We start from the raw sequence: 144,179 nt of genomic DNA on the forward strand, positions 1-144,179 counted from the left end.
CCTACGCTCCGTATTTTCCGCTGGCTGCCCCACCACCACAGAAAGCACTGAGCTAGGCTGAAACACCTGCATTTTAGAGCTGCCTTACTCAAGAAAGCAAAAAAGAGACCAAGTATGCGCCTTTATTAAGTCAAAGATTTAGATTTTTTTTTTTTACATTGTTTGCAAACTGATATGTGACACGTATTAATGGCAAAATAACATGCAAAACAGGCACCAAAAAAAAGAGAGAATCTAAACAGGTGGGGGGCTCTGCCCCACCTGCCCTGAATGATGGGTCGCTACTGATTGTTCAATAGATCAACAAATGAAATGTATACAAGAGGCAGTTGACAATATTGGGTTTGTGGTTTGATTTGGGTGTTAATTACCCTAAATTGGGTTTGGTGTGAAACAGTGAATGACATTAGGATTGAATCAAGCCAGCGATAATGTCACAGTATGATGTCATAGGGTCACGAATGTCGACTAGTCTAGGGCTGATTGCACAGTGCTGATGTCATAGGCCCATACCTGGTCGAGGCTGTCGCCCTGCGAGGCTCGTGGGACCAATGAGGGAGGGGGAAGCGGCAGGCGATGACACATGCATCTTCAGGAAGCTCCCTCAGCGGCTTCTCATCCAGCACCTACATCTGAGGACCAATCAGAGAGACTAGTTTTAATCATGAACCAATCAGATCAACACTCTAACCAAATGATCCAGCACACCTAATTATTTTTTATCTGATTTATAACAATAAAACATCTGCTGCAGAGAGCTGGAATTGTTCTTGCAGTGTGGAGGTCTTGTGTGGCTGGAACACCTACATGTGTCACGCCCTGATCTGTTTCACCTGTCTTTGTGCTTGTCTCCACCCCCCTCCAGGTGTCGCCCATCTTCCGCATTATCCCCTGTGTACTTATACCTGTGTTTTCTGTTTGTCTGTTGCCAGTTCATCTTGTTTGGCAAGCTTATCAGCATTCTTCCTGTCAGCGCCTGTCTTTTCCCAGCCCCTCTTTTTCTCGTCCTCCTGGTTTTGGACCCTTGCCTGTCCTGACTCTGTACCCGCCCGCCTGACCACTCTGCTCGTCCCTGAGCCAGCATGCCGTCCTGTACCTTTGCTCCACTTCTGGATTACTGAACTGTCCCTGAGCCAGCCTGCCGTCCTGTACCTTTGCTCCACTTCTGGATTACTGAACTCTGCCTGTCCCTGAGCCAGCATGCCGTCCTGTACCTTTGCTCCACTTCTGGATTACTGAACTCTGCCTGTCCCTGAGCCAGCATGCCGTCCTGTACCTTTGCTCCACTTCTGGATTACTGAACTCTGCCTGTCCCTGAGCCAGCCTGCCGTCCTGTACCTTTGCTCCACTTCTGGATTACTGAACTCTGCCTGTCCCTGAGCCAGCATACCGTCCTGTACCTTTGCTCCACTTCTGGATTACTGAACTCTGCCTGTCCCTGAGCCAGCCTGCCGTCCTGTACCTTTGCTCCACTTCTGGATTACTGAACTCTGCCTGTCCCTGAGCCAGCATGCCGTCCTGTACCTTTGCTCCTACTCTGGATTATCAACCTCTGCCTGCCTTGATCTGTCATTTGCCTGCCCTTGTGGTTACAATAAACATTGTTACTTCACACAGTCTGCCTTGATTCCTGATAACATGTAGCACTCCAAGTGCGAGGAATACAGTGTCACATTAAAGACTAATTTAGTAAAGAGTATGTGTCTATTAAACATTATCATGTTAGAGAGCTATACTGTACCTTCCAGAAGTCTTTATTGACAAAGTTTGCCTGGCTGTTTGGCACTCCTGTCCAGCGTGCTTTCCCTCTAGCATACGCCAACAACATGAAGTTGATCTCAAATCCAGTGCACTGGAGGCCAGAGGTAGCAGCAACCACCTAAAACAAGAAGGTACATTGAAGTTGAGTCATGGCAGATGAGTAAGTGACTCACTTCACTATAATTTTTCTGTTGCCAGTTGCCATCACGACACAAGATCCCTTGCTACAACAGAAAGAAATGTAAGTGACAGACTTGATTTCTGTCCCAAATGCCATCCTATGCCCAATATGGTTAAAAGTAGTACACTATATAGGGGACAAGGCGCCATTTAGGACACAAGCCTCTATTGTTCATAGCTGAGTGGTTTACTTCACCAGAGCCAACTCATCAGTGTCCCGTCTCCTGACCCCAGATCAGCCAGTTGGCCTCTGTGTCCCTTCAGCAGCTTCATGGCGTTTACGGTCTGAGCGTTACTCGAGGGCTGGTAAGGCACCTGTATGTCAATAATAATGCCAGTTGATGTGTGAAAAAGGATTGCTATAATAGAGGATACAAAATTGTCCATAATATGGGAGATGCCTGGTCCTAGATCTGTTTCTGCTCTTGCCAACTCCATTGCTGATTGTCAAGCCAAACAGGACAATGATTGACAAGGAGTTGGCAGGATAGCACAAACAGACTGGCCCTCAGTCTAGGAAACGGGGTGTGTGGGAAACTAATATTTCCCCCAATGAGTTGTATAGAACTTTTTAATTGCTTCTAGGTAGGAAATACTTAACCCTTGAGCCTTTACAGTTTTATACCTGTACAGCAGTATTGTAGAAAAACAAAAGGCAGGGGGATTGAATGGAGAATATTGTCAACAATTCAGTTGCAGAGATGGACAAAGCCTTGAAAAGGTCCTTGCACAGACAAGATGGAGACAGCATTGACCCATCATAAGCACAGACAAGATGGAGACATCACTGACCCATCATAAGCACAGACAAGATGGAGACAGCACTGACCCATCATAAGCACAGACAAGACATGCCTGCCAGGGTTGTAAACATGTAGCAATCCAATCTACAGTGCCTTTGGAAAGTATTCAGACCTTAACCTTTTCCACATTTTGCTACGTTACAACCTTATTCTAAAATAGATTTTTTTGTTTAAATCCTCATCAATCTACTGTACACACAATGCCCGATAATCACAAAGGGAAAACTGGTTTTTAGACATTTTTTGCTGTGATAAATTCAATTGATTGAACATGATTTGGAAAGGCACACACCTGTCTATATAAGGTCACACAGTTCACAGTACATGCCAGCGAAAAAACAAAGCCATGAGGTCGAAGGAATTGTCCGTAGAGCTCCGAGACAGGATTGTGTCGAGACACAGATCTGAGGAAGGGTGCCAAAAAATGTCTGCAGCATTGACGGTCCCCAGAACACAGTGGCCTCCATCATTCTTAAATAGAATATGTTTGGAACCACCAAGACTCTTCCCAGAGCTGGCCGCCCAGCCAAATTGAGCAACGGGGGAGAAGGGCCTTGATCATGGAGGTGACCAAGAACCTGATGGTCACTCTGACAGAGCTCTAGAGTTCCTCTAGAGTTGACGCCTCACAAGTCCCCGCAAAACACCAGTCTCAACCTCAACAGTGAAGAGGCGACTCCGGTATGCTGGCCTTCTAGGCAGAGTTGCAAAAAAAATGCCATATCTCAGACTGGCCAATAAAAAGAAAAGATTAAGATGGGCAAAAGAACACTCCCTGGACAGAGGAACTCTGCCTAGAAGGCCAGCATCCCGGAGTTGCCTCTTCACTGTTGAGGTTGAGACTGGTGTTTTGCTGGTACTATTTAATGAAGCTGCCAGTTGAAGACTTGTGAGGCGTCTGTTTCTCTAACTAGACACTCTAATGTACTTGTCCACTTGCTCAGTTGTGCACCTGGGCCTCACCACTCCTTTTCTATTCTGGTTAGACCCAGTTTGCGCTGTTCTGTGAAGGGAGTAGTACACAGCGTTGTACGAGATCGTCAGTTTCTTGGCAATTTCTCGCATGGAATAGCTTTAATTTCTCTGAACAAGACTAGACTGATGCGTTTCAGAAGAAAGTACTTTGTTTCTGGTCATTTTGAGCCTGTAATCGAACCCACAAATGCTGATGCTCCAGATACTCAACTAGTCTAAAGAAGGCCAGTTTTATTGCTTCTTTAATCAGAACAACCGTTTTCAGCTGTGCTAACATAATTGCAAAAGGGTTTTCTAATGATCAAAATTATAAACTTGGATTAGTTTACACAACTTGCCATTGGAACACAGGAGTGATGGTTGCTGATAATGGGCCTCTGTACGCCTATGTCGATATTCCATTAAAAAGCAGCAGTTTCCAGCTACAACAGTCATTTACAACAATGTCTACACTGTATTTCTGATCAATTTGATGTTATTTTAATGGACAAAAAAAGTGTTTTTCTTTAAAAAACAAGGACATTTTTAAGTGACCCCAAACTTTTCAACGGTAGTGTATATACCATGGCATCGTTGCATACTAGTTTCTGATGGGCTTGAAGAGCATTCTAGAGCAGGCATTATTTAAGTGATAATGCCAGAGAAGCTTGTGTTTGGAGGATATATTGGCATGGGTGTTGTTAGGCCCGAGACGAAGTATAACCTATAACGCATGGTATATCAGAAAAGGTAGAATTAAATGGCTTTAATTCATTCTTACATGTTCTATGTTTGAGCTGCTTTTGAAAGCAAAAGTTGAATTAAAAACATTATTGGCATTGCTGAATTCGATTTCATAATAGCAAGCTAGTACTGATGGTTTGGTTAGCTAAACTAGCAAGTTTGTTTGGTAACCAAGGCAACTACTGTAGCTTCAGTGGATGTGCAAGTGAACACATTTCTAGGGGAAAATGTGTTGAATTATAGCGATGGTATAAAAGGGATATTCAACTCGGGGGTCTATGCTTTCTATGAAAAGTAATGCAACTCCGTGGAAGGTTTGTTCCACTCGGCAAGCGCGGCATTATTTTCCTTATTTTCCATAGAACGCATAGCCCCTCGTTGATTATTTATATACACTGAATGCACAAAACATTAGGAACACCTGCTCTTTCTATGACAGGCTGACCAGGTGAATCCAATCCAGGTGAACGCTATGATCCCTTATGGATGTCACCTGTTATATCCACTTCAATCAGGAGACAGGTTAAATAAGGATTTTTAAGCCTTGAGATAATTGAGACATGGATTGTGTATGTGTGCGATTCAGAGGGTGAATGGGCAAGACAAAATATTTAAGTGCCTTTGAACGGGTATGGTAGTAGGTGCAAGGCGCACTGGTTTGTGTGTCAAGAACTGCAAAGCTTCTGGGGTTTTCACGCTCAACAGTTTCCTGTGTGTATCAAGAATGGTCCACCACCCAAAGGACATTGAACAATCTTGACACAACTGTGGGAAGCATTGAAGTCAACATGGGCCAGCATCCCTGTGTAACAATTTCGACACCTTGTAGAGTCCATGCCCCGACGAATTGAAGCTGTTCTGAGGGCCAAAGGGGGTGCAACTCATTATTAGGAAGGTGTTCCTAATGTTTTGTACATTCAGTGTATTTGACTTACCAATTGTGTGTTCTACAAATATTTGACTTACCACATAAGCCCCTTTCTTTATTTGAAGGCATCATGGAACACAGATAATGCACTCCAAGACAAGCAGCAAAGCATTGTTAAGCCTGTTACTGTTTATTGATTTCACTGTACAGTTATAGGGGCCTGAGCACATTCATGTGAATGAGATATACCTTGAGTCTTCTTGGTACTTTGCGGAAGTCAGGAAGGGAAAACATAGTCCATATCCCGTAGAGGCCAGCGAGCAAAGCCCCAGTGGAGGCTGTTAGGATGGGGTTGTCCTTACTGCCATGGACCGTCCTGGAGCCTTGATCCTGGAGGATGAATTCTGTGGAGTCCTCCATGATAAACTCTCTATTAGGCTACATAAAACAGTGGTTAGCATCCATATTAGTACTTTAGGCCAACCAAAACAGCAGAGGCAACAGTAAGGTAGACAGGGATAGGCTTAATGTCTTGCTAACTTTTGATTTGGACACAATCATGAAAAAATACTTGAACAAAAGTTTTTACAGTTATTCCAATTATTTGTGAAGCATTGCAAATGGAGCTCCTCTAATAATGACATTTTCAACTTGTCATAGACATCGAAATGTAATACAGTAATTCAATATCTAGACACGCAAGAACTCAAGCCCCCAGCAGAGGGTGCCATGGCACTATTATCGTGCAGAGTACTTAATAGAAACATTTTGTTTATGAAACTTCCGCCATCAAAACCTTTTCAAAGAATTGTGCAAAGAGAACGTGCTACTATATCAATGCCTCTATTAATTTTGGTGAGTGGATATTACGCAAGATATTTCCCACATAGTTGTATGCACTTTGATTCTGTAAGCCGTATGTTTTATAGAACATACACATTTGCAGACATATTTGGAGACGAGAAAACATGTGCTGTAATATTAAACGACAGCAAGTTGATCTGATCGGTTACTTTAGAAGATATTTGCATAAATGTTGCACAGTAAGTACAAATATCCTAGAATTTAGTGAAACTAGCACATGAGGCTTTGCAACTGTGACCTCTTTCAGTCGCCCCCCTGTTAAGCAGCAATCCAAACGGTCAGTGGACACCAGTCAAACAACCCAGTCTCTCATTAATTATGCACTATAAACAAAACGGTCAAAGGCTTAATTCCTGCCAGGAGACTAATCATTAACACACCCAATCAAATCCGTTTCCCGGTACATGGATAGGTAATTTACTTTCCATAACTGCGGTGGACAACAACTGTCTGTCCGATTATATAACTTTTTGGTGTGTCTGGAAGTCGTTAAAGGGATAGTTGACCCAAATTTCAAAATTACACATTGGTTTCCTTACCCTGTACGCAGTCTATGGACAAGGTCTTTTAGCAATCCATGCTTTGGTTTTATTTCCATGGTACTGTTTCCAAATTCTAACGTTTTAGCTTTTGTGGCACAAATCCCATTCAAGTCATGGTACTGATATTATAATTGTTCGTGCATCATGTACAAATCACCCGCAAGTATCGCAAATTGATGGTGAAGCTCAACAAAGCCATTTACAAATGATTTGAGCATGACGCGTGCAAAATGCCAATATCGGTCCCATAACTTGACTGGGATTTGTGCTACGAATGCTAAAACGTTAGCATTTGGAAACAGTGCCAGAGAAACTGAACCAAATAATGGATTGCTGTTATACCTTGTCCATAGACTGCTTACAGGGTAAGGTAACCATTATGTCATTTTGTAATTTGCGTGAACTATTCCAACATTTTAATCAGATATATTGATTTAAACAATTGGATTTTACATAACACAATTTGTTCAGATGTAGACCATAGGGCAACATGGGAGACTTAACAGTCATATTTATATTCACAATGGCATGTGCAAAATACAGAAAGTTATTGTGACTTTAACTCAAAGACTAATCTGACAATCTGATTCCTCCCAGCATGTTTTTTCCCTCAGGACTGTAAGAAATATCAACACAGATTTCTAGTTGATCACAACAGTAATCATGGGATAGACTGGTCCTAGAACATTGCTGGCATTGTTTGGCATGGCAATGAGTGCCAAGTAGTTGGCATGAAAGCACAAACAGACTGACACTCAGGCTAGTCAGATCAGAAATAGCAACAGAGAACAGGTGTGGTCCAGTAGTCCAGAACAGCAGCCATGGGAGCCTGTCACAGATGATAATGGGCTGAGTGAAATGTTGACTAGGATGATATATTATTAAATAATGCATAGTGTGTGCACGCGCGGGCGTGCACGTGTGTGTGTTTAGATTTCCAGGTCTCAAATACCATGTCTCAGTAACTTTGAATGTCAATGTAGGCTTATTTTAAAACGGAACGGTCTTCATTCCTATTCGTCACAGTATGTGGAGTGACATAAACAGCTACAAATGTGAAATCTTACCAATAACTGAAAAAAAGTCTCACAAAACAGCAATCCATGCTTTGGTTTTGTTTATCTGGCCACTGTCTCCAAATGCTATGTTTTAAGCATTTGTGGTGCGATCCAACATATCCCCTATGTTTGCATTTTTCACAATTTATGTCTGAATAAAACTTTGTATTTTAGACCTATACAAAGAATATAATCTACTTTTCTAGGGCCTGTTTAATAAGGGCTGGTTTCTCAGCCTGGACTGTCTTAATGGAGAATTCTCATTGGAAGTACATTTTGGTCCAGGTCAGTGTAACAGTTTAGCTTCCGTCCCTCTCCTCGCCCCAACTTGGGCTTGAACCAGGGACCCTCTGCGCACATCGACAACTGACACCCACGAAGCATCGTTACCCATCGCGCCACAAACTGCTTCAGGTCTCAGAGCGAGTGACGTCACCCGATTGAAACTCTATTAGCGCGCACCACCGCTAACTAACTAGTCATTTCACATCGCTTACATCAGGACCAGGTTTAATCGACACCAGTGTTTGGCATCTATTACTGTAGTTTCAGTCTCAGCATCCTGTGTGTGTGGTGCTGAGATGAGAGGCAGATAGGAGAGAGGTGCAGAATCCAATCTTGTACGACAATAGCAAAATATTTCCCACATTTTCTCACATCCCCCTCCAAGTATTGCAGTTCCCATAGTCATATGGTACCTAGATGAAACCGTTGACTTCAGAATGACTCAATACACATCATCATTAGGCTACATTGAACAAATTAATTTAGGCTAAATGCACATTGTTATTGTGCTTTACATTTCTGAAATGTTATATTGTTTTTTTTCTAAGAGCAAGCATATTTTTTGGTAATGCCACAGAGGAAATTGTATAATTGTCAAAATACATTATTAGATTAATGAAAATGTTCACAAAAATATCAATTTTTTAAATATATTATAGTCTGGAGTTGTCAAAATGAATGTTGTCAAAGTGACTGTGTTGCATGCTGAGTAATGCAGTCACCCTTTTGGAATTATAAAGACTACAAGCTCCATATTGTGAACTTCGACGTCGAATGCGCTTACTACGCTCTACAACGAACGAACACTGGCTCGCGCTTGGGCCGGACAGTTCAGCTTCGGAACACAGGGACAGCTCCCAGGTGCTGAAATTGTCGAGCATCAAACCGAACCGTCTTCTACAGTAAAATATATTTATATAAAAACAGAAAAAGCCACTGACTGACACGAAGCCTTCGACGCAGGTTGGTTTGCTATGATTGAAAATGTTTTTTCTGCATCATGTCAATTTTTTGCTAGACTGTTATAGAATTCCGCAAAGAACTTGATTGACCTAAGCTGTATTTCCGATGTTCCAAAATTCTGCAAGGTTTTATCCAATTTACAAGAACTAGCCTACATTTGTGGAGCATTATGGAATAGTGTATTTTCGTCATCCTCATAACATTTCTAAATGGAATTAGCACATAAAACACCTAAAATGCTGTGTCCATGTATTTCTAGATTATTGTTATCGGTAATAGGACATTTTGTTTACGAAACATTGTCCATAGATAGTACAGTGTTGTTAACAGTGCAGTTTAGGCTTGCTTGGTGTAAAATCGAAAGAATCCTTCTCCGTTTAACAGAACAGGCACATGCTTGACATGGCAAATTGCTGATGCACAGTGAAAACATTTAGGCTACTAGGAACAAAGATGTCTGCTGTAGCCTAGTTCTATTTATATAGAATGCTGACAAATGCAGACGAATTATGCAAGAAAGATGAAACATTCCACATTTGTTTTTTTGTCAATAATTGTTGGATTGTTGAATTGATTGGCATAACCATTGATAAATCCAAGCCTAATTGATCAGACACCTTCCACGCCCTGCTGGGTATGGTATGGATTGCTTGTGAAGGATCTGACTAATGTTCATTGGCAGGCACATATATGTGAAGATGTAGAACACAGGTGGACTCTACACCAACCCCAGGGTGTGTAGTGCTCTTTTTGTTTATCCAACACAGCCATCTGCCATCAGACACAGTCTGTATGCCTTTAACACCAATCTGAGAGGCTGGTGTGTTTGCGTGTGATCATTTGAATCATATATTCTTCTTTAACACGTCTGTGACATCCGTCTTCCATGCAACATATCTAAACCTTAGAGTGACATTTCTAATTCCAATGAGTTGATTTCATGTTTGTCATAACCTGTGACACTGTGACTCCTGGTCTTTCCAGATGGCTGCCACTCAGGGGACCACTCAAGGGAAGGAGGGCGGGGACCAGAACTTTGACTACATGTTCAAGCTGCTGATCATTGGGAACAGCAGCGTGGGTAAAACCTCCTTCTTGTTCCGCTACGCTGACGACGCCTTCACCTCAGCCTTCGTCAGCACCGTGGGCATCGACTTCAAAGTGAAGACCGTCTACAAGAACGACAAGAGGATCAAACTGCAGATCTGGGTAGGTCTGTCGCTAGAGTCAGGGCTACTCACTATTGTGATAGATAATGTCTAGTGTACTGTAGGTGAAGCTATTCAACTAAAGTGTGCACAAATATGAGCTATTCATTCAATTGCAGTATTTGCCTTATGTTTCCCCCCAAATGTATGTTTCTTAAGTTTAAATACAAGTGTGCATCTAGCCACAACCTGTCACAGGTTAGTCTGCACATTGGCTGTTAGAAGTCTATAACAATGTAGAAGGCAGTATCGTTACAAGCTTTAAGGGATTGGGGCTTATAAATCACTTTAAACCCCAATCCCTTAAAGCTTGTAACGATACGGCCTTTCTACGTTGTTATAGATTTCTAAAAGCCAACGTGCAGACTAGGTTCCGGTCACAATAACATTAAGTGTGACATTTGACATGAAACATTTGAGGTGGATTGTGCTGCTAAGATGTAGGAGCAAGGCCTGCCGTGATGGAACGCGAGGCAGGGCAGTGTAGAGAACAGAGGCAGGTGGATGTGTATGGATCACTGAACAACACTCCTCTCAGACTGTGTTCTCCTCCTATGTGTGTCCGACCTCGCCTACAGCCTTTTTTTTTTATTAGGAGATTTGGAGTTGAAGGAGTTTGTTTCTGAGCACCTCTGAGATAGCTACGGTGACAATTTAAAGCATGCTTCCTCCAAACACCCGCTCTCTCTCTTTCCTAGAGAGGCAATGCTGTTCGCTGTCATATTTACTGTCTGTTCCAGCAATTCATTGGTCCCAGACAGGACTGTAGCAGTTAATCAGCTGAGGGTTGAATGTAAGCAGTTTAATTAGTGAGTAATACGGGTAATGGGTTTTTGTCAGTTAAGCAAAAACAAGCGGGTTCTAACAGAGGCAGGATTGCCAGAGAGAGCATTCAATTGAATAGCTCTAGGTTGTCTAATTGGGCTGTTTGAGTACTGTACAATTCCTGATGAGCCACAGTACACCCGAATTTACCAGGAAGATTCAAATAAGATTGCCTATTGTCACTCTTCACGGACTGTACTAAAGATTCTGTCCATTTCTTGGTCTTATTCACAGTGTAAACTGCTCTGTGGTGCCATGGCGATGATTAAAGAAACTCAGTCAGTTCGTTTCAAATGGAGCTCCTTTTCATTGGACTCAGCAGGATTTTTCTGTCTTGCTGTGTCTTTTAGCTAAGAACAAGCAAAGCTGCCCACTCAAATAGCCCCAAGATTAAATGAGTCATTGTCAAGCACTTGGCCCTGAATCAATAGGGGTAGTGAAATGTGTGGATGCATACAGTATGTCTTCAGTATTCAGCCTAGAGGAAAGTCAACAGCCAAAGCATTGTCTAGAAGATGAATGTTTAATGTAAAGTAATGTCACAGTCTGCAAAAAAAAGAGAACCATTTTTTATAATAACAACAACAAAAAAGGATAAAGAAATGTCCTTAAAAAACATGATATAAAATTAGGTAATGCTATAGCCTACTGAATTGTATTGTACAAAAACATTCTTCAGTTCATTGTTCGCACAAATATATAGACACACACACCTGAACATCTGCATGCAGGTGCACGTACGTCCATGCATTACTGTGTATATTTGTGGGTTTCCATTGCTCAGCCCAGCTGCTGTATGAGGGAGATTGAGGTAGACAGCCTCTGAGCTGTGTGTGCTTTTGAAGGTCAGAGATGTCCGTTGGCTACCACACAGACACAATTATAGCCATATTCACAGAGAGAGCAGAGCAGGCCTCTCTCTGTAGCTAATGTAACCCAGCACTGTTTGGCCTCGCAGTGGAAATAGCACACTGCTGAGTGCCCCTATACAAGAGGTTTATTGTAAACCCATAGACATGACATAATCAGTATAATATGGCCAGTAGGTCTCAGCCACCACTGTGACTAATCAGCATGGAGTCAGAAATGTCTCTCTATTTCAATGGTTAGCTACGGTATATGGGATCAATGGTCTGCTTCCCATGGGGTGTGGAGACATCACCAGACATCCCGTTGTGCTTGGATCAATTGCTCTGTTTGGGATGGGCCCTGTAGGCATGGAGAGGGATTTGAATTATTTGATCACAGTGCATTATTCATTTACTGGGGAGACTTGAACCTCTAGAATTTGTGAATAGATAATGACCATCATGATCATCACAGCTACCCAAACCAGCCGGCGATGCAGGATACATGATCATCACAGCTAGCCAAACCAGCCGGCGATGCAGGATACATGATCATCACACCTAGCCAAACCAGTCGGCGATGCAGGATACATGATCATCACAGCTAGCCAAACCAGCCGGCGATGCAGGATACATGATCATCACAGCTAGCCAAACCAGCCGGCGATGCAGGATACATGATCATCACAGCTAGCTAAACCAGTCGGCGATGCAGGATACATGATCATCACTGCTAGCCAAACCAGCCGGCGATGCAGGATACATGATCATCACAGCTAGCTAAACCAGTCGGCGATGCAGGATACATGATCATCACAGCTAGCCAAACCAGCCGGCGATGCAGGATACATGATCATCACAGCTAGCCAAACCAGCCGGCGATGCAGGATACATGATCATCACACCTAGCCAAACCAGTCGGCGATGCAGGATACATGATCATCACAGCTAGCCAAACCAGCCGGCGATGCAGGATACATGATCATCACAGCTAGCCAAACCAGCCGGCGATGCAGGATACATGATCATCACAGCTAGCTAAACCAGTCGGCGATGCAGGATACATGATCATCACAGCTAGCCAAACCAGCCGGCGATGCAGGATACATGATCATCACAGCTAGCTAAACCAGTCGGCGATGCAGGATACATGATCATCACAGCTAGCCAAACCAGCCGGCGATGCAGGATACATGATCATCACAGCTAGCCAAACCATCCGGCGATGCAGGATACATGATCATCACAGCTAGCCTAAAACCAGCCGGCGATGCAGGATACATGATCATCACAGCTAGCCAAACCAGCCGGCGATGCAGGATACATGATCATCACAGCTAGCCAAACCAGCCGGCGATGCAGGATACATGATCATCACAGCTAGCCAAACCAGTCCAGAATAAATACACACATGGATGGGAGACTTCCTGTGTGACTTACTGTGAGTGACTTACTGTGAGTGACTTACTGTGTGTGTGTGTGTGTGTGTGTGTGTGTGTGTGTGTGTGTGTGTGTGTGTGTGTGTGTGTGTGTGTGTGTGTGTGTGTGTGCGTGTGCGCGTGCGTGTGCGTGCGTGTTTGTGACCAGCAACACCAATGTTCTTTATCTCTCTCCAGGACACGGCGGGACAGGAGCGGTACCGGACAATCACCACTGCCTACTACCGGGGAGCCATGGGCTTCATCCTTATGTATGACATCACCAACGAGGAGTCCTTCCATTGTGTGCAGGACTGGTGAGTTCTACTGGGGTACAACACATTTTCACCCTCTCTAGGAGGAACATTTGTGTTAAATAGCACAGTTTATTTTATAATTGTAAACCAGTATGTGTCAGCATTAACAGCTTTCATCAGCACGTTGGAAGGACTGCAATTGTGTCAGTATATCATGTATCATGAAATACAGGAGGGAAGGAAGCAACTTCAGGTGACATGTTTTGTTTGAAGTATTGTTTACATACTGTATATCTTAACACAAGATTCTCAGAAAGACTACATATCTTTATGGACAACAGTGTGTTGTTGGGTTGTATTGAGACAGGATGAGTAGAAGATTTCTCCCTGTGAAGAATCAGACCCAAATAGCTGACCTTCATCTCTGTCAGTATCTCCTTATCTAAGCGTATTGATTAGAGCGCTTGTTGTCAGAGAGCCACTGGCCCATCTGGGGGGGGGGTCTCAGGGTAGGGGGGGGGGGGGGGTCCCAGGGTAGGCCAGGCAAAGTCACGAATCACTGTCTATGTGAGCCACAAAATCTATTTCCATCCGAATACTGAATACCTACACTACTGGAACCTTGTACTGTATCTTTCCTGTATCCTGGATTCAACATGATTTATTCCTAGAAATAAGAACAAGAAGTCTATTTCATCAGTCACAATTACCAGGTTTCTGGGATAAACTTTACCAGAATAGTTTAAGAAAGAGAATGTTTTGATGGATGCACTTGACAAAACGATTAAATGTCTCACAGTGAAACAAAAAGAAAAATGTTTTCCCAATTGTGTACAGAGAATGCGATTTTGACTACGTGTCCTCTTTTGTGTACAGAATGGGCGTGTCACGTCAACACTAGTGTTGGTATGTTGAGTAGGGCATCTGTGTAGAAAGTAGACAGGTGAAACATCTCTGTTCCCTGTGGTTGTGTAGATCCAGGTGTTGTGGCCAGACGGTGTGACCCCTCCCTCTCTGTAGCATGTTTACAGCTCACTGGTGTAGCCTTATCTCACCCTCACAGCCCAACAGGATTATGGGAGCACAGAGAGGAAAGGGGCGCTCGCGATCACTACGGCAACGCGCTGATGTACTGTCGGATGACTAACTGCTAAGAAAGGAAGAAAACACATTTATTTTACAGGCACTCTGTATGAGACATTGCAATGCAATCAATTTTAACAGCAGCTACTGTACAATCATGAACTGCTCTATTCTGAAGTCTCGATACCAGTCAGCTAATGACTGTTATTATCTTGCCGCTGTTCAAATCAGTGAGCTTGTTCACTAAAGCCATAGCAGTGACAGAGCACGAAAATACTTTATTAGTTAACACTTTCTATGAAGTACATACATATAATGCTTTATAACATCCTTTATAATGTGTTATAACACTGACTATAAGCATCCATAATAACTGATAAGTGGTAATAAAACCATGTATGATGTTTTAAATATTATTAGCTATAATGACTTATGAGACTATATATTTGGTATTTGGTATTTTATTAGGATCCCCATTAGCTGTTGTAAAATCAGCAGCTACTCTTCCTGGGGTCCACACAAAACATGAAACATGACATAATACATCAATATACAAGAACAGCTCAAGGACAGAACTGCATACTTAAAAAAAAGGCACAGGTGTCTTACATATCAATGCATACACACAAACTATCTAGGTCAAATAGGGGAGAGGCGTTATGCCGTGAGGTGTTGCTATATTTGTTTTTTGAAACCAGGTTTGCTGTTTATTTGAGCAATATTGCATGGAAGGAAGTTCCATGCAATAAGGGCTCTATATAATACTGCACGCTTTCTTGAATTTGTTCTGGATTTGGGGACTGTGAAAAGACCCCTGGTGGCATGTCTGGTGGGGTAAGAATGTGTGTCAGAGCTGTGTGTAAGTTGACTATGCAAACAACAATGTTAATGTTGTTAATGTTTCTTATAAAAAGAAGGGATGCTGTCAGTCTCTCCTCAACTCTTAGCCAAGAGAGACTGGCATGCATAGTCTTTATATCAGCCCTCTGATTACAATGAAGAGCAAAACATGCCACTCTGTTCTGGGCCAGCTGCAGCATAACTAGGTCTTTCCTTGCAGCACTGGACCACACTACTGGACAATAATCAAGATTAGACAAAACTAGAGCCTGCAGAACTTATTTTTTGGAGTCAAAAAAGCAGAGCATCTCTTTATTACTGACAGACCTCTCCACAACTTTACAACCATTGAATCTATATGTTTTGACCATGACAGTTTACAATCTAAGGTAATGCCAAGTAATTTATTCTCCTCAACTTGTTCAACAGCCCCATCATTCATTACCAGATTCAGCTGAGGTCTAGAACTTAAGGAATAATTTGTATCAAATACAATGCACTTAGTTTTAGAGATGTTCAGGACCAGTTTATTACTGGCCACCCATTCCAAAACAGACTGCAACTCTTTGTTAAGGGTTTCAGTGACTTCATTAGCTGTGGTTGCTAATGTGTGTATGGTTGAATCATCAGCATACATGGACACACATGCTTTGTTTAATCCCAGTGGCAGGTCATTGGTAAAAATAGAAAAGAGAAGAGGGCCTAGAGAGCTGCCCTGTGGTACACCACACTTTACATGTTTGACTTTAGAGAAGCTTCCATTAAAGAAAACCCTTTGAGTTCTATTAGATAGATAGCTCTGAATCCACGATGTGGCAGAGGTTGAAAAGCCATAACACATAATTATGGTCAATAATATCAAAGGCTGCACTGGAATCCAACAGTACCGCTCCAACAGTCTTTTATTATCAATTTCTTTCATCGAATCATCAGTAATTTGTGTCAGTGCAATACATGTTGAGTGCCCTTCTCTATAAGCATGCTGAAAGTCTGTTGTTAATTTGTTTACAGAGAAATAGCATTGTATTTGGTCAACAAAAAAAATCCAACAGTTTGCTAAGAGCTGGCAGCAAGCTTATAGGTCTGCTGTTAGAACCAGTAAAGGCTGCTTTACCACTCTTGGGTAGCGGAATTACTTTGACTTCCCTCCAAGCCTGAGGACAAAGACTTTCCTCTAGGCTCAGATGAAAGATATGACAGATAGGAGTGGCTATAGAGTCAGCTACCATCCTCAGTAGCTTTCCATCTAAGTTGTCAATGCCAGGAGGTTTGTGATAATTGATCTATAACAATAATTTTCCCACCTCTCCCACACTAACTTTACATAATTCAAACTTGCAATGCTTTTCTTTCATTTAAAGTTTTTTTTTATGAATGAATACAATTGCTCACTATTCGTTGTTGGCATTTCCTACCTAAGTTTGCCCACTTTGCCAATTAAGTAATCATTAAAATAATTGGCAACATCAAATGATTTTGTGACGAATAAGCCATCTGATTCGATGAAAGATGGAGTTGAATTTGTCTTTCTGCTCATAATTTCATTTAAAGTACTCCAAAGTTTTTTCCATTATTCTTTATATAATTGATCTTGGCTTCATAATACAGTTTCTTCTTCTTTTTGTTGAGTTTAGTCACATAATTTCTCAATTTGCAGTAAGTCAGCCAGTCAGATGTGCAGCCAGACTTATTAGCTACTCCTTTTTCCACATCTCTTTCAACCATACAGTTTTTCAATTCCTCATCAATCCATGGAGCCTTATCAGTTCTAACAGTCAGTTTCTTAAAAGAGGTTTTTAACAGGTGCATGTTTATCAATAATTGGAAGAAGCAATTTCATAAATTCATCAATTACAGTGTCTGGATGCTCCTCATTAATCACATCAGACAAACAAATATATATATACAGTAACAGGAAAAAGTATGTGAACTCTTTGGAATTACCTGGATTTCTGCATAAATTGGTCATACAATTTAATTTAATTTATTTCATTTTTTATTTTATTTCACCTTTATTTAACCAGGTAGGCTAGTTGAGAACAAGTTCTCATTTGCAACTGCGACCTGGCCAAGATAAAGCATAGCAATTCGACACATACAACAACACAGAGTTACACATGGAATAAACAAAACATAGAGTCAATAATACAGTAGAACAAAATAAACAAAAAGTCTATATACAGTGAGTGCAAATGAGGTAAGTTAAGGCAATAAATAGGCAGTGGTGGCGAAGTAATTACAATATAGCAATTAAACACTGGAATGGTAGATGTGCAAAAGATGAATGTGCAAGTAGAGATACTGGGGTGCAAAGGAGCAAGATAAATTAAATAAATACAGTATGGGGATGAGGTAGGTAGATAGATGGGCTGTTTACAGATGGGCTATGTACAGGTGCAGTGATCTGTGAGCTGCTCTGACAGCTGGTGCTTAAAGCTAGTGAGGGAGATATGAGTCTCCAGCTTCAGAGATTTTTGCGGTTCGTTCCAGTCATTGGCAGCAGAGAACTGGAAGGAAAGACAACCAAAGGAGGAATTGGCTTTGGGGTAGACCAGTGAGATATACCTGCTGGAGCGCGTGCTACGAGTGGGTGCTGCTATGGTGACCAGTGAGCTGAGATAAGGCGGGGCTTTACCTAGCAGAGACTTGTAGATAACATGAAGCCAGTGGGTTTGGCAACGAGTATGAAGCGAGGGCCAACCAACGAGAGCGTACAGGTCGCAATGGTGAGTAGTGTATGGGGCTTTGGTGACAAAACGGATGGCACTGTGATAGACTGCATCCAGTTTGTTAAATAGAGTGTTGGAGGCTATTTTATAGATGACATCACCGAAGTCGAGGATCGGTAGGATGGTCAGTTTTACGAGGGTATGTTTGGCAGCATGAGTGAAGGATGCTTTGTTGCGATATAGGAAGCCGATTCTAGATTTAATTTTGGATTGGAGATGCTTAATGTGAGTCTGGAAGGAGAGTTTACAGTCTAACCAGACACCCAGGTATTTGTAGTTGTCCACGTATTCTAAGTCAGAGCCGTCCAGAGTAGTGAACCTGGACAGGCGAGCAGGTGCGGGCAGTGATCGATTGAATAGCATGCATTTAGTTTTACTTGCGTTTAAGAGCAGTTGGAGGCCACGGAAGGAGAGTTGTATGGCATTGAAGCTCGTCTGGAGGTTAGTTAACACAGTGTCCAAAGAGGGGCCAGAAGTATACAGAATGGTGTCTTCTGCATAGAGGTGGATCAGAGAATCACCAGCAGCAAGAGCAACATCATTGATGTATACAGAGAAGAGAGTCAGCCCGAGAATTGAACCCTGTGGCACACCCATAGAGACCGCCAGAGGTCCGGACAACAGGCCCTCCGATTTGACACACTGAACTCTGTCAGAGAAGTAGTTGGTAAACCAGGCGAGGCAATTATTTGAGGCTGTCGAATCTGCCAATAAGAATGTGGTGATTGACAGAGTCGAAAGCCTTGGCCAGGTCGATGAATACGGCTGCACAGTAATGTCTCTTATCGATGGCGGTTATGATGTTGTTTAGGACCTTGAGCGTGGCTGAGGTGCACCCATGGCCAGCTCTGAAACCAGATTGCATAGCGGAGAAGGTACGGTGGGATTCAAAATGGTCGGTAATCTGTTTGTTAACTTGGCTTTCGAAGAGCTTAGAAAGACAGGGTAGGATAGATATAGGTCTGTAGCAGTTTGGGTCTAGTGTCACCCCCTTTGAAGAGGGGATGACCGTGGCAGCTTTCCAATCTTTGGGAATCTCAGACGATACGAAAGAGAGGTTGAACAGGCTAGTAATTGGGGTTGCAACAATTTCGGCAGATCATTTTAGAAAGAGAGGGTCCAGATTGTCTAGCCCGGCTGATTTGTATGGGTCCAGATTTTGCAGCTCTTTCAGAACATCAGCTATCTGGATTTGGGTGAAGGAGAAATGGTGGGGGCATTGGCGGGTTGCTGTGGAGGGTGCCGGGCAGTTGACCGGGGTAGGGGTAGCCAGGTGGAAAGCATGGCCAGCCGTAGAGAAATGCATATTGAAATTCTCAATTATAATGGATTTATCGGTGGTAACAGTGTTTCCTATCCTCAGAGCAGTGGGCAGCTGGGAGGAGGTGCTCTTATTCTCCATGGACTTTACAGTGTCCCAGAACTTTTTTGTGTTAGTACTACAGGATGCAAATATCTGTTTGAAAAAGCTAGCCTTAGCTTTTCTAACTGCCTGTGTATATTTGTTCCTAACTTCCCTGAAAAGTTGCATATCACGGGGGCTATTCGATGCTAATGCTGAACACCACAGGATATTTTTGTGCTGGTCAAGGGCAGACAGGTCTGGAGTGAAGCAAGGACTATATCTATTCCTAGTTCTAAAGTTTTTGAGTGGGGCTTGCTTATTTAAGATGGTGAGGAAGGCACTTTTAAAGAATAGCCAGGCATCATCTACTGACGGGATGAGGTCAATGCCATTCCAGGATACCCCGGCCAGGTCAATTAGAAAGGCCTGCTCGCAGAAGTGTTTTCGGGAGCGTTTGACAGTGATGAGGGGTGGTCATTTGGTCGCAGACCCATTACGGATGCAGGCAATGAGGCAGTGATCGCTGAGATCTTGATTGAAAACAGCAGAGGTGTATTTGGAGGGCGAGTTAGTTAGGATGACATCTATGAGGGTGCCCGTGTTTATGTATTTGGGGTTGTACCTGGTAGGTTCATTGATCATTTGTGTGAGATTGAGTGCATCAATCTTAGATTGTAGGATGGCCGGGGTGTTAAGCATGTCCCAGTTTAGGTCACCTAGTAGCACGAGCTCAGAAGATAGATGGGGGGCAATCAATTCACATATGGTATCGAGGGCACAGCTGGGGGCAGAGGGAGGTCTATAGCAAGCGTCAAGAGTGAGAGACTTGTTTCTGGAAAGGTGAATTTTTAGAAGTAGAAGCTCGAATTGTTTGATCTGATCTAAGTCACAACAATAGACAAACACAGTGTGCTTAAACTAATAACACACAAATTATTGTATTTTTCTTGTCTATATTGAATACATCATTTAAACATTCACAGTGTCGGTTGGAAAAAGTATGTGAACCCCTAGGCTAATGACTTCTCCAAAAGCTAATTGGAGTCAGGAGTCAGCTAACCTGGAGTCCAATCATTGAGACAAGATTGGAGATGTTCGTTAGAGCTGCCTTGCCCGATAAAAAACACTCACAAAATTTGAGTTTGCTATTCACAACAATCATTGCCTGATGTGAACCATGCCTCGAACAAAAGAGATCTCAGAAGACGTAAGATTAAGAATTGTTTACTTGCATAATGTCATGCCCTGACCATAGAGAGCCCTCGGGGTTCTCTATGGTGTTTTAGGATCAGGGTGTGACTAAGGGGGTTTCTAGTTATTGTGTTTCTATGTTGGTGTGTGTGTATGGTTCCCAATTGGAGGCAGATGATAATCGTTGCCTCTAATTGGGGATCATACTTAGTGTGTTCCTTTTCCCACCTGCGATGTGGGATATTGTTTTGTGTTAGTGCCTATGTGCGCTACGTATTTTGACGTTCGTTATTTCTTTGTTGTTTTTTGAAGTTTCACGATCAATAAAATGTGGAACTCTACTCACGCTGCGCCTTGGTCCGATTATTTATAGAACGGACGTGACAGAATATCCCACCATTACAGGACCAAGCAGCGTGCGCAGGAGGTGAAGGAGAGTAGGACATGGGAAGAAATACTGGGTGGATGCGAGACCCTTCCTTGGCGGGAGTTGCCGAGGAGTAACGGAGGACAGCGACGACGTCGGGGTCCGCGGCCACAAACAGCCCAAGGGCAACCCCAAGATTTTTTTTGGGGGGGGGGCACAAGGGGCGGTCGGCCGAGCCGAGGAGAGAGCCAGAGACCGTCTGGAAGTCGATGGAGCAGTTGGAGGAGGGAGATCGGAGAGAGATGTTGGTTAGGTGTATTCTGCAGCGCACTCGCCCTGAGGAGCGTATCATCAGTCCGGTGCAACCTGTGCCGGCTCCACGTACCAGGCCTCTAGTGCGCCTTCCTAGCCCGGTGCGTCCTGTGCCGGCTCCCCGCACTCGCCCTGAAGAGCGTGTCATCAGTCCGGTGACACCTGTGCCGGCTACACGCACCAGGCCTCTAGTGCGCCTTCCCAGCCCGGTGCGTCCTGTGCCAGCTCCCCGCACTCGCCCTGAAGAGCGTGTCATCAGTCCGGTGCCACCTGTGCCGGCTACACGCACCAGGCCTCCAGTGCACCTTCCTAGCCCGGTACGTCCTGTGCCGGCTCCCCGCACTCGCCCTGAAGAGTTTGTCACCAGCCCGGAGTCTCCAGCGACGGTCTACAGCCCGGAACCTCCAGCGACGGTTCACAGTCCAGAGCTTCCAGCAATGGTTCACAGTCCAGAGCTTCCAGCGACGGTTCACAGTCCAGAGCTTCCAGCGATGGTTCACAGTTCAGAGCCTCCAGTGGCGGTCCACGGCCCGGAGCTTCCAGTGTCGGTCCACGGCCCGGAGCTTCCTGCGCCGGTGCCATGGCCGGAGCCTTCCTCTGCGCCGATGCCCAGTCCAGGCACAGTGTCCAGTCCCGCTCCATGGCCGGAGCCTTCCTCTGCGCCAGTGCCCAGTCCAGGCACAGCGTCCAGTCCCGCTCCATGGCCGGAGCCTTCCTCTGCGCCAGTGCCCAGTCCAGGCACAGCGTCCAGTCCCGCTCCATGGCCGGAGCCTTCCTCTGCGCCGGTGCCCAGTCCAGGCACAGCGTCCAGTCCCGCTCCATGGCCGGAGACTTCCTCTGCGCCGGTGCCCAGTCCAGGCACGGTGTTCAGCCCGGTTTCATGGCCGGATCCGCGATCTGAGCGGGTGCTACGTCCCGCACCGGAGCCGCCACCGACGCTAGTTGCCCACCCTAACCCTCCCCATCTAGGTTCAGGTTTTGTGGTCGGAGTCCGCACCTTTGGGGGGGGTACTGTCACGCCCTGACCATAGAGAGCCCTCGGGGTTCTCTATGGTGTTTTAGGTCAGGGCATGACTAGGGGGGTTTCTAGTTATTGTGTTTCTATGTTGGTGTGTGTGTATGGTTCCCAATTGGAGGCAGCTGATAATCGTTGCCTCTAGTTGGGGATCATACTTAGTGTGTTCCTTTTCCCACCTGCAATGTGGGATATTGTTTTGTGTTAGTGCCTATGTGCGCTACGTATTTTGACGTTCGTTATTTCTTTGTTGTTTTTTGAAGTTTCACAATCAATAAAATGTGGAACTCTACTCACGCTGCGCCTTGGTCCGATTATTTATATAACGGACGTGACACATAAAGCTGGAAAGGGTTACAAAATTATCTCTAAAAGCCTTGATGTTCGTCAGTCCACGGTAAGACAAATTGTCTATAAATGGATAAAGCTCAGCACTGTTGCTGCTCTCCCTAGGAGTGACTGTAAGTCAAAGATGACTGCAAGAGCACAGCGCAGAATGCTCAATAAGGTTAAGAAGAATCCTAGAGTGTCAGCTAAAGACTTGCAGAAATCTCTGGAACATGTTCACATCTCTGTTGACGAGTCTACGATACGTAAAACACTAAACAAGAATGGTGTTCATGGGAGGACACCACGGAAGAAGCCACTGCTGTCCAAAAAAAACATTGCTGCACGTCTGAAGTTTGCAAAAGTGCACCTGGATTTTCCACAGCGCTACTGGCAAAATATTCTGTGGACAGATGCAACTACAGTTGAGTCATTTGGAAGGAACAAGGCACAGCACACCAACATCAAAACCTCCTCCCAACTGTAAAGTATGGTGGAGGGAGCATCATGGTTTGGGGCTGCTTTGCTGCCTCAGGGCCTGGATAGCTTGCAATCATCAACAGAAAAACTAATTCCCAAGTTTATCAAGACATTTTGCAGGAAAATGTAAGGCTATCTGTCTGCCAATTGAAGCTCAACAGAAGTTGGGTGATGCAACAGGACAACGACCCAAAACACAGAAGTAAATCAACAACAGAAAAGCTTCAACAGAAGAAAATACGCCTTCTGGAGCGTCCTGACCTCAACCGAATTGAGATGCTGTGGCATGACCTCGAGCGGTTCACACCAGACATCCCAAGAACATTGCTGAACTGAAACAGTTTTGTGAAGAGGAATGGTCCAAAATTCTTACTGACCATTGTGCAGGTCTGATCCGCAACTACAGAAAACGTTTTTGAGGTTATTGCTGCCAAAGGAGGGTCAAGCAGTTATTAAATCTGAGGGTTCCCATACTTTTTCCACCCTGTGACTAAGATGAAGATCAGATCACATTTTATGACCAATTTATGCAGAAATCCAGGTAATTCAAAAGGGTTCACATATATATATATATTTTTTTTACATCATCCACATAAGGGTCATGGGATGTTATAAAGCATGATACATATGTATATTTATTATTCTGAATTAAAGGCCTGAACAGACATCTTATGGTAGGCTTTTATTCCATTATTATTATCCATTATTTGTCCTGATTAGAAGGATGCGGGTTAAGATGCATGTTTTCCAAAGCAAACGGATCCTTCCCTGCCAGGATGTGTGTGAATGAGCTCCTGTGTGTGACGCAGTTGTCTCCTGACAGTGACGGAGTCACGCTGGGTGCTAGACACTGCTGCTTCTCTCCTCTCCTGGTTATTGGCCATTGAAACACAAAACAAATAATTGTGAGAGATTAACATAGATATCGGTAATAATTTCCCCATTAAATATAGGCTAGACTAGAGATAGATTATAAACATTCAGCGCAAAAAAACCATTTCAGAGCAGCTGTTTTTGACCAGGATGTCACTGTGAATAATATCATCAGTCAACAGTCAGATGTGAATTGACCTACATCTGAACTCGTATGACCAATCTGACCTCACTGTACACTCCAACAGTGCAGTAATACTTAGAAATACATACATAATACAAAAAGTTAAAAACAAGAAACTAAACGAGCAATGGCAAAGTCTGGAATATAACTATACAGTGCATCCGGAAAGTATTCAGACCCCTTCCCTTTTTCCACATGTTTCTAGAAATGTTTGCCAATGTATAACAAAAAAAACTGAAATACCTTATTTGCATAAGTATTCAGACGCTTTGCTATGAGACTTGAAATTGAGCTCAGGTGCATCCTTTTCCCATTGATCACCCTTGAGATATTTCTACAACTTGATTGGAGTCCACCAGTGGTAAATTCAGTTGATTGGACATGATTTGGAAAGGCACACACCTGTCTATGTAAGGTCCCACAGTTGACAGTGCATGTCAGAGTAAAAAGCAAGCTATGAGGTCGAAGGAATTGTCCGTAGAGCTCCGAGACAGAATTGTGTTGAGGCACAGATCTGGTGAAGGGTACCAAAACATTTCTGCAGCATTGAAGGACCCCAAGAACACAGTGGCCTCCATCATTCTTAAATGGAAGTTTGGAACCACCAAGACTCTTCCTAGAGCTGGCAGCCAGGCGAAACTGAGCAATCGGGGGAGAAGGGCCTTGGTCAGGGAGGTGACCAAGAACCCGATGGTCACTCTGACAGAGCTCCAGAGTTCTTCTGTGGAGATGGGATAACATTCCAGACAACCATCTTTGCAGCTCTCCACCAATCAGGCCTTAATGGTAGAGTGGTCAGACGGAAGCCACTCGTCAGTAAAAGGCACATGATAGACCGCTTGGAGTTTTCTAAAAGGCACCTAAAGACTCTCAGACCATGAGAAACAAGATTCTCTGTTCTGATGAAACCAAGATTGAACTCTTTGGCCTGAATGCCAAGCATCACGCTGGAGGAAACCTGGCACCATCCCTATGGTAAAGCATGGTGGTGGCAGCATCATGCTGTGGGGAGGTTTTTCAGCGCCAGGGACTGGGAGACTAGTCAGGATTGAGGGAAAGATGAACGGAACAAAGTACAGAGAGATCCTTGATAAAAACCTGCTCCAGAGCACTCAGGACCTCAGACTGTGGCGAAGGTTCACCTTCCAACAGGACAACAACCCTAAGCACACAGCCAAGACAACGCAGGAGTGGCTTTGGGACAAGTCTCTGAATGTCCTTAAGTGGCCCAGCCAGAGCCTGGACTTGAACCCAATCTAACATCGCTGGAGAGACTGGAAAATAGCTGTGCAGCGGCGCTCCTCATCCAACCTGACAGAGCTTGAGAGGATGGGAGAAACTCCCCAAATACAGGTGTGCCAAGCTTGTAGCGTCATACCCAAGAAGACTCAAGGCTGTAATCACTGCCAAAGGTGCTTCAACAAAGTACTGAGTAAAGGGTCTGAATACTTATGTAAATGTGATATTTCCATTGAAAAAAACACTTACATTTGCAAAAATGTATAAAAATCAATTTTTGCTTTGTTATTATGGGGTATTGTGTGTAGATGTATTAGGGGAAAAAACTATTTAATCCATTTTAGAATAAGGCTGTAACGTAACAAAATGTGGAAAAAGTGAAGGGGTCTGAGTACTTTCCGAATGCACTGTATATATAAATGGTGTGTATAGACAGTATAGACATAACACCCCAAAAATTCACAAAACTGCTAAGTTCGCTAGGAGCTAGAAGCAGGCGGACAGTGTCTGTCAACGCCATTCTGTAGTAAACCTGGGTTTGATGGAGGAGATATGTTGTTTACTGTCGCCTATAGCTTCTAGGAGATAGATGCAGTGCTCTGTTTTCTTCTCTGTATATGTGTGTGTGTGTGTGTGTGTGCAGGTCCACCCAGATTAAGACCTATTCTTGGGACAACGCCCAGGTGGTGCTGGCTGGAAACAAGTGTGACATGGAGGAGGAGAGGGTGGTGGCTGCAGACAGCGGGAGACAGCTGGCAGAACAACTCGGTGAGCTGCTATCATTTGATTGATAAGGGACACTTTATAGTGGCAGAGATAAAATAATGAACACATCGAAAGGTCAACAGTCAGATACGAAGCATTATAATGTGTTAGCTCATACTGATTCACAGCACCGGTACCTACACGGGCTTTTGTAAGTTCATTGACTTATTGTAAACATAACGTACAGTATTTGACAGGCTTTCATTTTCACTTAGTCATTGTCAAGAGATTTCTGAATGTAGACAGTTAACTTCTTGTAAACATCATCTACAATGTTCATATACTCTTTCTCTCCTCTCCCTCGCTATCCCTCCACAGGTTTTGAGTTCTTTGAAACGAGTGCCAAGGACAACATCAATGTCAAGCAGACCTTTGAACGCCTCGTTGACATCATCTGTGACAGGATGTCCGAGAGCCTGGACACTGATCCTGCCGTTACCACGGGAACGCCTAGCACCAAACTGACAGACAGCGCCCCGCCGCTCCAGCAGTCCGCCTGTAACTGTTAGTGGCTCCTCCCAGTTCCGGTGTTTCCAAGATACCCAGTCCCTTAGATATAGACTGCATCCCAAATGGCACCCTTTTCCCTACATAATGCACTACTTTTGACGAGGGCCCATAAGCTCTGGTCAAAGGTTGCATACTTTATTGGAAAAAAGGTGCCATTTGCGACTCAACTGTAGTCTTAAACTAGGGGTGCACAACTAAGGTCCTGGATGGCTGCAGTAAAGGCAGATTTTCCTCCTTGCCTTTTAATCAGAGATTGACTTGTATAGATACTGTAGGTGCACTCTCTGGCCAATCAGTGACAGTAGTCCATCAGTTAAGTGCCAGGATGGAAGGAAACCCAGCAGGACTGCGGACTGGAGTTGTGCACCCCTGTCTTGTAGTATTCTGATGTGTCATCTGACCGCTTTTATCACCGTACATCAGCCAGGGCGCCAGTCTGTTTCTGTTCTCTTGACAACTCCTTATGGAATTGTCAAACATGGAGTTGGCAAGAGCACTGATCTGTGACCAGGCAAACAATCAATGTCTGTCCCTCTATAGCTGTGTTGAGGTACCTAGAAACACAGAGGGTCTGAATATGTCTGATGAGTATGTCTGTGTAGGCCTTACAGAATGGCTAATGATATGACACTACAAAACATCCATTATCCTTTTTAGCTTACCTTACAACATTAAAAAGGATGCTTGTAAAGGCTGTTAGAATTCAATGTGAGTAGCCTTCCAACTGGCTTCAAAGACTTGTAATCAATTCTAATTCTATTAGGAGAACCCAGAGCTTTGTCACTGTTTTTATTGTCCATCCTAAAACTTGCAGGGGATAAAGTTATAATCAGTGCTTTCATTTATTTAGCCATCTATTTATGCAGTTATTATGTTTGTGTTACATATCGTCTTCTGCCGAAGCCAAAAGCTATTCCGTGTACTGTAGACAAACTGGTAGATGGTAGCTGATTTCTGTTTGCTGTGTGTGTGTGTGTGTGTGTGTGTGTGTGTGTGTGTGTGTGTGTGTGTGTGTGTGTGTGTGTGTGTGTGTGTGTGTGTGTGTGTGTGTGTGTGTGTGTGTGTGTGTGTGTGTGTGTGTGTGTGTGTGTGTGTGTGTGTGTGTGTGTGTTAGGAAGAGTGAATGAGTGTGGCAGTGTGATAAGTTTAATCATCTACCTTGGATAAAAACACGTGGCCTTTTAGTATTTCCAACATGGCCTCGTCTCCTTTATGGTCACCTGCCACATTGATTTCATATTTCATGAATATACTACATTGTGTCTGTGAGTACTGTATACTGTACATGTGCATTTGTATTAGTAGTCCTGATATGCCATCTGATGAGTGTATCTACATTTCTGCAAAACTGAATGGATCCTCTTTTTCTAGCCTTATTAAGAAATTTGACAAGTGTGCTGTCAAATAACCAATAACCTAGGTGATGTTGTTCTAGCCAGACCATTACAGTTATCTTTACTCAAACTACAAACCGACCCTTCCCGAAGAGAAAGAAAATATAAAATGACCACAGCCAAGATATGATATGTTATGGCAGGTGGATACTGAAGCCATGATAGAGTCTGTCTGACTGGATAAACATCAATATCCTCCGAAGCAGTAGTTTTAGGGAGAATGGTGTCCATATTTCATATACCTAAGAAAGTGCACCTTTTCCACATCCTTGAACCATGTTGTTATTGTCTCCATCCTTGGCTGAAGCAAATTGTCCTTTACATATAGGATGTCGTGACAGTCCTGTACCTCCCAGTAAAGATAATCTACCACATTAGGGGAATAAGTACATAAAACATTTGATATCTGTAATTATGCCCCAAAAAACTGTCTGTAGTTTGTTTTACATTGTGTCTTTGCATAAAAAAATGGAAGGTTCAAAAAAGAAAAGTTGCATGATGACATTGAATTATCTATATTTATATATCTAAGGGTGTATGTTATCTATGTTATAGATATAGAATTAAGTGCATCTTCATAGCTTTGGCTGTGTGATGCAATGGGCCAACAAGTGCAATATTTTAGGAATTTATTCCTGTACATAGTCCTTCTAGTACAGTATATCTGCAGTTGAGTGACTGGTCTAATGTTGGTGTTGTATTGTATGGCACTGCAAGCATCACACTAAGTGTGTGTGTGTTGTGTGTGTGTGTGTGTGTGTGTGTGTGTGTGTGTGTGTGTGTGTGTGTGTGTGTGTGTGTGTGTGTGTGTGTGTGTGTGTGTGTGTGTGTGTGTGTGTGTGTGTGTGTGTGTGTGTGTGTGTGTATATGTGTGTGCTTTATCTGGGATTTGCAGTGCGGCGAAGTAGTGTATGTGTGTTTATTACTTATTGTATGTGTGTACCTTTTCTACTGATGTATTCATGCACTATATACTGTTCCTGCTAGCTATCTGTTGGTGAACTCGTACTATACGTCAAAATGCAGTATTGTGGAAGATAGTCAGAGAAATTAGGGTATGCCATATGCTGTACTGATATTAAGTCTATGTTATAAAAAAGGGAAATATCTCTACTCCAACAGGATGTTGTCTGTGTGAGATTATTATTTACCTGTACATGAATAGTAGCCATTACCCTGCTGAGATTGAAACTGCAAACATCTCTACATTCAAATCCCCTGTCATCTACTTCCTCATCTGTGATTATGCATATTCATGACCTCCACTATTCAGCCCACTGGGCACAGACGTCAATTCAACGTCTATTCCACGTTGTTTGTACCTTCAAGTGCAAGCAATGTGCAAACTATGTGTTTAAGATGATAGGAAATAAACAAATTGTATGCATGTCGTGTGTGTATTGTGTTTTGTGTGTGGAGATCCATTGGCTCCCACCTTGTGACTGAAGGTGTTCAGCTTGTTGGTGTATTTTTGTGGTCTCACTCTATTTCTAAAGAAAGCATGCCTCCTAATGGAAAAAAACAGGTAGGATCATGTTTTGCATGATGATTTTCTATGCCCAGCATTAGGTTAAGGCTATGACCATAGGTTGAGGTCAAGGAAAGGGTTGAGGCTAGGGTATCCAGTAGTGGTGCATGGGTAAAATCACAGAGGAAGCCAAGCCAGGAGGAAATAGCCATATCACAACCTATGTGTTGTGATAATTGCATTGTTTGCTCTGTAACCTGTTTTTTCATATGCCTTGACAACGGGATATATAGGCCTAAGGCCGAGACAAGACATAGTGGCATATTAGATTCAACCACGGCTGAACCGGGAGGTGGACATAAAGCTAGGGTTAAGGCAAGAGTTAGGGTTCTGGTTGAGGCTAGGGTTAGGGTTGAACCTAGCCTCAAACACAACCCAAACCCTAGCTTCATGTCTACTAAGTAGCAGGACAGAGATTTTGGTCGCGTGTGGTTTTGGTAGATGCCATTTTCACCACTAGATGGCCTCCTTTCTGCACACACTTCTAGTCTGGAATGAAACATGTATAAATGGACAAATGCTTCAAAAGTCCTCTTACCACTGCTGATCTATTAATAACACAATGTCTAACCCAAGCCTAAATCCTAACGTTATGGATGGACTGGGACATATTACGTAGATGAACCCAAGGGCACTACACAGGTGAAAGACCACTGCCCAGAGTGAACACACTGATGCCTCCTGATACCTTCGGGGACGGACGGACGGACGGACGGACGGACGGACGGACGGACGGACGGACGGACAGACAGACAGACAGACAGACAGACAGACAGACAGACAGACAGACAGACAGACGTGCTTTAGAAAAGGCAAGAACAGTGGAGTTCATTTTTTATTCTTCACATGTCAACTTGAGCCTTTCTCAAGAATATTCAGATTCGATGCTATAGTTGGCTAAAACAGACGCAAAATGACACCCAGGCTACTGCTAGTTTTATTGCTTGTTGGAAAAGTTAGAGAAAAGCTTTTAGATCCACTGTAGTCTGTAAGCATTGATAATTGGTATTTAACATCTTTTAATGTTTCTAATGAACAACTGTTAGCAGAGCTGGCCTAATCTAAAACCTAATCTCAGAAGTATGCTGAGGCCTTCTCTTTTTCCAGAGGAAATATCTATTATCTCACTCCCAACATAATTACATGACTGTTTTCCAGGCTCCGCACCACCTCTGACTGTTCTTTGATACTTTCCTTCATAAAAGAGAGAGAGGTAGGGAGAAATTATTTGATTTATTTCTGCATTGTTTCCATGGTGCATGTGCAGACGTGAAACGTGTGGCTGGTCAGAAAACACTTAATGGCTTCCATGTGGAAGGCTAGAGCAGAAACACACAGGCACCAGGCTAGAGCAAAAACACACAGGCACCAGGCTAGAGCAGAAACACACAGGCACCAGGCTAGAGCAAAAACACACAGACACCAGGCTAGAGCAGAGACACAGACACCAGGCTAGAGCAGAAACACACAGACACCAGGCTAGAGCAGAAACACACAGGTAGCAGACTAGAGCAGAAACACACGGGCACCAGGCTAGAGCAGAAACACACTGGCAACAGGCTAGAGCAGAAACACACAGGCACCAGGCTAGAGCAGAAACACACAGGCACCAGGCTAGAGCAGAAACACACAGGCAGCAGGCTAGAGCAGAAACACACAGGCACCAGGCTAGAGCAGAAACACACAGGCACCAGGCTAGAGCAGAAACACACTGGCAGCAGGCTAGAGCAGAAACACACAGGCACCAGGCTAGAGCAGAAACACACTGGCAGCAGGCTAGAGCAGAAACACACAGGCACCAGGCTAGAGCAGAAACACACAGGCTAGAGCAGAAACACACAGGCACCAGGCTAGAGCAGAAACACACAGGCAACAGGCTAGAGCAGAAACACACGGGCAACAGGCTAGAGCAGAAACACACAGGCACCAGGCTAGAGCAGAAACACACAGGCACCAGGCTAGAGCAGAAACACACAGACTAGAGCAGAAACACACAGGCACCAGGCTAGAGCAGAAACGCACAGGCACCAGGCTAGAGCAGAAACACACAGACTAGAGCAGAAACAAACAGGCAGCAGGCTAGCGCAGAAACACACAGGCAGCAGGCTAGAGCAGAAACACACAGGCACCAGGCGAGAGCAGAAACACACAGGCACCAGGCTAGAGCAGAAACACACAGGCACCAGGCTAGAGCAGAAACACACAGACTAGAGCAGAAACACACAGGCACCAGGCTAGAGCAGAAACACACAGGCACCAGGCTAGAGCAGAAACACACAGACTAGAGCAGAAACACACAGGCAGCAGGCTAGAGCAGAAACACACAGGCACCAGGCTAGAGCAGAAACACACAGGCACCAGGCTAGAGCAGAAACACACAGGCAACAGGCTAGAGCAGAAACACACAGGCAACAGGATTGAGCAGAAACACACAGGCACCAGGCTAGAGCAGAAACACACAGGCAACAGGCTAGAGCAGAAACACACAGGCAGCAGGCTAGCGCAGAAACACACAGGCACCAGGCTAGAGCAGAAACACACAGGCACCAGGCTAGAGCAGAAACACACAGGCACCAGGCTAGAGCAGAAACACACAGGCAACAGGCTAGAGCAGAAACACACAGGCAACAGGCTAGAGCAGAAACACACAGGCACCAGGCTAGAGCAGAAACACACAGACTAGAGCAGAAACACACAGGCAGCAGGCTAGCGCAGAAACACACAGGCAGCAGGCTAGAGCAGAAACACACAGGCACCAGGCTAGAGCAGAAACACACAGGCACCAGGCTAGAGCAGAAACACAAAGGCAGCAGGCTAGATCAAAAACACACAGGCACCAGACTAGAGCAGAAACACACAGGCACCAGGCTAGAGCAGAAACACATAGGCAGCAGACTAGAGCAGAAACACACAGGCACCAGGCTAGAGCAGAAACACACAGGCACCAGGCTAGAGCAGAAACACACAGGCACCAGGCTAGAGCAGAAACACACAGACTAGAGCAGAAACACACAGGCACCAGGCTAGAGCAGAAACACACAGGCACCAGGCTAGAGCAGAAACACACAGACTAGAGCAGAAACACACAGGCAGCAGGCTAGCGCAGAAACACACAGGCAGCAGGCTAGAGCAGAAACACACAGGCAGCAGGCTAGAGCAGAAACACACAGGCACCAGGCTAGAGCAGAAACACACAGGCACCAGGCTAGAGCAGAAACACACAGGCAGCAGGCTAGCGCAGAAACACACAGGAAGCAGGCTAGAGCAGAAACACACAGGCACCAGGCTAGAGCAGAAACACACAGGCAGCAGACTAGAGCAGAAACACACAGGCACCAGGCTAGAGCAGAAACACACAGGCAGCAGGCTAGAGCAGAAACACACAGGCACCAGGCTAGAGCAGAAACACACAGGCACCAGGCTAGAACAGAAACACACAGGCACCAGGCTAGAGCAGAAACACACAGGCAGCAGGCTAGTAAAATCCTCTATCAGTTTTAATGACAGACAAATAGGGTTATTTCTAAGGTCAGGGCTTGGCATAATTTCCCATCGTTTTAATCACTTTTATTTTCCAGGCTGATTGCCAAGACAAAACAGAGGGCATTTACCCACCCAGCCACAACCAGAAGAGAGAGAAAGTGAGAGTGAATGGGAGAGGCAGGGAAGAGGAGAAGGGCAAATTGGCCATTTTGTTTTTTGTAAATTAGGTTGTTCTTCATTTCACAATAGACTCAAATTAAATAGGTGGTTAGATTATACTTTTATTAAATTGAAATGAAAGCATTAATTTGCAACCATGCACAAAGAATGAACCAGGAATATGATAAGAGTATTACAATGTCAATATCATGGTTATAATTCTATGTTTTTGATCCCATCACAAAACCTCAGGAGAATTAATTTACTAATGTTGTTTTAACTTCAAGTATTGACTAGCTAAGGACAATGGGCCAAATCCTAACTGTGACTTTCTGATCTTGGAAAAAAGTGACAATAGTGTTATTACAATTCCAAACATGAGTTTAATCTGAGAAAGTTGGTTACAGTACTTTACAGCTATACAATCCCTTCTGCAGTCTTATCAAGACACACAGTACCAGTCCTTCCTAATACTGTCTCCTTTGTCCTATACATGCATTTCAACCCACATAGGTTATTTTACACAAACCAAAACAATGAATAAAGTTGTAACTAATTCCATAGTGATTAAAGGGAATGTATCCATGAAGTGAATAATATTCATTTCTTAAAGGGAATATTCAGCATGGAACATTCAGGTGAATAGAGCCAGTATTACAGTAGCTGATGCTGGATGTCACCAGTCATATAAATATATGGCTCTGGATGTCAGTGGGAGACAAATGACATACTTCAAACATGCAGTAATGACATACTTCTGATATCTGTAGGCAGAGTACAGTATGTTAGCAGAGTTCTCCATCATTGTCTAATGCAAGGCATGTTCCCAAATAGATTGACCTGCTCATAACAGACAAGGTGATGGTGATGTAGGCACAGCGTGACTAACATAGACAAAACAAATCTTTACAAAAACAATTCCACAACATGGGGTGAATTAGAGATCAAATGAGAAAATAATTGGAAAAAATGTCTAATAATGAAGCTTTATGCAACATCTTTTGAGTGAGAATCCATTACACCTTTTGTTTGTGTTAGAGATCAGACTTGATGGATTGATATCAAAAGTAAAATACCTCACAATATACTGCCTGCCCTACAAAGGCAAAACGCAATACGAATTTGGTCAAAAATCTTTGATCTGTTGATCAGAATATATCAGAAATTGCTGTCTGTCTAGACATAAAGACTTTGAAGTCAGATTTTGCAGTAAAAAAACAAACATAGCTACTGCGTTTTGTAGGGCAGTATACAAATGTAGTGCTTTTTGATACTGCTGAACAATACTCTAAAACACGTATGCCTTATAAATGAACCCCAACTGTAGAATCAATAACTCACGTCAGTCTTAGCTAAAGAATGAAAACACGTGTGAGGAGAGTTGAACTGCATTCATCTAAGCAGCACCGTTATAAAGAAACAACGCTGAATGAAATGCATTGGATTAGTATTTAAATGTATTTACAATTATACAACGTCAAGACCCCAACTACTTGACCTGTTAATGAAGAGGCAGGATTATAGCTAATTAAATGAGCTAACTTCTACAGCAATATGATAGCATACATACTGTACATATATACTTAAGTCTATTTACAGAGCTAATTTAACACAACAGTTGTAAAGATTATCTATTTGTTAAAGGGAAAACTTTAGGCTTAGACATCTCCCTCAGTAAAATAAGTGACATCCTAACAAACAAAATAATCTGCACTGTATTAAACATTCCCCCATTCAATATGAACACAAATGAACTGAAGATAGACAGCTATACAGCACATGCCCTCATAAAGTAATGCTAACTTTGAATGATTATGTACATAGATACAGCAGGTCTGGATGGAAACACCACAGACAGCTAGAAATACAGCTAAGCACGGGCAAAATCCTAGAGGAAAACCTGTTTCAGGCACTGTATTCCCTTTATCGTGCCCTACTTTTCACCAGGGCCCATAGCGCTCTGGTCAAAAAGTAGCCCACTATATAGGGAATAGGGTGCCATTTGGGGCGTACATCGAGTCTCAGCAGAGAAACGGTTGAATCAGTCCTCAGGTGAGGAAAGAACATTATTCTGATCATTTAGGATTGTGCAACAGAAACTACAGTAGCTATGACACTTCAAAACTCAAGTAGACCAGTGTCAGTGCCTGCCTGTCAGTCATGACCTCATTTACACCCGAATCTCTCAAAAAGATGCATGAATTCAACCTGTACTGTTCATTACAAACATGTATATAAGTGACCCATACATTTTATTTTCCATTATACCACAGAGCTAAAGAATAACTGCCTTGTTTATTTATTATAGACTTAGCCCTTATCTATGAACAAATTCCATCAAACCTGCCATATTAGTGTTTATGCAGTAAGCTTGTTTACACGACCACGGCCCATGAACACAACTTATTTCTGAAACCTGAGAGCATCTACAGTACATGTACATGTGGGAGGAGTTTTGCGTTTGGATATTACCCAACTACAGGAAAGAAAACATGTTCACATGTTCCTGTGTTAATACATACTACAATGCAGGTTTGAATGAATTGGGGCCTCAGTCATTTCAATCCTTTAGAATCTGTTAGAAAATGTTTCCCCTATCTTACAGCCAGTCAGTAGAAAGGCAGTATAATACCTCTCTCTCAGAGCGTTTTAAACCAACTGGCCTTCTCATTTCCTGCCTCTTGCCTTTCAACGTTTAAAGGCTTCTCATTTGGTAGCAGTCCTCAGCATTCCGCTCTAAAGCACTAAAACCTTTCCCAAACCTTCTCCGTGCACTTCTGCCTCATTTCATGAAACCATATCTATTTTACAGACATCATCATCTCTAAATAGTCCACAATTCTGCCATTATTTTTCTTCATTGAAAGTTTCCATTCAGGGCAATTTTAATTACATTTGCAAGGCATAAACTGTCTAAAACAATCAAATGCATAATTTAAAGGATAACCCTGGGTATTTGTAGCCTGATCCCAGATCTGTTTGTGCTCTTGCCAACTCCATTGCTGTCCTTGTCAATGAGTAAGAAAGAGTTGGCATGCTAGTACAAACAGACTGGCACTCAGGCTAGGGCATTTACAGAACCAGGTTTAGTATAATACAGCACCCCTCCCATCCACCAGGCTGGTCGGAGGTGAGAGGTAAGGGGCTAGAGGTGAGGGGTTAGGCAGGGGTAGAGCTCTTGTCGTTGCCCAGGCTGGGTCTGGGGTCTGCTCTGAGGGGTTTGTGCTGAGGGCTGCTCCTCAGGTTGTCATCCATCTGCAGGAGAACACACACAGTCAGTAAACATACATACAGTGCCTTCAGAAAGTATTCAAACCCTTTAACTTTTTCCAAATTTTGTTGGGTTACTGCCTGAATTTAAAAATGGATTAAATTGAGATTTTGTGTCACTGGTCTACACACAATAATACCCCATAATGTAAAACAATTAAAATTGTAGGACACTTTCTAAATTAATAAAAAAAATGAAAAGCTGAGATGTCTTGAGTCAATAAGTATTCAACCCCTTTGTTAAGTCCCCTGTGGCTCAGTTGGTAGAGCATGGCGTTTGCAACGCCAGGGTTGTGGGTTCGATTCCCACGGGGGACCAGTACGGAGAAAAAAAAATGTATGAAATGTATGCATTCACTACTGTAAGTCGCTCTGGATAAGAGCGTCTGCTAAATGACAAAAATGTAAAAGCCTAAATAAGTTCAGGAATAAAAATGTGCTTAACAAATCACAGAATAATTTTTGAAAGACTACCCCAATTATCTGTACGGTCCCTCAGTCGAGTACTGAATTTCAAGTACAGATTCAACCACACCATCCAGGGAGGTTTCTCAAGGCCTCGCAAAGAAGGGCACCAATTGGTAGATGTGTAAAAATACAAACGCAAACCCTGAATATCCCTTTGAGCATGGTGAAGTTATTAGCAACGCTTTGGATGGTGTATCAATACAGCCAAATACTACAAAGATACAGGCTCCTTCCTAACTCAGTTGTTGGAGAGGAAGGAAACTGCTCATGGATTTCACCATGAGGACAATGGGGATTTTAAAACAGTTACAGAGTTTAATGATTGTGATATGACAACTGAGGATGGATCAACAACATTGTAGTTACTCCACAATACTAACCTAAATTACAGAGTGAAAAGAAGGAAGCCTGCACAGAATAAAAATATTCCAAAACATGCTTCCTGTTTGCAACAAGGCACTTTTAGTTAACTAGGCAAGTCAGTTAAGAACAAATTCTTATTTACAACGACGGCCTAGGAGCAGGGGGTTAACTGCCTTGTTCAGGGGCAGAACAACAGATTTTACCTTGTCAGCTCGGGGATTCAATCTAGCAACCTTTTGGTTACTGGCCCAATACTCTAACCACTAGGCTACCTGCTGCCCCTACTTAAGTAATACTAAATATATATAATGTTCTGAATACAAAGCATTATGTTTGGGGCAAATCCAACACAACACATCACTGAGTACCGCTCTTCATATTTTCAAGCATGGGTGGTGGCTGCATCAAGGACTAGGTAGTTTTTATAAAAAGAAACGGAATAGAGCTAAGCACAGGCAAAATCCTAGAGGAAAACCTGGTTCAGTCTGCTTTCCAACAGACACTGGGAGATGAATTCACCTTTCAGCAGGACAATAACCTAAAATTCAAGGCCACATCTACACTGGAGTTGCTTACAAAGACGACATTGAATGGTAGAATTTTGACTTAAAATCATATTGAAAATCTATGGCAAGACTTGAAAATGGAGCTCTAGCAATGATCAACAACCTACTTGACAGAACTTGAAGAATTTTAAAAGAGTAATGGGCAAATATTGTACAATCCAGATGTGGAAAGCTCTTAGAGACTTACCCAGAAAGACTCACAGCTGTAATCGCTGCCAAAGGTGTATCACATGTATTGTCTCAGGGGGGTGAATACTTATCTAATCAAGATTAGTGTTTTATTTTTCATTAAACGTTACAATTTTTCTTCCAGTTTGACAGAGTATTTTGTGAAGATCGTTGACCAACAATGACAATTCAACCCTTTTTAAATCTAACTTTTTAACACAACAAAATGAGGAAAATGTCAAGAGGTGTGAATGCTTTGCAAAGGCACTGTATAACACAGTTACTAACCACAATATAAACACACACGCGCACTCACGGATGCACATACATGTGAGCGTGCACACACAAACAGAAGAAGTGAACTAGTCTCGATATAGGTACAAAAAAAGTGTCTAACTAATGCTCACAATATACTCCAATGACTAAGACAACACACGCAAATACACACGGAGACGAGAGCAGCAGGACCTTCTCTATGAGGTTGGACTCTTTGTTTACAAGCTGAGTGAGTTTCTGCAGGTTGGCATCCACCGTCTCCTGAACCGGCTGGGGAGACCCTGGAGAGAGAGGGTGGGTGGAGCAGGAACAGGGGAGAGAGAGAGCACATTATACTAAGAAAGCAGAGATACAGAGAGAGATATGCCAGAACGCAGCAGAAGTTCTCCATCACAGCCCAGACAAAAGAAGCAATAAACCGTTCGTCGACACACCGACACACGCGCATACATAGACGGTTAGGTATTGCTCCTGCTGCAAATGACAACTTGGCAAAAGTTGTACATCCTGTGTTTAGAAAAGGCTTTGCAGGACCTGAAGTTCACCAGGTTTTCACTGACACGTTCTACTAAAAACACAGCAGGATCTTTGTAACCCTTACCCAAAACCCTGGACCTGAAGCAATCATCAATGTATAAACTGATACACACACAGGGCATAGAGCGCTGGTCTCACCGGGATGACTGCTGAAGTGAGCGTTGAGTATGTGGTCACAGAAGCGCTGGAGGTTGTCCAGCTGTCTGAGGTGGCTCTGCAGAGGGCTGCTGGGTAGACTGGCCTTGTGGAGGGGAGCTACAAAGCCAAACACAAACGCATCCAGACTGCATGGCCTGGCCCACAGAGACAGACAGCTACATTAATACACCGCACATAATATAATCACACCCAGCCTAATCTAGCATCTGATCAAATTACACAAGAACTCACGTGTTCCCAAAGAAGTAGTAGGCCGTCCCCAATCTGTGGGAAAGCAGATTCAGACACTCCTTAGCTTCACTGTAAATCTGACGAGAGAGGGGACGGGGAGAGGTGAATTTACTTAGAATGCAGGGTCGGGATATCGGTTGGTATCAAGTAGTCCCCGCAGTGTATGTTCCTGTCCTACCTGTCCCTCCACCTCAGTGATGGTGTGTAGAGGGGATCTGTCCTACCTTTCCCTCCACCTCAGTGATGGTGTGTAGAGGGGATCTGTCCTACCTGTCCCTCCACCTCAGTGATGGTGTGTAGAGGGGATCTGTCCTACCTGTCCCTCCACCTCAGTGATGGTGTGTAGAGGAGATCTGTCCTACCTTTCCCTCCACCTCAGTGATGGTGTGTAGAGGAGACTCTCCCTTGGTCAGCAGGATCCGGGACAGGGCCGTGTTGGCATGGCGACCAGGGACCAGGAAGTTGAGGGGAAAGGGAGAGCGGGAGGCGAACCACGGCCGAGTCAGGTTAGCATAGTTCTCAGCGTCCACCCAGAATGTGTGTAACTACAGGACAACACACACACACACACACAGAATACATATTTAGAATACAGTAGACAATACAGGGCACATAACACTCAGTACATAAACAAAAAACTGCTGGACTTTCAAAATGTGTCTAAGTGCAGAACAACATACACACCCACAACAATCAGCACACAACACAACTACACACACTGGTTGTTCCTACCAGGGCTGGTCGCAGTTTCTCCTCCAGTAGAGCGATGTAGGCCATGGTGTCTGCTCCCTGCCTCGCCGACAACTCATAGTCTGCATTAAACCTCTGCTAGACAACACAAAGGCTTTGTTATTAGCACTGCACTGCAAATACAATTCTTAAAAAGGTAATTTATGGTGAAGGCAGAAAGGAGACGTTACCTGTTTTCTCAGGAAGTTGAGAATCTGAGCAGGTTCGGTTATTGTGGATCCCTGGTAGACCAACTCTGGCACTGTGCCTGTAGTGTTGGATAGAGGGGAAACAGTGTGCCAGTAGTGTTGGTTATAGGGGAGTTTGACAGTGTGTCTTCCATCCTGTGCTACTGCACAATCCATATGTCATGGACTATACAACTACAGTAGAGCAGGCATAGAGACAACCCCTCTGACTGACAATGTGCTATATGTATAGTAAGCAGTCAAATTGATAGTCATGTATCTATTCCTACCTACTGTAGTAGCCTAGTGATGTTTTTTACATGGTGAAATGACATAATAATGATCATGTTATTACTTGTATAAGAACAACTGAATTCTGTTTGTTTGGACTTTAAACCAAGCAGCAGTACCTGTCAAAGTCTTCCACGTCCAGTCTATGGGAGTTACTGTGATCGTGGCTCCAGAGAACTTGGCATAGGCCTGAGAGAGAGCATAGATACGTTAGTTGTTCAGAAGAATGACAAGAAATAAGAGTATTTGACAACTTTACTGAACAACACTTTATTATAAAGCCTACATAATAATATTAACCATGAGTAATGGTGGAAGACATGACAGTCATTTGTCATGAACTGTCCCTTGCTCTAGCCAGGTAAGATCATATCAGTGTTGTCAGAGTATTATGTAGGCTTTCATATCAGTGTTGTCAGAGTACTATGTAGGCTTTCATATCAATGTTGTCAGAGTATTATGTAGGCTTTCATATCAATGTTGTCAGAGTACTATGTAGGCTTTCATATCAGTGTTGTCAGAGTACTATGTAGGCTTTCATATCAATGTTGTCAGAGTACTATGTAGGCTTTCATATCAATGTTGTCAGAGTACTATGTAGGCTTTCATATCAATGTTGTCAGAGTATTATGTAGGCTTTCATATCAGTGTTGTCAGAGTACTATGTAGGCTTTCATATCAATGTTGTCAGAGTACTATGTAGGCTTTCATATCAATGTTGTCAGAGTACTATGTAGGCTTTCATATCAATGTTGTCAGAGTACTATGTAGGCTTTCATATCAATGTTGTCAGAGTATTATGCAGGCTTTCATATCAATGTTGTCAGAGTACTATGTAGGCTTTCATATCAGTGTTGTCAGAGTACTATGTAGGCTTTCATATCAGTGTTGTCAGAGTACTATGTAGGCTTTCATATCAGTGTTGTCAGAGTACTATGTAGGCTTTCATATCAATGTTGTCAGAGTATTATGTAGGCTTTCATATCAATGTTGTCAGAGTACTATGTAGGCTTTCATATCAGTGTTGTCAGAGTACTATGTAGGCTTTCATATCAATGTTGTCAGAGTATTATGTAGGCTTTCATATCAATGTTGTCAGAGTACTATGTAGGCTTTCATATCAATGTTGTCAGAGTATTATGTAGGCTTTCATATCAGTGTTGTCAGAGTACTATGTAGGCTTTCATATCAATGTTGTCAGAGTACTATGTAGGCTTTCATATCAGTGTTGTCAGAGTACTATGTAGGCTTTCATATCAATGTTGTCAGAGTACTATGTAGGCTTTCATATCAATGTTGTCAGAGTACTATGTAGGCTTTCATATCAATGTTGTCAGAGTACTATGTAGGCTTTCATATCAATGTTGTCAGAGTACCATGTAGGCTTTCATATCAATGTTGTCAGAGTATTATGTAGGCTTTCATATCAATGTTGTCAGAGTATTATGTAGGCTTTCATATCAATGTTGTCAGAGTATTATGTAGGCTTTCATATCAGTGTTGTCAGAGTACTATGTAGGCTTTCATATCAGTGTTGTCAGAGTAGTATGCTTTCTGGGGTATGGCGTGTTAAGCTCTGTAAGATATGAGGGCTGTGACGATACCAGAACCACAATATTTTTTTAAAACCACGAAGCAGACCAGACTCTTTGGTCCTTTAAAAACCTGTATGTAAAATATTGTGTGCTACAGCGTAGAAAATAAATACATTTGACTCTGGGTGACAACTTAAACCTGTTTGTTTGCAGAATTAGTGCAGTTTTCCCCCCAAAAGTTAAAGTAACACTTTAGTTGGATAGTCCATCTGTAGATGCTCTATTATAGACTATCAGTAACATTTCAACTATCTACTAACCCTAGCATTAACCCCAACCCTTATCTTAACCATTTCCCTAACCTTAACCCTTATTATAAACCTTACCCTAACCTCAGCAAGCAGTTTCTTATCAACAGATAGTTGCTTATCAACAGATTGCTTGTTGATAGTCCATCTACAGACTACCATCTACAGATGGACTATCCAAATAAAGTGTCTGAAGCTTCGCGTTTTGTTTCCAAACGCGAAGCTCGTTAGTATACTCGTTAGTATCGCCATGCTAACGAGTATGGCGATACTGGTATCGTCACGGCCCTACAAGATATCACTAAGTATAATTTGGGATTGGCTCCAGTTCTAAAAGCAGACTATCAGCATGGTGGGTAGCTGATTGGTAAGCACCAAGAACAACAATACAGATATGGCAGTCCTAGTGGACAAGTGACAATGATAACACACATGGCAACGTATAGCCATATCTACTGACAACAAAAAGAGACGACATTTAACAATCTGAGTTCTTTGTAACTCATACAAAGAACTTGGATTGTTAAACGTCTTCTCTTTTTAGTCAATAGATAGGGCTAGGCAAAGAGGAGCCCAGAAAGGTAGCTATGAGGAAAAGTGTAGTCCAAACTGAGGAAGTGCAGGAAACATGTAGGCTTATAGTAATCATGCCAAATTGTTTTGTTGACACTGTCAGCCAGAAAATTATCTGGCAGCTGTACACCTTTTTCAACAGGAACGGTGTCACCTTGTTATGAGAGCTTGTGCAAATTCGTTGCATTGTTCATACAGTATCTGCAACTAGCCTATAGGGAACGGGATCATGCAAGTGTCCTAGCAAAATAGGGATATGTTCAAATTAACTACTGGGATACATAACTACACAGTTAAGCATAAGAAGACAGGAGAATGGTCGTACCAAGGACAGTAGTAGTAAATCAAGATAGAGCTGACCTTGAACTTGAAGAAATGTTAGCAATGAGAATGGCATCTGACAGCTATTAGCTACAGTAGCTAGTTAGCTACAGCCAGTTAGACAAATTCCGAACAGTGCATGTTGTTAGTTGGTTCAAGTTTTCATTAAAAAGCCTCTAAAAGGCTAGATGATTAGAAAAAACGAAATACCAAATATCGATTCTACCACTAATATTTAGCTAACTTTCCAGTTTGTTAACGTTAGCAAGCTAAAATATCTCAGTCTTGTTCATGGTTTTGCATCATCAGAGGTGAAGATTGTCAAGATAAAACAATGAGAAATGTAGCCATGCAGTACAACATTCGTGACACAAAGGTCATATCATAATTTAGCTTTTTATGAACGCATTTACCAGCACTATGAGAGATTCTGTGTGGACGGAAGGCAAACCCCAATCACCTCCCCAGCATCTCAGCTCCATGGTGGCCGCCATGTTTGTTTGCTGCCGTGATCAGGAAGTGGGTGATGTCATCGAGTACCCAGAGGCCCGCAGGTGGGGTCTCCAAAGGTAGATTTCAGTACTTTTCAGATAAAAAAACAAATAATCTATTCAAATAGTCTATTTCTACGACAAACAGAACTGATGTATTTGTATTTATTAGGAATCCCCATTAGCTGCTGTCTTACTCCTCCTGGGGTCCAAACATATTAGCTCACTTACATCATACAAAAAAACTAAAATAAAACAGTGCATCATATAACATTATTACACCACTGCATATCTACAATTCAAAATGTATAATACCACTATGCAACAATATTACAATGTGCGTGTGTGTATGTGTTTGTGTGTGCCTGTGTGTGTTTCTCTTCACAGTCCACGTTGTTCTGTTTTTTTAAATATGATTTTACTGCTTACATGAGTTACTTGATGTGGAAAAGAGTTCCATATAGTCATGACTCTGTGTAGTACTGTGCACTTCTAGGAGTCTGTTCTGGACTTAGGGACGGTGAATAGACCCCTTGTGACATGTCTTGTGAGGTCAATACCTCTCACAAAGACAAGTAGTGATGCATTCAATCTCTCCTCTACTTTGAACCAGGAGAGATTGACAGGGATGTAATTGATGTCAGCTCTCCATATACATTTAACTGTAATTTGCCAATGTCCCTCTTTGTGGCACTTGACCATATGACTGGGCAGTAGTCAAGGTACAACAAAACTAGGGCCTGTAGGACTTGCTTTGTTGATAACAATGTCAAGAAAGCAGAGTAACGCTTTATTACAGACAGACCTCTCCCCACCTCAGCTACTGTTGCATCATTATGTTTTGATCATGACAGTTTACAATCCAGGCTTACACCAAGCAGTTTAATCTCCTCAACTTGCTCAATTTCCAAATGATTCATTACACAATTTAGTTGAGGTTTAGGGTTTTATTGAATGGTTTGTCACCAATTACAATGCTTTTAGTTTTTTACTTATTTAATACTAGCTTATTACCTGCCACCCATTCTAAAACAGACTCTTTTTTAAGTGTTGCAGGGATTTCACTTGCTGTGGTAGCTGATGTGTATAATGTTGAGTCATCAGCATACATAAACACACATGCTTTACTCAGTGCCAGTGGCAGGTCATCAGTAAAGATTGAAAAAAGTAAGGGCCTAGACAGCTGCCCTGGGTAATGCTCGACTCTACATGGATTATGTTGTGAGGCTTCCATTAAAAAACACCCTCTCTGTTCTGTTAGACAGGTAACTCTCGATCTACGATATAGCAGAGGATGTAAAGCCATAACATTTATGTTTTTACAGTAGTAGATTATGATCAATCGTGTCAAAAGCTGCAATGAAGACTATCAAAACCGCTCCCACAAGCTTCTTTTTATCCATTTCTTTCAGCCAATCATAAGTCATTTGTGTAAGTGCCGTACATGTTGAGTGTCCTTCCCTATAACCATGCTGAAAGTCAGTCATTTGTTTACTGTGAAATAGTATTGTATCTGGTCCAAAAAAAATCCCCAAAAAGTTTACTAAGGGTTGGTCGCAGGCTTATTGGTCAGCTGTTTGAGCCAGTAAAGGGTGCTTTTCTATTCTTGGGTAGCGCAATCAATCAATCAAATGTATTTATAAAGCCTTTTTTACATCAGCAGATGTCACAAAGCGCTGTACAGATACCCAGCCTAAAACCCCAAACAGCAATCAATGCAAATTTAGAAGCACGGTGGCTAGGAAAAACTCCCTAGAAAGGCAGGAACCTAGGAAGAAACCTAGAGAGGAACCGGGCTCTGAGGTGTGGCCAGTCCTCTTCTGGCTGTGCCGGGTGGAGATTATAACAGTACATGGTCATTAAGGCCTGTTTGTTCTTCAAGATGTTCAAACATTCATAGATGACCAGCAGGGTCAAAATGACTTTTGCTTCCGTCCAGGGGGACACACTTTCCTGTAGGCTTAGATTGAAGAGATAAAAAAAATAGGAGTGGCAATATAGTCTGCTATAATCCTCAGTAATGTTCTATCAAAGTTGTCAGACCCAGGTGGCTTGTTATTGTTGTTAGATAACAATCGTTTTTTCACCTCTTCCACACCCACTTTACAGATGTGTGTTCTTCAATGAATGTCCTTCTGTTACATTGCAACCTGCAGGGCCTGTATTCATAAAACTGCAGCTCTATGACCATAAAACCTATGATTATGAGGGGGGGAAGGGAGAGACTCCATTACTAGGAAGTTACATAGCGGAACAATTATGGCAGTCAGACTTGACTGGTCTAACTCTACATGTCCATGCATAAGGCAATTGACTCTCCAAGTCTTCAAATAGTAATTATTTTAAAGGTGGTTTTCTACTACAGTATATAGGTCTCCTGGGCCCTATATCTTTACAAGATAGTAAATATCATAAATCATTTTATGTAGAAGCGCTATGTCCAGGAGGAAGAATGTGAAGTATTTATGACATGGTCATGCATTGTGTAATTTTCAGGAACTCTTATTCCTTCCAGCTGGTTTTATTTGTATTTTTCCCTTTGTGTCATAGGCAAAGGCTCCAATATGGCGTCCGTCCAGCACCTGATGGGAATAGGGTGGGCCAGTGCCCACAGCCAGAACTGGTATTTGGGTGAACTGAACTTCGGACACTTGGACACTTCAACTATAGGAAATGGTGTGATTATCTGATAGATTTAATTTCTCTCTCTTAAAAGACTTCCTGGTCAAAGAAAGGTAAAATAAAATGAGAAAATAGAAAGACAGACAGACAGAGCGACACATAGAACGTGATAAATGCATCTGGGAATGGTCTGTTTTTCTGAAGCCTCTAAGATGTAGAAAAATCTTGCGGTTCCCAAAAGCAGCCCAGAGACAGAGATGAGGACCAGACTCTCAACTTGAAACTCCTCCAGAGTTAAAAACTGTCTCAAGGTTCAAGGTCTGGACATCTCCCTCCTGGACCAAACACACACACACCACCTCTTTAAAAACACAGTCACTACAGGAACACTGAGACGTTACCCTCCCTTTTCAAAACTCCTCTGCAGCTACAGGAATGCAGGAACACACCCCTCTACTTTAAAGTCTGGCCCCTTTAAAAAAGCCAGTCTGTAGCCACAGGAGAATCTCCCCACTGCTACTGGGACTCTGCTTATAACATCTGTCTGTCAGTTTGTCAGTCTGTTTATCCATCAGTCAGCACCAGGGGTATTCTAAATAGATAGCTGCTGTATTGATCCCTGTCTGTAGGACCAGGTGTACTGTGTAGTAGTCGTGACGGTGACCCAGCCTGGGCTCTCAGGACTGGTTTGTGCTGAAGGCTGAAGACTAGGAAGTGTGAGGATGGGGGTGTGGATCAGAAAAGTGGTCCTCTCTCTGCTGATGCTACAACTGGCCACGACTGTCACAGCACAAGGCATTGGTGAGTTCCTCAACCTATCACCTATTAATACCCCTCTGACCTATCAAAATGCTCCTAAAGTAGTACACCAGTAACCTTTATTCGTTGTAATACCTTATCAATATACTCAATCTGTACCTTCTTAATCTACTGAGTCTGTAATTTCTTAATCTATGCAATCTGTAACTTCTAAATCTACCCAATCTACACTAAATCTGAATCTCTAACTTTGCTTCTCTGAATCTGTCATTTCTCCATTACTCATTAAATCATGCATTTTGCAGTGATTTTCTGATGAATTATAATGATATACTTAGCAGCGGCTCAGTTAAAATGATCTGTAAATAGCCCACCCAACTACCTCATCCCCATATTGTTATTTCTTTTTTGCTCCTTTGCACCCCAGTATCTCTACTTGCACATTCATCTTCTGCACATCTATCACTCCAGTGTTTAATTGCTAAATTGTAATTATTTCGCCACTGTGGCCTTACCTCCCTTATCTTACTTAATTTGCACACACTGCATATAGACTTTTCTATTGTGTTATTGACTGTACCTTTGTTTATTGCATGTGTAACTCTGTGCTGTTTGTGTCGCATTGCTTTGCTTTATCTTGGCCAGGTCGCAGTTGTAAACGAGAACTTGTTCTCAACTGGCCTACCTGGTTAAATCAAGGTGAAATAAAAACGGCCACATATCAATAGGGTGACCCAAATAGAATGACTGATTGGCTTTAGGAAAGTGTTTGTGCAATAACTTCATTTCTCTGGAATCCATACGCATCCATTTTTCCATACAAACACACATCTCTTAGTATTATTCCAGAATTTGGGTCATGGCTGTAGAAGCAGTGGATTTGTTCCAGTGGAAAGAGTTTACTGCTGGCCCTTTGGTCAATCTGCCACGCCATAAAACAGTGACACCACACACACACAATCTACCACTTCATAAAGCCCTGACACTCAGCACGTGCAGCTCTACAGCTCATTAGTAATTGCCACAAGCATGAAGTTACACACTTAACAAACTCACTAATAACAGTCGCACATGCACGCACACAGGCACAAACACATGACTTCTGAATAAACGTTGTCTCTGTGTTGTTTGTGTGTGTCCTGTGTTAGTGTACGACCTGCTGGTGTCTCCAGACTGCCTGCCTGACCTGACGCAGGGAGGGCTGAAGAATAAAGGTCTGGATGAGGCCTTCCTCCTCTCCTCCTTCAGGCTCCACAGCAAGTCCCCCTCTCATCTCTACAGCATCATCAACCCCAGGGACAACAGCAAGTACCTGGAATTCACCCTGCAGGCCAAACTCAACAAGGGTAAACACTGCCTTGCTGTCTGTCTCATTTTACAAATGTGATCATACATCTAAATCAAATCTTCCTCCTTCTCTCCCTTCCTCTTCGGTTATCATTCCTACGCAACTAACTGACCTTTCCCTCAGTGACGATCCGCTACCAGAAGACTGATGGTAGAGCCGGCACCACCAGTTTTAGCCACCCCTCTCTGGCGGACGGCAAAGAGCATCATGTGATGATCCATGCCAGCGGTCTGCAGAGAGGACCAGGTCGTATGGCGGTCTACGTAGACTGTAGACTGGCTCACACTGTGGACGAGCTGCCTGCTGCCTTCGGGATGCTGACACCTGGACACAACAAAGTGGCGCTTAGGACCCTGCAGCCCACCGGGCAAGTGAGACACAAGACTAGCATAGATACAGAAGAGTATGATTTTTTTTTGTGTTGTCACTCACCAACCACTTGTCCACCTGTCTCTGTCAGGATGAGTTGACGGACCTGAAACTGGTGATAGAGGACACGTTAGATAACGTCGCTACGCTCCAGGACTGCAGCATACAGCAGAGCGAGTCTCTGGGTACTATTCAGCTACTGGGTAAGAACACAGGCCTGTTATAAGCTGTCACGGCTGTCTGAAGAATGGGACCAAAGCGCAGCGTGTGTACCGTTCCACATTTTATTTAAACTGTGAAACTATGCAAGACATACAAATAAACTCAGAAACAAAACAACAAACCGTGACGAAGAGGTTCAACATACACTTACTCACTTACTCTCCAATTAGAGACAACGATGACCAGCTGCCTCTAATTGGAGATCATCCCAAAAAACAACAACATAGAAATACAGAAACAAGAACATGACAACATAGAAAATCTAAACTAGACACGCCCTGACCTACTCTACCATAGACAATAAAAGCTTCTATGGTCAGAACGTGACATAAGCTGCCTGAAACATGACGTCACATTGTGGGTCTCTGCCATACTGTACATTTGACCCACTTTAGGCCGCATTTTGACATAAGTTATCATAAACCATCAAGTCATGTAGTCTGTATGATGGAACATAGAAATACACTTTAGCTAAACTGTAGCTAAAGACTACATTTCCCACAGGCCTCCAGGCAGGACAGGATCCATCTCAGATGTTAGAGCTCCACAAGATGATGTCAGAGATGAAGGGCCTGCTCCTCCAGCAGGTACATCACCTGCCTTACAGTAGACATGCTGTGGAACCCTCACCTTTTAAGGCACCGCCATTTGTCTTTTTCTCTGTATATACAGTAAACTGGTATTTTCTTTCCCCCGTAAAAGATTAAGGAGACCACATTCCTCAGAAACACCATCTCAGAGTGTCTGGCATGTGGTAAGCTGTTCTCTTAGACCTATTACTACTAATACAGTGCTACTGTTACTGCTTAGGACTAATGCTTTCTGATGATAATGAATAACTTCCTTATGTGCATGCTCTTATTTTAGCTGTCAACTGAAGCCGGATCATTAAGATACTATTGAGACTGATACTGATTGAGGATACTCAGGTTATGTGTGATGTTATATTATACATGCGTGTGTCTCTGTCTGTAGGTCTGGGTGGCAACATGGCGTCAGGCCCAGGTACAAGTGCACGGTCAGGCCCGTCCCAGTGTAGTCCAGGTATGTGTTTCAATCAGGACATGTGTATCCCGGCCGAGGGAGGAGGCTTCACCTGCGCCCCCTGCCCCGACGGATACACTGGAGACGGAGTTCACTGTGATGACGTGAACGAGGTAGGGGGGGTGTGTGTGTTACCGGGTCAGTTTAACCTTTAACCCCTACCTCCCCAGTGAATGGTGTGAACGCTAACACGTGTGTGTGCGTGCGTGTGTTGCAGTGCCAGTTTAACCCCTGCTTCCCCGGTGTGAGGTGTGTGAACACAGCTCCTGGGTTCCGCTGTGAGAGATGTCCTCTGGGATACACTGGTCTTGAGATCAACGGAGTGGGAGTGTCCTACGCACAGTCACACAAACAGGTAACGTATAGTCACTCAAATAGGTAACACAAAATCAGACAAACAGGTAACGTATAGTCACTCAAACAGGTACCACACAGTCACACAAACAGGTACCACACAGTCACACAAACACGTACCACACAGTCACACAAACAGGTACCACACAGTCACACAAACAGGTACCACACAGTCACACAAACAGGTACCACACAGTCACACAAACAGGTACCACACAGTCACACAGACTGGTACCACACAGTCACACAAACAGGTACCACACAGTCACACAGACTGGTACCACACAGTCACACAAACAGGTACCACACAGTCACACAGACTGGTACCACACAGTCACACAGACTGGTACCACACAGTCACACAGACTGGTACCACACAGTCACACAAACAGGTACCACACAGTCACACAAACAGGTACCACTCGTGCAAATTGCTTATAAACAGTAATAGGCACATGGTTAGAGTGTGTTATACTAAAGAGAGCTGCTGTTATTTTTATATATTTTTCCTTTATTTAACTAGTCAAGTCAGTTAAGAACAAATTCTTATTTTCAATGACAGCCTAGGAACAGTGGGTTAACTGCCTTGTTCAGGGGCAGAACGTCAGACTTTTACCTTGTCACCTCGGTTACAAGTCCAACGCTCTAACCACTAGGCTACCTGCCGCCCCACTAGGCTGCCTGCTGCCTCGTTACAGTCAGTGGTGTAGTGGAGGGCATACGCAGGTATACACCATATATCCACTTTTTTGTGGGCATTGCATATATTCACTTCTTAATACCCACAATGAGTATCAAAGTAGTGTGGTGGAGGTATAGCATGTATCAATTAATAAGGCGGATGAAACAGATAAGAATGCTTAGCTTAAAATGTTGATAAACTATTATTTCTTTTCATTTTAAGTACAGAAATGGGCAGATGGCTACGCGTAAGTGTCCCAAAATGCAATTTGCGGGTAAAAAACGTTCTATATTGCGCATCACACATGCGAGCGGTTTCATGGGCAGAGATTGAAATATCCATTAGTAATTAAGAAAGAGGTGAGATCTAAAGATGCAACAACTATCATGGGTTGCTAATATGACTACAATAATGCCTTTGCCTGCAAGACAATGAAAGAAAGACACAAGACAAGCCTAATAATATGAAGTAAAACATATATAGCGATGCTAATGATTGCTCTAACTGTCTTCTGGTGGCTGGAAAGGCTTTCTCAAAAACCTTCTCAATTAAATGTTAACTAGCTACAATGTAGCCCATGCCTACCTGGCAGAATGATATCATGACTATTTGCATCAATCCAGTGGCCATTTGTTTTGCCAACTTGTGCTCTACAGAAACACTGCTAACCAAACAACAGTGCTACACACTCAAAAAATGTAAATGTCTTAGATTTTTCCCAGACCTCAAAAGTGGTCTCCTGATGTGGTTTAAACATTGTTGTGGACTTAGAACATCAAATGTTGTTGATTTCCCCCCCCAAAAAATGTAATAGACTTTGAGAGCGAACCCCCCCCCCAAAAAAAGGGAAAATCAAAAACCTGTACATTTCTGACTAAGTTGACAGACTCATTTATCAGCCTACTTGCACAGTACAGCTTGGGTTGGCCTGACTGTGAAAGACAAATATGAACAGTACAGCTTGGGTTGGCCTGACTGTGAAAGACCAATATGGGATTTATCATTTTAGGTCATTCAGAGTATATGTCACTGTTTGTCACAGAATTTCTTACACAGGGCGCCTTTCCTTCATCGGGTGGGCCCTTTGGGAATTTTTACCCACTTCTCCAAGCACCACTACACCACTGGTTACCGTGTGGGTATTCCTCTCCATGTGTGTCTGTAGGTGTGTGATGACATAGATGAATGCCAGGGTCCTCCTGACAATGGAGGCTGCACCGCCAACTCTCACTGCCACAACACCAGGGTAAGAGTCACAGCAGCTTGAATATTACCATTCAAGCCTATTGATAGTAGGCCTGACATGAAGCCTGGGCCTGTATTTGTTGTCTCTCCCAGGGTTCATTCCGCTGTGGGGAGTGTAAGAGTGGCTTCTCTGGGGACCAGGTGAGCGGCTGCAGTGGGGAGAGGCTCTGTGGGAACGGCCAGCCCAACCCCTGTGACAGCAATGCACAGTGTGTAGTGGAGAGAGACGGGAGTGTTAGCTGCCAGGTGAGAACACACACACACACGTGACACTAATGCGCAGTCAATCCAAAATCAAATCCAAAACCTTTCCTCTTTCGTCCATCAGTGTGACATAGGGTGGGCAGGTAATGGCTATGTGTGTGGGAAGGACACAGACATCGATGCTTACCCTGACGAAAAGCTGAGGTGCAGGGACAACAACTGTAAGAAGGTAAAATCCAGCTCCTTCTACTTCTTTACCTCTCCCTCTCCTTCTACCTCTCCCTCCCTTTCTCCCTCTCCCCCTTAGTAAGGCAGCCTCCATGTTTGTTTCCAGGACAACTGTATGTTTGTTCCTAACTCTGGCCAAGAGGACGCAGACAGGGACGGGCTCGGGGACGCCTGTGATGATGACGCTGATAGTGACGGCATCGTTAACATAGAGGTACAGTACACAACTGTTACACACGCTTTTCGGGTATAGTACATTCACAATCAAGTAGGACACACCTTTAACACGTGCAGTAACTCTGTCTCTGTGTAACTCAGGATAACTGTTGGCTGCATCCTAACGTGAACCAGAAGAACAGCGATACGGATCTCCATGGCGACGCGTGTGACAACTGCTTGACGACGGAGAACCCTGATCAACGAGACACGGACAAGGACGGGCTAGGCGATGACTGTGACGATGACATGGATGGAGACGGTGTGTGTGTGCTTTGACGTGCCTTCCTCAGGCTTTGGTCGTTAGAGAGTTGGAGACAGAAGGAAATTCTACCACAGCTAGTGATTTATTTTAAGGTAGCAGTACTTTTTCACACTGAGACGTCTTTATCCATGACGTTTTTCCCCAAAACCACAATTAGTCTGAGGTCAGTCTAGCTGTCTGGTTGAAAACTACATGTCTCCTGTCTCCAGCGGTTCTAGACATGATCATTGTCTTCAACAGAGCAGAGCCATATCTGTTGAATCCATCCACATCCTCTCAGTCTGTTTCAGTCTGTCTTCCATCAAAGTCTGCTACCTATTAGCTCATCTGTTTACAGGAAAACAGGAGCTGGGTTAGGGTTCCGCCTCATCAAGTTCAAAACACTAGTAAAAACATTGATTTAAATGAGTTCCCATTTCTCAATATAATTGACCCATTTGGAATTGTGCTCTTTAGCTACTAGATTACCTTTTTAAAAAAAACTCTAATTTGTTCCATTGGCAGATGCAGTGAAACTGTGCCCTGGTTTATTGTGTGTGTGTGTGTGTGTGTGTGTGTGTGTGTGTGTGTGTGTGTGTGTGTGTGTGTGTGTGTGTGTGTGTGTGTGTGTGTGTGTGTGTGTGTGTGTGTGTGTGTGTGTGTGTGTGTTGTTTCCTGTCTGTGCACTGGGGCAGGTCTCCAACCTCTTGATCGTTTGCTCATGTCTTCCACTCTAACACTTGGTCATGTCTGTCTCTGCTAAGAAAAAAATCCATTATAAACCCTGCCAGCAGCTGAGAGCCAGTGGAAACTATTCAACTCTGCCCTGAACAAACACTGTCATCTGGGGCCCGAGGACTCTAAAACTCAGACTAGAAAAATAACTGTGTCTGTGTTTTTATCTGTATTTGTGTTTTTGTGGTCAGGCCTGAAGAACATTCTGGATAACTGCCAGCGTGTGGCCAACCTAGACCAGAGGGACCGAGACAACGATGGGGTGGGAGACGCCTGTGACAGCTGTCCTGACATGGTCAACCCCAACCAGGTAACCGTAGAACAACAACCACACAACCACAACACTGCACAACACATCCACAACACAACCACAACACAACCTACAGGTCAAATATCCTACCAAATACCAAGCCTTTACCCCAGCCCCAGACTAAAACCCACAGTAGCCAGTAACAGGGTAGTGCAGCCTCATGACATTGTTGAATAATATTTATGTTTCTTCTCCCACAGTCAGATGTTGATGATGATCTTGTAGGAGACACATGTGACACCAACATAGACAGGTAGATCCTTCTAGAAACATATCCACACCTTTAGAAGTGATACTTACTGATAGTGAGTGTACTGGGTTTGACTTTGACTCTCCTCTCTATCAGTGATGGGGACGGTCACCAGAACACTAAGGACAACTGTCCTACAGTCATCAACTCCTCCCAGCTGGACACAGATAAGGACGGACAGGGAGACGAGTGTGACGATGACGATGACAACGACGGTATCCTGGACCAAGCAGACAACTGCAGACTGGTGGTCAACCCTGACCAGACAGATGAGGACAGTCAGTCACAACACTGATCCTCTTCCTTCCTGCTGTATTATAGCAATGCTCTCTCTAGTCTAGTTGTTCTTCAGTGTGTGTGTGTGTGTGTGTGTGTGTGTGTGTGTGTCACAAAGACCTAGCTGGCTCAATGATGCATTGATTGAAAGTACACTAATCCGGCATGTATGTGTGTGTGTGTGTGTGTGTGTGTGTGTGTGTGTGTGTGTGTGTGTGTGTGTGTGTGTGTGTGTGTGTGTGTGTGTGTGTGTGTGTGTGTGTGTGTGTTTTCCAGATGACGGCGTGGGTGATGCGTGTGCAGGGGACTTTGACCAGGACAAGGTGATTGACAGGATAGACAACTGTCCAGAGAACGCTGAGGTCACCCTGACTGACTTCAGAGCCTATCAGACGGTAGTACTGGACCCTGAGGGTGACGCCCAGATCGATCCCAACTGGGTGGTTCTCAACCAGGTGACCTTATCGTCTTTAACATGCTGACATTTTAGTCATCTAGCAGATATTGAGTAACAATAACAGTTGTAGGGTCAAAGAGTACGCAAAAATAAGAGCATGAAGTAATCCATTCGATCGTTGACTGAGTTATTTGATTATGTTTGATTAATGCTGTGTACAGTAGGTAGTGGAGTACTCTCTAGTATGTCATCTGTAGTGTCATAACTCTCTCTCCTTCTCTCCCCAGGGTATGGAGATAGTCCAGACTATGAACTCTGACCCTGGCCTCGCTGTAGGTAAGACAACTCTCAGTTCCCATTTGACAGGCAGATGTCCACCCTCTCTGTGCCACTCACGCTGTATGTGTAGGCCCCACATTGTTCAGTGTGTGTGTGTGTGTGACAAAGGAGCTGTTCGTGGACTACAGGAAAAGGCGGGCCGAACAGTCACCGTTGACATCGATGGGGCTGTAGTGGAGCGGGTCGAGAGTTTTAAGTTCCTTTGTGTCCACATCACCAACGATCTGTCATGGTCCAAACACACCAAGACAGTCGTGACGAGGGCACAACAACACCTTTTCCCCCTCAGGAGACTGAAAAGATTTGGCCTGGGTCCCCAGATGCTCAAAAAGATATACAGCTGCACCATCCAGAGCATCCTGACCGGTTGCATCACCGCCTGGTATGGCAACTGCTCGGGCGTAAGACGCTACAGGGGGTTGTGCGTACGGCCCAGTACATCACTGGGGCCAAGCTTCCTGCCATCCAGGACCAATATAATAGACGGTGTCAGAGGAAAGCCCATAAAATTGTCCGAGACTCCAGTCACCCACTGGCAAGCAGTACCGGAGCGCCAAGTCTAGGACCAAAAGGCTTCTTAACAGCTTCTACCCCCAAGCCATAAGACTGCTGAACAATGAACCAAATGGCCACCCCCCACTTTGTTTTTACACTGCTGCTACTCACTGTTTATTATCTATGCATAGTCACTTCACCCCTACCTACATGTACAAATTACCTCGACTAACCTGTATCCCCGCATATTGACTCGGTACCGGTACCCCCTTTATATAGCCTTATTATTGTTATTTTATTGTGTTACTTTTTAGAATTTTTTACTTTAGTTTATTTGGTAAATATTTTCTTAACTCTTCTTGAACTGCATTTCTGGTTAATAAGGGCTGGTAAGTAAGCATTTCATGGTCTACACTTGTACTATTTTGCGCATGTGACAGATAAAGTTTGATTTGATGTAATAAGCCTGTGTGTATGTGTGTGCGTGTCTGTGTGTAGGCTACACAGCGTTCAGTGGGGTGGACTTTGAGGGGACGTTCCACGTGAACACGGTGACTGATGATGACTATGCAGGCTTCATCTTCGGCTACCAGGACTCCTCCTCCTTCTATGTGGTGATGTGGAAACAGACAGAGCAGACATACTGGCAGGCTGTACCCTTCAGAGCTGTGGCTGAGCCTGGCATACAGCTCAAGGTAAAAATACAAAGAAATGCTCACATACACCAGATAGGTGCAGTTTTACAGGGTCAGCCATAGTAGTACAGTGCCCCTGGAGCAAATTAGGGTTAAGTGCCTTGCCAAGGTCACATCGACAGATTTTTCACTTTGTCGACTACGGTATTTGAACCTGCAACCTTTCTGTTACTGGCCCAATGCTCTAATGGCTAGTCTACGTGCTGCCCTATTAGTCTGGAAGGTATAGGGGTGTGTGTGGGCGTGGGTGCATGCTACCATGCTGCATTGCTTGCTGTTTGGGGTTTTAGGTTGTGTTTCTGTATAGCACTTTGTGACATCGACATGGGCTCCTGAGTGGCGCAGCGGTCTAAGGCACTGCATCTCAGTGTTAGAGGTGTCACTACAAACATTTGTAGTCACTACAAGAATTTGTTCTTAACTGACTTGCCTATTTAAATAAAGGTTAAATGAAATATAGTGATCAATCTCAAAAGGCTTCTGACCTTCCTTTCTTACCTTCTCCTACCTCTCTCTCCTCCTCCAGGCAGTGAAGTCTAAGACAGGTCCAGGGGAGTATCTGAGGAACTCCCTGTGGCATACAGGAGACACCAATGACCAGGTACGTCTGCTGTGGAAGGACAAGAGGAACGTGGGCTGGAAGGACAAGGTGTCCTACCGCTGGTATCTACAGCACAGACCACAGGTTGGATACATCAGGTGAGAAACACACAACCACACGGACACACCCACACACACTAGTCTCGAAAACTCCACCCTAGGCAACACAGTGACTAGGGTCTGATTTAAATTATGGACTCTTTTGTCATACAGGAACTGCGTCAGGCAAAAAATCGTTGCGGTGGTTTTAGATGAGGTAGCCACTTGCGAAATGCACTCGTTAAAAAACCCTCCGTGATCTCTATCTTGCTAGTTACTGTTTTGTATTTGATTAAAGCAGATTAAGTAGTGATGTAGCCAGTGAGGTAGTTCCACTATGCCAAGAGTCCATAATTGAAACTAGACCTCAGTCACTGTGTTGGCTAGGGTCGGGTTTGGAGACTGCACACCCACTAACACACACCCACACAAACACTCTGAACCATGTGTGTGTGTCGTGTTCAGGGCGCGTTTCTATGAGGGTCCTAACCTGGTAGCAGACTCTGGGGTGAAGATAGACAACAGTATGCGAGGAGGGAGACTGGGCGTCTTCTGTTTCTCCCAGGAAAACATCATCTGGTCCAACCTCAAGTACCGCTGCAATGGTGAGTGACAGCCCACTCAGCCAACTAGCAGACAGATACAGAGACTAGCGCCGGTCACATCGCTCTGATAGGACAGAAGCTGTCTAAGTATTGTCATTGCTACAGGATGTTTAAGTCAACACCTCTCTGTTCTGTTTGTCCCTCTACAGACACCATCCCTGAAGATTACCAGGAGTACAGTGCCCAGAACACTGAATAAACACACCGAGCGTGGAAGAGGAGAGAAGGAACGGAGAAGAGATATTGGGAGCGGGGGGTTAGAGGACAGAAAAAATGAGAGGGAAAAAGAGGAGAGAGGAGATTGGAGAAGGGACCAAGCGGCATTGTGCATTTCGTGGGGGCATTATGAGAGGAGCAAGGCTTTTAAAGGGGCTTTTCATAAGCAATCATCCCTTTTATAAAAGCATTATTATTACTGCTAGACTTTTGCCTGGTATGAAGACTGACGTCTACTCATCAGGGCAACAGACTTCCAGACATGACTTGTTAATGCTGTGTCTACACACGCTATACGGTACTGTACATGTGGAATTGGTTCAACTAAAAGACTGATGTAGATTGTAGTGTTGTAGTGAACCTGTACATGTCTACTATCTGAGGTGAGGGTTATTGTATCTAGGGTTTCTCCTATTTCTGCCATTGGAGGAAAACAAAGACAAGGGAAATAGATGAAGGAGCTGTATTGACTGCCCTTACATTAAAACAACCAATGTCCATCATATGCTACATTCAATAGATGTGTCATTTGTTGTTCAGTAAATCTATGAATAAATATTCTGAGCATTTGGTAAAACACCCTCTCTGAGTCTTTTGTTTGGTGTGTTACTAAATGGAATATATTGCTAGTTGTTGTTGAATAGAATGCACTGAGATATCTACCCCGAGCCACTGTATTTCAAGCTGAGGCTATCAATGATCACTTTACACAAACACACAAGACGAAATTAAAAGGTGTTCGTTTTATTTTTTTGTTTAGGACAAAATCAAACTGTGTACAGAGAATTAGTGCGAGCACACACACACACACACTCAATTTTCTTCACAGAGCAAAACCCGCTAACGCAAGTGCTCCTGTACAAATAAAATGAGACAAACACACTCACATTCCACTCACACTCCTGTGCACACACCTAGTGGTCATCTTAACAACGGAGAACATAAAATGGACCACAACATGTCATGTATGGCAGCACACAGCCCAATCAGAAGGTTTGGTTTGGATCCCTAATGAGTTAACATGAGGTTGACCTGATGGTGTAGAGCTGAGCTGCAGTAGAGCACCATGTCCTGTCTATCTGGTTCATTCACATGAGCCAGGACAAAAAACACAACTAGTCTGAAATTACATGTGGACAGAATCTGCTAATAGCAAAAAGGAAGTGATCAGTCAACATGTTTTACACCAGAGTTCCAGTCAAGTCAGCATCACTCAGTAAAGGGAAGTGGAATTCTATTTCACAATTATTGTACTTTTTTAATGGGAGCTTTTAATTGTTTCATTGAAATTCCAATAACCTCCATGACATCACTGAATGGATAATGAATTGACCCTAACCCTGTACACATCCTACCCTTCCAGACGGGTTTAACCCCTTCATAACAATGGCTGAGGTGAAGACACTTCAGTCACAGTGGAAACGTTATGGCATAAATATGCATCAACAAACTCATCAAACTGCTGGCTCATAGGGTTATCTGATTATTCTATTCAGCAAAATCCACTGATATTTATCTCATCTGAAATCTAAGGGAAAAAAGACATACATCTTAAATATCACAATTTTCAAGTTGTTTTTCTTCAACAAATACCAAATACCAATATATTAAACCAAAGTGTACATATTTCATATTAGTATCAAAAGGGTTATATACTGTAGGGTTGTAAGTATGAAAACAGAAAAGCATAATAGCTGAATGGTTTGGAGTTCTGGAGAATAGTTTCTTGCTCCCTGTCAGGCAAGTCTTGGTGTGGGTTTGTTCAGTCAATAACATCAACAACCAGTGTTGAGTAACCACCACTAAACACTAAGGTCCCGGTTCATGGCCCATATCCCCTTCTATTTTCACACACCCGAAAGGAGCTCTGTAGGTAACCCTTCATCAGCAACAGGAAACAACAGAGAGCACACCAAGCAAGTTTCTAGGGCCGAGGAGTTGGAGGATTGCAGCAGTTATAGAGGGAGAAGGTACTCGGGTGAAAAACTTGAGCATGTCTGTCCCTTGTTTCTGAGATCTACCTTTGGCAAACGTTTTAAATCAAACTGTTGATTTTCCCCTCCATGATTGCAGCTCCCTTCAACAGTAGTGACTCTCTGGTCCCACAGTCCTCTACCTGCCAGCCGGCGCTCTGCTAGTCAGAGAGGCTTATTTGGAAAACACAACACTGTACAATAAATGTGTGTGTACAGACGACAAATGACTGGCATTAAAAGTTCTGGCTCAAAAGGAGCGTTGATATAATCAATCCTATTTACTCCTAATTAACATGTTTCACATGACTGTGTGACCTAAAGACAGGCAAATCAAATCAAAACAGCTTGTTTAATTGCATAGAAAAAGTATTCTACAAAAGGGTTCAATAAAAAGCAAGCTGGGCCTCCCGAGTGGTGCAGTGGTCTAAGGCGCTGCATTGCAGTGCTACCTGTGCCACTAGAGATTCTGGGTTCGAGTCCAGGCTCTGTCGCAGCCGGCCGCGACCGGGAGACCCATGGGGCGGCGCACAATTGGCCCAGTGTCGTCCGGGTTAGGGGAGGGTTTGGCCGGCAGGGATGTCCTTGTCCCATCGCTCACTATCGACTCCTGTGGCGGGTCGGGCGCAATGCGTACGGTGTTTCCTCCGACACATTAGTGCGGCTGGCTTCCGGTGGGCATTGTGTCAAGAAGCAGTGCGGCTTGGTTGGGTCGTGTTTCGGAGGACGCACGGCTCTCAACCTTCGCCTCTCCCAAGTCCGTACAGGAGTTACAGTGATGAGACAAGACTGTAACTACCCATTGGATTCCATGAAAAAGGGGTCAAAAAAATTATAAAAAATAACAAGCAAGCTGATGTATGAGCCTGAGAAATGGAACTTCTCTTCATGGGAATAAAATAACAATATGGATGTCTGGGTCCATCACGGAACAACAGAGACGAGTATGGGAATCACACATGTAAGCAAACATGTAAACAGGGTTGAAATGATATTGGCGCTGGACACTCCCATAACAGAATCAGGGCACCACTATGACCATGGGGGGCCACATACATTATTGTATGAACATTGGTCCAGCCCATTGTTTTAGGCACCCCCAAGAGTCAAGCTATGAGTCCAATCTGAATGTAGCCCCATACAAAATCAGGGCACCACTATGATAGTAAAAAAGAAAGACATGAACTGCCTTCCTGGCAACAATAGCTTAACCATGTAAAGTACTCATCACTGGTCATAAATTCTATATAAAACACTAAAACATTAAAAACAAAAGGCAACACAAAAAAACCCATGTAGAAAGCTGAAAATAATGTTGGGCTGTGTTTCGGTGTCTGCATGTGTGTGTGTTAGGCCTCGAAGCGTTTGGGGCAGACCATGGGGGCGAGCAGGGTCCACATGTAGAGGATGAGACAGACCCAGCAGGACGCCATCTTGATCCAGAACACAGACCAACTGCCATCCAGCAGCTTCTCTATCTTATGGTTGTCATAGCTACGGGAAAACAAACATAGCATACTCTTAGCTTTACACAACATTTTAATTAGCGGAATAACTAAAGACACACTAAAGTTTCCCTAGTAACTCTACCACTAAGTGGGACTTAGTTAAAGTTTCCCCAGTAGGCTAACTCCTCTACTAACTGAAGCTATAATTAAAGTTCCCCAGTAACTCCTCTACTAACTGAAGCTATAATTCAAGTTCCCCAGTAACTCCTCTACTAACTGAAGCTATAATTCAAGTTCCCCAGTAACTCCTCTACTAACTGAAGCTATAATTAAAGTTCCCCAGTAACTCTTCTACTAACTGAAGCTATAATTAAAGTTCCCCAGTAACTCCTCTACTAACTGAAGCTATAATTAAAGTTCCCCAGTAACTCCTCTACTAACTGAAGCTATAATTCAAGTTCCCCAGTAACTCCTCTACTAACTGAAGCTATAATTAAAGTTCCCCAGTAACTCCTCTACTAACTGAAGCTATAATTTAAGTTCCCCAGTAACTATTCTACTAACTGAAGCTATAATTTAAGTTCCCCAGTAACTATTCTACTAACTGAAGCTATAATTTAAGTTCCCCAGTAACTATTCTACTAACTGAAGCTATAATTTAAGTTCCCCAGTAACTATTCTTCTAACTGAAGCTATAAATTAAGTTCCCCAGAAACTATTCTACTAACTGAAGCTATAATTAAAGTTCCCCAGTAACTATTCTACTAACTGAAGCTATAATTTAAGTTCCCCAGTAACTATTCTACTAACTGAAGCTATAATTAAAGTTCCCCAGTAACTCCTCTACTAACTGAAGCTATAATTAAAGTTCCCCAGTAACTATTCTACTAACTGAAGCTATAATTAAAGTTCCCCAGTAACTCCTCTACTAACTGAAGCTATAATTAAAGTTCCCCAGAAACTCCTCTACTAACTGAAGCTATAATTAAAGTTCCCCAGTAACTCTTCTACTAACTGAAGCTATAATTAGAGTTTCCCAAGTAACTCTACTTGTAGTAAGAGTATCCCCAGTAACTATAGTAGTAAGAGTATCCCCAGTAACTATACTGGTAGTAAGAGTTTCCCAAGTAACTCTACTTGTAGTAAGAGTTTCCCCAGTAACTATACTGGTAGTAAGAGTTTCCCAAGTAACTATACTTGTAGTAAGAGTATCCCCAGTAACTATACTAGCAGTAAGAGTTTCCCCAGTAACTATACTAGTAGTAAGAGTATCCCCAGTAACAATACTAGCAGTAAGAGTATCCCCAGTAACTCTACTTGTAGTAAGAGTTTCCCCAGTAACTATACTGGTAGTAAGAGTTTCCCCAGTAACTATACTGGTAGTAAGAGTTTCCCCAGCAACTGTACTTGTAGTAAGAGTTTCCCCAGTAACTATACTGGTAGTAAGAGTTTCCCCAGTAACTCTACTTGTAGTAAGAGTTTCCCCAGTAACTCTACTTGTAGTAAGAGTTTCCCCAGTAACTCTACTTGTAGTAAGAGTTTCCCCAGTAACTATACTAGAAGTAAGAGTATCCCCAGTAACTATACTAGTAGTAAGAGTTTCCCCAGTAACCATACTAGCAGTAAGAGTTTCCCCAGTAACTATACTAGCAGTAAGAGTATCCCCAGTAACTCTACTTGTAGTAAGAGTTTCCCCAGTAACTATACTAGCAGTAAGAGTATCCCCAGTAACTATACTAGCAGTAAGAGTTTCCCCAGTAACTATACTAGTAGTAAGAGTTTCCACAGTAACTATACTAGTAGTAAGAGTTTCCCCAGTAACTATACTGGTAGTAAGAGTTTCCCCAGTAACTATACTAGAAGTAAGAGTTTCCCCAGTAACTATACTAGCAGTAAGAGTTTCCACAGTAACTCTACTTGTAGTAAGAGTTTCTTCAGTAACTATACTGGTAGTAAGAGTTTCCCCAGTAACTATACTAGCAGTAAGAGTTTCCACATTAACTCTACTTGTATTAAGAGTTTCCCCAGTAACTATACTGGTAGTAAGAGTTTCCCCAGTAACTCTACTTGTGTTAAGAGTTTCCCCAGTAACTATACTGGTAGTAAGAGTTTCCCCAGTAACTATACTAGCAGTAAGAGTTTCCCCAGTAACTCTACTTGTATTAAGAGTTTCCCCAGTAACTATACTGGTAGTAAGAGTTTCCCCAGTAACTATACTAGCAGTAAGAGTTTCCCCAGTAACTATACTAGCAGTAAGAGTTTCCCCAGTAACTATACTGGTAGTAAGAGTTTCCCCAGTAACTATACTGGTAGTAAGAGTTTCCCCAGTAACTATACTAGCAGTAAGAGTTTCCACAGTATCTCTACTTGTAGTAAGAGTATCCCCAGTAACTATACTTGTAGTAAGAGTTTCCCCAGTAACTCTACTTGTAGTAAGAGTTTCCCCAGTAACTATACTAGTAGTAAGAGTTTCCCCAATAACTCTACTTGTAGTAAGAGTTTCCCCAGTAACTATACTAGCAGTAAGAGTATCCCCAGTAACTATACTAGTAGTAAGAGTATCCCCAGTAACTATACTAGTAGTAAGAGTTTCCCCAGTAACTCTACTTGTAGTAAGAGTTTCCCCAGTAACTATACTAGCAGTAAGAGTATCCCCAGTAACTATACTAGTAGTAAGAGTTTCCCCAGTAACTCTACTGGTAGTAAGAGTTTCCCCAGTAACTCTACTTGTATTAAGAGTTTCCCCAGTAACTATACTGGTAGTAAGAGTTTCCCCAGTAACTATACTGGTAGTAAGAGTTTCCCCAGTAACTCTACTTGTGTTAAGAGTTTCCCCAGTAACTATACTGGTAGTAAGAGTTTCCCCAGTAACTATACTAGCAGTAAGAGTTTCCCCAGTAACTCTACTTGTATTAAGAGTTTCCCCAGTAACTATACTGGTAGTAAGAGTTTCCCCAGTAACTATACTAGCAGTAAGAGTTTCCCCAGTAACTATACTGGTAGTAAGAGTTTCCCCAGTAACTATACTAGCAGTAAGAGTTTCCCCAGTAACTATACTGGTAGTAAGAGTTTCCCCAGTAACTATACTAGCAGTAAGAGTTTCCACAGTATCTCTACTTGTAGTAAGAGTTTCCCCAGTAACTCAGTAACTCTACTTGTAGTAAGAGTTTCTCCAGTAACTCTACTTGTAGTAAGAGTTTCCCCAGTAACTCTGCTACTTACTGGAACCAGTTTGTGACAGTCATCATGACGTAGAGTGAACCCAGGAAGAAGACAAAGTGGAAGTAGGTGTAGCTGTAGATGGTTCCCTGTCTCTCATCATATAAAACATTTTGTCCTCCTCCAGTCTGCTCCTCATCATAGTCATCTGGACAACACAACCACAACATCACAGCAACGTTATTACGACCTTACATCATAGTCACAACCACAACATCACAGCAACATTATTACGACCTTACATCATAACCACAACTTCACAGCAACATTATTACAACCTTACATCATATTCATAACCACAACTTCACAGCAACATTACAACCTTACATCATATTCATAACCACAACTTCACAGCAACGTTATTATGACCTTTCATCATATTCATAACCACAACTTCACAGCAACATTATTACAACCTTACATCCTATTCATAACCACAACTTCCCAGCAACATTATTACCTTACATCATATTCATAACCACAACATCACAGCAACGTTATTACGACCTTACATCATAGTCACAACACAATCACAACCACAACACCCCGCCCCTGGTCTCGGTCTCCAGTATCTATGCGGCAATAGTCTATGTGCCAGGGGGCTAGGGTCAGTCTGTCCTATCTGGTGTAATTCTCCTGTTTTATCTGGAGTCCTGTGTGATCTTAGGTATGCTCCCTCTAATTCTCCCATCCCTCTCTCTTTCTCTCTCTCCCCTCCCGGAGTACCTGAGCCCTAGGACCATGCCTCAGGACTACCTGGCCTGACGACTCCTGGCTGACTCTGTCCACCTGGTCGTGCTGTTGATCCAATTTCTGCTGTTCTGTCTGTGGCTATGGAACCCTGACCCGTTTACCGGTCGTGCTACCTTGTCCAGGACCTGCTGTTTCGACCTTCTCTCTCCCTCTCTCTATACCGCACCTGCTGTCTCGACTTCTGAATGCTCAGCTATGAAAAGCCAACTGACATTTACTCCTGGGGTGCTGATCTGTTGCACCCTTGACAACCACTGTGATTATTATTTGACCCTGCTGGTCATCTAGGAACGTTTGAACATCTTGAAGAACGATCTGGCCTTAATGGCAATGTACTCTTATCATCTTTACCTGGCACAGCCAAAAGAGGACTGGCCACCCCACCGAGTCTGGTTCCTCTCTAGGTTTCTTCCTAGGTTCCTGCCTGTCTAGGGAGTTTTTCATCTGCATTGCTTGGGGTTTTAGGCTGGGTTTGGTATAAGCACTTTGTGACGACTGCTGATGGGCTTCATAAATGCATTTGATTGATTGATCACAGCAACTTAATTACGACCTTACATCAGTCAACACAACCACAACAACATTACATATAACACTTATGATGAAAAGAAAACCGTTGTTAAAATCATTATAATCATCACGATAAACCCAGCTCTATCCAATAAAACTCATTAATATTCCTGTTTTCCTTCCTTTTTCCTGGTCTCTAACCTCTATATTTCTCTCTCTCAGCGCTGCAGGACAGGAAACTCTCTGAAAATCACTAGGTCTACTGAGAAACAATTATCTGTATAATACATTCATAAATGAAGTGACATGTTCTGAGCTGTTATTTCCCTGGCTGCAGTGCTGCTTTGCACCACCAGAGGGCAGCTGCAGCCTTCCCTCACTTCTACTACTACTATCTGACTGGTCTATCTCCAACCACTTGTCATAGTCTCCTCCTGGTAACACTGACATCATTTCTGTTTACTGACCAATGCTGTTCCTTCATCTTTACTGTTACTATGTGTATGCGAGAATATACAAGAACACTGCCTGTTTCTGGTGGTGTTACAGTACAAGTATAGTAGTATACTGAGGGAGATGGTATTTTATACAGAAAGCAGTGAGAGAAGGAGAAAGAGAAAGAGAGGGAGAGGAAGAATATGTTTGTGTTTACCTGTGTCATCTCCAAAGCAGAAACAGCAGCGCGCTCTCTGCCGGAGAGAGGTGAGTTAGTACTTGTACAGGAATGTATCAACTAATCAACTATACATGACCCTTTCACTAAACACACACGTGCACACCAGAGCATGTGAGTGGAGCTGGAGCGGAGCGAGGAGCGGAGTGTGCCCAATTCGACTGGAGCCCAGAGTGAGTTTCCCCAAAGGCTGGAGCGTCGGCCTCCTAGCCCGCTCCAGCAGCACTCACTTCACTTCACGAGCTCAGGGCATTCCTGGCCCAGCATGCATTTGTAGTCTACTTGTCTGCTGCTATAGCCCCTTGCTTTAGCTACTGTCATGGAGTTCACTAAATATTTTCATAAAGAAACTGATAAAACACACAGGTGCAAAATCAAGGGGACTAACATAGATGAGGAGGACAAAGAGCAAGAGAGGGAGCGGGGTGATGTAGTGTCCACAACTAAATCATTGTGGGATCTGAAAAGACACGTATCCTGAATGTACTAACTGATGGTGTACTACGTGGCCATGCTAACAGAAAGGAACAAGGTGGGTAACGTTAGGGTGTCATTGTAGCAAAGTATTTATAAACAAAAAATCTGATCTCTTAAAAGTTTAGTTCATATTCGTTAAATTATCTATAGAATAGGCCATCACTGATTTTGGCCCAATAGGCCTGTCCTATTACGTCTTTCGAGGAGCTTTCCGTTTTGATAGGGTTATTTTACCTAAAGCCCTTTAGGCCTCCCTATAGAAAAATAAAACTCTGCATCCCTGCCCAGCCTGGCCTGAGTGGTCTGAAGGGTGTTCAGCATCCCCAGTGGCTCTTTAAGTGAGGAGAGGATATTCTCTACTGCTGGTCTGCTCTCCAGTCACCATCACATGACCCTGAACCCCCACAGACCCTGGCCAAACTCAGGTTTCTAAAAATGAATTCAAAGGCACTGTAGACTGAGCCTAATGAGGCATTTCCTGTTTAATTTGTATTTAATTCTACGTAAGTCACAGCCTATATGATTTATAGACTACAATGATTTAATACAACAAAATGTTGTTTAAATGCTGAGCGCTTAATGTTCCTGCCAGCCTATTGCTTTACAAATGCTTCACAATTTATTTCATTGTAGGCTATAGCCTTGAAATAATTGAAACAATAGGCTAATAAAATAGCCTAAATAATTAGGCTATATTGTCTGGCATCTGACCTATTTAGTGTTTACATTGTCTTTAGAAAGTATTCAGACCCCTTGACTTTTTCACATTTTGTTACATTACAGCCTTATTCTAAAAGTATTTTTTTTTTTTTAAATCCTCATCAATCTACACACTATACCCCATAAAGACAAAGCAAAAACAGGTTTTTAGAAATTGTTTTAAACTGAAATATTGCATTTACATAAGTATTCAGACCCTTTAATCAGTACTTTGTTGAAGCACCTTTGGCAGCGATTAGACTCGAGTATTCTTGGGTATGACGCTACAAGTTTGGCACACTTGTATTTGCGGAGTTTCTCTCATTCTTCTCTGCAGATCCTGTCAAGAACCTTCACCCAAGTCTGAGGTCCTGAGCGCTCTGGAGCAGGTTTTCATCAAGGATCTCTCTGTACTTTGCTCTATTCATCTTTGCCTCGATCCTGACTAGTCTCCCAGTCCCCGCCGCTGAAAAACATCCCCACAGCATGATGCTGCCACCACCATGCTTCACTGTAGGGATGGTGCCAGGTTTCCTCCAGACGTGACACTTGGCATTCAGGCCAAAGAGTTTAATCTTGGTTTCATCAGACCAGAGAATCTTGTTTCTCATGGTCTGAGAGTCTTTAGGTGCCTTTTGGCAAACTCCAAGTGGGCTGTCATGTGCCTTTTATTGAGGAGTGGCTTCCGTCTCTGGCCACTCTACCATAAAGGCCTGATTGGTGGAGTAATGCAGAGATGGTTGTCTTCCTGGAATGTTCTCCTATCTCCACATAGGAACTCTAGAGCTCAGTCAGAGTGACCATCGAGTTCTTGGTCACCTCCCTGACCAAGGCCCTTCTCCCTCAACTGCTCAGCTTGGCCAGGCGGCCAGCTCTCGGAAGAGTCTTGGTGGTTCCAAACTTCTTCCATTTAAGAATGATGGAGGACACCATGTTCTTGGGGACCTTCAACGCTGCAGAAATGTTTTGGTACCCTTCCCCAGATCTGTGCCTCGACACAATCCTGTCTCGGGGCTCTACGGACAATTTGATGCCATAGCTTGGTTTTTGCTCTGACATGCACTGTCAATTGTGGGACCTTATATAGGCAGGTGTGTGCCTTTCCAAATCATGTCCAATCAATTGAATTTACCCCAGGTGGACTCCAACAAGTTGTAGAAACATCTGAAGGATGATCAATGGAACAGGATGCATGGCTCAATTTAGAGTCTCATAGCAAAGAGTCTGAATACTTATGTAAATAAGGTCTTTCTGTTTTAATTTTTTATACATTTGCAAAAATTTCTAAAAACCTGTTTTTGCTTTGTCATTATGGGTTATTGTGTGTAGATTGATGAGGAATTTTTTTTTTAATTCATTTTAAATTAAGGCTGTAACGTAACAAAACGTGGAAAAAGTCAAAGGGTCTGAATACTTTCTGAAGGCTCTGTATATGCTGTTTAATAAGACATGTAGCCTATTTGAAATGATGAATCACCTTTTCATGTTGTTTATTCAAATATTTTTCATTCAAATCATATGGTTTGGTTCCAATACTTCAAAACCAAATGGTAGGTCCAGGTAGTCACAAAAATAGATGGGTGTTGGTTAAATGGTGATTTTAGTGAATTTCAATTTGGAGCGGCAGTTTTTTTTCCTGTACTCTGGTGCAGACACACACTGAGCTGTTGAGAGGATGTGTGTGATTGGCTGGACCACAAATAACTGGAAAAATGTATTCTGACAGATCTGTAATGTGTGTGTGTGTGTGTGTTTGTGTTTGTGTGCGCGTGTGTGTGTGTGCGTTTGTGTGTGTGGATGGTCTTACTTCAGTCTCAGGCACGCTGTTCCTAATCACACGCATCGCTGCAGAGCTCCGTCTGGTGGTGGACGTCAAACTATACACACACACACACACACACACACACACACACACACACACACACACACACACACACACACACACATGCACCGATTACAAATCTGTCAGAAGACATTTTCTAGGCTTGGGCGATATACCGTATATACCGTATGCTGGGGTATTTGGGCGATATACCGTATATACCGTATGCTGGGGTATTTGGGCGATATACCGTATATACCGTATGCTGGGGTATTTGGGCGATATACCGTATATACCGTATGCTGGGGTATTTGGGCGATATACCGTATATACCGTATGCTGGGGTATTTGGGCGATATACCGTATATACCGTATGCTGGGGTATTTGGAAAAAGCCACGGGATGGTTTTTTAATACCGTTAATAACATTGAAACAATTTCTTTGAAGTTTTGAATTACATTTGAATATTCGTAGCTACCTTTTAAGTAAATAACTACAGTCAACTTTTGTAAACTTCATAAAACATAACATTGTGTTTTTTCATATCACCTGTCACATTATTATGAAGCTTACAGTAGTCCCCAGTCACATGTCACGTGGTGTTTGTTTACAAGCACACAACGAAGAGAGACGAAGCCTTGTGAGTCACTCACTGTTGTGCAACATGCGCCAGGTGATCTAATTACAGTATGGAATTCACAACTAAATTGCCAGCTAGATATCTCATAACTATTAAGTTAACTGTCTAAAATGTGCTAAATGCTCTGGAGTTGTGAATTTGGTTGGTAATTTAGTAGCTTGTTAGCTATCTAGCTAAGTGGTTAGCTTCTTCCAAAATCAAGCATTTGCTTGGTAACAGCAGAGCATCCCCTCTTGGATCAAGAGCCTTGCTGGCTAATATTTGTTTTGTTTTTGAGTTACTTGTATAGGTCAGAAACTGTACAAAATGTTTGCAATGCACTCGTTAGCATTTACTTAGCATTCTCTATGGGATTTTACATGTACTTGTTAGCATTGCTAACCTTTGGATTACAGAGTATCAGTGGGGTTTGAAAGCAGCGCCCCTTGTGTTCAGTGCCGGTATTACAGAATATCCCAGGAACGGCACAAGGCATGACAATCTGAAGGCATGACAATCTGGATACCGCCCAAGCTTACATTTTTCCATTTATTTGTGGTTGAGAATAGCTGGAGTCTTTTACAGAGATGAACACAGAAAATTCAGTATGTCTGAGCTTAATGTGAAACACATGTGGACACCCTCACTACAAATCCAGGCTATCACACAACACCCTCTCAACAGATTCAGCCAATCACACAGACCCTCTCAACAGCCCCAGCCAATCAGAAACAATCTCACTTTTGCTCCAGTCAATAACAAATTACCTCACTGCAAAAAGTCTAAAAACACAGCCCCCTCTCCTCTCTGCACAGATCTAAAAACAGGGGATAGGTGAAAGCAACACGGTGTGTGTGTCTTACCAGGAGTAGAGCACACAGCCGAACAGGATGACAGTTCCCACTCCTGTTACGATCCTCTTATCGCTCTCTGAACCAGAGTTGAAAGGGAACACACACACTGTCGTATTCACCCCATTAACCTCCAACACTATACAGACAGTGTGAGAATGAGAGAAAGAGAGAGGGAGAGAGAGAGAGAGAGGGGGAGAGAGAGACATGCAAAAAGGGGAGGAGGAGAGAGAACAGTAATAAGAGGATGATGTTAATACTGTAAGAGGCACATTGGGCCAAACAGAGCATAGCTTTCATGGAGGCATTTAAAGTGTAAATTAACAAAATGCAAACACATGAAACCTGTTAATAGGCAATTCATATAGGCAATGAAACACTGGAACACTATGGGCTGAGCCTCCAGTATACTTACTCTCTTTGGGCTTGCTGGAGAAGGCTGAGAAGGTGAGGTACATGACGTACACACTGATCACTCCTGGCTGGAGCAGGCCAGACTTAGGCTGGACTGGAGGAGAACAGATGGACTGTTACCATACGTGTGTGTGTCCCTGTGTGTGTGTGTGTGTGTGTGTGTGTGTGCGTGCGTGCGTGCGTACTCACGTCTCTGTATGAAGGGAGATATAGCCAGCAGAGTGACTATGAAACAGAGGCTGCCGTTGAACCCCAGGAACACCTTGTTGAGCAGACAGGCCTGAGAGTGTGTGTAGAACAGAGCCATGAACACCACAGCTCCTACGGCCACACTGAACAACACCAAGGTGGCCAGAGCCAGCGCTCCATACCACAGACGGTTGTCCTTCACACCTGAACTCCTAAAGAGGGGGGACGGATGGGAGGAAGAGGGGTGGATGGGAGGAAGAGAGAGGGGGAGGTAGGGTAAGGAAAAGAGAGGAAGAGAGAGAGGAGATAGCTATATTTTATTCCTGAGGATACTAAAAGACAGGTTTAGGGTTGCTGGCAGATCATTCCACGTACGTTTACTCAGGCAAGCCAACCAGAGCTCCCCTCCCCCCAGACACACACACACACAAAGATACAAATACATTTCCAGTTAGTGAAAATACAAAAACAACCTTTAACATGGTCCCTTTTCATGCTAATTGCTACAGTGTGTGTGTGTCAGAGGGGGAGAGGAAACTGTGAGCATACACTCACTCCTCTGTCATGTGCATCCTGTCTGAAAACTGGACACTGACCAACCCCTCCCTTTTCCCGTATACAACAAGACTCTCTCTCCCTCTGTTCCTCTCTCTATCCCTCTGTTCTCTCTCCCTCTGTTCCTCTCTCTCCCTCTGTTCCTCTCTCTCTATCCCTCTGTTCCTCTCTCTCTATCCCTCTGTTCCTCTCTCTCTCCCTCTGTTCCTCTCTCTCTCCCTCTGTTCCTCTCTCTCTCCCTCTGTTTCTCTCTCCCTCTGTTCCTCTCTCCCTCTGTTCCTCTCTCCCTCTGTTCCTCTCTCTCTCCCTCTGTTCCTCTCTCTCTCCCTCTGTTCCTCTCTCTCCCTCTGTTCCTCTCTCTATCCCTCTGTTTCTCTCTCCCTCTGTTCCTCTCTCTCTCTCTCCCTCTGTTCCTCTCTCTATCCCTCTGTTTCTCTCTCCCTCTGTTCCTCTCTCTATCCCTCTGTTCCTCTCTCTATCCCTCTGTTTCTCTCTCCCTGTGTTCCTCTCTCTCTCCCTCTGTTCCTCTCTCTATCCCTCTGTTTCTCTCTCCCTCTGTTCCTCTCTCTCTCCCTCTGTTTCTCTCTCCCTCTGTTCCTCTCTCTCTCCCTCTGTTCCTCTCTCTCCCTCTGTTCCTCTCTCTCTCCCTCTGTTCCTCTCTCTCTCCCTCTGTTCCTCTCTCTCTCTCTCTGTTCCTCTCTCTCTCCCTCTGTTCCTCTCTCTCCCTCTGTTCCTCTCTCTCCCTCTGTTCCTCTCTCTCTCCCTCTGTTTCTCTCTCTCCCTCTGTTTCTCTCTCTCCCTCTGTTTCTCTCTCTCTCCCTCTGTTCCTCTCTCTCTCCCTCTGTTTCTCTCTCCCTCCCTCTGTTTCTCTCTCCCTCTGTTCCTCTCTCCCTCTGTTCCTCTCTCTCTCCCTCTGTTCCTCTCTCTCTCCCTCTGTTCCTCTCTCTCTCCCTCTGTTCCTCTCTCTCCCTCTGTTTCTCTCTATCCCTCTGTTTCTCTCTCCCTCTGTTCCTCTCTCTCTCTCTCCCTCTGTTCCTCTCTCTATCCCTCTGTTTCTCTCTCCCTCTGTTCCTCTCTCTATCCCTCTGTTCCTCTCTCTATCCCTCTGTTTCTCTCTCCCTGTGTTCCTCTCTCTCTCCCTCTGTTCCTCTCTCTATCCCTCTGTTTCTCTCTCCCTCTGTTCCTCTCTCTCTCCCTCTGTTTCTCTCTCCCTCTGTTCCTCTCTCTCTCCCTCTGTTCCTCTCTCTCCCTCTGTTCCTCTCTCTCTCCCTCTGTTCCTCTCTCTCTCCCTCTGTTCCTCTCTCTCTCCCTCTGTTCCTCTCTCTCCCTCTGTTCCTCTCTCTCTCCCTCTGTTCCTCTCTCTCCCTCTGTTCCTCTCTCTCTCCCTCTGTTTCTCTCTCTCCCTCTGTTTCTCTCTCTCCCTCTGTTTCTCTCTCTCCCTCTGTTCCTCTCTCTATCCCTCTGTTCCTCTCTCTCTCCCTCTGTTCCTCTCTCTCTCCCTCTGTTCCTCTCTCTCTCCCTCTGTTCCTCTCTCTATCCCTCTGTTCCTCTCTCTCTCCCTCTGTTCTTCTCTCTCTCCCTCTGTTTCTCTCTCCCTCTGTTCCTCTCTCTCTCCCTCTGTTCCTCTCTCTCTCCCTCTGTTCCTCTCTCTATCCCTCTGTTTCTCTCTCCCTCTGTGCCTCTCTCCCTCTGTGCCTCTCTCTCCCTCTGTTCCTCTCTCTATCCCTCTGTTTCTCTCTCCCTTTGTTTCTCTCAATTCAATTTCAATTTATTGCCATGGGAAACATGTGTTTACATTGCCAAAGCAAGTGAAATAGATAATTAACAAAAGTGAAATAAACAATAAAAAGTGAACAGTAAACATTACATTTAAAGTTTTTTTGAAAATTCTTTCCAATGTGTCAAGTAATTATCTTTTTGCTTTCTCATGATTTGGTTGGGTCGAATAGTGTTGCTGTCCTGGGGCTCTGTGGGGTCTGTTTGTGTTTGTGTTTGTGAACAGAGCCCCAGGACCAGCTTGCTTAGGGGACTCTTCTCCAGGTTCATCTCTCTGTAGGTGGTAACTTTGTTATGGAAGGTTTTGGAATCGCTTCCTTTTAGGTGGTTGTAGAATTTAACGGCTCTTTCCTCGATTTTGATAATTAGCGGGAATTGGCCTAAATCCTGCTCTGCATGCATTATTTGGTGTTTTAGATTGTTAACGGGGGATATTTTTGCAGAATTCTGCATGCAGAATCTCAATTTGGTGTTGTTCCATGTTGTGAATTCTTGATTGGTGAGCGCACCCCAGACTTCACAACCATAAAGGAAAATGGGTTCTATAACTGATTCAAGTATTTTTAGCTAGATCCTAATTGGTATGTTGAATTTTATGTTCCTTTTGATTGTATAGAAGACCCTTCTTCCTTGTCTCTCAGATTGTTCACAGCTTTGTGGAAGTTATCTGTGGCGCTGATGTTTAGGCTGAGGTATGGACCTTTTTTGTAACACCATTATTTTTGTCTGACTGAGATTTACTGTCAGGGCCCAGGTCTGACAGAATCTGTGCAGAAGATCTAGGTACTGCTGTAGGCCCTCCTTGGTTGGGGACAGAAGCACCAGATCATCAGCAAACAGTAGACATTTGGCTTCAGATTCTAATAGGGTGAGGCCAGGTGCTGCAGCCTGTTCTAGTACCTGTGTTTTTTGCCAATGTGTACATGGATTTTATAATATGGTATGTTTTCCCTCAATACCATTTTCCATCAATTTGTACAGCAGACCCTCAGGCCAAATTGAGTTGCAAGCTTTTTAGAAATCAACAAAGCATGAGAAGACTTTGCCTTTGTTTTGGTTTGTTTGTCAATTAGGGTGTGCAGGGTGAATACGTGGTCCGTCGTACGGTAATTTGGTAAAAAGCCAATTTTACATTTGCTCAGTCTATTGCTTTCACTGAGAAAATGTACCAGTCTGCTGTTAATGATAATGCAGAGGACTTTCCCAAGGTTGCGGTTGACGCACAACCCCCGGCAGTTAATGGGGTCAAATTTGTCTCCACTTTTGTGGATTGGGTGATCAGTCATTGGTTCCAAATTTTGGGGAAGATGCCAGAGCTGAGGATGATGTTGAAGAGTTTAAGTATAGCCAATTGGAATTTGTGGTCTGTATATTTTATCATTTCATTTAGGATACCATCAACCCCACAGGCCTTTTTGGGTTGAAGGGTTTGTTTTTTGTCCTGTAGTTCATTCAATGTAATTGGAGAATCCAGTGGGTTCTGGTAGTCTTCAATAGTTATATTCTAAGATTTGTATTTGATCATGTACAGTTGAAGTCGGATGTTTACATACAATTAGGTCGGAGTCATTAAAACTCGTTTTTCAACCACTCCACAAATTTCTTGTTAACAAACTATAGTTTTGGCAAGTCGGTTAGGACATCTACTTTGTGCATGACACAAGTAATTTTTCCAACAATTGTTTACAGACAGATTATTTCACTTATAAATCACTGTATCACAATTCCAGTGGGTCAGAAGTTTACATACGCTAAGATGACTGTGCCTTTAAACAGCTTGGAAAATTCCAGAAAATGATGTCATGGCTTTAGAAGCTTCTGATAGGCTAATTGGCATAACTTGAGTCAATTGGAGGTGTACCTGTATTTCAAGGCCTACCTTCAAACTCAGTGCCTCTTTGCTTGACATCATGGGAAAATCAAAAGAAATCAGCCAAGACCTCAGAAAAAAATTTGTAGACATCCACAAGTCTGGCTCATCATTGGGAGCAATTTCCAAATGCCTGAAGGTACCACGTTCATCTGTACAAACAATAAACACCATGGGACCACGCAACCGTCATACCGCTCAGGAAGGAGACGCGTTCTGTCTCCTAGAGATGAACGTACTTTGTCGCGAAAAGTGCAAATCAATCCCAGAACAACAGCAAAGGACCTTGTGAAGATGCTGGAGGAAACAGGTACAAAAGTATCTATATCCACAGTAAAACGAGTCCTATATCAACATAACGTGAAAGGCTGCTCAGCAAGGAAGAAGCCACTGCTCCAAAACCGCCATAAAAAAGCCAGACTACGGTTTGCAACTGCACATGGGGACAAAGATCATACTTTTTGGAGAAATGTCCTCTGGTCTGATGAAACAAAAATAGAACTGTTTGGCCATAATGACCATTGTTATGTTTGCAGGAAAAAGGGGGAAGCTTGTAAGCCGAAGAACACCATCCCAACCGTGAAGCATGGGGGGGGGCAGCATCATGTTGTGGGGGTGCTTTGCTGCAGGAGGGACTGGTGCACTTCACAAAATAGATGGAACATCTCAAGTTAAAGCTTGGTCGTAAATGGGTCTTCCAAATTGACAATGACCCCAAGCCTACTTCCAAAGTTGTGGTAAAATGGCTTAAGGACAACAAAGTGAAATTATTGGAGTGGCCATCACAAAGCCCTGACCTCATTCCTATAGAAAATGTGTGGGCAGAACTGAAAAAGTGTGTGCGAGCAAGGAGGCCTACAAACCTGACTCAGTTACACCAGCTCTGTCAGGAGGAATGGGCCAGAATTCCCCCAACTTATTGTGGGAAGCTTGTGGAAGGCTACCCGAAACATTTGACCCAAGTTAAACAATTTAAAGGCAATGCTACCAAATACTAATTGAGTGTATGTAAACTTTTGCCCCACTGGGAATGTGATGAAAGAAATAAAAGCTGAACTAAATAATTCTCTCTACTATTATTCTGACATTTCACATTCTTAAAATAAAGTGGTGATCCTAACTGACCTAAAACAGGATTAAATGTACATTTTTACTAGGATTAAATGTCAGGTATTGTGAAAAACTGAGTTTAAACGTATTTGGCTAAGGTGTATGTAAACTTCCGACTTCAACTGTATACGTTTTTGCTGTTTGTTCTTTGTTATAGAGCCAAACAGATTGGAGAAGTGGTTTATCCATACATCTCTGTTTTGGATAGATAACTCTTCGTGTTTGTTTAGAGTTTTCCAATTCTCCCAGAAGTTGTTAGATTCTATGGATTCTTCAATTATATTGAGCTGATTTCTGACGTGCTGTTCCTTCTTTTTCCGTAGTGTATTTCTGTATTGTTTTAGTGATTCACCATAGTAAAGGTGTAGGCTCAGGTTTTCTGGGTCTCTATGTTTTTGGTTGGGTAGGTTTCTCAATTTCTTTCTTAGGTTTTTGCATTCTTCATCAAACCATTTGTCATTGTTGTTCATTTTCTTAGGTTGTCTGCTTGACATTTTTAGATTTGATAGGGAAGCTGAAATGTCAAATATAATGTTTATGTTTTCTACTGCCAAGTTTATGCCTTCACTATTACAGTGGAATTGTCTAGAAAGGTTTGGATTTGTTTGTGGTAGATTTCTACACTATTTTCCTCACATCTATAACATTTCTTAATATTATTCAGTTCCTTTGGCTTTGATGCCTCATGTTTGAGCATAGCTCTGTTCAAGTAGAGTGTGATTTTGCTGTGTTATGTTGACATAGTTGTGTTTAGGGGGGCATATGGGGGAGGGAATGCTGTCACCTCCAGGTAGGTGTTTGTCCCCCTGTGTGCTGAGGGTTCTTGTCCAGTTCTGGCATTTAGGTCGCCACAGGCTAGTACATGTCCCTGCTCTATACCGAATTAGCATACCCCCTGAGTCTCTTCCCTGTTTCACACCTGGTAGTTTGGTGGATGGGACTACCAGCTCTCTGTAACCAAGAGGGCAACTAGTGGGTCCGTCTCCTTTATACCATGTTTCTTGTAGGATGACAATGTCTGTATTTCCAATTTCTTTGATGAAGTCTGGGTTCCGGCTCTTTACGCCAAAGACAGATGACCTCAGACCTTGTATATTCCAGGATGAGATAGTAAAAGCTTTGTGTTCCATATTGTCTAGTGTTGTTTTTGTGTGGTTTAGGCCCGGACCATCACAGTAGGTGTGAGCAGAGCATGTTGAGCATCTGATACATACCTCTTAGGTTGCAGGATGGGGCTTGGGCGGGTGTTTCTCTCTCTCCCTCTCTCTCTCTCCCTCTGTGTCTCTCTCTCCCTCTCTCTGTTTCTCTCTCTCACACTCTGTGTCACTCTCTCTCCCTCTGTCACTCTCTCTCCCTCTGTGTCACTCTCTCTCCCTCTCTCTGTTTCTCTCTCTCTCACTCTCTCTCTCCCTCTGTGTCTCTCTTTCTCTGTTTCTCTCTCTCACTCTGTGTTTCTCTCTCTCTCTCCCTCTGTGTCTCTCTCTCCCTCTCTCTGTGTCTCTCTCTCTCCCTCTGTGTCACTCTCTCTCCCTCTCTCTGTTTCTCTCTCTCTCACTCTCCCTCTGTGTCTCTCTCTCTCTGTTTCTCTCTCTCACTCTGTGTTTCTCTCTCTCTCTCCCTCTGTGTCTCTCTCTCCCTCTCTCTGTTTCTCTCTCTCTCACTCTGTGTGTCTCTCTCCCTCTGTGTCTCTCTCCCTCTGTGTCTCTCTCCCTCTGTGTCTCTCTCCCTCTGTGTCGCTCTCTCTCCCTCTCTCTGTTTCTCTCTCTCTCCCTCTCTCTGTTTCTCTCTCTCTCCCTCTGTGTCTCTCTCTCCCTCTCTCCCTCTGTCTCTCTCCCTCTGTGTCGCTCTCTCTCCCTCTCTCTGTTTCTCTCTCTCTCACTCTGTCTCTCTCTCTCCCTCTGTGTGTGTCTCTCTCTCCCTCTGTGTCTCTCTCTCTCCCTCTGTGTCTCTCTCTCTCCCTCTGTGTCTCTCTCTCTCCCTCTGTGTCTCTCTCTCTCCCTCTGTGTTGCTCTCTCTCTCTCTCTGTTGCTCTCTCTCTCTCCCTGTTGCTCTCTCTCTCTCCATCTGTTTCTCTCTCTCTCCCTGTGTCTATCTCTCTATCCCGCTATCTCTTTGTCTCTCCCTCTGTTTCTCTTTCTTCCTCCCTGTTTCTCTCTCTCTCTCTCCCTCTGTCTTTATGCATTCCCATGTGACTGTTTTGGCTGAGGACAGACAGAAAGGCTGTAGGAGAAAGAGAGCTTTATTAGAAGTATTGCTGTTGCTGTTCTCACCAGTTAGTGTTCCATCTGTGAGCAAACTCCACCAGCAGCATGAGCTGGATCAGTAGGAAGAGAAACCCCCCTACAGCGCCCACATACCTCCACACTGAGGGGAGGAGAGAGAGGGGGAGGGAGGGAGAGAGAGAGAGAGAGAGAGGAGGGAAGAGAGACACAGAGGGAGAGAGGAGGGAGATAGAGAGGGAGGGAGAGAGAGAGGAAGGAAGGGAGGGAGAGAGGAGGGAAGGGAGACAGAGGGAGAAAGAAGGGGGAGAGAAGGCGATAGAGAGTGAGGGAGAGAGAGAGGAGAGAGTCAGAGTCAGAGGGAGAGAGACAGAGGAGTAGAGAGAGAGAGAGGAGGGAGGGAGGGAGATCACACATTTAAAGTATTGCAAAGCTAACCATCAAATATCTCATCTCTTGTTCCATATGTTCTGCAGGGTGTGCACACTTAGCTGCTGCATAATTCCTCATGTGTTGCCATCGCATAGACAACCACAGGGACTAGATTCTCAGGCACACACGCACACGGTAATTAAAGCCTGCAGCTGCATCCTCTCCTCTGAAGGGAGTAGATAACAGACTCCCTCTCCTCTCTTTCTCTCTCTTTATTTCCCTTCTCTCAAAGCTGGTTAAGTCAAGGACAGTCACGCTGACCTCTACAGGTAAGTATAGGTGACAGAGATTTGAGAGGGAGGTGCTTATCCGAGACCCCACAGTGTGAAAGAGCAGAGCAGAGCTCCAGTCTCTGTCCCATCTGAGAGAACAAAGACTATGGACATGAGAGGGACATAAGGGTCCATACCTTCCAGAAAGGTGTCCTGCTCTGGCAGGAAGAATCCTCCAACACAGCAGGCCAACAACACTACGAACTTCGGGAACCAAAACCTGTCAGAGAGAGAGAGACATAAACATCGAGACATAAACATCACTACACACACACACACACACACACACACACACACACACACACACACACACACACACACACACACACACACACACACACACACACACACACACACACACACACTTACCCGTTGTGTATGGCGGCGCGGCAGCCGGTGGCAGAGTTGACTCGTAGGGTGAAGATACAGAAGAAGAAGAAGAAGCAGGCCATGCCGAAGCAGACCTTGTACACAGCAGAGTAACCCACCAAGGTAGAGCAGTTCTCACCAGCCTTCAGCTTCTCACACAGGTCACTGTAGAATGGGATCTACAGCAGAGAGAGGGCTGCATTTAAAATGTGTTATAGTTTCCCTGACTCTCTAGCTTTTGTTTAGCTGACTGTTATCAAGCTGGACAGAGTAAAGAGACTATAATGACTGTTATCAAGCTGGACAGAGTAAAGAGACTATAATGACTGTTATCAAGCTGGACAGAGTGAGGAGACTATAATGACTGTTATCAAGCTGGACAGAGTAAAGAGACTATAATGACTGTTATCAAGCTGGACAGAGTAAGGAGACTATAATGACTGTTATCAAGCTGGACAGAGTGAAGAGACTATAATGACTGTTATCAAGCTGGACAGAGTAAAGAGACTATAATGACTGTTATCAAGCTGGACAGAGTGAAGAGACTATAATGACTGTTATCAAGCTGGACAGAGTGAGGAGACTATAATGACTGTTATCAAGCTGGACAGAGTAAAGAGACTATAATGACTGTTATCAAGCTGGACAGAGTAAAGAGACTATAATGACTGTTATCAAGCTGGACAGAGTAAAGAGACTATAATGACTGTTATCAAGCTGGACAGAGTAAAGAGACTATAATGACTGTTATCAAGCTGGACAGAGTAAAGAGACTATAATGACTGTTATCAAGCTGGACAGAGTAAAGAGACTATAATGACTGTTATCAAGCTGGACAGAGTGAGGAGACTATAATGACTGTTATCAAGCTGGACAGAGTAAAGAGACTATAATGACTGTTATCAAGCTGGACAGAGTAAAGAGACTATAATGACTGTTATCAAGCTGGACAGAGTGAGGAGACTATAATGACTGTTATCAAGCTGGACAGAGTAAAGAGACTATAATGACTGTTATCAAGCTGGACAGAGTAAAGAGACTATAATGACTGTTATCAAGCTGGACAGAGTGAAGAGGCTATAGATGACTTATCAAGCTGGACAGAGTGAAGAGTCTATAATGACTGTTATCAAGCTGGACAGAGTGAGGAGACTATAATGACTGTTATCAAGCTGGACAGAGTGAGGAGACTATAATGACTGTTATCAAGCTGGACAGAGTAAAGAGACTATAATGACTGTTATCTAGCTGGACAGAGTAAAGAGACTATAATGACTGTTATCAAGCTGGACAGAGTGAGGAGACTATAATGACTGTTATCAAGCTGGACAGAGTGAGGAGACTATAATGACTGTTATCAAGCTGGACAGAGTAAAGAGACTATAATGACTGTTATCAAGCTGGACAGAGTGAGGAGACTATAATGACTGTTATCAAGCTGGACAGAGTAAAGAGACTATAATGACTGTTATCAAGCTGGACAGAGTAAAGAGACTATAATGACTGTTATCAAGCTGGACAGAGTGAGGAGACTATAATGACTGTTATCAAGCTGGACAGAGTAAAGAGACTATAATGACTGTTATCTAGCTGGACAGAGTAAAGAGACTATAATGACTGTTATCAAGCTGGACAGAGTAAAGAGACTATAATGACTGTTATCAAGCTGGACAGAGTAAAGAGACTATAATGACTGTTATCAAGCTGGACAGAGTAAAGAGACTATAATGACTGTTATCAAGCTGGACAGAGTAAAGAGACTATAATGACTGTTATCAAGCTGGACAGAGTAAAGAGACTATAATGACTGTTATCAAGCTGGACAGAGTGAGGAGACTATAATGACTGTTATCAAGCTGGACAGAGTGAAGAGACTATAATGACTGTTATCAAGCTGGACAGAGTAAAGAGACTATAATGACTGTTATCAAGCTGGACAGAGTGAGGAGACTATAATGACTGTTATCAAGCTGGACAGAGTGAGGAGACTATAATGACTGTTATCAAGCTGGACAGAGTGAAGAGACTATAATGACTGTTATCAAGCTGGACAGAGTAAAGAGACTATAATGACTTATCAAGCTGGACAGAGTGAGGAGACTATAATGACTGTTATCAAGCTGGACAGAGTAAAGAGACTATAATGACTGTTATCAAGCTGGACAGAGTAAAGAGACTATAATGACTGTTATCAAGCTGGACAGAGTGAGGAGACTATAATGACTGTTATCAAGCTGGACAGAGTAAAGAGACTATAATGACTGTTATCAAGCTGGACAGAGTGAGGAGACTATAATGACTGTTATCAAGCTGGACAGAGTGAAGAGACTATAATGACTGTTATCAAGCTGGACAGAGTAAAGAGACTATAATGACTGTTATCAAGCTGGACAGAGTGAGGAGACTATAATGACTGTTATCAAGCTGGACAGAGTAAAGAGACTATAATGACTGTTATCAAGCTGGACAGAGTGAAGAGACTATAATGACTGTTATCAAGCTGGACAGAGTGAAGAGGCTATAGATGACTGTTATCAAGCTGGACAGAGTAAAGAGACTATAATGACTGTTATCAAGCTGGACAGAGTAAAGAGACTATAATGACTGTTATCTAGCTGGACAGAGTAAAGAGACTATAATGACTGTTATCAAGCTGGACAGAGTGAGGAGACTATAATGACTGTTATCAAGCTGGACAGAGTGAGGAGACTATAATGACTGTTATCAAGCTGGACAGAGTGAGGAGACTATAATGACTGTTATCAAGCTGGACAGAGTAAAGAGACTATAATGACTGTTATCAAGCTGGACAGAGTAAAGAGACTATAATGACTGTTATCAAGCTGGACAGAGTAAAGAGACTATAATGACTGTTATCAAGCTGGACAGAGTGAAGAGTCTATAATGACTGTTATCTAGCTGGACAGAGTAAAGAGACTATAATGACTGTTATCAAGCTGGACAGAGTGAGGAGACTATAATGACTGTTATCAAGCTGGACAGAGTAAAGAGACTATAATGACTGTTATCAAGCTGGACAGAGTGAGGAGACTATAATGACTGTTATCAAGCTGGACAGAGTAAAGAGACTATAATGACTGTTATCAAGCTGGACAGAGTGAGGAGACTATAATGACTGTTATCAAGCTGGACAGAGTAAAGAGACTATAATGACTGTTATCAAGCTGGACAGAGTAAAGAGACTATAATGACTGTTATCAAGCTGGACAGAGTAAAGAGACTATAATGACTGTTATCAAGCTGGACAGAGTGAGGAGACTATAATGACTGTTATCAAGCTGGACAGAGTAAAGAGACTATAATGACTGTTATCAAGCTGGACAGAGTGAGGAGACTATAATGACTGTTATCAAGCTGGACAGAGTGAGGAGACTATAATGACTGTTATCAAGCTGGACAGAGTAAAGAGACTATAATGACTGTTATCAAGCTGGACAGAGTAAAGAGACTATAATGACTGTTATCAAGCTGGACAGAGTAAAGAGACTATAATGACTGTTATCAAGCTGGACAGAGTGAGGAGACTATAATGACTGTTATCAAGCTGGACAGAGTAAAGAGACTATAATGACTGTTATCAAGCTGGACAGAGTAAAGAGACTATAATGACTGTTATCAAGCTGGACAGAGTGAGGAGACTATAATGACTGTTATCAAGCTGGACAGAGTAAAGAGACTATAATGACTGTTATCAAGCTGGACAGAGTGAGGAGACTATAATGACTGTTATCAAGCTGGACAGAGTGAGGAGACTATAAATGTAGGTCCGTTATCATTTCTACACTGTTTCAGTTTGGTTTTAGTCATTTTAATGTTGACTGAGATGTTTTGACTCCCCTGGTCTAGAGGAAGCAGTACGCCCTCAGCGAATCGGCTTCAGACAGTGTCGACCTAATAGGTTACATTCTGAGCGTCACACTTCTAAAGGAACATGCAGTGACACCAACCCCTCTTTCTTTCCGACCTGTTACTGAGGGTTTCAGCCACAACAAACAAAGACATGATGGAATACATTACCAGACTGCTCTCAGCAGAGACAACACATGAAACAGAGAGAGCAGGAGAGAGAGAAAGAGAGAGAGAGAGCTAGAGAAAGAGTTAGAGAGAGAGAGAGCTAGAGAGAGAGAGAGAGAGAAAGAGAGAGAGAGAGCTAGAGAGAGAGCTAGAGAGAGAGAGAGCTAGAGAGAGAGAGAGAAAGAGAGAGAGAGCTAGAGAGAGAGAGAGAGAGAGAGAGAGAGAGAGGGGGGAGAGAGCAAGCGAGAGAGAGAGCTAGAGAGTGAGAGAGAGCTAGAGAGAGAGAGCGAGCTAGAGAGAGAGCGAGAGAGAGCTAGAGAGAGCGAGAGAGAGAGAGCTAGAGAGCGAGAGAGTGAGAGAGAGCGAGCGAGAGCGAGAAGGAGTATGCCTATAGAAAGTGAATGAGAATTAGACAGCCAGAACAAGAGTCACTTGAGTAATGTCAACGGGAAACCAAAAGAGCAGCTTCAATACAGGGAGGAGGGAGCCTCTAGAAAATGTTTTAAACCAGTGTGGTTAAACCTCTGTAGCAGCGTACTGGTACACAAGTACTACAGTGAGGGAAAAAAGTATTTGATCCCCTGCTGATTTTGTACGTTTGCCCACTGACAAAGAAATGATCAGTCTATAATTTTAATGGTAGGTTTATTTGAACAGTGAGAGACAGAATAACAACAAAAATATCCAGAAAAACGCATGTCAAAAATGTTATAAATTGATTTGCATTTTTATGAGGGAAATAAGTATTTGACCCCCTCTCAATCAGAAAGATTTCCGGCTCCCAGGTGTCTTTTATACAGGTAACAAGCTGAGATTAGGAGCACACTCTTAAAGGGAGTGCTCCTAACCGCAGCTTGTTACCTGTAAAAAAGACACTTGTCCACAGAAGCAATCAATCAATCAGATTCCAAACTCTCCACCATGGCCAAGACCAAAGAGCTCTCCAAGGACAAGATTGTCAGGGACAAGATTGTAGACCTACACAAGGCTGGAATGGGCTACAAGACCATTGCCAAGCAGCTTGGTGAGAAGGTGACAACATTTGGTGCGATTATTCGCAAATGGAAGAAACACAAAAGAACTGTCAATATCCCTCGGCCTGGGGCTCCATGCAAGATCTCACCTCGTGGAGTTGCAATGATCATGAGAACGGTGAGGAATCAGCCCAGAACTACACGGGAGGATCTTGTCAATGATCTCAAGGCAGCTGGGACCATAGTCACCAAGAAAACAATTGGTAACACACTACGCCGTGAAGGACTGAAATCCTGCAGCGCCCGCAAGGTCCCCCTGCTCAAGAATACATATACATGCCCGTCTGAAGTTTGCCAATGAACATCTGAATGACTCAGAGGACAACTGGTGAAAGTGTTGTGGTCAGATGAGACCAAAATGGAGCTCTTTGACATCAACTCAACTCGCCGTGTTTGGAGGAGGAGGAATGCTGCCTATGACCCCAAAAACACCATCTCCACCGTCAAACATGGAGGTGGAAACATTATGCTTTGGTGGTGTTTTTCTGCTAAGGGGACAGGACAACTTCACCGCATCAAAGGGATGATGGACGGGGCAATGTACCGTCAAATCTTGGGTGAGAACCTCCTTCCCTCAGCCAGGGCATTGAAAATGGGTCGTGGATGGGTATTCCAGCATGACAATGACCCAAAACACACGGCCAAGGCAACAAAGGAGTGGCTCAAGAAGAAGCACATTATGGTCCTGGAGTGGCCTAGCCAGTCTCCAGACCTTAATCCCAGAGAAAATCTGTGGAGGGAGCTGAAGGTTCGAGTTGCCAAACATCAGCCTCGAAACCTTAATGACTTGGAGAAGATCTGCAAAGAGGAGTGGGACAAAATCCCTCCTGAGATGTGTGCAAACCTGGTGGCCAACTACAAGAAACGTCTGACCTCTGTGATTGCCAACAAGGGTTTTGCCACCAAGTACTAAGTCATGTTTTGCAGAGGGGTCAAATACTTATTTCCCTCATTAAAATGCAAATCATTTTATAACATTTTTGACATGCGTTTTTCTGGATATTTCTGTTGTTATTCTGTCTCTCACTGTTCAAATAAACCTACCATTAAAATTATAGACTGATCATTTCTTTGTAAGTGGGCAAACGTACAAAATCAGCAGGGGATCAAATACTTTTTCCCCCCACTGTACGTACTACTGCTCTATCAAAACAAAAACCTTAAAACGTCCTTCAGTCTACGTCAATCAGGGCACCTGACTGTTCCTCTTGGCAGATTATTGGTTGAGTCTGAAACCCCCAGCATGACTGTAGTATAGTCAGGCAGTCACTGGATAGAGCTGTTATAGTTCAGCACCACAGCCACTGTAGGCAAAGTGTAGTAGGATACAGAGCAGTAGGATACAGTGTAGTAGGATACAGAGGAGTAGGATACAGTGTAGTAGAATACAGTGTAGCAGGATACAGAGTGGTAGGATACAGAGTGGTAGGACACAGAGAGGTAGGATACAGAGTAGTAGGATACAGTGTAGTAGGATACAGTCTAGTAGGATACAGTGTAGTAGGATACAGAGAGGTAGGATACAGTGTAGTAGGATACAGTCTAGTAGGATAGTGTAGTAGGATACAGAGTAGTAGGATACAGTATGGTAGGATACAGAGTAGTAGGATACAGAGTAGTAGGATACAGTGTAGTAGGATACAGTGTAGTAGGATACAGTATAGTAGGATACAGAGTAGTAGGATACAGTGTAGTAGGATACAGAATAGTAGGATACAGTGTGGTAGGATACAGTCTAGTAGGATACAGTGTAGTAGGATACAGTGTAGTAGGATACAGAGAAGTAGGATACAGTGTAGTAGGATACAGTGTAGTAGGATACAGAGTAGTAGGATACAGTGTAGTAGGATACAGAGAACTAGGATACAGTGTAGTAGGATACAGTATAGTAGGATACAGAGATGTAGGATACAGTAGAGTAGGATACAGAGTAGTAGGATACAGAGTGGTAGGATACAGAGTGGTAGGATACAGACTGGTAGGATACAGTGTAGTAGGATACAGAGTAGTAGGATACAGAGAGGTAGGATACAGTGTAGTAGGATACAGAGAGGTAGGATACAGAGTGGTAGGATACAGAGTAGTAGGATACAGTGTAGTAGGATACAGTGTAGTAGGATACAGAGAAGTAGAATACAGTGTGGTAGGATACAGAGTAGTAGGATACAGAGAGGTAGGATACAGAGTGGTAGGATACAGAGTAGTAGGATACAGAGAAGTAGGATACAGAGTAGTAGGATACAGTATAGTAGGATACAGAGTAGTAGGATACAGTGTAGTAGGATACAGTGTAGTAGGATACAGTGTAGTAGGATACAGAGAACTAGGATACAGTGTAGTAGGATACAGTATAGTAGGATACAGAGATGTAGGATACAGTAGAGTAGGATACAGAGTAGTAGGATACAGAGTGGTAGGATACAGAGTGGTAGGATACAGACTGGTAGGATACAGTGTAGTAGGATACAGAGTAGTAGGATACAGAGAAGTAGGATACAGTGTAGTAGGATACAGTATAGTAGGATACAGAGAGGTAGGATACAGAGTGGTAGGATACAGAGTAGTAGGATACAGTGTAGTAGGATACAGAGAAGTAGGATACAGAGAAGTAGGATACAGAGAAGTAGGATACAGAGAAGTAGTATACAGATAGGTTGGATACAGTGTAGTAGGATACAGTGTAGTAGGCTACAGTGCAGTAGAATACAGTCTAGTAGGATACAGTGTAGTAGGATACAGAGACGTAGGATACAGAGTAGTAGGATAAAGTGTAGTAGGATACAGTGTAGTAGGATACAGTATAGTAGGATACAGTGTAGTAGGATACAGTATGGTAGGATACAGTGTAGTAGGATACAGTGTAGTAGGATACAGTGTAGTAGGACACGTTCGCACACAGACACACACATAATGAGGAGTCGCCACAACCCAGTGGCGACCCCTCATTCAGGGAAGGTGGGGCCCCACCCGTTTTGAGCCCCACCTGTTTTTGTTGCCTGTTTTGCATGTTATTTGGGCATGAATACGTGTCACACATCAGTTCAAAACAATGTAAAAAAAAAATATAACATTGAGTTAATAAAGCCGCATACTAACATGGTCTCTTTATTGTTTTCTTGAGTAAGGCTCCAAAATGCAGGGGTTTCAGCCTAGCTCAGTGCTTTCTATTGTGGTGGGGCAAGCCAGCAGAAAATACGGAGCATAGCGTTTGGTAATGTTCTCTAGTTGCGCCGTGATTGGCTCAGTGTTCTGTCACTCATGGGGACACTACATCACCACAAAATCTACGGATAGAGCTCGAAAATTCAAGCCCATTGGATGCTGCAATAGAGTTACATTAGAAGTGCCCATCCAAGAAGGCTCAAGGTCATTGGCCACAGATACAATTATGTCAAATCACGTTATATCTACATTAGCTTTGATTGGACTGATCATTGCAACATCACACTTTCAAAATCTTAGCGAGCAAGCTAGCAGTCATCATCATGAATCAAATCGACAATCTGCTGGCAAATCCTTTTCAATCCTTGTCATATGAAGAGAAATTATAGATAAAACGTATTGGTGCTCATCGGCCATTGGACATAAACATTACACAACAAGTTGGAAATGGCAAACTCAACAACGAGTGGTTTGGAACGAATCAGGAATCAACTGCAAGCGTTGCAAAGCAATCACTAGCCTGATATTCAGTGGAGTGGGTGTGTGGTCCAAGTCTGGGTTTAAGGGTCTCTTTTCTAAGCTTAAAAGGATAAACATTCACATGACATTCGCGGCAGGTAGCCTAGTTGTTAGAGCGTTGGACTAGTAACCGAAAGGTTGCAAGATCGAATCCCTGAGCTGACAAGGATAAAAAAAAAACTGTCATTCTGCCCCTGAACAAGGCGGTTAACCCACTGTTCCTAGGCCGTCATTGAAAATAAGACTTTGTTCTTAACTGACTTGCCTAGTTAAATAAAAAATGTAAACATTCACATTACTTCTGCCACATTCAAAACAACTGGAAACGGCGAAATCTCAGACTTCAGTGAATTCAGGAGAACTGAGGACTGGGTAGAAAACAAGCTCCGACTGGGAAAATACGTTTTGAACGGTCATCCAACTCAGAATTCAAAGCCGGGAACTCTTGAGCACCGACCTGAAGATCACTGACATCATGATTCAGCCTTGTTTTTTCCCCAGAGTTCACAGTTGTCTTCAAAGCATCATAAATCCAGAAAATGACAGACTTTGATGACAAAGTTTGATGACAAAATGTGCACACAAGGACCGCGGCGCCGCCTTCCTGTTCAAGTGAGCACATAACAAAAAGGTGAGTCCAAAAATGTTTTGTATGCTGCTGCATAAATGATGTAATATGCCAGGGAGATATGTATACTGTAGCTAAGAAAGTAATACTAAGTGTATGTTGTGTAGTAAGCTGTAAGTAGCCCATGTGCCTCACCCTAATAACTGTGTAGCGGCTTTGCTGACATGCAAGATGTTTGCCCCACCAAGATTTACATGCTAAAATCGCCAATGGTGTGTTCGTGTGTGCAAGTGTGTGTGTGTGTGTGTGTGTGTGTGTGTGTGTGTGTGCCCACTGCGCTGGTGTTAGTGTTCAACATGTGTGTCTAAAGGCAGCCATTTTGTGGGATAGGCTTTTTACTGAACATCTGTTTCATATGGAGCTACAAAGCAGGGGGTATGCTCTAAACAGAGAGAGAGAGAGACATAGAGAGAAAGACATAGAGAGAGAGACCTAGAGATAGAGACATAGAGAGAGAGAGACCTAGAGATAGAGACATAGAGAGAGAGAGAGAGAGAGAGAGAGAGAGACCTAGAGATAGAGACATAGAGATAGAGAGACCTAGAGAGAGAGATATAGAGACATAGAGAGAGAGAGAGACCTAGAGATAGAGACAGAGAGAGAGCCCTAGAGCGAGAGATATAGAGAGACATAGAGAGAGAGACCTAGAGATAGAGACATAGAGAGAGAGAGACCTAGAGAGAGAGATATAGAGATACATAGAGAGAGAGATATAGAGAGACATAGAGAGAGAGAGACCTAGAGAGAGAGAGATATAGAGAGACATAGAGAGAGAGATATAGAGAGAGATAGAGAGAGATATAGAGAGACATAGAGAGAGAGAGATAGAGAGAAATATAGAGAGACATATACAGAGAGATATAGAGAGAGAGATATAGAGAGACATAGACAGAGAGATATAGAGAGACATAGAGAGAGAGATATAGAGAGACATAGAGAGAGAGATATAGAGAGACATAGAGAGTGAGATATAGAGACATAGAGAGTGAGATATAGAGAGACATAGCGAGTGAGATATAGAGAGACATAGAGAGTGAGATATAGAGAGACATAGAGAGTGAGATATAGAGAGACATAGAGAGTGAGATATAGAGAGACATAGAGAGTGAGATATAGAGAGACATAGAGAGTGAGATATAGAGACATAGAGAGTGAGATATAGAGACATAGAGAGTGAGATATAGAGAGACATAGAGAGTGAGATATAGAGAGACATAGAGAGAGAGCGAGAGAGTCTTTGACAGCTCTATCAGTGGTAAAGTAGTCCCAATCAGTGCCATAGTAAAACAGTCTGCTAAATAGATGTAGTCAAGTTGGAAATACAATAGGGAGAGGAAAAGAGATCTCACTGACGCTCACTCTGCCCTACTTTGGTCTGATAATATGATAGTTATTATATAGCCAGTGTTGTATAGAGCCATGATCACATGAATTCCCTTCCATCTCAAATTACTCAAGCAAACAGCAAAATTAGCTTTAAAAAACAACACCTCACAAACAACACCTGTCTGACCTAGTTAACCTAGTTAAGGCACAGGTATGTAGTAATGTATGTAAGTCTGTAATGTCTATGATCATGTTTTTAAATGTTGGCGTGGGCTAATGGGGATCCCAATGAAATCAATTAGTTAATATGATAAACAATCAGTGTTGTTTCCTAGAACTAAAGCTGGTTATAGTTTTCAGCCAAAACCATGTTGATCTTGTGTGTCACTGCTGCACTCTCTACAGACCATGTCAACAGGAGTGACACGCTCTCTTATTTACTCAGGCCATGTGACCAAGCCAGATGACATGTAGAAAAGTGTTGTAATAGTATTTTGTTACAATGATACATAATAACATCACCATCGGAGAGACAGAGAAAGATAACATCCTTAGCTCATGAAGGGCTAGGCTCCTGACCCAGCTCCTGACCCATCTCCAGCTCCTGACCCAGCTCCTGAACCTACTACAACTCCTGACCCAGCTCCTGACCCAGCTCCTGACCCAGCTCCAGCTCCTGACCCAGCTCCTGACCCAGCTCCAGCTCCTGACCCAGCTCCAGCTCCTGACCCAGCTCCAGCTCCTGACCCAGCTCCTGACCCAGCTCCAGCTCCTGACCCATCTCCAGCTCCTGACCCAGCTCCTGAACCTACTACAACTCCTGACCCAGCTCCTGACCCAGCTCCTGACCCAGCTCCAGCTCCTGACCCAGCTCCTGACCCAGCTCCAGCTCCTGACCCAGCTCCAGCTCCTGACCCAGCTCCAGCTCCTGACCCAGCTCCTGACCCAGCTCCAGCTCCTGACCCAGCTCCAGCTCCTGACCCAGCTCCTGACCCAGCTCCAGCTCCTGACCCATCTCCAGCTCCTGACCCAGCTCCAGCTCCTGACCCATCTCCAGCTCCTGACCCAGCTCCAGCTCCTGAACCTACTACAACTCCTGACCCATCTCCAGCTCCTGACCCAGCTCCAGCTCCTGAACCTACTACAACTTCTGACCCAGCTCCAGACCCATCTCCAGCTCCCGACCCAGTTCCTGCTCCTGACCCTGCTCCCGACCCAGCTCCAGCTCATGACCCAGGTCCAGCTCCCGAACCTACTACAGCGCCTGACCCAGCTCCAGCTCCTGACCCAGCTCCAGCTCCTGACCCATCCCCAGCACCGGTCCAAACCCACGAGACAATACTTTCACAATGGGTGGATCAAACAAACAGAGACCTGCTAAGACTTGTGTTTTCCATAATAACAACTGGCTAAGAGTCCACAGAGGGGATCAGCCTGGGCCAGCTTTCTCACAGCAAAGACAGAACACCATCATACACCCAGAAAACGCTGAGTAGCACCGTGGCTTTCCCTCTTTCACCCAGCTCCCTAGTCCCTACCCTCCCTCTGTGAATAATAACCCCCTGGGGCCTTCACCTGCCCATGTGAAGACTGGAGCACTCTGTACTAACTGAGCTGGGGCCGACAGAGAATGAAGCATTAACTTGGTAGAGTACAGTCTGATAAATAGATGTAGCCTACAGTACATGGACATATATTTGGAATAACTGAGCTAGGGCGTAGTAACTGAACTGTGGGGTTTTCTGTACATGCCACGTTCCTCTTGTAGTCCGGAGTGAACTGGCAGCAGGACAGAGCACACTGAGGGAGGCTGTAGTTCAACTCTGTGTTAGCCCCCGTGGCAGCCTGCACTAAACTAGGCCATCCTAACTACTGTACAATTACACACACAGGAAATGACACACAGCAGCCTTTTCCATAGCTCCGCTCCACTCTGCTCTTCCAGGGAAGGCTTTATTACAGGGTTTATGTGGAGTTTAGATCTTCCAAAACTATTCTAGAGCTTTACTGGGTCTCTGTGTCTAAAACAACATCAAGGCCGGGTACGAGACAGGACCACACATTTAGGTGGTGTGAGCATGTTTCTTGTGTGTGTGCATGCACGTAGAGCAGTATGTGTGTGTGTGCATGCACGTAGAGCAGTGTGTGTGTGTGTGTGTGTGCGTGCGGGTGTGACTGTCTACATGCGATCGTCCGCGTACTCACGTGGTCCCTCATCTCCTGCTCCACGGTGGGTGACATCATGACGACACAGATGACGGTGACGAGGAGGAAGTAGAGGGCGTACATGAAGCGTGTGGATGTGGACTGCTTGATTTTAGGACAGCAGCCACAGCAACAGGAGCAGGCTGCCGAGCCACAGCAGCACGCCAGCTACACCAGGAGAGAGGATGAGAGGCACTGAGACAGTAGAATGTCATTATGCATGCTCAATGACATTATGGGGCGGTATCCCGGACACAGATTATACCTAGTCCTGGATTAAAAAGCATTTTCAAAGGAGATTCTCCATTGCGTTAACTTGTTTATGTCCAGCACTAAGCTTCATCTGTGTAGGGAGAAACCATCCCTATAACAACGTAATCAGACCCAGTAACTGCTGCTTCCAACTCAAGGAGGGGAAATGCACAGAAAGAAAGAGAAAGAGAGAGAAAGAGAGAAAGAGAGAGAGAGAGAGAGAGGAAGCCCTTGATGCAGCCAGGAGGTTGAGCCTGAGTCCTGGCTGGCAACAAGGTTTAGAGCAGCAGCAGCTTCAGCAGAACCCTGGCTGGAAGAGTACAGAGCACGACAGGATTCGATACTGCAGTCACATTTGTGACTGTTTGGCTTGGCAGTGAGACACACATTTTAAATTGGTTCTGTCAGGATTCACCTAGGGGTCATGATTTGGGGCTGTACAAATGTTTGATGTTTTAGAATAATTGATTATGCTTATGTTATAACCCCTCCCCTTATATTAATATTTGACCGCTCCTCCTTACATTTATAGGGTCCTAGACTACAGATAAACAATATATATATATTCATAATATAGTTTTAGAATTGTTCCACAGTTTGCTCTTTCTTTCCCTCTCTCTCTTATAATGTGTGACTGAGACAGAACTCTGCAGGGGAGTGTGGGAGATAAGAGACTACTCAGACATTCCACACTAAATCAACTTTGGGGAGGGGACATTTATTCCCTAGCTTTTAGATAGACACTGAAACTCTATGTTTGTATAGCTATGGATGCAGGGTTTTGGTCTCAGGAGTAAAAAGGTAATGACGTAGTCAGTGACATCACTAAGTGTCACGGTTGTCGTAAGGAGAAGCGGACCAAAGTGCAGCGTGTGTGTCGTTCCACATACTATTTTCACAGTGAAACTTTGCAATACATACACAATAAACTGAACGAACACAAACCGTGACGCAGAGTTGAAACATACACAAACTCAAAAACAATCTCCCACAAACCCAGGTGGAAAAAAAATCCTACTTAAGTATGATCTCCAATTAGAGACAACGAGGACCAGCTGCCTCTAATTGGAGATCATCCCAAACAAAACCCAACATAGAAATACAAAACTAGAACCTGACAACCTAGAAAAACTAAACTAGAAAACCCCTCTGTCACACACTGATCTATTCTACCATAGAAAATAACAGCTTTCTAAGGTCAGGATGTGACACTAAGGCGGGACTTCGGTTTAATAAAACAACTTGAGACCTTTTGTTTGATGCAGAACTTACTCAGCAACAGTCGTGCTATGTTCCTGTTTGTCAACTTCTGTGTGCAATTGCATTAATAAAGGTTTTTGAATGATTTAATTAAAGATATTGTCATAATGCTAATTTCACCAATGAGCCAATGATGATTGACAAGGAGGAAAAGAACGAACCCAACAGTTCGAAGGTCCCAGTGAAGAAAAAGTACCCGTTTCTTTTTTTTTCTCCCCTGATTTATTCATCCGGTATTGTGCAATTAACCAAAATTAAACCAACTTTCTGAAAAGGCAACAAAGGCACAGGGATGCTCCTGTCTGTGTGTGTAAGGGCTCGACATATAGGGAGGATTTGAAACCCTCTGGCCCAGTCTATCATCCCCGTCAGTGTGCAGCTTGGGCCAGTGAAAGAATATTTTGTAATAATGTCATTTTTAATCTAGGCTATATAATTGATTAAAAAACAGATGGATTCCTGAAGCTGTTTGCTTGCTATGTCGAGAGAGACGCACCATATCTTCGCTAAACCCCCCTCCCCTTCTTCTTAATGCAACATTTTAAATTATACTCAAGACACATTATCTTCACACATATTTTAGAGGCTTTTCACTGACAGCAGCAACTAAATCAGTTAGACCTACTGCCACTAGGCAAACTGCAGACTTCCCAAACACACTGGTGATTTGAAACAATCCACAGCAAAAAAATGTATGACGCTAATGATCCTCTGTGTCGAAGTCATGCTCCCTGGTGAAGTATTTTGAATGATATTATTTAGATAGGAGTAATTATATAATTTCGATGAAACATCAATTTACTTTAGGGCAATCCACCATCCTAACGGTGCACTGTGCACCCGCCACCTTTCCTTTCCAATTCGCAAGAGGCTGAAACCAGAGAGCTGTACAGGGGCGCAACTTTGGTGGGGGGGGACATTGTTTTTTAAATTTTATTATTATTATTTTACACTCCAAAACAGCCTACCCGATCGCTTGGAGACGTCCCCATGGTCCTAAAGCACACCGTTGCCTCATTTTGATTCACGTCCCCCCCCGTCCCCAGTGAAAGTTGCGCCCCTGGATCTATATATAATGATGAGATCATCATGTCTCCGCCCCCATAGAAACACGTTGGGCTTACATTGGACAGATTTTGAGGAAAGTGAGCCCTCTCGCTTCGCCTCTTCCTCTCTGCTGAAACTATATCACCGGAGAAAGCATCCAAACGAGCGAAAACAGCGCCCAATGTATCTGATGCTGTCTGGACAGAAATAGCATGACACGCCATATTATTTTGGTCCCGACAGCATCAGATACATGGTCTATACATACTGAGACAAACAGGCGCTGAGATTGAAGCGTTTTTCTGTCGGGGGCGCGCCTCTGTCAAATAAATGACCAATATTTTATTTGGAAAGGCAAGGAGGTACTGTAAGGTGGGCCAAGGCCCCTAAGGCCCACCCATAATGTCAGGCCTGGTTGAATATTTGCAATGTGCAATTCAGCCATCACTACATTGAAAATCCGACATTGCTGCAGTAGATATCTCAGATAGGGTGGAGTGAGGCCTAAGAGGGTTTTATAAATAAGCATTAACCAGTGGGTCATTAGCACTGGAACAGAACACATCAGACCGTTACAAACACATGCGTTTTACTGCGTAGGGTTAGATAGACTGGCTTGTGTCCCTTTGGAATTACAAACAGATTATGCAACACTAACACATCTCAGATGGTAGGCTAGTGTACTCCCATACAACAGACTATGTCACAAACTCTGTAGGCCTCTGTAGGTCTAAATCCCGCCTGTTTAGCTATAAGAATGTATCATGTAAGAGAGACATGAGAGGAAAAGACAGGCATGGGATCAGAAAAGGATCTTGTGTGTTTTTGTCCCCCAGTACTGAAGCTCAGTGCAAACCCACCCTAACTTCCTCACCACAGCTGTGTGTTCTGTAGGATTTATTGGAAATCTTTAGGCTAGAGAACAGAACAGAAAGAGGATGGGGTTCTAACTAGAGGAATAAAGGAGAGGATTTGAGTATGGTGTATAATTATCCAGCTCCCTCCTTCAGAAAAGAAGACAAGGCCTCTGCTTATGAGAGCAGTTAGACAGAACAGGCCCATCTCTGTGTGGTGATTGGTGGCTTCAGAGGCTTCAGTTTCGACAGCGCGGGTTTGATGGGTAGGAGAATCAGCCCCCTCCTGTACACCCTATTCACCCATGACTGCATTGCCACACACGTCACCAACTCAATCTTCAAGTTTTCCGACGATATAACAGTGGTATGTGCGCCTGATTACCAACAACGAAGAGAGCACTCGCGGAGTGGTGCCAGGAAAATAACCTCTCCCTCAAAATTAACACCAGCTGATCGTGGACTACAAGAGACATCCACATCCATGGGGAAGCAGAGGGGAGGGTCAAAGATGTCAAGTTCGACGACCTGAAATGGTTCCTTCACACAGACAGTGTGGTGAAGAAGGCGCAGCAGCACCTCTTCAACATCAGGAGGCTGAAGAAATTTGGCTTGGCCCCGGGCCATAAGACCCTCACAAACTTCTACAGAGAGCATCCTGTCGGGCTGTATCACCGCCTGGTACGGCAATTTCAACCACAGGGCTCTCCAGAGGGTGGTGCGGTTAGCTCAACGTAATATCGGGGGCACACTGCCTGCCCACCAGAACATCTACAGCACTCGGTGTCACAGGAAGTCACAGGAAGGACAAGAAGATCATCAAGGACCCCAGCCCCCCGAGCCATGGCCTGTTCACCACACTACCATCTAGAAGGCAGAGACGGTACAGGTGCATCAAAGCTAGAACCAACAGACTGATAAACAGCTTCTATCTCCAGGCCATCAGGCTGCTGTACCACCAATAGCCGGACTCCGCCCAGTACCCTGACCTGAACCTCAGACACTGTCACTAGCCGGCTACCAGGTCTACCCTGCACCTTAGAGACCACTGCCCTATGTACAGTACATACTGTACAGTCATTAGGGTTGCAAAGGGTCGGAAACGTTCCGGGAAATTTTAAAAAGATTTCCATGGGAAGTTAAGCCCGGGAATTTGGGGAATTTTGCTTAAATTCATCAAAAAAAGTTAGCTTATAACAGTGAACCTTTTTTGTGGGATACACATAAGGCAAATCTAGGTCTTGTAGCATATTTTGTTAAACTATCTTCAATTCAATGGAATTGCAACCCTCTGCATGCACAGTGCATTCTTCCATCACATGTACAGCTGATTCTCAAGATCTTGCACACTAATGAGATGCTATTGAGCCCACACTACTACACTGTCTGAGCCAAGGACTACATGCTTTCTGGTAAGTTTTGATTACAATACTGGGTGGGGTGAATATATTTTATCTGATATACATGATTTTTTTGTTAACCTGTTGGGGATAGGGGGCAGTATTTGCACGGCCGGATAAAAAACGTACCCGATTTAATCTGGTTACTACTCCTGCCCAGTAACTAGAATATGCATATGTCGTGTCTTTGGGTTACCATTAAACGGAAGATATGTTTATCAATTAGCTCCCTGTAATTATTATCACGCGATTAAACTGATTACTCGTTTAATTGTAATTAACTAGGAGATCGGGGCACCAAGGAGAATATTCAGATTACAAAGCTATAATTTTCCTAATATAACTTTCCTGTACTATAATATTCTATTCTATTATAGTATAGGTCGATTATCTTCTAGTTTAAATGGTGTATTTACCTCTAGTCCAGTCTCATTCTAAAACGTCGTAAATTGTTGTATCTGCACGAACCCAGTCTTTACTAAAATCATCCATACATCAATTGTCTTAAAATCATTTATTTACTACACTAAGTAATTAACAGAAAAACATACAAACAGTAATTATCGTCACAAAGGATTGGTATCGGAATGTGCCCTACTGGCTAAACAGGCAGGTCGGCCTGTTGAACAATGGATCATAAAAGGTCGGCTGAGAAGTTACACAGGGTTCATTAATATTAACAATTGAAGGCTCACTCATTCGGGAACAATTGCAATCAATATATATTTACGCTCAGTGTGTCGTTCTGATTCTTGTTGGAGAGTTCAGTTCTGTTGGGAAGTTTTGTCCGCGTTCTCTCTCTCTCTCTCTCGGTTAGAACGGATCTTTCAGAGCGACATTCATTAATGTCGTCATCGAATGGTTGTTTCGTTGGTCTTCGCGTCCAATGATATAATTTACTTAGCTGCAGACTAATAATTAATATCAAAGACTTGTTCTTATTCTGTCAGTATCGATAGTCTAAAAGTTAACCACGTGGTATGGTTCACTTTCAGTAGAGGAATTGGAAGGTAAAACCTATTAGCCAACGGAGTGTAGGCCTGGTCTGGGGAAATGTAAATCGGGGGGTGTTTTATAGTGCCCATAGAACAGCTTGTCAAATGACGCCTGGTCCTGTATGGGTCCCTGGGGGCGTGCCTATGACTGAGTTAGATTTGGTTACAGAAATACAATTCTATCACATTACATCAGTACATAGCATCTCAATGTCTTACAAAAGCTTTATCCTTATTAATACATTCCATACATCCATATGATGCAAGTCTTAAACTGAGTCTATTATATAAACAGTTTTATGGTAATATGGCTATATTGTCTCTTCTGAGTATCACCAAATTGTACCCAGCGGATCAGTTCGTAGCTGGATTCTTCACCAATCTTCCATACCTTCTCCAGAACACAAAATGTCGCTTGGCTCTCCAATTCTATGAGTTGGAAGAATTTCCTGTGTCTCTCTATGGGCCATGTGGCCAGAGACTCTCCTGGAATTTTAGAGTTTTTACGACCCTTTACACACAGGGTGGATTGTGTGCAAAAGGGAGGGGTCAACTGTCCTCCCTGTACCAAAAGAGGCCAACGTCATGACACATATAATTGTTTGATTTGGATAGAAAACACCCTAAAGTTTCTAAAACTGTTTGAATGGTGTCTGTGAGTATAACAGAACTCATATGGCAGGCCAAAACCTGAGAAGATTCCAAACAGGAAGTGCCCTCTCTGACCATTTCTTGGCCTTCTTTGTCATCTCTATCCAAAACAGAGGATCTCTGCTGTAACGTGACACTTTCTAAGGCTCCCATAGGCTCTCAGAAGGCACCAGAACGTTGAATGATGACTCTGCAGTTACTGGCTGAAAAACAGTAGCGCATTTGGTAAGTGGTCGATCTGAGAACAATGAGACGGGCGTGCGCATGCACGTGAAGAGTCCATTTTACTTTTTCAGTCTTTGAACGAAAACAACGACTCCCGGTCGGAATATTATCGCTATTTTACGAGAAAAATCGCATAAAAATTGATTTTAAACAGCGTTTGACATGCTTCGAAGTACGGTAATGGAATATTTTGAAATTTTTTGTCACGATATGCGCCGGCGCGTCACCCTTCGGATAGTGTCTTGAACGCACGAACAAAACGCCGCTATTTGGATATAACTATGGATTATTTGGAACCAAACCAACATTTGTTGTTGAAGTAGAAGTCCTGGGAGTGCATTCTGACGAAGAACAGCAAAGGTAATCCAATTTTTCTTATAGTAAATCTGAGTTTTGTGAGTACCAAACTTGGTGGGTGTCAAAATAGCTAGCCTGTGATGGCCGGGTTATCTACTCAGAATATTGCAAAATGTGCTTTCACCGAAAAGCTATTTTAAAATCGGACACCGCGATTGCATAAAGGAGTTCTGTATCTATAATTCTTAAAATAATTATGTTTTTTGTGAACGTTTATCGTGAGTAATTTAGTAAATTCACCGGAAGTGTTCGGTGGGAATGCTAGTTCTGAACGTCACATGCTAATGTAAAAAGCTGGTTTTTGATATAAATATGAACTTGATTGAACAAAACATGCATGTATTGTATAACATAATGTCCTAGGAGTGTCATCTGATGACGATCATCAAAGGTTAGTGCTGCATTTAGCTGTGGTTTTGGTTTTTGTGACATTATATGCTAGCTTGAAAAATGGGTGTCTGATTATTTCTGGCTGGGTACTCTGCTGACATAATATAATGTTTTGCTTTCGTTGTAAAGCCTTTTTGAAATTGGACAGTGTGGTTAGATTAACGAGAGTCTTGTCTTTAAAATGGTGTAAAATAGTCGTATGTTTGAGAAATTGAAGTTATAGCATTTTTGAGGTATTTGTATTTCGCGCCAAGGGATTCCACTGGCTGTTGACTAGGGTGGGACACAAACGTCCCACCTAGCCCAGAGAGGTTAACTAGTGAATAGTAGCCTACAGCAAAGTGTGTTTAAATCATTTCTAACTTGTTAACAACTTCTGCTAGTTCGTTTTTACTACCATGTGGGTTTTAGCTTGCTTGAGCCTGCTAACTGAGGAGTGTTAAATCACCTGTTTACATACACATTTCATTTTAAAACATTTATCTTACAAAGGAGTTGTTTAATCTAACTGTTTAACTATTTATCTGCACATGGAATTGTATTTGTTGTTTTTTTACTAATTTCTTTCTAATCTTTACAGGAAAATGCCACGGGCACTATCTGATGTGTGGAGACATTTCACTGAAGCTAATGTATAAGGAAAAGCTGTGTACATTTGCAAATACTGTGCCAGATCATATGTGAAGAATGCAACAAAGTTGCAGAATCATCTGGCCAATCGCATAAAGTTCCCTCTGCGCTCACAACAAGCAACCTCAGACAAAAGTCCCTCTACTTCTATTCAAGGTGAAAATGATGAATCAGACACCTTATCGATAGCAACAGCTCATGTTCTTCCTGGGAACAGAAGTTTTTTTGACTCAATGGAGGAACGTAGTCAGAGAAATGCTGATGAATGTCTTACTCGAGCTGTGTATGCAACTGGTTCACCTCTGATGCTCACAGGCAATGTGTATTGGAAGAGATTTCTGAATGTTCTTCACCCAGCATACACCCCTCCAACCAGACATGCTTTATCTACTCATTTGCAGGATGCAGAGTTCAACAGAGTTCAAGTGAAGGTCAAGCAAATCATAGAGAAAGCAGACTGTATTGCAATCATCTCTGATGGGTGGTCGAATGTTCGTGGGTAAGGAATAATTAACTACATCATCTCCACCCCTCAACCAGTATTCTACAAAGCACAGACACAAGGGACAACAGACACACCGGTCTCTACATTGCAGATAAGCTGAAGGCAGTCATCAATGACCTTGGACCACAGAAGGTTTTTGCACTGGTGACAGACAATGCTGCGAACATGAAGGCTGCTTGGTCTAAAGTGGAGGAGTCCAACCCCCACATCACACCCATTGGCTGTGCTGCTCATGCATTGAATCTGCTCCTCAAGGACATCATAGCACTGAAAACAATAGATACACTCTACAAGAGAGCCAAACAAATGGTTAGGTATGTGAAGGGTCATCAAGTTATAGCAGCAATCTACCTCACCAAGCAAAGTGAGATGAATAAGAGCACCACATTGAAGCTGCCCAGCAACACCCGTTGGGGTGGTGTTGTCATCATGTTTGACAGTCTCCTGGAGGGAAAGGAGTCTCTCCAAGAAATGGCCATATCACAGTCTGCCGATAAGGACAGCCCCATCAAGAGGATTCTCCTGGATGATGTATTTTGGGAGAGAGTGGTACGCTGCCTGAAACCTATAGCAGTAGCCATTGCACTGATTGAGGGAGACAATGCCATCCTGTCTGATGTTCAGACTCTGCTTGCAGATGTAAGAGAAGAAATCCATACTGCCCTGCCCACTTCACTGTTGCTCCAAGCAGAGGTGATAAGGGAATTATATAATGAAGGTAAATGAATAAAGAATCCAACCCTGTCACGTAACCAATTAGTAATTAGTAGTTATGTAGCATGTATAATGAATAATTAAAGTACTAATCGACAGGCCCATAAGGTCTAGTAGAGGCCCGGGACAAAATGTGTGTGTGTGTGTGTTTTAGTGGGCCTAAGATAACGACAAGTAGACTGTGATTGACCCGGCAGCTGAGGAACTTTGAGTAACTTAGAGAAGAAAGGGAGTGACCCTCAAGGTTTCTCTAATCTCGGGGGAAAGGAACAGACAGCACTGGATAGTGATTAACAGTGATGAGAACTCCAGGGAGGGATACAACTCACCTACTGTTTGTGTGGAGGTATGTGCGTAAGTGGAGAGTTAGCATAAAATGAATGTCTTTGTTATTTGGACCTCAGAACGTTCTCTGAATAAACTGTACAGACCTTTTGCAGAAAAGCTGAGTCCTTAGCTAATTATTCTTAACCCAGTGTCTTACAAACCTTGGGGGTTAGTCAAGGCTTATTGATTGTTAATTATTATCATTGGGATAGAAAATTCCACTGACAAGAAGAAACTGCAGTTCCGAAATATATCAAAAAGCTTTAAGACTTCTGCCTGAAGCCCATACACACCGCAGCGTACATGTTGGACCCCAAGTATGCTGGCAAGAGCATCCTGTCTGGTGCAGAGATCAACAAGGCCTATGGTGTCATCACTACCGTGTCTCGCCACCTTGGCCTGGATGAGGGCAAGGTTCTTGGCAGTCTGGCGAAGTACACTTCCAAGCAAGGGCTTTGGGATGGCAATGCAATATGTCAGTTGTGCCAACATATATCATCAGCCACCTGGTGGAAGGGACTTTGTGGATCTGAAGCTCTTTCCCCTGTTGCCTCCATCATCCTCCAAATCCCACCAACATCAGCCACCTCAGAGAGCAACTGGTCCTTGTTTGGGAAAACACACACCAAAGCACGCAACAGGTTGACCAATACAAGGGTTGAAAAATTGGTGGCAATCCGGGCAAATATGAGGCTTTTTGAGCCTGACAACGAGCCATCCTCAACAAGGTTGGAAAGTGACAGTGAAGATGAGACCTCAGAGTCTGATGTTCAAGAGGTGGACATTGAGGAGGTCCAGGGAGAAGACATGGAAGCCCGAGGAAGACAACCAAAGCTTTAGTTTCTAGACTATCATTTTACAGATGTATGTTGAAAACATTTTTGGGAGATGCGATGGATCATTGGGGATCATTCAATATTCAATTTATTTTGTTGTTCAGTGAAATCTTCCCATGTGAAGAGTCAACTCATTTAATTAAAGTTCAATTCATAACTAAATTGTTTTTGTTTTACTTCTATTGGAAGGATTTAATCATTTGCAATTATGTCTACTTATGATAAGGTCAAAGGTTTATGTTTGTCTCCATATGATATGGTATATATATCCAATGCAAAAAACATCTACATTTAAATAGTATTAATATTAATTTGCATATATTTTGTTAATTCCCACGGAAAGTTTCCACCTCTGAATATTCCCCAAAATGTGCAACCCTAACAGTCATTGAACACTGGTCACTTTAATGTTTACATACTGTTTACCCACTTTATATGTACAGTATTGTGTAGCTCACGCTAATATATCTACTGCTGTACATATCATTCCTAGTATATCTTGTGCAAATTCATGTGGTGTAGATACATAAAGATTACATTTGGATTACTGTTACAGTGCTATTTGGACTGTTAATTGGATTTGTTCTTTCTTGTTGTTCTTTCTATTTTTTAATTGATTATGTGTGTACCTGTTTGACATTTTATTGCTTTGTTAGCAGCTAGTAACACAAGCATTTCGCTGCACCCCGCTATAACATCTGCTAAACTGTGTACGTGACCAAATTCTTTCAGATCTACCAGTGTATGGGGTATTACGGGAAGTATCAACGAGTGGGGGCTGGAGGTAGTGTGCAGGATATGGGGTAGAGGTACGGAGTTGATTTTGGGCCTATATCCCCTACTAAACTACACAGGACTAAATGGGATTAGTTCCTCTCTATGATAATAATTCATTAGGCAACACAGACTCAAGAAGCACAGTAGAAAAAGGGTTGAGTGGGTGTTGGCTGTCTTTAGTGAGTGTGTATTTAGCCGTTTAGCTAATCTAATAGAGCCAGTGTATGGGAACGCTCTAACACTAACACAGTGGGACGAACACACAATGTGGGGGCTAGAGGAGCTAAGTGGGGCTGACTGAATAGCTAGCTGCCGTACAGAGGCATTCCACAGCACACAGAGAAAATGGAGATGCCATGACAACCAACTCTGACCCTCCCCTCCCTCAGGTGGTCTGCCTGTATGTTTCGACGCCCCCGTTCAGACAATATTAGCACCCAGCCTGCCAAACTATTACCCCTCAATCTGTAGCCATCGACCCCTCATCCCAACCACACCACCCTCATACCCCCCTCCACACACTCACACGCAACCACACACTACACCCACAAAGGGTTACATGGCAAGGCTACCAGTTCTACAATTAGCTTCTATAAAAAGCCTACACAACCACTCTCCCCTTCCACTGACACCACACCAACCCCCACTGTAACTCAACCATCACTGGACCCTAGGGACAATGACAACTCTCTCTCTCCCTGTAGATCTTTCTGTTATACTCTCCTTCCCATCCTTCAGCTGTCCCAGGGGTTAGGGGTGGAAGGGGATAGCCCCTTCCCTAAAGGGGTCGGTAAACTAGAGCCCTGTTGTTCTCACACACAGACGCACACAGTCCCACACACGCATCAATACACACGTCATGCACAAACCCACACACAACTTCTCCCATTTTCCAATGTGTAAAACCAGCGGGCCACTGGTGCTACGCCACTGATTTTAACTAACTGTAAGTTAAACTTACAATATGTAACTTTTTGGGCAACCCGACCAAATTCACATAGATATGTGTCATTCTCGTCTAAAGCCAATCTAGGAAGCGGTAGATCTGTTCTAGGTGCTCTATTTCTATGCTTCCTGTTCTTAAGTTTCGTTTTTGTGTCTTTTACTTTCGGTTTTGTACACCAGCTTCAAACAGCTGAAAATACTATATTTTTGGTTATGTAAAAGATATTTCACAGCGGTTTAGATGGTACAATGATTCTCTACACAATGACTGCTTGTTTTGTCACATAAAATACAATTTGGTGAACTATTCAAATTTTAGCAATCAGGAAATGGCGACGCAATTTCTGCATATTGCACCTTTAATTATAACTATAAGAAATCTAAGATGTGTCATAAAGGATTTTCAGCTCAGGACTCCAGCTATGCCTTTGGTTTGCTAACTTGCCAGCTGAGTGGCTAGATGTAAAGATCAAGTATGAAAATGTAGATACCGCCCAACCCTAATCAAAACGCAATCATTTTGATGTAAAGACCCCTGCCAACTAATATCAACATTTAAATTGAGTTTTGCAGAAATGATTTGCCTTCTCTAAGTTTAAGAAATATCACCTAGTGTTTTGTCATTCTGTTACCAAAAACCCACATACCTTTAAGATATTTTCTGTCCCTCGTGAGGATAATGTAAGTTCACAGAAATAAGTTGAAATTTGGTCAGTCCAAATCTGAACAAATCACAGGCGTCTGTTTCACAAGTTTGGATAGCAAAGTACAGTACAGAACAGTACAGTAAAGAAAAGTAGAGTAGAGTTTAGTACAGTAGAGAATAGTAGAGTACAGTATAATTTACTGTATTGTACTGTATTGAACACAATTATACACTACATTACTGAATTCTACTGTAGTGTACTGTGCTGTACTGTAATGAACTCTACTCTGCTGTGATGTCCAAACTTGTGAAACATAGACGCTTATGATTGGCCGAGTTGGTCCAATCCGGAACATTTGGTCTTGTCTGGGGGGCGGAGCTCATTAGAATAATAGCCAGTGTGCAGAATAATACCCAAACAAGCCAAAGTGGAAATTAAATGTTTCTACCTTTGTGTACCTATTCAGGATACATCACCATGTAGAGAATGACATTCATAATTATGCATTTCTGTATAGTACATACACTACGTGACCAAAAGTATGTGGACACCTGCTCGTCGAACATCTCATTCCAAAATCATGGGCATTAAATATGGAGTTGGTCCCCCCCTTTGCTGCTATAACAGCCTCCACTCTTCTGGGAAGGCTTTTCACTAGATGGTGGAACATTGCTACGGGGACTTGCTTCCATTCAGCCACAAGGGCATTAGTGAGGTTGGGCACTGATGTTGGGTGATTAGGCCTGGCTTGCAGTCGGTGTCCTAATTCATCCCAAAGGTGTTTGATGGGGTTGACGTCAGGGTTCTATGCAGGCCAATCAAGTTCTTCCACACCGATCTCGACAAACCATTTTTGTATGGACAGTGCTTTGTGCACGGGAACATTGTCATGCTGAAACAGGAAAGTGCCTTCCCCAAACTGTTGCCACAAAGTTGGAAGCACAGAATCGTCTAGAATGTCATTGTATGCTGTAGCGTTAAGATTTTCCTTCACTGGAACTAAGGGGCCTAGCCCGAACCATGAAAAACAGCCCCAGACCTTTATTCCTCCTCAACCCAACTTTATAGTTGGCACTATGCATTCTGGCAGGTAGCGTTCTCCTGGCATCCGCCAAACCCAGATTCGTCTGTCAGACTGACAGATGGTGAAGTGTGATTCATCACTCCAGACAACAAGTGTTTCATCTGCTCCAGAATCCAATGGCGGCGAGCGTTACACCATTCCAGCCGACGCTTGGCATTGCGCATGGTGATCTTAGGCTTGTGTCGGCTGCTCAGCCATGGAAACCTATTTCACGAAGCTCCTGACTAACAGGTCTTGTGTTGACGTTGCTTCCAGAGGCAGTTTGAAACTCGGTAGTGAGTGTTGCAACCGAGGACAGACGATTTGTACGCGCTACCCGCTTCAGCAATCAGTGGTCCCGTTCTGTGAGCTTGTGTGGCCTACCACTTCGCAGCTGAGCTGTTGTTGCTCCTTGATGTTTCCACTTACAACTGCACTTACAGTTGACCAGGGCAGAAACTTGATGAGCTGACTTGTTGGAAAGGTGGCATCCTATGACGGTGACACGTTGAAAGTCACTAAGCTCTTCAGTGAGGTCGTTCTACTGCCAATGTTTGACTGTGGAGATTGCATGGCGGTGTGCTCGATTTTATACACCTGTCAGCAACGGGTGTGGCTGAAATAGCCAAATCCACTAATTTGAAGGGGTGTCCACATACCTTTGTATATATATAACAAGTGACATCAATAAGGGATCATAGATTTCACCAGGATTCAACTGGTCAGCCAGTGTCTTGGAAAGAGCAGGTGTTCTTAATGTTTTGTATACTCAGTGTACACACTGCATTTAGACTTCATTACCAAATTGAGGGATTGAAAAGGAATGAATCAGAAGGTTGACACAACAACAACAGACAGATGAGTGTGTGAAACCCACAGCTGGTCGCAGGTCGAGGGATATCTCTAACACTATGAGATACCACTACAGGACTGAGATAACAACAAAAGATGGTGGAGAGCACACACACACACACACACACACACACACACTCTGCAGAACTAGGTCATACCCAGACGATGAAACAATAAGCAGAACACAACACCGGCAAATCAGGATAGGACTGTATCTGAACACAGAACTGTATCTGAACACAGAACTGTATCTGAACACAGGACTGTATCTGAACACAGAACTGTATCTGAACACAGGACTGTATCTGAACACAGGACTGTATCTGAACACAGAACTGTATCTGAACACAGAACTGTATCTGAACACAGGACTGTATCTGAACACAGAACTGTATCTGAACACAGGACTGTATCTGAACACAGAACTGTATCTGAACACAGGACTGTATCTGAACACAGGACTGTATCTGAACACAGAACTGTATCTGAACACAGAACTGTATCTGAACACAGAACTGTATCTGAACACAGAACTGTGTCTGAACACAACAGTTACATGTAAAGTCATGCTATGGTTACATCAAGCCAGCCAGCACCCCCGATTGGCAAAATCATTTAGAGCAACCCCACCCTCAAACTACTTCCCATGGCTATGACCCTCTCCCTCCCTCGCTTTGTGCCTGCAGAGAGAACGAGAGAGGATGTGGCCACATACAGAAACCCAGGAAGACAAAGACAGAAGGCTGAGGCACACACACACAAACACACGCCTGCCTACACACACACACACACACACACACACACACACACACGGGCCGATTAGGAGCCAGGGCTAGTATAGAGTACTATAGAGTAGAGCTGACCTGTGCCACTTTCTTCCATGACTGACAGCAGCTCTATTTTCTCTATAGCTAGGCAGCTGCATGCACAGTGCAGAAATGTATCACTGAAACTGTTTCCTATACACTGACACGGACACACAAACACACACACAGGTTTACCAACTCCTTAACGGGGTAAATACAGCCCCTGGTTACGCTAAACAAAGACAGGCGTATAAAGGAAGAGAGAAAGAGAGAGAAAGAGAGAGCGAAAGGGACAAAGGGAATGTTGAGCAACCCAAGAGGCATCCATGACAGAAACAAACTGAAGAAAAGAGACACGGACAGACAGACAGTACACAGAGGAAGAATGTGGCCCAGTCATAAGACACTGCTACACAGACATATTTACCTTTACCTCCCATACAACCGCACAGATAAAACATCTTGCTAATAACTGTGTTATAGACAATGGAAGACCTCTAGTTACATGTCAAACTTCAATGTGCAGCAGCTTTTTTCATCTGAGACGGATAACAATTATCAAACACATGTATGCCTATGCATTACACAACCATGCAGTCCCTTGTCAAGTGCTGGCTGAGTCAGCGGGCTGTAGGGATGTAATGATGCACAGATATGCATCGTCCCCGATTCAAATGTTTAAAGGGAAGGTTGCACGATATATTTCCACAAATCGAACAACTTAGATGGGTGATATTCCATCTAAACCGTATTTATGCAAAAGTTGATAATAAAAAAAGGATTCACTTAATTTATCAAAAACGAATATAGCAACAATACATTTGGGCTTTGACGTGAAGAGAAGAACTGGTGGTGGTGGCAGTGCAGTTTACCAGCATGCATGTTTGGATCTAAATACGAGTAGCTGAATGGGAAGAAAGTCCTACCGCTTCAGGCAGACTGGGTCAGGGAGCTTCAGTCATATGCAGGCCTCACTTTTACAATTACCACGGCTACCAACAGTGGAAGAGTGGATTCAACATGAAGCTGAGGACATTTTGTTTTAAATCTTTGACCTCTTCCTGACCTTGCACATCTGCGCGGCATCTTCAGCATTCAAATACTAAAATGGTTAGTGTGATATTAGGCTTTATTCGTTGAGTGACAACCTATGTAACTTGCTAGGTTATTGATATCTATGCCATGCTGAACATTTTGTTTAACGGGAATAATAGTAAGTTACCTGAGACTTCTCTCATCTGGCTATACCTGCTGAATGGGGCTTACAATAGATTTTATTTAGACTGTTCAAGTTCATCATCAGCAAAAGTTTTGGTCGTTTTGCTTTAAGCAATTAGTGTACTGTATATGGTCACTTTTAGCAAGGCTTACTGGATGGCAGAAGCGAAAGGAGAAGACCATTCGATTTTGAGATGGGGGTGAAGTCCAAAGTTGTTCTATATATTCCTTGGCGATAAATATTGATACATTACTAACTCAAAAACGTAATCTGAAAAAATGACAAGTTAATTAGTGGGTGATTCTGATTTCAGAACCAAAGTGGGGTGACAAAAAACATTTGCTACATTGCCCCCCCCCACACACACATCTGATAGTGGGGTGGTAGATGCCTAGTCTCCCTTATGGCTCAGCTCAGGTGCCTACATCTCTCTCTCATCCATTACCATCAAGCAGACGGGCATTTCACTGGGTTTCATCATACTACCCTCTCTACATGCGGACCCTCAGCACATCCGGGTACATGCTAAATGAACATCCAAACATAAACACACACTAAACTAGAGCAGAGCAACTAGCTCCAGACATAGTCCTACGCCTAACCACAACTCTATGCTCTCATCGTAGCCTAAGCCAGACTCTAGTCTTCCAATGGCTACACCTGGTACAGGCCAAGCCAATCAAAGACCACAGTATCCTGGGTTTTGATCGAGGGCTCAGCTCAGGTCTCCCCTCCTCCTACGGAAGCCTGTATTCGTCTGTGCTCACAGCCAGAGGGGTTTTGAAAGGACACTTCATCATAATAAAAGGTCAAATCAAAATAAATCAAAAGAATCACTACATGTGTTGTTTCCTAAACATGAAGACAGTCTATGAGACTGACTATGCATATCCACACTATGGCTTTGTTTACTTAGCCACGTTGGTTCAGTAGGAAACCTTCTGTCACTGTTCCAGGGTCAGATCTCCTTGCCCAAGGCCTGACCTCTACTATTAAGGGCTAAACTGCCCAGCAGGCCTGGGATCTGTGTCTGAATGCAGAGTGGGGCCATGTGGCACTGTGGCAGGCCTGGAGTGACAGACATCTACTGGATGTTTATGTTAGTCAGCTGCAGGTGTGTGTGTCTGCCAGACTAGTACTGCAGGGCAGGTGTGTGTGTCTGCCAGACTAGTACTGCAGGGCAGGTGTGTGTGTCTGCCAGACTAGTACTGCAGGGCAGGTGTGTGTGTCTGCCAGACTAGTACTGCAGGGCAGGTGTGTGTGTCTGCCAGACTAGTACTGCAGGGCAGGTGTGTGTGTCTGCCAGACTAGTACTGCAGGGCAGGTGTGTGTGTCTGTGTGTGACTACAGTGTGTCCCTACCTCTCACTGCTGTTTGTCACTGTAACGTTATGTTTCCAACGTAGGTCAGAGTTACTGCTGCACCTATCAGAGATCCCTCCCTGGTCCTGACTCTCCTGTCCCAGACTACTTCTCTCCGCGCCCATCTACACCACCGATTCTGTCCCTATTCTGTCAAGCTCTGGCCCGTTTCTCTCCGATACTAATCTAATCCAAACAGCCAGCCCCCCCACATTCAATCAAGGAGGAAATGAACAGACCACCCGCAGACCACACAGACACAAGTAAGACAGACACACAAACGCATACACACACAGTCAAAATAAACACAAATACACACACACGTTGACAGGGACAAAGCTAATAGGGGTCTGTGACTGGATTAGCATATGGTCTGTGCAGCAGGACAATTTTGACTAAAGTGTTTGTGCTTAATTTCCTGCAAATCTCAGCCACACACACACACGCCACGCACACACACACCACCCCTCATTTCCTTTCATTGTTTTCTTCATTGAAGGGGCTGAAGGGACGGCCCTGACTGCACTGGATAAGGGATGTGTCCCTGTAATTAAATTCATCTGGAGGAGAAACTATTCCGTGTGGTTAGACGAGCAGGCAGTTAGGACCAGCCCTGGCCCCTGATCCACTCCTCCTTAACGGAACAATGCCAAGAACTAGGTCTGTTCCATGGGACGTAGACGTTTTCTGTATCCCTGCTTGGATGATATATTTTCCTCAAATATCTCAACATGAAGTAATGTTTAACTATGTGTTAGTGGACTTTTAGCTGGTTGGTTTGACACTAGAAACCTATGAGTAAACTACCCCGTAGTCTTTTCAGCCATAGAAGCTCTGCTCGTCACCTAATGGCTTGGCCATATCATCCCCAAGTAGCCGTCTCTAGACTTGACAGTTCGTGCAGCTTTTGTATTCTGATCATGGAGTTCTGATCATGGAGATCTGATCATGGAGTTCTGATCATAGAGTTCTGATCATGGAGATCTGATCATGGTTCTGATGATGGAGTTCTGATCATGGAGTTCTGATCATGGAGATCTGATCATGGAGATCTGATCATGGAGTTCTGATCATGGAGATCTGATCATGGAGTTCTGATCATGGAGTTCTGATCATGGAGTTCTGATCATGGAGATCTGATCATGGAGATCTGATCATGGAGTTCTGATCATGGAGATCTGATCATGGAGTTCTGATCATGGAGTTCTGATCATGGAGATCTGATCATGGAGTTCTGATCATGGTTCTGATCATGGAGTTCTGATCATGGAGATCTGATCATGGAGTTCTGATCATGGTTCTGATCATGGTTCTGATCATGGAGATCTGATCATGGAGTTCTGATCATAGAGTTCTGATCATAGAGTTCTGATCATGGAGATCTGATCATGGAGATCTGATCATAGAGTTCTGATCATGGAGTTCTGATCATGGAGTTCTGATCATGGAGTTCTGATCATGGAGTTCTGATCATGGAGTTCTGATCATGGAGATCTGATCATGGAGATCTGATCATGGAGATCTGATCATGGAGTTCTGATCATGGAGTTCTGATCATGGAGATCTGATCATGGAGATCTGATCATGGAGATCTGATCATGGAGTTCTGATCATGGAGTTCTGATCATGGAGTTCTGATCATGGAGATCTGATCATGGAGATCTGATCATGGAGATCTGATCATGGAGATCTGATCATGGAGATCTGATCATGGAGTTCTGATCATAGAGTTCTGAACACGTCATGCGTCTACACCTAGGGTAATTAAATCAAATCAAACTTTATTTGCCACATGCGCCGAATACAACAAGTGTAGACTTTACCGTGAAATACTTAGTTACAAGCCCTTAACCAACAGTTCAGTTCAAGGGTATCGTGTCTAGACTTGACAGTTCATGCAGCTTTTGTATTCTGATCATGGAGTGTCCGGATTCCCTTTTCCCGCGCTATATTTAAATGCCAGTATGCGAGTATAAATCTGATAATAACACAACAACAACTTGATGGCAGTAGCCAACTGCTGTAGCTAACTAGCCAGCTAGCCTCTGTAACTAGCCAACTAAAGGGATTGCAAAAAGGTTAGCATAACTCTAGCCAAACAAAAAAATGTTTTTTCCTAATATGCTAGCTGGCTAGCATTTCTGAAGCCAGCAAACACGTTCTTCACAGGCTAGGAACGCATTTCCTCCAATGTTTAATGAAAAAAGGTTGCCTCTCGCTCCCAAAACACATATTTTATGTAGACTTGTTGCACACAATGCAGCCCTGACCACCTCTTGAAGGGGTCAGCCAGATCTGAACACAATTCAAGTTTCTATTTCAATTTAAGGGGCTTTATTGGCATGGGAAAGATATGTTTACATTGCCAAAGAAAGTGAAATAGATCATAAACAAAAGTGAAATAAGCAATAAAAAATAAACAGTAAACATTACACTTACAAAAGTTCCAAAGGAATAAAGCCATTTAAAATGTCATATTATGTCTATATACAGTGTTGTAATGATGTGCAAATAGTTAAAGTACAAAAGGGGAAAAAATAAACATAAATATATTGTTGTATTTACAATGGTGTTTGTTCGTCACTGGTTGACCTTCTCTTGTGGCAACAGGTCAGAAATATTGCTGCTGTGATTGTACACTGTGGTATTTCACCAAATAGATATGGGTGTATATCAAAATTGGATTTGTTTCAAATTCTTTGTGGGTCTGTGCAATCTGAGGGAACTATGTGTCTCTAATATGGTCATACATTTGGCAGGAGGTTAGGAAGTGCAGACATAGCCTGTCTTCTTTTGCATGCCAGGTCTGCCTTTGGCGGCCTTTCTCAATAGCAAGGCTATGCTCACTGAGTCTGCACATAGTCAAAGATTTCCTTAATTGTGGGTCAGTCACAGTGGTCAGGTATTCTGCCACTGTGTACTCTCTGTTTAGGGCCAAATAGCGTTCTAGTTTGCTCTGTTTTTTTGTAAATTATTTCCAATATGTCAAGTAATTCTCTTTTTGCTGTCTCATGATTTGGTTGGGTCTAAGTGTTGCTGTCCTGGGGCTGGGTCTGTTTGTGTTTGTGAACAGAGCCCCAGGACCAGCTTGCTTATGGGGCTCTTCTCCAGGTTAATTTCTCTGGAGGTGATGGCTTTGTTATGGAAGGTTTGGGAATTGCTTCCTTTTAGCTGGTTGTAGAATTTAATGGCTCTTTTCTGAATTTTCATAATTAGCGGGTATCGGCCTAATTCTGCTCTGCATGCATTATGTGGTGTTTTACATTGTACACAGAGGATATTTTTGCAGAATTCTGCATCCAGTCCCATTTTGTGAATTCTTGGTTTGTGAGCGGACCCCAGACCTAACAACCATAAAGGGCAATGGGTTCTATAACTGATTCAAGTATTTTTAGATCCTAATTGGTATGTCGAATTTTATTCTGATAGCAGAAGTTGCATGTATGTGTCAAGTGTAGACACGATTCTTGGGCCATCTCTACCTTAAATCCCAACCCTAACCTTAACCCCTAAGGTGGTTAAGGTAAGGGTTACATTTAGGGTTAAGGTTAGGTACGGGTTATGGTTAAGGTTAGGATTTGGGGTAGGGACGTCCCAAGGGTCATGTCTACACTTGACACTTACACGCGACATCTGCTATCAGAATACGAAGATCGCATTGTATATTGGATTAAACTCAGTCAAGCGGACACATCATTAAACTGGGAAAGAAGAGACAAGATCTGCCAAAACCATCAGAACCACACAGCATTACGTCACTGGAAAACTGTGAGATCAATTCAAACGAATTGGACCAAGCCGAACACAAAGGCTAGACTATGTTTGTAGAGGTAGCCTGAGCGGCAAATTTAGGCACTGAACTCAAAATTGTGTCACAGCATGATTACCAGTGCAACGATATAGTACATTGTTTACAGTCGAACTGACATTGCTAACACCAGCAACATTTTTGCCAGTTTACACAAATGTTACAAACTCGCTTCTGATACAAATCACAACAGCTTTGTCGATGCACTGTGTGCTAACGTTACTTTGTATACATTTTTGGAAGCTGTGTGGCTAGATTATCTTCCATGGTCATCAGCAAGGAATATCTAGCTAAATTAGCTTTAGCCAACCGTTGGAAGACACATATACATACACATTTAATAAAATACATAAATTAATTTCAACCTTCAATACACATTGAAATTAAGAATAAAACAAAAACCACAACATGTCGACATTGTCCATCAAATGTAAACTACACATTATGCCGGAGTTTAAATTATTAGCAAAACAGGGATAGCTAGCTATAACATTAGCTGGTGCCGGAGATTTTTTACATAAACGTGCCAACTAATATTCCGACATCAGTGAACACACTTGCTTATTATTACTCACCTGCCCTATACAGCGCGGGGTACACATCTTGTTACCGTGGTCAAAAATACCCTTTCTGAACGTAGCCCACGTTTCCAGTTCCGGACGTTCTCTAGTAGAAATCTACTTAAAAAGACAGTGGGGACAGTACGTGTGTCCCAGTCTTCCCCGTCTCTCTCTTTCTCTCCCCCTCTCTCCTCCCACTGTTTTTACCGTGATGGCGTTACTTGCTACAGGCAGCTGCTGAACCACTCATTGCACAGACAAAAGCCACTATTTAACCTTTGAGTCACTAGAGCGTGACTCAAAGCAAGTAAGATGTAGAGATACTGTGTAATAAATCACTATGAAGCGTTATAAACAGTTAATACGACAATGACACATTTCATTTATAATATGAATTGTCTTTTCTTATTTGATTTATTTCTCACTTCCGTTTTAGTCACATTGTTCTAGGTTCATATAGATTCCGTTCATGATAGTTGGTCAATAAACTGATATATTAAGGATGAGAAATGTCCTACAGTCACAGTGAAATCCTTTTGTAAAAACAGTGTGTGTGTGTGTGTGTGTGTTATTAATGTGTCTGTCACGTTGTGTGTTTTTGTTACAGAAGTGTTACTGATCCTGGCGTTGGCTTTTCATAATGTTCCATAGTGAGACTATCACTTTAGTCACCATAGTGACAGACAACGAAATCTCAGTTCTCAGCTTCAACAACTTGTCTATTAGGCGGAACCTGGGTGATGACACTGACTTCATCTTCTCAGACTTTTCTCTCTTTCATTTCCACAGAGAAACGCAAACAAGATACAGGGAGGAATGTTTAGAGAGGGGCTATTTTTTTCACTCAGTGTGGGTGTGTTTGTCTATGTGTTTGTGTGGACTAAAATGACCTTCACATGGATACAGAATGGCATATCTGAGCCCACTCACACAGGCAACCTTTTCCTACTCTGTCCTTGTGAGTAATATGGGGACAGGGAAACCTGAGCATTTATTTAATTTAAGATAATATGAATATTTATTTTCATATCATGTGATGCTGAGAACCAATACCATGTGATATTGAAGTCAAAGTCAGATAAGGGAGCAGGCATTTGATCTTGAGTCAAACATGTGCATTCTCTCATTCTGTCTCGCATTCTCTCACAGAATGAGCAATGTATGGCTTAACAATGGCGCTCATAACTATTCTTGGAGTGATTCTGCTATCACAGTATGAGCTGATAACTGGCCTCCTGTGTACAACTGCTGTGTGTGTCATCTGACGCCGCCTTCACACACACCATCCATTCACACACACACTGGACCCTGTCATTTCTCCAGGCTCGGCCGCCACACACGGCCATTGTGTCACGGCTCTGCTGTTCCAGTGCTGTATTGTATTGTGGGGCATCATCGCCCTCACCTCAACCCTAAGCCCCATGATCCAAATGGTTCTCTGTCTGTCTGGACCAAACCTGTCTGGACTGAGTCCTGCTCCAATAAGATGTCCTTCCTTCCTTTTCATTGAGATAACAATCACTGATCCAACAGCATTTGATGGGTGAAAGGCAATAAGGGCCTCACTACAGTACAGGGGTAGAGGATGGCAACTTTTCACATGCTCTGTTCTGACACAACTGGACAGGGGACAGCTAAAAGGTAGTCTCCTCTCTCAACCTCTATGGAGTGCTGACTGCCCTGAGTTTGGCGAGAGAGACTAAGTCTGTCATGAGATCTGCTCTCACTTGTCAGGTTGTGTCAGATCAGTCTGGACAGAGGGGACAGTAGTGATTGGGGAAAAAGTATATACAGTAGAGTATGACAATATTCTTTTTGATTATAAACTGGGTGGTTCGAGCCCTGATTGGCTGACAGCCGTGGTATATCAGACCGTATACCATTGGAATGACAAAAATGTATTATTACTGCTCTAATTACATTGATAACCAGTTTATAATAGCAATAAGGCACCTCTGGAGTTTGTAGTATACAGTGCCTTGCAAAAGTATTCACCCCCCTTGGCATTTTTTTCTATTTTGTTGCATTACAACCTTAAATTGATTTTAATTTGGATTTCATGTAATGGACATACACAAAATAGTCCAAATTGGGGAAGTGAAAAAAAAAAAAAAATTTGTTTCAAAAAATACAAAACTGAAAAGTGATGCGTGCGTATGTATTCACCCCCTTTTCTATGAAGTCCCTAAATAAGATCTGGTGCAACCAATTACCTTCACAAGTCACATAATTAGTTAAATAAAGTCCACCTGTGTGCAATCTAAGTGTCACATGATCTCAGTATATATAGACCTGTTCTGAAAGGCCCCAAAGTCTGCAACACCACTAAGCAAGGGGCACCAACAAGCAAGCGGCACTATGAAGACCAAGGAGCTCTCCAAACAGATCAGGGACAAAGTTGTGGAGAAGTACAGTTCAGGTTTGGGTTATAAAAAAATATCCAAAACTTTGATTCTCATGGTGCACCATTAAATCCATTATTAAAAAATAGAAAGAATATGGCACCACAACAAACCTGCCAAGAGGGGGCTGCCCACCAAAACTCACAGACCAGGCAAAGAGGGCATTCATCAGAGAGGCAACCAAGAGACCATAGATAACCCTGAAGGAGCTGCAAAGTTCCATAGCGGAGGTTGGAGTATCTGTCCATAGGACCACTTTAAGCCATACACTCCACAGAGCTGGGTTTTTACGGAAGAGTGGCCAGAAAAAAATAAGCAAACGTGTTTGGTGTTCGCCAAAAGGCATGTGGGTGACTCCCCAAACATATGGAAAAGGGTACTCTGGTCAGATGAGACTAAAATTGAGCTTTTTGGCCATAAAGGAAAACGCTATGTCTGGCACAAACATAACACCTCTCATCATCCCGGGAACACCATCCCCTTAGTGAAGCATTGTGGTGGCCGCATCATGCTGTGGGGATGTTGTTCATCGGCAGGGACTATGAAACTGGTCAGAATTGAAGGAATGATGGATGGTGCTAAATACAGGGAAATTCCAGAGATTTGAGACTGGGACGGATGTTCACCTACCAGCAGGACAATGACCCTAAGCATACTACTAAAGCAACACTCGAGCGGTTTAAGGGGAAACATTTAAATGTCTTTGAATGGCCAGAACTCAATCTAATTGAGAATCTGTGGTATGACTTAAAGATTGCTGTATACCAGCGGAACCCATCCAACTTGAAGGAGCTGGAGCAGTTTTGCCTTGAAGAATGGGCAAAAAGCCCAGTGGCTAGATGTGCCAAGCTTATAGAGACATACCCCAAGAGGCTTGCAGCTGTAATGCATTTTAATTAACAGGTGTGCCTTTGTTAAAAGTACATTTGTGGAATTTCTTTCCTTAATGCGTTTGAGTCAATCAATTGTGTTTTGACAAGGTAGGGGTGGCATACAGAAGATAGCCCTATTTGGTAAAAGACCAAGTCCATACTATGGCAAGAACAGCTCAAATAAGGAAAGAGAAATGACAGTCCATCATTACTTTAAGACAGGAAGGTCAGTCAATCCGGAAAATTTCAAGGACTTTCTTCAAGTGCAGTTGCGAAAACCATCAAGTGCTATGATGAAACTGGCTCTCATGAGATTCGCCACAGGAAAGGAAGACCCAGAGTTTACTCTGCTAAAGAGGATAAGTTCATTAGAGTTTCCAGCCTCAGAAATTGTAGCCCAAATAAATGCGTCAGAGTTCAAGTAACAGACACATCTCAACATCAACTGTTCAGAGAAGACTGCGTGAATCAGGCCTTCATGGTTTAATTGCTTCAAAGAAACCACTACTAAAGGACACCAATAATAAGAAGAGACTTGCTTGGGCCAAGAAACACAAGCAATGGACATTAGACTGGTGGAAATCTGTCCTTTGGTCTGATGAGTCGAAATTTGAGATTTTTGGTTCCAACCTTTGTGTCTTTGTGAGACGCAGAGTAGGTGAATGGATGATCTCCACATGTGTCGTTCCCACCGTGAAGCATGGAGGTGGTGTGATGGTGTTTTGCTGTTTTTTTAAATATATATTTTTTTACATTTAACCTTTATTTAACTAGGCAAGTCAGTTAAGAACAAAGTCTTATTTACAATGATGGCCTACCGGGGAACAGTGGGTTAACTGCCTTGTTCAGGGGCAGAACGACAGATTTATACCTTGTCAGCTTGGGGATTCGATCCAGCAACACTCTAACCACTAGGCTACCTGCCCTGCCGGTGACACTGTCAGTGATTTATTTCGAATTCAAGGCAAACTTAACCAGCATGGCTACCACAGCATTCTGCAGCGATACACCATCCCATCCGGTTTGTGCTTAGTGGGACTGTCATTTGTTTTTCAACTGGACAATGACCCAAAACACACTTCCAGGCTGTGTAAGGGCTATTTAACCAAGGAGAGTGGTGGAGTGCTGCATCAGATGACTTGGCCTCCACAATAATCCGATCTTAACCTAATTGAGATGGTTTGGGATGAGATGGACTGCAGAGTTAAGGAAAAGGTAACTCCTTCAAGACTGTTGGAAAATCATTCCAGGTGAAACTGGTTGAGAGAATGCCAAGAGTGTGCAAAGCTGTCATCAAGCTATTTCATAGTTTTGATGTCTTCACTGTATTCTACAATGTAGAAAACAGTACAAATAAAGAAAAACCATTGAATTAATAAGTGTGTCCAAACTTTTGACTGGTACTGTAAGTATTGTAGTAATATCATATTGTGAAGTCCATGGAATTTCCCAGCCCTAGGGGACAGGTAATTTTAGACTGTTGACATACAGCACTGCTGGTGGTACACTGGTGTCAGACTGGAGCTGAACTGTGCCACCGTCTGCCCTGGAGGCATTACGTCTCCTTGTCGCACACATTCTCCCTCCCACACACACAATGGGCAAGTTTGTTTTGCATGGCTCGGTGCCCCAGGGTGGGCAGGGCTTTGCTCATTTCATGCCATTCTATTGGTCCTAAAGTGAAATCTCTACCCACCCGGGGAACCGGGCCTGCAAAACAAACTTGCACACTGTCAAAATCGAATCAAACCCTGTCGACGGTATCCATTTGTCTGTCCACACACACACACATTTCTTTGCAAGATTCTCCTTCTGGTTGGGTTTTCATTGCAGACTAATCTATGTGTATTTTTAGTTTTACATTATATACACACACACACTACATGACCTGCTCATCAAACATCTCATTCCAAAATCATGTGCATTAATATGGAGTTGGTCCCCCCCCCCCATTTGCTGCTATAACAGCTTCCACTCTTCTGGAAAGGCTTTTCCACTAGATGTTGTAACATTGCTACCGGGACTTGCTTCCATTCAGCCACAGGAGCATTAGTGAGGTTGGGCACTGATGTTGGGCGTTTAGGCCTGGCTCGCAATCGGTGTTCCAATTCATCTCAAAGGTGTTTGATTGGGTTGAGGTCAGGGCTCTGTGCAGCCCAGTTAAGTTCTTCCACATCGATCCCAACAAACCACTTCTTTGCTTTGTGCACAGGGGCATTGTCATGCTGAAACTGGAAAGGGCCTTCCCCAAACTATTGCCACAAAGTTAGAAGCACAGAATTGTCTAGAATGTCATTGTAGGCTGTCGTGTTAAGATTTCCCTTCCCTGGAACTAAGGAGCCCGAACCATGAAAAACAGCCCCAGATCATTATTCTTCTTCCACCAAACTTTACAGTTGGCACTATGGTAGTGTTCTCCTGGCATCCGCAAAACCCAGATTAGTCTGTCGGACTGCCAGATGGTGAAGTGTGACTCACCACTCCAGAGAACGCGTTTCCACTGCTCCAGAGTCCAATGGCGGCGAGCTTTACACCGTTCCAGCCGACGCTTGGCATTGCGCATGGTGATCTTAGGCTTGTATGCGGCTGCCTGGCCATGGAAACCTATTTCACGAAGCTCCTGGCGATCAGGTCTTGTGCTGACATTGCTTCCAGAGGCAGTTTGAAACTCGGTAGAGTGCTGCAACCGAGGACAGACGATTTTTACGCGCTTCAGCAATCGGCGGTCCCGTTCTGTTAGCTTGTGTCGCCTACCACTTAACAGCTGAGCTGTTGTTACTCCTAGGCGTTTCCACTTCACAATAACAGCACTTACAGTTGACCAGGGCAGAAATGTGACGAACTGACTTGTTGGAAAGGTGGCATCCTATGACATTGCCAAGTTGAAAGTTACTGAGCTCTTCAGTAAGGCCATTCAATGTTTGTCTGTTTGCAAAATTTTATACACCTGTCACGGGTTTGGCTGAAATAGCCAAATCCACTAATTTGGAGGGCTGTCCACATACATAGTGTTATATACTTTAGTGTTTCTTTCCTTTCCTCACCTCTCGCACGTACACAGCAAGAAAAGGTTTATTCTTTATACATTTATCAGGTTTCAGAGTCACTGTTTATGTAGTGGGTGGATGGAAGTGTAATCATTCAGAGCAGTAAGGGAACTGCCCTCCATGAGGGGTGAATGCCAACCCAAACTAGAGAGAGTGGGAAAGGTGACATGAGAATTCCCAAACACAAGTTCCATATTTTATATTCATAAAATTCATGAATTTTTTTTGTAATCAAATGCGATACTTCATAATAGCTTTCTTTGTGATGCGAGTTGGGTAAGAGTTGAGGTGTGACGTTATTTCACAGGTGTCAACCAAATGAACAAGAGCATCATCTCAGACAGAATTATTTATTATCCTACATCACTTACACAAAAAAAATAAACCAATGAAACTAAATCTATGAAATGAATCATAACGAAAAGCACGTCTTGCTGCTTTTTTCCTCGACCACATAAATAGTTCTAATGTAGCAGGCTCTTACAGAGCTCAGAAATCATTGTTGCAATGAAGAATATCCAGAACCACTGTTCTAGACCACACTGGAGGTCTTCACAGCTGGACCATTAGACCACAATGGGCCACACTGGAGGTAGAAGTACTTGCCCCTTAACCACTGATCTAGGATCAGATTATCTAACACCAAATGAAGAAAGAAAGAAAAATGACCCTGGACCACTGGTTAGGGACAACTTCTACTGAGTCCAATGAACCACACTAAGTTCAACAGCAGGAGTGGTCATGTTGCTCCACTGAATCAAACCCCCCCCTCACAGAATCAGTTTCTTCTTTATGGTGCCTGAAAAGGAAAAACAACCATTGCTTTAATGAACATATAGACTCACCATCTGCTAACAACTAAATTCACATTTCGGCACCCAGAGCCTCTTTCTAAATCTAGCTCAGCTCAGAATTTTATAATATACAGCCCAGTTGACCATAATAGTTCCCAAACCACTGCTTGGAACCTCCCAGTAACACGGTTTCTGTTGCAGTAAAATGTTCTGCCACCACCCTTTCAACTGTGTGTTCTAGTCCTGGGTTGCTATACCAGTCATTTTTACCGCCGACACCCTTTTAATAACTGGGCTCGGAATCTAAATGGGATTCCAGGTCTATGCAAGTAACAACACGTTGCTCTGACAGTGTGAGATGTGTTTTTCATTTAATTGGTCACAGTACAAAATTATGTATGCATTCTCGGAATGGGAGGGCTGCTTTCTGGCCCCACCAAATCTGGAAACCAGTCCTTCACTCCATTGTACAAGCCAAACCATCAGCTTAAATAAGCAAGCAAAATCATATTTCCCAATGTCATTAACACCATGGTCAAACACAACCATGTATGATAGAATAATGATGCCTGTGCTATTGACTCCTATGGTGGTGGGGGGTTGTTACTTACTCGTCTCCAGTCCGTCTCGTTTCCTCTTGATTCCGATGGTGAGGTTCTCCTTCTCTTTGAGAGCCTCTGCTGATGAGTTGGGCCGGGGCAGCTGGTGCCCGGGGGTCGGACCTGGTCTGTTACTGAAGTACCTCATCTTTAGAGCCTGGAGACAGGGGGTGGAGGGGGGGGGGGGATTTAGAGCTAGGAGAAACAGCAATGAATATACACAGAGAGAAGCTGAACTAAGGCTGCTATTCCCCATAGGGCTCTGGTCAAAAACAAAAGTAGTGCACTGTATAGGGAACGGGATGCCATTAGGGGTGCATATAATCTGCAGGGTAACACAACCATGTAAAAAACGAAGTAACTTGTGAAAGACACAGAGTGCCACAGCACACCAACACACCTGTGTAGCTGTAAGGCGTGTGGAAGGGTTGAAGGTGAATAGACCCTGTAGTAGTTCTAACAGGTCGTCTCCTGCAGCACTGAAGATGTGTTCCAGAGGAGTACCAGGAAACAACTTAAACGACACATAGTCAGGTAGACTACTCATCCCCTACAGATGGAGAGAGAGATGGAGAGAGAGATGGAAACACAAAGGCATTATTTAAATCCACAATTTAGTATTGAGGAACCAGGTATTTTAAAGCAGATGCTTCGTTTTAAAATAAGCACACCTGCAGATACAGAAAACACAGACGAGTACTCACAGGCCAGGTGTCATCTGTAGGAGTCCCCAGAGCTTCAAAGATCTTACTCAGCTGGTCCAGATCTGAGTCTCCAGCTAGGAAGGGTAACTGGAGAGAGACAGAGGGTGTTACACCGCAAACATGCAGTGAGCATGGCAGTCCCATATGGCAACATATTCCTATGGGCCCTGGACAAAAGTAGTGCACTATATAGGGAATAGGGTTCCATTTGGGACACAGTCTTAGTGTGTACAGAAAGATGTGTGTCTGACAATACAGTTCTCGAACCTTAACGCTCAGTCTAGATCAAAATGTCACCATGAGACAATTTCGGAATCTCGATGAATCTGAGCTGTCTAGTTTCACAGCGTTTTTTGTACCATTATACAGACAAATTGAGTCGTTTTGTGTGTGTACCCTTAAGAGGAGCTCTGCAAGGATGCAGCCCACAGCCCACATGTCGACGCCCACCCCATACATCCTGGCACCAAACAACAACTCTGGAGAACGATACCACCTGAGAGAGCGCAAAAATTGCATCACAAACACAGTGCATCATTTTTTTATATTTTTTTACTAAATGGACAAAGGCTTTGAAAAGGAATTTGAGAGTGACACCTACCTGGTAACTACCTGGTGAGTGTAGACTCTGTTAGGGCTGCCGAAGGCTTTAGCCAAACCAAAATCAGCCAGCTTCAACACACCATTCTCATCCAGCAGCAGGTTATTGGGCTTCAGATCCTACACACAGACACAGTATTTTACTATGGAGCAAATATAACTACACACAGACACAGTATTTTACTATGGAGCAAATATAACTACACACAGACACAGTATTTTACTATGGAGCAAATATAACTACACACAGACACAGTATTTTACTATGGAGCAAATATAATTTATCCTTTGCCAAGATAATCCATCTACCTGACAGGTGTGGCATATCAAGAAGCTGATTAAGCAACATGAACATTACACAGGTGCACCTTGTGCTGGGGGCAATAAAAGGCCACTAAAATGTGCAGTTCTGTCACACAACACAATGCCACAGATGTCTCTAGTTTTGAGGGAGTATGCAATTGGCATGCTGACTGCAGAAATGCCCACCAGAGCTGTTGCCAGAGAATTGAATGTTCATTTCTCTACCATAAGTCCACTCCAACGTCATTTCAGAGAATTTGGCAGTTCGTCCAACCGGCCTCACAACTGCAACCCATGTATAACCACACCACCCCATATTTTTGTTCAGTATATATATATATTTTGGAGTTTTACAGTTACAAACACATTCTGAAGTTCAGTCTACTGCCCCTACCATTATCTCACACAGGCACCTATGAGAAGGTGTGTATTGTATGAGCATGCTATGAGAAGGTGTGTATTGTATGAGCATGCTATGAGAAGGTGTGTATTGTATGAGCATGCTATGAGAAGGTGTGTATTGTATGAGCATGCTTTGAGAAGGTGTGTATTGTATGAGCATGCTTTGAGAAGGTGTGTATTGTATGAGCATGCTATGAGAATGCTATGAGAAGGTGTGTATTGGATGAGCATGCTATGAGAAGGTGTGTATTGGATGAGCATGCTTTGAGAAGGTGTGTGTTAACCTACTCTGTGCAGAACCCAGTGGTGGTGCATGTACTCCAGGCCCTGTAGAGTCATCACTATGAAGGCTTTGATGTTGGCTGGAGTCAGAACCAGACTGGTATCTTTGATGATCACCTAGAACACAGGAAAGGGAATTAGACCAGGGATGTCAGTCTCAATAGTCTACAACCCACTTTAACTCCACAGCTTCAGGTTCACAGACAACAAAACCTCTCTCAGGAAAGCACAAGCTGATCTGACAGATGTCAGAAAATAATTTCAGCTCAACATCTCTATACGTAGAAAGGCTATCAAAACCTCATATGTCAGACCTCTGTGCGCTTTCTCTGTCTGTCTATGACCTGATAATGTCTGTTTTCCTGCTCTCTACCTGGGTTTGAGGTACTGGCAGTGAAACTGGACACTCATCTGAAGCCATCGGTCAGCCACAGACTCCCATAAATACAGAGTAAATAAGAGATGGCGAGAGAAATGGGGATGGGCTGAGAGAGAGATTTGTCCCCCAGGGCCAGAGCTGGCCCTACAGAACTCCTCAGAGAGAGATAGAAACCAACTAATACCATAGCTCCCAGGCTGCTCCCTCTCTCTGGTTCTCTCTGGGCAGTCTTTGATGTTCAGTTTGACTGAACCCATCTGTGCCTCAGGGAGGACATCACAGAGAGCTCTCAGAATGAACAGAGCACTAGTCTGTAAAGGGAGCCTCTCGCATATCCAAAAGGATCTTCAGACTGAGTATTAACCCATGAGTCCCAAGTACTACCTTCTCTCTCTGGAGAGAAATGGAGTATCCCTGTAGTTGCCTCTAGTGTCCAAAGCCACTTTTAGAATTGATACGGGAATTAAGTTATCAATGTTCTGAAACCGAACTTCAATTTAACTTCTCAGTTTGTATACCAGAAGGTGTAAGGTTCCGGTTGTAGGAAACAGACTGAGACCCGGCCTACAATAATCAGGATGTTTATTTACGAGAGCTCGAAAATTCATATAACTCACACAGCCTTTTATATTACCCCACACACACACAAATTAACTCACATCAGTAGAGAACTCCACCCCGCTTTAGGCAGCTGTATTTTTCCACTGTACACATACCCTAGCTGCCGCTAGCCGTTTTCAGGCAGTTGTTTACCCTCCCTAACTTAGGGAGGCCCATTTTCCTGTTCCTTTCACAAGGTCGTCTTGTCAACTATGCCCTGTTCATTTTGAAATAGTAACAGTGTCTTAGTCTTAAAGTCTACTCACACACAGTATTGGATTATAGTTTAACACATTATTATAGTCTTATAATTCTAATACATTTCAAAGTTATATGGTTTCAGAGTGGAATACTTTAGTCAAAACCTCAGACATAAATTATTTTATCAAGGATACAGCTGTGAATGACAGCATTTACGATGCCAGTTTCCTGGACACAGATTAATCCTCGTCGTGAGCTAGGTTTCCATACAATTGGCAACAGATTTCCATGCTAATATTTTACAAACTGCATAAAGAAAATATGTCCATTTTCCCACCAGTGGTGGGTTTCCCCAAACTGTCTCGCTGCGGATAAAAATCAGTGTGTGATGACATTCTGCATGCAAAATTGACTTTTTCCGCTTATGTTTTCACGTACCGAATAAAAATGTAAAGTTCAATTGCATTTTCAACTCCAACAATAGTTTTGTCACAAACATTGTTGCGTTAAAGAGAAAATGTACCTACTCTGGTCTTGGGACGTGCACTCTAGCTAACAGCTCACAGATACAGTGTGGGTAGGCTATGCGGGTAGGCTAGTCTACATTATGATATTATTATGGATAAAAGTGAGAATATTTGTATTTGTCAAAACGGCAGTCAAGCTTCGATTATCATGTCACCAGAATAACACCCTCGATAGTTATTGGAAAGGAGCATCAAGCTCATCACCGTGCACTTTCACCCCCCTGTGAAGTTCCTCATCATTTATTTAATCTGTAATAAACTGCATGGTTTTTCCAAATCCTTGTGGGAGGACCACACACACCATATCATCGCGAGACTCCAAGTTTACTTTGATATGATTGTTATTATATCAACATTTGCCCATAAAGGCCATTTCTCACATAATTAATTTTACCGACACAAAAAGATCTCACTATGTCGAAAAAACAAATGATCTGTCTGCATTTAGAAAACTGTACCGTTATGTCCCGTTTCCTTCACAGCTGGAGGATTTTTTTTAATATGGTGTGATTTCAATCGCATAAAAACTGTGGATGGAAACGTGCTTATGGACTAAAACGCTATTTCAGTGGAGATTCTCCATTAAGCAAGCTGTTTATTACAGGACCAGGCTTAATCTGTGTCCAGGAAACCAGCCCAATATGAACAAAACATAAAGCTCAGTCTTACCTCCAGATCTGTCTCCATGTAGTCAAACACCAAGCTGATGTTAGATTTGTGCCCGAATGCATCAAGCAGCTGAGAAACAAAGATATGGACACACGGTGATGTAAATGTAGGGATATACTGTACATGATATTTCTTTGAGAACGTTACACAATTTCACAGTAAAGGTGATGGTGAGCAAGATAATTAAGATCGTTTAGAAAGGATGCTTTGGTTATGGATTAATATCCACATGAGCTCTAAATGATCAGAAATGCAACCGATGGTGAGACTGATTCCGCGCTCTACCAGGAAAGCATTAATATTACCACTGACAGTTTCCATTAAAACAGTAGTTTAGTTCCATTCTTACCCCAATAATGTTTGGGTGACTTAACTCCTGCAGTAGTTTAATCTCTCGTAGGGCTGTCCTGTTGATGCCTGAGAGATACATGATCAACAAACATGAGACAAATATTCGCAATCAAACTTCATGCGGTGCTTTTCCAGACAAAGATTAAGCCTAATCCTTGACTTTTAAAAAAAAAAACATTTTAATGGAGATTCTCCACTGACTTTGCTTTTTAGTCCAGGAGTAAGTTAATCTGAATCAAGAAAACCACCCCATACATAAGTCTGAACCTAAACCACTCTGAAGCTCCTGTACTGGGGTGAGTGGACACACACTCACCATCTTTAGCCTCTGTTCTGTGTCCAACTTTGATCTGTCAGGAGAAACAGCACACACTATCAATAGTGTACATTATAATCAAACCACCATAGTTTTAAAGTGTGGATATGAAATCAACAGTTTCATGATGAATTAAATGGCATGGTGTAATCCTGGTCGTAGCTCATTTGCATATTGTCTGCCCGTAGCATCCTGTTCTCCCCGGCCCCCAGATTATACCCTACAAGGCCTACACAAAAACATTATGCAGAAAAAAATTGCTGTTGCTGGCAATGTACTTTGGAAGATTCTCAACTGGGCAAAAGTCAGTCCTCTCCTCCTCCACGACCGGGAAAATGGAAGCCATGTGTAGGAGTGCCAATTTGTTGATAAGCGAACAGAGAAGTGTCCTCCTCTCCTCAACCACCTCCTCCTGCCAAGGAAGCACAAGTGTATCCTATCGGGGAAGTGTTTTGAAATGTCACACACCCTTTGAATCAGGGGTGTGTTCAGTACGACAGAACGGTGTGCAACGTTGAATTTAACGGAAACGGTACTTAACAACCAGTTGAAAAATGTTATGATTATGGTGGCAGAGAGGGCGATTACCGTATGGTGTTCTGGATCTGAACCCCACCCTGTGCAACTAGGTCCTGGACTTCCTGACAGCCCAATCCCAGGTGGTGAAGATAGGCACAACACCTCTGCAACATGAGGGTCCCACAGGGCTACATGCTTAGTCCCCTCCTGTACTCCCTGTTCACCCATGGTTGCATGGCAACGCACATATCCAACTCAATCATCAAGTTTGCTGATGACACAACAGTGGTAGGCCTGAGTACCAACAACGATGAGATAGCCTACAGGGAGGTGGTGAGAGCCATGGCAGAGAAATGGCAGGAAAATAACCTCTCCCTCAACAAAACGAAGAAGCTGAACGTGGACTTCAGGAGACAGCAGAGAGAGTACGCCCCCATCCACAGGGCCATAGTGGAGAGGGTGAAAAGCTTCACATTCCACGGCATGCACATCACTGACTACGTGAAATGGTCCATTCACAGACAGTGTTGTGAAAAAAGCACAACAGCGCCTCTTCAACCTTAGGAGGATAAAGTAAGTCGGCTTGGCCCCCAAGACTCTCATGAAATGCTACAGATGCACCATTGAGACCATCCTGTTAGACAAAACCAAATTAGATCTAATTTTCCCCTCTTTAAGGATGCATTTTGTTGATCCTGAACCATTCATCTCAGATCTTAGGGATTTTACCTTCTTGATGGCAACTATTGTGTCATTGGTCTTGTCCCTGGCTTTGTAAACAGTGGCAAACTGTGGGAAGGCAGGAAGAACAACATTCGTTGATAAGTAAAACAGAGTGAAACTAACGTTACCATCAACTTCAAAAGTGACAAGCAGATAAATGTAGTTACCTAGTCAACAAACACAGCTTAAACACAGATAACTAATGAATTACTGCTAGCTAGTTAGTTAATTCATCATCAGACGGATTTTTAATTGCTGTAATTTTGAAGCTGTTGCCTTTGCAGAAACCGGCAACGTATCACAACTCGTGCCATGGCTAGCTCATTGTGCTGCTTCCTAGCTAGGATAGTATAACGTAGCAGCTAGCAATCGAGCTTTAGTTTTCTCTGAATCTATAAAGCGCTAACGTTAAGCCAAACAAAGCGGCTCATAAGCAAAACACTACTTTGGCAAGAGAATACTATTTCTCATTACCTGACCCTCTCCCAGAAAATCAAGTTTTTCATATCTTTTTGCTCGGGACTTTACATCAAGCGCCATGATCGCAATTTATCCAACTTCCGGCTTTGTTAAAGGTCCATAAGTATTTCCGGGTGAAACGATCATCGTTTTGAGTGTTGATTTTTGACCAACAGCGTCATCTGTTGGTTACTATTAACCTGAAGACTGATATCGACGTGATTATATGATCTAACCCCCAAAACAAACAGTAACGATAGGTGTGTAGATATTCTATATTTTGTCAAAAAGAGAAACGCACTTGTAATATGGCAAATTATTGTCACCCACGATGAAATCAGGGAGGGGACTGTGGATCTGTATCTGTCCTAGCCCATTATTGGACTAAAGAAGCCTAACGTTACTATTTAGTCCAAGAACCTTAAATGCTCTGTTTTAAAAAAGTCTAAACCCTGTCTAAGCCGGGGGAGGGGTTTCTACTAAGCTATATAGAATTGTTTTAAGGTCATACCAAGGATAATTTTCCTATATGATTTTGAATTTTAAGACCCCTTGAAGTATCCCAAAAATCTATATAAAAAATATTTGATTAAACATTGTATTTGGCCTTACTGCCATTAGCCCACGCAAACACATTAAATAATAGTTTCACTACATGGCACAACAAATAGTCGCCCCAAATGTAAATTAAAGGAAGTTTGTTCTGAAGTGTCTGTCCTATATCTGAGAGGTATAAGAAAGATCAGGAAACATTTGTTATTTTTTTTTACATGTATTTAAGGTTCCCACAAGGCCAAATTTCCATATTACAGCGCTTGTTTACAGAAAACAGACGGAAGACAGAGTGGACTACCTGTGGTAATTACCTATCTGCATCTCAGAACAACTATGTGTAAACGGAAGACAGACACCACAAGCTAGTTGTCAATGAAAAATTCAATTCAAATCAAATTTTATTGGTCACATGCGCCGAATACAACAGGTATAGACCTTACAGTGAAATGCAAATAGTCTGGGTAGCCATTTGATTAGCTGTTCAGGAGTCTTATGGCTTGGGGGTAGAAGCTGTTTAGAGGGTGGAAGGAGGGTGGAAGGAGTGGAAGGTGGAAGGAGTGGAAGGAGTCCGACAATTTTTAGGGCCTTCATCTGACACCGCCTGGTATAAAGGTCCTGGATGGCAGGAAGCTTGGCCCCGGTGATGTACTGGGCCATATGCACAACCCTCTGTAGTGTCTTGCGGTCGGAGGCCGAGCCGTTGCCATAAGAAGCAGTGATGCAACCCGTCAGGATGCTCTCGATGGTGCAGCTGTAGAACCTTTTGAGGATCTGAGGACCCATGCCAAATCTTTTCAGTCTCCTGAGGTGGAATAGGTTTTGTCGTGCCCTCTTCACGATTGTCTTGGTGTGCTTGGATCATATTAGTGTGTTGGTGATGTGGACACCAAGGAACAAAAGCTCTCAACCTGCTCCACTACAGCCTTGTCGATGATAATAGGAATATTTTCCTGTAGTCCACAATCATCTCCTTTGTCTTGATCACGTTGAGGGAGAGGTTGTTGTCCTCTCCCTCTGACCTCCTCCCTATAGGCTGTCTCATCGCTGTCGCTGATCAGGCCTACCACTGTTGTGTCATCACCAAATTTAATGATGATGTTGGAGTCGTGCCTGGCCGTGCAGTCATGAATGAACAGGGAGTACAGGAGGGGACTGAGCACGCACCCCTGAGGGGCCCCAGTGTTGAGGATCAGCGTGGCGGATGTGTTGTTACCTACCCTTACCACCTGGGGGCGGCCTGTCAGGAAGTCCAGGATCCAGTTGCAGAGGGAGGTGTTTAGTCCCAGAGTCTTTAGCTTAGTGATGAGCTTTGAGGGCACTATGATGTTGAACGCTGAGCTGTAGTCAATGAACAGCATTCTCACATAGGTGTTCCTTTTGTCCAGGTGTGAAAGGGCAGTGTGGAGTGCAATGGAGATTGCATCATCTGTGGATCTGTTAGGGCAGTATGCAAATTGGATTGGGTATAGGGTTTCTGGGATAATGGTGTTGATGTGAGCCATGACCAGCCTTTCAAAGCATTTCATTGCTAAAAGACATGAGTGCTATGGTTCGGTAGTCATTCAGGCAGGTTACTTTAGTGTTCTTGGGCACAGAGACTATAGTGGTCTGCTGTTTTAAAACCTGTGTATTTTGCTGTTGTGAAAATATTTTTATGTGATATGAAAGTAAAGGGATTTATGTTTCCAGAATCATACCGCAATTAAGAATCGATTCACGTTTCGATGCAGTATTTGGCTGTTTTGGCTTCCAGAGCCAATTCGCCCTCCCCTGGCTAAGACAGAGCTTAGATTGTTTAGTGCCAAAAATAAGGGGTTAACGCTATAAAGGTGTGCATCAATTTAACCTTTAGTTTTTTGAAAAAATATTATTGCAGATGTGAAAGATAAGGTCTTTATGCTTCTTAAACCATAGCACATATGATGTGTGTTAATGTTCAGGCCACGCATCTCTGTCCATACCGTCATTTGTATGTTATTTGGTCACACTCAATACCTCAGATATCACTGGCGGGATTTTGACAAAGCTTGGGTGTATGATGCATCTTGCCGTAGAGATCTGGCATATACAAAACCTTTGAAAGGTCATGCCCCTTCATTAATGTACTTGTCCTCTTGCTCAGTTATGCACCGGGGCCTCCCACCCCTCTTTCTATTCTGGTTAGAGCCACAGCACAGCATTGTACGAGATCTTCAGTTTCTTGGTGATTTCTCACATGGAATAGCCTTTATTTCTCAGAACAAGAATAGACTGACGAGTTTCAGAAGAAAGTTCTTTGTTTATGGCCATTTTGAGCCTGTAATCTAACCCACAAATGCTGATGCTCCAGATACTCAACTAGTCTAAAGAAGGCCAATTTTATTGCTTCCTTAATCAGCACAACAGTTTTCAGCTGTGCTAACATAATAGCAAAAGGGTTTTCTAATGATCAATTAGCCTTTTAAAATGATAAACTTGGATTAGCTAACACAACGTGCCATTGGAACACAGGAGTGATGGTTGCTGATAATGGGCCTCTGTACGCCTATGTAGATATTCCATGACAAATCAGCCGTTTCCAGCTACAATAGTCATTTACAACGTTAACAATGTCTACACTGTCACGACTCCCGACGAAATCGGTCCCTCTCCTTGTTCGGGCGGCGTTCGGCGGTCGACGTCACCGGTCTTCTAGCCATCGCCGCTCCACCTTTTATTTTCCATTTGTTTTGTCTTGTTTTCCTGCACACCTGGTTTACATCCCCTCATTACTCTACGTGTATATTATCCTCTGTTCCCCCCATGTCTGTGTGTGGTATTGTTCGTTCGTTACGTGTGTGACGCTACAGGCTGGTTTTGCGCCGGGTATTGTTGTAACCTGTGGTTTTGTTATTTGTACCTATTTGTGTAATTTGTGCGCTATCGCTTTTCTCCTTGTGCCAGAGTGTTGTGACGCAGTTGCGTCCGGCTGTTTTCCTCTGCCTGAATAAAGTGTGCCTGTTCACTCATCTCTGCTCTCCTGCACTTGACTTCCTTCGACCAGTTGCGCACACTCTGACATTGTCACGTCCTGACCAGTAGAGGGTGTAGTTGGGTCAGGATGTGGCAGAAGGGAGTGTGTGTTTTATTGTTTCATTGATTTTGGCCGTGTGACTTCCAATCAGGCACAGCTGTAGAGGGTTGTGGTTGATTGGGAGTCACACATAAGTTGCCTACGTTTCCTTTGTGTTTTGTGGGTAATTGTTCTAGTCATTGTGGTTGCACCTGACAGGACTGTGTTGGCTGTCAGTTTTGCTGTTTTTGTGAATTGCATAGTGTTCGTTGAATTAAATATGACGAACCCTAACTCCGCCGCATTTTGGTCCACTTCTTCTTCCTCAGACAGCCGTTACAGACATACACTGTAATTCTGATCAATTTGATGTTATTTTAATGGGCAAAAAATTAGCTTTTCTTTAAAAAACAAGGACATTTCCAAGTGACTGCAAACTTTTGAACGGTAGTGTATGTAAATGAGATATTTCTGTATCTCCTTTTATTCCCAAAAACATGTTTTCACTTTGTCATTATGTCATTGTGTGTAGATGGGTGAGAAAATAAATACATTGAATACATTTTTCAGGCTGTATGAATACTTTCTGAAGGCACTGTATCTGCTGTCTCGTTTGAGCTTGAATTGTTGTCACTAATTGGCCCAAGGGCATCGCTGCATCATTTGTGGGGGACAACATGTTTACTGTTGCCTTGTTTTATTAATCTTTTCTAAATACTGCTTTATGACAAAATTACTATGTTGAAGACTACAAATTATGATGATCATTTCTTCATCTATTTATTTCGTACATTACTTAAAACAGTTGGTGCCAGTCACAGTTATCAACCAAGGCTTTATTACCTTAAAAAAAGACAGTATCTGACTTGGACAGTTTCTTTTCTTTCAAAATCTTTGACAGGGATCCCCCGAGACCTGTCTCCTTCAGTAGGGAAGCCTGTGTGATATATGCATCAGTGAACACACACACACACACACACACACACACACACACACACACACACACACACACACACACACACACACACACACACACACACACACACACACCACACACACACACAGCTCCATGGCTTCTTTCAGCTTAGTGATGTATATGCATCAGTGAACACATCTCCAGTCTCAAACTTCCCTCTCCGACATAAACCCTCCCATCCCAGAGGATTAGACATGGGCCTGCCCCTCCGCCCCTCTCACAGATTGACACACATACAAACACACACACACACACACACACACACACACACACACACACACACACACACACACACACACACACACACACACACCCTTCATTTTTTTATGTAGAGCTTGACAAAAGCCGTGTGAAGGATCAGGCCTCTAGCTCCCCCTTACATGCATGCATACACACTTCCTGACAGCTCATCTCTCTCTCTCTCTCTCTCTCTCCCTTTCCCCCCTCTGTCTCTCACTTTCTCCCTTTCCCCCCTCTGTCTCTCACTTTCTCTCTCCACCCTTACTCTCTCACAAACACACACTCAAATTCACATAGACTTCATGGTCCTTATGTATGCATACAGTGGCCTCATGTTAAAGCCACTTGACAGATGTGAATAACAGGATATGTTCGTGCAGCTGGGACAGGGTGGAAGAAGGGGAGGTAGAAGGAAATGTGTTCACTTGCAGCCGAGATAGAATGGGAGAAGAGAAGGAGAGAGAGGAGAGAGAAAGTGATAAATGGAGGCTGTAGAGAGGGAGAGTGGTACAGTGGTAAGAAGAGAACAGTCTAATTGGAGATGTGTGTAGACATGCCAGTACATCCCCAGATCTGTGTATCACATTAATACAGTGCATTCAGAAAGTATTGACTTGACTTGACTTATTCCACATTTTGTTACGTTACAGCCTTTTTCTAAAATTGATTAAATAAAACATGTTCCTCATCAATCTACACACAATACCCCATAATGACAAAGCGAAAAGAGGTTTTTAGTAATGTTTGCAAATTTAGAAATACGCTCCCAGTGGCCGGGGACTTTATTGCAGGGAAACTTAAATCCGTTTTACCAAATTTCTACCTGCACGTTGAATGTGCAACCAGATGGAAAAAAACTCTAGACCACCTTTACTCCACACACAGAGACGTGTACAAAGCTCTCCCTCGCCCTCCATTTGTCAAATCTGACCATAATTCTATCTTCCCGATTCCTGCTTACAAGCTAAAATTTAAGCAGGAAGCACCAGTGACTCGGTCAATAAAAAAGTGGTCAGATGAAGCAGATGCTAAGCTACAGGACTGTTTTGCTAGCATAGACTGGAATATGTTCCCGGGATTATTCCGATGGCATTGAGGAGTACACCACATCAGTCACTGGCTTCATCAATAAGTGCATCGATGACGTCGTCCCCACAGTGACTGTACGTACATACCCTAACCAGAAGCCATGGATTACAGGCAACATCCGCACTGAGCTAAAGAGTAGAGCTGCCGCTTTCAAGGAGCGGGACTCTAACCCGGAAACTTATAAGAAATCCCGCTATGCCCTCCGACGAAGCATCAAACAGGCAACGCGTCAATACAGGACTAAGATTGAATCGTACTACACCGGCTCCGATGCTCGTTGGATGTGGCAGGGCTTGCAAACTATTACAGACTACAAAGGGAAGCACAGACGAGAGCTGCCCAGTGACACGAGCCTACCAGACGAGCTAAATTACTTCTATGCTTGCTTCGAGGCAAGTAACACTGAAACATGCATGAGAGCATCAGCTGTTCCCGACGACTGAGTGATCATGCTCTCCGCAGCCAATGTGAGTAAGACCTTTACACAGGTCAACATTCACAAGGCCGCAGGGCCAGACGGATTACCAGGAGAGTATGCTATTCATTGACTACAGCTATTCATTCATTGACTAATGCTATTCATTGACTACAGCTCAGCGTTCAACACCATAGTGCCCTCAAAGCTCATCACTAAGCTAAGGATCCTGGGACTAAACACCTCCCTCTGCAACTGGATCCTGGACTTCCTGACGGGCCGCCCCCAGGTGGTAAGGGCAGGTAACAACACATCCGCCATGCTGATCCTCAATACGGGGGCACCTCAGGGGTGCGTGCTCATTGCCCTCCTGTACTCCCTGTTCACTCATGACTGCACGGCCGTGCACAACTCCAACATTATCATTAAGTTTGCCGATGACACAACAGTGGTAGGCCTGATCTCCAGTGGTAAGCCTGATCACCAACAATGAAGAGACAGCCTATAGGGAGGAGGTCAGAGACCTGGCCATGGGGTGCCAGGACAATAACCTCTCCCTCAACATGTTTAAGACAAAGGAGATGATTGTGGACTACAGGAAAAGAGGACTGAGCATGCCCCCATTCTCATCGACGGTGCTGTAGTGGAGCATGTTGAGAGCTTCAAGTTCCTTGGTGTCCACATCACCAACAAACTAACATGGTCCAAGCACACCAAGACAGTTGTGAAGAGGGCACGACCAAACCTATTCCCCCTCAGGAGACTGAACATATTTGGCATGGGTCCTCAGATCCTCAAAAGGTTCTACAGCTGCACCATCGAGAGCATCCTGACGGGTTGCATCACTGCCTGTTATGGCAACTGCTCGGCCTCCGACCGCAAGGCACTACAGAGGGTAGCGCGTATGGCCCAGTACATCACCGGGGCCAAGCTTCCTGGCATCCAGGACCTCTATACCAGGTGGCGTCAGATGAAGGCCCTAAAAATTGTCAAAGATTCCAGCCCCCGCACATAGACTCTGTACCGGTACCCCCTGTATATAGCCTTGCTATTGTTATTTTACTGCTGCTCTTTAATTATTTGTTACTTTTATAACTTTCTTTAATGTATTTTTTTTAAACTGCATTGTTGGTTAAGGGCTTGTAAGTACGCATTTCACTGTAAGGTCTACACCTGTTGTATTCGGCGCATGTGACAAATACAACTTGATTTGATTAGATTTATTCAGACCCTTTGCTATGAGACTTGAAATTGAGCTCAGGTGCATCCTGTCTCCATTGATCATCCTTGAGATGTTTCTACAACTTGATTGGAGACCACCTGTGGTAACTTCAATTGATTGGGCATGATATTGGAAAGGCCCACACCTGTCTATATAAGGTCCCTCAGTTGACAGTGCCTGTCAGAGCAAAAACCAAGCCATGAGGTCAAAGGAATTGTCCGTAGAGCTACGAGACAGAATTGTGAAAAGGCACAGATCTGGGGAAGGGTACCTGTCACGGTTGTCGTCGGTGAATGAGGACCAAAACGCAGCAGGTACGTGAATGCTCATCTTGATTTTTAATTACTCTCAAAAATGAACATACAAAATAACAAAACACGAAAAACGAACACTCGACAAATAAACAGTCTGGTAAGGCACAAGGCTATACACAGAATAATCACCCACAAATAACACATAAACACACCCTAATATATGGGACTCTCAATCAAAGGCAGATAGACAACACCTGCCTTCAACTGAGAGTCCCAACCCCAATCAACCAAACATAGAAACACACACACTAGACTAACCATTGAATTAACTAAACATAAACCAAAACCCGGAAATACTAAATCAAACACCCTTTACACAAACACACCACCCCGAACCACATAAAACAAATACCCCCTGCCACGCCCTGACCAAACTACAAAACAATTAACCTTATATACTGGCCAGGACGTGACAGTACCCCCCCCTTAAAGGTGCTACCCCAGAAGCACCTTAACAAAAAATAACCCCAAGCAACACCAACAAAAAGTCCCCTTTTCTAAAGGGAGGGAAGGGAGGGTGGCTGCAGTTCGGGACAGTCTGGGCAGTCTGGCAGTTCGGGACAGTCTGGCAGTTCGGGACAGTCTGGGCAGTCTGGCCACTCCGGCAGTTCAGGGCAGTCTGGCCACTCCGGCAGTTCAGCGCAGTCTGGCCACTCCGGCAGTTCAGCGCAGTCTGGCCACTCCGGCAGTTCAGCGCAGTCTGGCCACTCCGGCAGTTCAGCGCAGTCTGGCCACTCCGGCAGTTCAGGGCAGTCTGGCCACTCCGGCAGTTCAGCGCAGTCTGGCCACTCCGGCAGTTCAGCGCAGTCTGGCCACTCCGGCAGTTCAGCGCAGTCTGGCCACTCCGGCAGTTCAGCGCAGTCTGACCTCTCTGGCGACTGTTGACTGGCGGGCAGCTCTGGCGACTGTTGACTGGCGGGCAGCTCTGACGATGACTGTTGACTGGCGGGCAGCTCTGACGATGACTGTTGACTGGCGGGCAGCTCTGACGATGACTGTTGACTGGCGGGCAGCTCTGACGATGACTGTTGACTGGCGGGCAGCTCTGACGATGACTGTTGACTGGCGGGCAGCTCTGACGATGACTGTTGACTGGCGGGCAGCTCTGACGATGACTGTTGACTGGCGGGCAGCTCTGACGATGACTGTTGACTGGCGGGCAGCTCTGACGATGACTGTTGACTGGCGGGCAGCTCTGATGATGACTGTTGACTGGCGGGCAGCTCTGATGAAGACTGTTGACTGGCGGGCTGACGCACTATAATCCTGGTGCGTGGTGCTGGTACCGGATATACCAGCTTATGAATACGCACCTCCAGGCTAGTGCGGGGAGCGGGTACCGGACGAGTCGGACTGGCTGGACGCACTTCCGGGTCCGCACGAGAGACAGGAGCTGGAAACCCAGGGCTATGGAGGCGCACAGCCGGTCTAGATCTTACCTCCTGCACAACCCGCCTTGGCTGGATGGAACTAGTAGCCCTGTACGAGCGGGGTGCTCGTACAGGGCAGACTGGGCTGTGCAGGGGCCTGATGGTAGCCGTGCGTAGAGCGGGAGTTGGGTAGCCTGGTCCTCGGAGGCGTACCGGCGACCAGATGCGCTGCGCAGGCATCCTCCTACCAGGCTGGATGCCCGCTCTAGCACGGCACCTGCGAGGGGCTGGAATAACGCGCACCGGACTGTGCGTGCGTATGGGTGAGATAGTGCGCTCCTCAGCGAAACATAGCGCTCTCCACCCCATACGCTCCTCCATATAACCACGGGTAGCTGGCTTCCGGCTCTTCTTACGCCTAGCCAAACTACCCGTGTGCCCCCCCCCAAAATTTTCTTGGGGGGTGCCTCTCGTGCTTCTCCTTCAGCGCGTACTTGGCCTCGTACCACCGCCTCTCTGCCTTGGCTGCCTCAATTTCCCACTGCGGGCGTCGATAATCCCCAGCCTGGTGCCAAGGTCTCGCCCCTTCCAGAACTTCCTCCCAGGTCCATTTCTCCCGCCAGTCCAACTCGAATTCCCTCTGCTCCTTCTTCTGCTGCTTGGTCCTTGATTGGTGGGTGATTCTGTCACGGTTGTCGTCGGTGAATGAGGACCAAAACGCAGCAGGTACGTGAATGCTCATCTTGATTTTTAATTACTCTCAAAAATGAACATACAAAATAACAAAACACGAAAAACGAACACTCGACAAATAAACAGTCTGGTAAGGCACAAGGCTATACACAGAATAATCACCCACAAATAACACATAAACACACCCAAATATATGGGACTCTCAATCAAAGGCAGATAGACAACACCTGCCTTCAACTGAGAGTCCCAACCCCAATCAACCAAACATAGAAACACACACACTAGACTAACCATTGAATTAACTAAACATAAACCAAAACCCGGAAATACTAAATCAAACACCCTTTACACAAACACACCACCCCGAACCACATAAAACAAATACCCCCTGCCACGCCCTGACCAAACTACAAAACAATTAACCTTATATACTGGCCAGGACGTGACAGTACCAAAAAATGTCTGCATTATTGAAGGTCCCCAAGAACACAGTGGCCTCGATCATTCTTAAATGGAAGAAGTTTGGAACCACCAAGACTCTTCCTAGAGCTGGCCGCCGGGCCAAACTGAGCAATCGGGGGAGAAGTGCCTTGATCAGGGAGGTGACCAAGAACCTGATGGTCACTCTGACAGAACTGTAGAGTTCCTCTGTGGAAATGGGAGAACCTTCCAGAAGGACAACCATCTCTGCAGCACTCCACCAATCAGCTCTTTATGGTAGAGTGGCAAGAGACGGAAGCCAATCCTCAGCACCTAAAGGACTCTGACCATGAGAAACAAGATTCTCTAGTCTGATGAAACCAAGATTGAACTCTTTGGCCTGAATGGCAATCGTCACGTCTGGAGGAAACCTGGCACCATCCCTACGGTGAAGCATGGTGGTGGCAGCATCATACTGTGGGGATATTTTTCAGCGGCAGGGACTGGGAGACTAGTCAAGATCGAGGGAAAAATTAATGGAGTAAAGTACAGAGAGATCCTTGATGAAAACCTTTTCCATAGCACTCAGGATCCCAGACTGGGGCCAAGTTTCACCTTCCAGCAGGACAATGACCCTAAGCACACAGCCAAGACTACGCAGGAGTGGTTTCGAGACAAGTCTCTGAATGTCCTTCAGTGGCCCAGAGCCCGGACTTGAACCCAATCAAACATCACTCCCCATCCAACCTGACAGAGTTTGAGAGGATCTAGAGAGAAAAATGAGAAACTCCCCAAATACAGGTGTGCCAAGCTTGTAGCGTCATACCCAAGAAGACTCGAGGCTGTAATCGCTGCCAAAGATGCTTCAACAAAGTACTGAGTAAAGGGTCTGAATACTTATGTAAATTTGATATTTCAGTTTTATATTTTTTATTTGAAAAATGTGAAAAAGCATTTGAAAAATGTGAAAAAATCTCTAAACCTGTTTTTGCTTCGTCATTATGGGGTATTGTGTGTAGATTGATGAAGATTATAAAAAAATATATCTATTTCAGAATAAGGCTGTAATGTAAAAAAAATCAAGGGGTCTGAATACTTTCCGGTATACTAATACATGAGATTACCCATTCATATTACCTGTACGATAATTAGTTGTTCGTCTGTGAATAGTGCTTTTTTTAAACACTTTTTCAGGAACATAATTTGACTGTAAATATCAATGTGTTTAGACTTGTTCAGCTTTCTGGTATGGACATTCAATGATAAAAGGTTTGGTGTCAGTTAGCTTTGGTGACAACGTGTGGTTGTATCAGGCTGTCACAGATGAAGACTGTAGACATTATGGACAGTCAAGAGGAGAGAGTTGCAGGTTTTCTAAAGCGGATGACAATCTCGATGAGCAGTCTAATTTAAGTTATTTAGGCCTGCGCTCGTTATGTACTGTATAAAAAACAATATTTTATTGTTCCTACAGAGTGGTTTTATAGAGGATATAACCATTAAGAGGCAGACATTAACGTATGATGCTTGTTCACAATAAGATGTGACACATTGATAAACCCCTTTGATTTTGATATCGTTTAGTGTGTTCAGAGGAGCTTGGAAAACCACAGTTGATTGTTCATCACACTTTTGTGGCTATATGAAACCTCACTCTGCTCCTGTTAGTCTGTGGTTCACCACATCTCTAGGCATGAGGGAAGTATGAGTGGGAAGAGAGGGACTGAGTAGAGAGAAGGAGAGTAGGGAGAGGAAACAGAGGGGGAAGAGGAGAGTGGGAGTGTGTGCTGTCTCCTGTTTGTATTAAGGATCCAAGGCAGCTGCTACTCTTCCTGGGGTCCAGCAACATTAAGGCAGTTATATACCATTTTTAATATTACATGACATTACATTTCATAACACAACACATTAAGTGTGTTCCCTCAGGCCACTACTCAACTATCACATATCGACAATACAAAATCCATGTCTACGTTTGTGTAGAGTGCATGTCTTATAATGTGTATGTGTGTCTGTGCCTGTGTGTGTCTCTCCGCCGTCCCCACTGTTCCATAAGGTGTATTTTTTTAGCTGTTTTTAAAATCTGATGCTTGCGTCACTTACCTGATGTGGAATAGAGTTCCATGTAGCCATGGCTCTATGTAGTACTGTGTGCCTCCCATAGTCAAATCAAATCAAAATCCAATCAAAGTTTATTTGTCACATGCACCGAATACAACAGGTGTAGACCTTACAGTGAAATGCTTACTTACAGGCTCTAACCAATAGTGCACAAAAGGTATTAGGTGAGCAATAGGTAAGTAAAGAAATAAAACAACTGTAAAAAGACAGGCTAGACAGGCACCCTAACAGCAGACTGGGATAAAGATTGATTGAATATGTCCATAAACACACCAGCCAGCTGGTCTGCGCATGCTCTGAGGACGCGGCTGGGGATGCCGTCTGGGCCGGCAGCCTTGCGAGGGTTAACACGTTTAAATGTTTTACTCACGTTGGCTGCAGTGAAGGAGAGCTCGCAGGTTTTGGTAGCGGGCCGTGTCAGTGGCACTGTGTTGTCCTCAAAGCGAGCAAAGAAGTTGTTTAGTTTGTCTGGGAGCAAGACATCGTGGTCCGCGACGGGGCTGGTTTTCCTTTTGTAGTCCGTGATTGACTGTAGTGTCTGAGCCGTTGAATTGAGACTCTACTTTGTCTCTATACTGACCCTTAGCTTGTTTGATTGCCTTGCGGAGGGAATAGCTACACAGTTTGTATTCGGTCATGTTTCCGGTCACCTTGCCCTGATTAAAAGCAGTGGTTCAGTTTTGCGTGAATGCTGCCATCAATCCACGGTTTCTGGTTGGGGAATGTTTTAATAGACGCTGTGGGTACAACATCACCGATGCACTTGCTAATATACTCGCCCACCGAATCAGCGTATTCATCAATGTTATTGTCCGACACTATGTGGAACATATCCCAGTCCAAGGGATCGAGGGCCACCATTGTTCCTGTTCACAAGAAAGCGAAGGTAACTGAGCTAAATGACTACAGCCCCGTAGCACTCACTTCCGTCATCATGAAGTGCTTTGAGAGACTAGTCAAGGACCATATCACC

The 144,179-nt window shown here is 43.6% G+C and overlaps 5 protein-coding genes and 1 pseudogene across 8 annotated transcripts; 2 read left to right on the top strand and 4 right to left on the bottom strand.

Moving 5' to 3' along the window:
* Positions 1 to 282: 282 nt before the first annotated feature.
* On the bottom strand, positions 283 to 5,730 carry LOC106584922 (ATP synthase subunit C lysine N-methyltransferase-like; annotated as a pseudogene).
* A 362-nt stretch (positions 5,731 to 6,092) lies between these two features.
* On the top strand, positions 6,093 to 29,619 carry LOC106585027 (ras-related protein Rab-3C). 2 transcript variants are annotated; one of them, XM_014170767.2, is made up of 5 exons: positions 6,093 to 6,165; positions 10,007 to 10,231; positions 13,520 to 13,638; positions 26,207 to 26,331; positions 26,647 to 29,619. In XM_014170767.2, the coding sequence occupies exons 1-5, from the start codon at positions 6,148 to 6,150 to the stop codon at positions 26,835 to 26,837; spliced, it is 678 nt and encodes a 225-aa protein (XP_014026242.1). In that variant the 5' UTR covers positions 6,093 to 6,147; the 3' UTR covers positions 26,838 to 29,619. The 2 variants fall into 2 exon arrangements, with proteins under 2 accessions (XP_014026242.1, XP_014026243.1); XM_014170768.2 differs by lacking the exon at positions 6,093 to 6,165 and adding an exon at positions 8,815 to 9,022.
* Positions 29,620 to 33,499: 3,880 nt separating this feature from the next.
* Positions 33,500 to 44,010, bottom strand: mtx3 (metaxin 3). Of its 3 annotated transcripts, none has more exons than XM_014170763.2 (9): positions 43,799 to 44,010; positions 40,768 to 40,837; positions 40,361 to 40,437; positions 40,173 to 40,265; positions 39,803 to 39,985; positions 39,441 to 39,517; positions 39,189 to 39,343; positions 38,706 to 38,794; positions 33,500 to 36,657 (listed from the first exon to the last, which is right to left on the bottom strand). In XM_014170763.2, the coding sequence occupies exons 1-9, from the start codon at positions 43,877 to 43,879 to the stop codon at positions 36,562 to 36,564; spliced, it is 921 nt and encodes a 306-aa protein (XP_014026238.1). In that variant the 5' UTR covers positions 43,880 to 44,010; the 3' UTR covers positions 33,500 to 36,561. The 3 variants fall into 3 exon arrangements, with proteins under 3 accessions (XP_014026238.1, XP_014026237.1, XP_014026239.1); XM_014170762.2 differs by having other exon boundaries at positions 40,173 to 40,268; XM_014170764.2 differs by having other exon boundaries at positions 38,686 to 38,794; positions 40,173 to 40,268.
* Positions 44,011 to 46,717: 2,707 nt separating this feature from the next.
* On the top strand, positions 46,718 to 58,947 carry thbs4a (thrombospondin 4a). Its single transcript, XM_014170761.2, has 22 exons — positions 46,718 to 47,299; positions 48,406 to 48,603; positions 48,729 to 48,976; positions 49,066 to 49,177; positions 49,701 to 49,783; positions 49,899 to 49,950; positions 50,172 to 50,353; positions 50,458 to 50,595; positions 52,442 to 52,522; positions 52,615 to 52,767; positions 52,850 to 52,954; positions 53,060 to 53,167; positions 53,272 to 53,431; positions 54,340 to 54,458; positions 54,659 to 54,711; positions 54,805 to 54,986; positions 55,261 to 55,439; positions 55,669 to 55,717; positions 56,714 to 56,910; positions 57,437 to 57,609; positions 58,015 to 58,154; positions 58,304 to 58,947. The coding sequence occupies exons 1-22, from the start codon at positions 47,221 to 47,223 to the stop codon at positions 58,351 to 58,353; spliced, it is 2,841 nt and encodes a 946-aa protein (XP_014026236.1). The 5' UTR covers positions 46,718 to 47,220; the 3' UTR covers positions 58,354 to 58,947.
* Positions 58,948 to 59,098: 151 nt separating this feature from the next.
* serinc5 (serine incorporator 5) lies at positions 59,099 to 116,254 on the bottom strand. Its single transcript, XM_014170760.2, has 12 exons — positions 116,027 to 116,254; positions 93,531 to 93,698; positions 80,622 to 80,800; positions 80,390 to 80,472; positions 79,600 to 79,693; positions 72,019 to 72,230; positions 71,831 to 71,923; positions 71,428 to 71,554; positions 69,930 to 69,999; positions 66,926 to 66,962; positions 65,014 to 65,158; positions 59,099 to 61,837 (listed from the first exon to the last, which is right to left on the bottom strand). Exons 1-12 carry the CDS (start codon positions 116,051 to 116,053, stop codon positions 61,693 to 61,695), a joined length of 1,380 nt encoding a protein of 459 aa, XP_014026235.1. The 5' UTR covers positions 116,054 to 116,254; the 3' UTR covers positions 59,099 to 61,692.
* Positions 116,255 to 122,666: 6,412 nt separating this feature from the next.
* Positions 122,667 to 130,894, bottom strand: cdk7 (cyclin-dependent kinase 7). Its single transcript, XM_014170759.2, has 12 exons — positions 130,776 to 130,894; positions 130,308 to 130,367; positions 129,060 to 129,093; positions 128,742 to 128,809; positions 128,393 to 128,461; positions 126,023 to 126,133; positions 125,031 to 125,149; positions 124,826 to 124,925; positions 124,430 to 124,516; positions 124,126 to 124,275; positions 123,738 to 123,882; positions 122,667 to 123,131 (listed from the first exon to the last, which is right to left on the bottom strand). The coding sequence occupies exons 1-12, from the start codon at positions 130,839 to 130,841 to the stop codon at positions 123,103 to 123,105; spliced, it is 1,038 nt and encodes a 345-aa protein (XP_014026234.1). The 5' UTR covers positions 130,842 to 130,894; the 3' UTR covers positions 122,667 to 123,102.
* Positions 130,895 to 144,179: the final 13,285 nt, after the last annotated feature.

The sequence above is a fragment of the Salmo salar genome, chromosome ssa24 (genome assembly GCF_905237065.1).
Source record: "Salmo salar chromosome ssa24, Ssal_v3.1, whole genome shotgun sequence".
NCBI lineage: Eukaryota > Metazoa > Chordata > Actinopteri > Salmoniformes > Salmonidae > Salmo > Salmo salar.

Coding starts and splice junctions, on each gene's coding strand:
- LOC106585027 (XM_014170767.2), top strand. Junction 10,232..13,519: donor GGATCAAACTGCAGATCTGG/GTAGGTCTGTCG, acceptor ATCTCTCTCCAG/GACACGGCGGGACAGGAGCG. Junction 13,639..26,206: donor TTCCATTGTGTGCAGGACTG/GTGAGTTCTACT, acceptor GTGTGTGTGCAG/GTCCACCCAGATTAAGACCT.
- mtx3 (XM_014170762.2), bottom strand. CDS start 43,879: ATGGCGGCCACCATGGAGCTGAGATGCTGGGGAGGTGATTGGGGTTTG. Junction 40,838..43,798: donor CAGAATCTCTCATAGTGCTG/GTAAATGCGTTC, acceptor GCTCTCTCTCAG/GCCTATGCCAAGTTCTCTGG. Junction 40,438..40,767: donor GACGTGGAAGACTTTGACAG/GTACTGCTGCTT, acceptor CCAACACTACAG/GCACAGTGCCAGAGTTGGTC.
- thbs4a (XM_014170761.2), top strand. CDS start 47,221: ATGGGGGTGTGGATCAGAAAAGTGGTCCTCTCTCTGCTGATGCTACAA. Junction 52,768..52,849: donor ACGGGAGTGTTAGCTGCCAG/GTGAGAACACAC, acceptor TTCGTCCATCAG/TGTGACATAGGGTGGGCAGG. Junction 54,712..54,804: donor TGTGACACCAACATAGACAG/GTAGATCCTTCT, acceptor CCTCTCTATCAG/TGATGGGGACGGTCACCAGA.
- serinc5 (XM_014170760.2), bottom strand. CDS start 116,053: ATGTGTACCCCGCGCTGTATAGGGCAG. Junction 93,699..116,026: donor CCCCGCGCTGTATAGGGCAG/GTGAGTAATAAT, acceptor CTCCTGGTGTAG/CTGGCGTGCTGCTGTGGCTC. Junction 79,694..80,389: donor GCAGGACACCTTTCTGGAAG/GTATGGACCCTT, acceptor TCCTCCCCTCAG/TGTGGAGGTATGTGGGCGCT.
- cdk7 (XM_014170759.2), bottom strand. CDS start 130,841: ATGGCGCTTGATGTAAAGTCCCGAGCAAAAAGATATGAAAAACTTGAT. Junction 129,094..130,307: donor CAATAGTTGCCATCAAGAAG/GTAAAATCCCTA, acceptor TTCTCCTGACAG/ATCAAAGTTGGACACAGAAC. Junction 123,883..124,125: donor CACGCCTTACAGCTACACAG/GTGTGTTGGTGT, acceptor CCCTGTCTCCAG/GCTCTAAAGATGAGGTACTT.